This window comes from Podarcis cretensis (assembly GCF_951804945.1).
Source record: "Podarcis cretensis genome assembly, chromosome: 9".
Lineage (NCBI taxonomy): Eukaryota > Metazoa > Chordata > Lepidosauria > Squamata > Lacertidae > Podarcis > Podarcis cretensis.
The window spans coordinates 25,831,306-25,948,632 of NC_137178.1; the positions used below are offsets into that span (position 1 = coordinate 25,831,306).

Genomic DNA, 117,327 nt, shown 5'->3' on the forward strand with positions numbered 1-117,327 from the left:
AGGGGACTTGTCCCTTTCTCCTTCCCCTGCATATTCCCTGCACCCTCAACAAATCTGCTCCAGAGGGCTAGGGGGACCCCTAGAACAAATGTGCAGGGCACATGCGGTGGGGGTTGGGGGAGAGAACATGGGAAGCTGCCTTATAATGAGACATAGGAGCATAATAATAGTCTGATGGATCAGGCCAGTGGCCCATATAGTCCAGCATCCTGTTCTCACAGTGGCCACAAGCGGGATTCAAGCACAACAGCATTATCCCCTCCTGGGGAGAACTGGTGTTCAGAAGCATTGCTGCCTTCAACTTTGGAGGCACAGACATCATAGCTAGTAGTCATCAATAGCCTTATCACCCATTAAATTGTTCAATCCACTTTTAAAGCCATATACAGTGGTACCTCGGGTTAAATACTTAATTCGTTCTGGAGGTCCGTACTTAACTTGAAACTGTTCTTAACCTGAAGCACCACTTTAGCTAATGGGGCCTCCTGCTGCCACCGCGCCGCCGGATCCCGATTTCTGTTCTTATCCTGAAGCAAAGTTCTTAACCTGAAGCATTATTTCTAGGTTAGCAGAGTGTGTAACTTGAAGCGTATGTAACCCGAGGTACCATTGTAGACTGGTGGCCATCACTGCCTCCTTTGGGAGTGAAGTTCAGAGTTTAATGATGCACTGCGTGATTGTATGAAATGCCTGGCATTGTTTACCGGTATTTATCAAATTGAGATCCTGCCTTTCCTCCCCAAAGAACCTAGGGTGGCCTTTCATTTAGTTTAATACATAACCATGTCAGTGCCGCCATTTTATGGTCCGTGAGATCAAGAAGAGGAACCAAGAGCTCTGAGGTGACAATACCTAGTGTTGTATTTGGGTCCCCTTCAAGTCTGCAGTTTTATATCTCTGAGGTTCGAATCTGTAGAAAGAGGGGTGGCTCAAGTGATCAAAACAGAGTCTTGGTTAAGTTAATGACTCTAGCAAGTCTGTAAAGTATCTCTTTGCATGATGAAAGTGTGGACTAAAGGGTTGGAAACTAGCTGGAGATGCTTCCATGTACTAAAGGGGACAGGCCTTCCTTTGTCTACTGGCTAGAGGTAATGTCATCAGTGAGTGTAAAAACAGACCTGGGTTGGGAAGAGACATAGAGTTTTCCTTGCTCTCTGTTTGGAATTCAAAGCTATGGTTTTTGGGATCCTCCTAGAAACTTAATAGGGCAGCTAGATCTGCTGGAACGTTAATGCTGTGAGCCCTTCCACCCTACGCTCAGCCTAAATATATGCATAAATAAAACCATATATCACAAAGACATTGCCATCTCCTTTGACCTTCTTTCTAAGGATACCAAACACAAGAAATTTGCTGGCATGCTTGAAATATTTCACTGCATGGAGATTTGGGTGCTTGTAACAATATTTATAGAAGGGTCCCTAATAAAAGGTTTGCGAACCACTGGTCTAACAAGACCCTGAACAGCTGACTCAAATAAAATATTCTCAAAGACTAATATTTATGCCTACGGATGGGAGCTCTTCCAAAAAGCAAGACGCTGCCACTTGTTATGGTTTTCTGATCCATTGCAACGTTTCCTTTCCTGCTGTTAAAAAACATCTAGTTATCACAGTCCTTCCCTGCACACTGTACATAATTCTAATCTGATAACGTAAGTACTAGAGCAGCATGACAGAAGATAATGCACCTATTAAATGACCTATGGGTCATCCAGATGAACTGCGGCATCATCAGTTTCCTTGAGCTTAGAGCTTTTTCCAGAGTATTTCAAAAGAGCATTTTGCTGCCTGATGCACATGGTATGCCTCCTAATTTTGACTGCTGTGCTACAGAATGAGAGTTGGCCCAGTCTGGAGACAGACACCCTGCGGAAGGTGGCAGTGGCTGGGAGCCAAATGATCGGCCGACTGTACCAAGAACTTGTCTGTTTGCTAAAATGAGGCCGCAGTGCCATCTGCCAATTTGGATCCTGTTTGGGGCATAACATTGAATTATTTGTGGGTTGCCAAGTAGCAGAACAGGGCCTGTGGCCAAATCCATACTTGGTAGAAGCTGAATGTGAATGGAGGCAAGACCACCTTGTACCTGCTGTGAGTCTCTGCCCTTGTAAAGTCTGCTCAGATATCACTCAAATCTCACTAACTGATGTGAAAATAGGAGACATTAGGTTCAAATCTTCCATTTCTGACATGATCTAGCCCTGCAGTCCCCGACATGACATCCATGGGTATCCCATGGGTATTAAAACACCCACCAAAGTTCTTTGCTTCTCCCATCTTTTAAACTAGTTTTAGGGGAGTGTTCAGTTGCATGTTTATTTTTTGTGAAGAATGAGAAATTGTCTCTTTTTCATCTGTTTTATATGTGGCGGGGGCAGTGGCTTAGCGTGGGTTATCAGCACCCGGGGCAAGGCAAGTAATTTGCGCCCCCTAACCCATGGATTTGCGCCCCCTAACCCGTGGATTTGCGCCCCCTAACCCGTGGATTTCCCTAACCCCCAGATGTTGTGCCCGGTGCGGCCGGGCCCCCCTGCACCCCCCACACTATGCCACTGCGCGGGGGAGTAGGTTTTCATTTGAACTTTTCCCATTTTTCCTCTGTGAAATGGGTTTGTGGTCTGTGCCCATGACAGTGTCATAGATTTGCAGATGTGAAAGTCTGCACCACACAATGGAACTCACTGACTTTGGTTAAATTCAAGCTGTTTAAAAGCACACCCACAAGCACACACCTCTTATCTTTCTGCTGTTCCTAGTGCGAACTTTCTCTGTACAATTTCCAGTGTTGGAAACTAGCTCATTTTGTGGCAACTAATGTTTGCAAATGCAATAAAAGCAGCATTTGACTTGAAAATAGAAAACCTGTGCAAAACCACCATTTTCCAATTCATGTTGCTGCCACAAAAAAACTGTAACTGAGTAGGGTTACAGGTGTGCACTGAGAAATAGTTTTCCCCCACCAAAAATGTTACGATGAACAACATCCAGTTGTTGAAAGTAAAATATTGTCATGCACCACCCCAATCTCTGCTGTGTGGGGCAGGATTCCAGCAGTACAGGAGCTTACCCAGTGCTTGTGTTTCCTTTGTAAATGAGGCAAAGTAGAGACTGTGGTATCTTTATGATATATGGTTTGTTTACACATATATACAACCTGAGCCTATGATGGAGGGGATTCCAGCACTACGCTCCAAGAGGGTCCAGCTTCTCCCACAGCTGCCACCTTGGATTTAGACTGCTAGCCCCCATTGCTCAGATACCTTCTTCTCCAGCTTGATGCCACTTGAAAACTAACTTTTCCTCCTGCTTCCATAAAGCTGAACTGCATTGCTGAAACTCAGCTCTGCTGAAGGAGAGGGCCCACCTCTCTGCCATCTGGTACAGAGCCTTGGCTAATGGTGCAGATCCCTGTCTTTGTTTGCTTAACGACTTGGCCATTACATTTCTTTTGTTCTCCTTGATGGTCTTCTCCCAAACGGGTTTCCTAGACCGGGAAAGCTGGTTTGGCCTGTATTTTAGCACTTCACTAAATCCAGCGCTTAGCAGTTCACTTCAATACTCCAAGCACTGAATAAATTCTAGCATCTAGAAATTAGAAGGGGGGCCCGGCACCCCAAAAACTCATAACAATACAGAAGCACACTTCACAAAGATTCACTCCCATCCACATAAACTTAAAGGGTTAAAGATGATCCCCAATGTATTGATAGAAATGAATGCAGAGCTTGTGGGGCCATGTGGGCTAGCCCTGCTCTCATGCGTGCAGCATTCATGCTCTCACTGTCTGTGTATTTGGCTAGCATGTAATGCTGGTTCCCTTCTACTGATGGAAGGAAGACCCTGAGTGGACCAGTTGTTTCAGTTCATTGGTGGTGGTGGCGGCGGCAGTGTGTCTTCTGCACTTGCGTTGTATCTTTCTGATGGATGTGGTTTCTCCAGTGTCATTTACCTCTGTTTTCCTGTAGCTATGAACTCCATAGCAGGTATGCTGTGACAACCTGTCTTTGGCCTGACTGCAGCTTACCTGAATGCAGCAGTGGGGCAGGATGGAGGTGAGGTCAGGGCTATGTGGATGCTCCACATGTATATCCACGTAGCCCTGACTTTGTCATGACCCTTCCCTGCATCATCCAGGCAAGCTGCAATGACACCAATGTAGGACATAGCTGTCAACTTTTCCCTTTTCTTGAGAGGAATCCTATTCGAAATAAGGGAATTTCCCTTTAAAAAAGGGGAAAGTTGACAGCTATGATGAAGGAAGGCTGTCTCCATGGTTCTGCCCCACCCTGCCACCCGCCACTGTACATACTGATAACTTGGGTTGTCTGCCTGAGTGGCTTGTGTTTTGGTTTCTATATTTGGTCCATTGCTCCTTGTATAAACTGCACCTCTTGATTATACAGCATTATAAATATAGTCTCAAAACAGAAAGTGAAAAAGAGGCTAAACACAAGTTAAAAGAGGGTGCAAACAAGCAGAGCTTAAGAGAGCTGAACTGCACACGTTTCCCGCAACACTTAAATCTTTTGACAAATTTGTTATCTCCCTCTCGACTCTCCATCTGCCCTTCTCCTGTTTCACTTCCCTGTCTCAGAAGCCCAGTACCTTCATACCTTGACTTGCACCTGTTAGAACTGATAAAATATTGGTGGCCCTGTGGAAGCCAGTGGATTAACAAGAGTACAAACAGGACAAAACTGTATTAAAAGATTAGGGGAGCTTAAATTTACTTAAGCACATGGAGCAAACTACAGAAACTGTTCTTAGCAGATAGTTTTATACAATCCCCAGCACATGAACACTGTCCTTGGGGGCTTCTGTCTACTTACAGGACAATGGTATGTGAAAATTGTGGGCTTTCCTCTTTAAGGATCTGGTGGCACTCTTCTGGGTATTGTGTCTTTTTTTACATATTGTGGGCAGCATTTCCAGACCAAGTGGTGAATGTAAAAAAAAAGTTCATAGAAACATTTGCCAACTCGAGACTTCCAGTCGGCGCCAGCGCTTAATGGCAGTCCTCCCTTCGAGCTCCGGAGGAGGACTGCTTCACGAGTTCGGGTCTGACCACTACGGCGAAGCGGGGACCCTTAAAAATCACAGGCGCGGAAGCCTGTGAGCAAGGAGACTCGGTGGGCATATTGCGCCCCCCTTTACTGCAAAAGAGCCTTTTTAAAGGCTCTGGAGCGGCATCGGGTGTGCGCTGTGCTGAGAGTCGCTACCCAGCCCGTGCAGTGAAGCCGCGTCGCCATGAGCGGAGAGCGCCGATTCCTTCCTGAAATTTGGAACTGAAGTTGAATACCCGTAAGTAGGACTGAGAGGCTTACTGGGATTTACAAAATACCCTTGAAATTTGGCCAAAAACGGGAAAGGTAAAAATAAAGGAAGTCTGCCTTCCCCGGACTGCATGACAGCTAAAGCAACGAAATTATAAAGCTGAAATTGGATGAAAAATCAATCTGAAAATTGCTTAACCTGGACATTGAACTTGAACCCCCCCCCCCCTAGCAAGCAGGAGCAAGGGGGAAGTGAGATGGACTTTGTTTAACCTGCATGGGAAAAAAGTAAAGGAAAAAGTTTTTCTGCCATTTTAGACTCTTGGAACCGACTGCCTGAGTAAGGCACTGAGGTGAACTGTCATTTTAGATTTGCTACAAAGTTGGGACTCTATTTGTTACAAGTTTGGGACTTTACAGTAACTATTGACTGACAGTTTGGATATATTTGAAGACTGTTGCTAATAAGTTTCTTTTTGGGGACTCTCTGTTTCTTTGTTTCTCTGCTTGTTGGATACTTTGGATTACCCCCTCTAGAGGGCTGAGGGGAAACAGTTGCAAATAGGCTGTAAAGAACAAAACAGTGGATTTTTCCATTCAAAAGCTGCTCCTGTGGGAACGACCTTGGGACATGAGTGGCCCAACAGATGAGATAACAACAAGAGCTAAGAGCAAAATTGCACAAAAGAAAAGGGGCTCAATATCAAGTATACTGCCGGCAGGTGCAGCTGGGCAGGAAAAAGCTACAAACATATCTATGGATCCAGTGACACAAGCACTAGTTAAAATAAGTGAATCTTTAGAAGCCCTGACAAAGCAGAGCACAGAAAATACTAAACAGCTGACAGAATTTTCAACAAAATTAGATTTGAATACTAAAAGCATTACATCTAATACAGAGAGTATAAATAAATTGATTGAAGAAAGTTCCATAACTCGAAAAATTGCTGAAGAAGCTAAAATTACTGCAGAAACGACCCAGGAAAAATTAATAGCAGTTTGTAAAAAGTTGAATGAACATGAGGCGACCATGTCTTTGTGGGAATTACAGAGGAAGGAGAGAAACTTGAGATTGAGACTAGTCCCTGAAAGTGAAAAGGACAACTTGGTGGACTTTCTCACAAAAGAGTTTTCGGAATTTTGGCAGGTAAACCTGGAGGAAGAAGAATTTAAGATAACAGCTGCCTTCAGACTGGGTAGGAGGCAAAATAGAAAGATACCAAGGGATTGTCTGATAACTTTAAGATCTAAAGAGGAAAGAGATAAAATATTAAATCTACATTACCAAAAGACTTTAGAAATTGAAGACGCTTACGTGCAAATTTACAAGGACATCCCCAAATACATTCTGGAGGCAAGAACTCACTACAAGGACTTGGTTTACCTGCTGAAAAAGAACAATTTACCTTTCAGGTGGGAGTTCCCACAAGGTTTGTCCTTTAATTACAAAGGAAAGAAAGTAAAAATAAGAACAGTGCAAGATAAAGAAGAATTCTTGGAAAGAAACGAGGAGGACCTTCAGAAGGGAGTGGCGAAACAGACATCAGAAGCAGATATCCTGAACTTGACATTTGGACTTAAACCACCGACAGAGGAAGAACAGCTGCAGGGAGCAGCTGGAGGAGTAACTAATTAAATAACAAGATGTCTCTGCAACTTCTAAGTTGGAACTGTAATGGACTGAACCTTCCCAGAAAAAGGCGTGAGGTTTTTCATATTTTGAAAAGAGAACAATTGGATCTGATTTGTCTACAAGAAACCCACGTGACTAGGGCACATAGAAAATTGCTTATAAATAAAAGAGTAGGACAGGAATTTATTTCATCAGACAAAGTAAAGAAAAGAGGAGTGGTGATCTATGCAAAGGAAAAGCTGGCTCCAAAGCTGATTTTCAAAGATGAACAAGGAAGATTCCTGGCAATTGAAATACAGATCCAAGGGGAAAAATATCCGACAGTTAGAATCTATGCACCGAATGAAGGGAAGGCAGAATTTTTCAAGAAGTTGCATGAGACTGTAATGGATTATCTGGATTATAATGTAATTATGATGGGAGATATGAATGGCGTGGTTTCTACAAATATGGACAAAGCACAAAGACAGGTGGTCTCTAAAGATGGGAGATTACCAAAGACTTTCTTCGAAATGACTGAAAATATGGACTTGATTGATATCTGGAGAACAAGGAACCCTCTTGAGAGAGAGGGAACCTTCTTCTCCGAAGCAAAAATGACATGGACAAGAATTGATCAAATATGGGTTACTAGTGGGATGGCTCCAAAGATAAAAAAAGTAGAAATCTGCTCAAAGACTTGCTCCGACCATAATGCTTTAAAGATGGAGATGAAATTGACAACAGCTGGTTCCTTCAGATGGAGAATGAATGACACCCTATTTAGAGACGATGAGATCCTTAAAAAGGCCCAAAAAACTCTGAAAGACTACTTTGAGATAAATCTGAAGACAGAGGTGGAGAAAAGAGTAATTTGGGACGCAAGTAAGGCCGTGATGCAAGGTTTCCTAATACAACAGAATTCCTTAAAGAGGAAAAAACAAAATGAGAAGAAAGATAAGATTTTGGAAAAGATAAAAGAATGTGAAAAGAAATTGAGGTCAAAACCAAAGTCTCATGAGATTTTGAGAGAAATTAAATTTTACCAGCTGCAGTATATGGAATTGATGAATCAAGAGATAGAATGGAAAATTAAACAAATGAGACAAAGGACATTTGAATCAGCAGACAAATGTGGGAAACTTCTAGCATGGCAATTGAAGAAGAGACAAAAATTGAACACAGTTACAAACTTGGAGGTGGAAGGAAAGAACATCTATAAACCAAATGAGATCAGTAATTGTTTTCAGAGTTATTTCAGGAGACTGTATGCACGAGGGCTGGAGAAAGAAGGAGAAATAGATGATTTTCTTAAGAAATATGGATTACAAAAAATTTCACAACAAAGTACAATGGTCTTGAATGAGAAAATAACAGAACAAGAAATAGAGGGTGCCATTCAAAATATGCAATTGGGGAAATCTCCAGGACCAGATGACTTCCAGATATTATAAAGCTTTGAAGGAATGGCTAGTACAACCACTGAAGGAGGTCTGTAATGAAATTTTAGAGGGGAAAAAGGCACCTGAATCGTGGAAAGAAGCATTTATTATGCTTATACCAAAAACTGAGACTGAAAAGAACCAGATTAAGAACTACCGCCCTATATCATTACTTAATGTGGATTACAAAATATTTGCTGACATTTTAGCAAAAAGACTGAAGAAGGTGTTGGTGGAAGAGATTCATAAGGACCAGGCTGGCTTTCTCCCAGGGAGACATTTGTCAAACAATGTGAGAAATATAAAAGACATTATGGAATTGTTAGAAGTTAACATTAATACGAAGGCAGTATTAATATTTGTGGACGCGGAGAAAGCCTTTGACAATATTTCTTGGAGCTTTATGAAGAAGAATCTCCACGGGATGGGGGTAGGTCAAGGTTTTGAAAATGGTATAGGTGCAATATATTCTGAACAAAAAGCAAAGCTAATTGTAAATAATGTGGTTACTGAAGAACTTTCTATAGAAAAAGGGACACGACAGGGGTGCCCAATATCCCCATTACTTTTTATATCTGTCTTGGAGGTTTTGTTAAATATGATCAGGGGGGACCAGCTGGTTAAAGGAATTCAGGTCGGAGCTAAACAATATAAATTGAGGGCCTTTGCAGATGATTTAGTATTGACTTTACAAGAGCCAGACACTAGTACGAAAAGAGTTTTAGAATTAATCCAAATCTTTGGTCAGGTAGCAGGATTCAAGCTGAATAAGCAAAAAACTAAAGTCTTGGAGAAAAATTTAACAACAGTAGAAAAAGAGAAGTTCCAAAATGAGACAGGATTAATGGTGGCTAAGAAAGTGAAATATTTAGGGATCAACATGACATCTAAGAATGTGAATTTATTTAAAGACAACTATGATAAATGTTGGACAGAAGTAAAGAAAGATCTAGAGATATGGTCAAATTTGAAACTTTCCTTGTTAGGCCGAATTGCTGTTATTAAGATGAATGTATTGCCTAGAATGTTATTTTTGTTTCAGACTTTACAGGTTGTGGACAAAGTGGACTGTTTCAAGAAGTGGCAGAAAGATATATCTAAATTTGTCTGGCAGGGCAAAAAGCCCAGAATAAAATTTAAGATATTAACTGATGCAAAAGACAGAGGGGGGTTTGCTCTGCCGGACTTAAGACTTTATTATGAATCGGCAGCTTTCTGCTGGTTGAAAGATTGGCTACTTCTTGAGAACACGGACATTTTGGATTTGGAAGGGTTTGATAATAGATTCGGTTGGCATGCATATATATGGTATGACAAGGTTAAAATTCATAAAGGATTTAAAAACCATATTGTTAGGAAAGCATTGTACAATGTTTGGATTCGATATAAGGATTTGTTGGAAAATAAAACGCCTAGGTGGCTGTCACCAATGGAAGCTAAGGGGGTGAAAAAACTTAATATGGAATCTAAATGGCCAAGATATGGTGAAATTTTAGAGCAAGATAGTGGGAAAATTAAATTACAGAGTTTCAAGAAATTGAAGTCTAAAGTAAGAGATTGGCTTCATTATTATCAAATAATGGAGGTGTTTAAACAAGACAGGAAAATTGGCTTCCAGTTGGAGAGATCAAAACTAGAAACAGAATTGTTAGAACCCAATACTAAGAATCTATCAAGAATGTATAACCTGCTGTTGAAGTGGAATACACTAGATGAGACAGTTAAATCAGCTATGATTAAGTGGGCACAAGACTTTGGTTATGACATTATGTTCGCTGACTGGGAACAGTTATGGACCACCGGTATAAAATTCACGGCATGCAATGCCTTAAGAGAAAATATCATGAAAATGATTTACAGGTGGTACATGACCCCGGTCAAGCTTGCAAAAATTTATCATTTGCCCAACAACAAATGCTGGAAATGTAATACGACTGAAGGTACCTTCTACCACCTTTGGTGGACTTGCCCGAGGATTAAGGCCTTCTGGGAAATGATTTATAATGAAATTAAGAAGGTACTTAAATGTACTTTTCATAAGAAACCAGAGGCATTTCTCCTGGGCATGGTCGGCCAATTGGTGTCAAGGAAGGATAGAACGTTTTTTATGTACGCTACTACAGCAGCAAGGATCCTCTTAGCAAAGTATTGGAAGACACAAGAACTACCCACACTGGAAGAATGGCAAGCGAAGGTGATTGACTGTATTGCCAGGCTGAGATGACTGGCAGAATCCGTGACCAAGAAAAAGAGACGGTGGAAGAAGATTGGAGGAAGTTTAAAGTATATCTTAAGAACTGCTGCAAAATTAATGAGGGCTAAAATGTCAAGGGAAAGGAAATTATAGAATTACAGCTGTAACCAATTAAGTATGGGAATGAAATTAAAATAAGAAATTAAATTAAAAATGAAATTAATGGGAATGAAATTAAAATAAGAAAATGTTATTATTTGATTGACCTGAGGAGTTGTTGGGGAAAAAAGTTTAAAACAGGATGCAGAAAAGGGGAGGTGAGGGGAAGTCCGGGAAGCAAGGTTAATGAAAAAGAGGGTTTGAAATTATACATGTTTATATGTTTTTGTATGTTTTTCTGTGTGTGTTGTTTTGTTTATAATTTGTGTTGGAAAATCAATAAAAAAAATTAAAAAAAAAGAAACATTTGCCAACTCACTGTAAATCCCCTGCTCCTGCTTCCATTTTCCCTCGAAGGGCCTTTGTGAACTGACTTTTACCCTTATGTCCCAGAGGTAAATCCCAATGAATTCAGTGGGACTTTCTCTCAGGTAAGTGGGTATAGTTATGCAGACTTAGTTATGCACACCATGAAGTCTTAATGCCCATCTTTGTTTTCATTGTTCAATATACATGCAAGGCTAGATTTAACTGAGCTGTCCTGCCAGCAGTATCCAGTGTGTGGACTCCTGCTAGCACAACAGGGCTTCCCCCTCGCTCTCCTCACCCCCATGCTTCCCCGAAATCCACTCTGGAGGGCTGAGAAAACTCCCAGAACAATGCACAGGGGGAGGAGAGGAGGAGATCAGTAGAAATGCTTGAGCTGATGGAATGATTGTCATAATGTGAGGTTGAATTCCACCCTCACCTTTATAAGGTCACTTATTCTGGATAACTTTGTCCCCGTATTACTTGCCTCAAAGAAATCATAAAACCCTCATCACAATTGCTTGGCAATAACTTTACTAAGTCAATAAATGAGGAGAGACAGAGAGATCTGTGGTCTTTCCATGGAGTAGTCAGTCACACTGTAAACAGGTTAGGCCACTTGATAGAGCTGTGTGAAAGCCAAGCCAAGTATTCTCTTCTTTTACATATTGTAGGAAAGAAAGTTCCCTCTACACAAAATGTCAAGAGTTTCTCACAAGCCTGTAAATGTCTGTTTAATGGCCTGGGTACAATCCTCACTGAAGCTTCTTTCATGTGCAGAGCATCTCTGTACTGTACTGATCTTTTTTGCAAATGCAATTGCTGCTCAGAAGTCACACTATATTTCCTTAACCACTGAAGCCAGGTTTTAATTGGCCCTAGGTAACACAGAATGCTTTTTAAGAAGATACACCAGAGCACATTTGTATACTAAATAGACTTAACTCTCCTGGTTTCCCCCTCATCGATAGAAAAGAAGTCTGATATTCCTGTTACTCAAGAGCCCTTAAAGAAAATTCCAAAGGTTGAACCCAGACCCAGTGTTCATCAGAGGCTTCCAGTGGAGCTGATTTTTCTAGATTTCCCTATCCTCTGCAGGCAGCTCTCAGACCCACCTCCTATGCTGTTCTCTGTCGTTACCACAAGATGTGGATATGTCCACCAGCTTATATGGCTTTAAAAGAGGATTAGATAAATTGATGGAGGATAAGGCTATCAATGGCCACTTGGATGGGAGGAAGCATGTCTCTGAATGCAGGCTTCCTCAACCTCGGCCCTCCAGATGTTTTTGGCCTGCAACTCCCATAATCCCTAGCTAGCAGGACCAGTGGTCAGGGATGATGGGAATTGTAGTCTCAAAACATCTGGAGGGCTGAGTTTGAGGAAGCCTGCTCTGAATGGCTACTTCACTCTCAGAGGCATCAGATCTCTGAGCACCAGCTGTGGTGAACAATAGGAGAAGAGAGTTATTGGTCATGTGTCCTGCTTGTGGGATTCCCAGAGGCATCTGACTGATCACTGTGGGAAACAGAATACTGGACTAGATCTGATGCAGCAGCTCACGTCTGCCAGTTTTCACATGTGCTGTTAGAATTTCAGTTTTCTGGAGGGCTTTTGGACTGGGTGGTAATTAAATTATTCACCAAATGGAATCCCTCTGTTCCGAAGCAATGTGCTTCTGAATATCAGATTCAGCTGGGTGGTTGTTACCTCCCCAAAAACATCTGGCTGGCCACCTTTTGGAAGCATAATAGATAGATCAATCCAGCACTGGCAGGGCTATTATGTTCTGATTTAATCAGGCTTGTTTGGGAATAATGTGACTTTTTAAGAAAATGTAGTAAAGATTGAGTTACAGAATAAGCCAGTTTGCAAGCATTTCAGTCTGAAAGCTGGAAGAGAAATTACAAATGGCTTTCATTACATGCACTCAGAGCAAAGTCCTGGTGTTTCCAAAACGTACAATTCCAAGAGGACATCACTTACAAGTTGCAAGTGAGAATTATGGCAAAAGAAAATGTTTTTAAATAAACCAAGGCTCTCCATAAAGCAGCAATGTTTACACCCTAGGCAGTTCTAAGAATTAATGATCACTTGACAGCATTAAGAGCTGAGATGAAGAGGTCAGTGTTCAATTCCACAGGAAATATGGAGCCAGGGGAATTCTTTCTATTGTATTTCTTTGGGGTCTTAAATTTTCAGGACAATCAGTTCCATATTTCCTCCTCATTCTTACAGATGCTTAAATTTCCCTGCAGTGAGTTTTGAGGGAGGTGAAATAGCCAAGTAGTCAGGGCAGTGACCGCTTCTCCCTGAAGGTGGCAGGTTTGAATGCCTTTCAGCTTGTAGCATAGATCAACAATTTATTCTATAGGGAAATCAGGGAAGGGCCAGAGCTCAGTGCTTGGCATGTAGAAGGTCCCAGGTTCAATCCCTAGGAACCCCAGATAGGATTGGGGGAAAACTCATTTCTCTCCTTCCCTCTCTCCCTCCCTCTTACAAACACACACTTCTGAGTCCGAAAGGCTTGGATCTCATCAAACTCTGAGCATAGCAATGCCTTTCCTTCAGAAAAAAAATCTGTTCATAGAATGAATCCGAGGACTGATGCAATGATCGAGTCTTATAGTGAGCCAGACAAGTGACATATGCCTCTAGCTTTGTAATGCTTATGAGTCTGGACTCAGTCATCTGAGGGTTTTTTCCAACCTTCCTAACGTTCCCAGTCCTGTTTTCCCCAATTTGCTCTGCAAACCACCCTGAGGTTTGTTTGTTTGCTTAAGAAATGAAAAGGCGAGCTTGACGTTTCTTAAATTAAATAAACAGCTAAAATCAAGGCATAGAATGCTTTCTGGAGCTGGCATATAGTAACATGGCCTGAATACAAACTGTAGTGTCCTGATTACTCCAGCCTTTGCCAACCTTCCCAGATGTGTCTGTTGGGGATGATGGGGGTTGTAGTCCAAAATAGCTGAACAGCACCAAGTTGATGAAGCCTGGATTGCATAGTTTACAGGAAACAGGTCTGGCAGCAGCTGGGGAATGGAAATTTAAGACTCCAAAGGCTAAGAATGGGGGTCTATTCATGGGAGCCACTTAACCCATTGCACTCTTATGTTCCAAAACAAGGAACCAATTGGTCTTCTGTTCTTACTCCACAAAGTTTGTTAGCCTTACATCAGAGCAGAACTTGGTCCAGTTCCATTTATGTTCTCTATGATTTGTCCTACTCTTTTTTCTTCTTTCCTTTGTTGACTTCTTTGAGTCTTTCCAGAGCAGCTCCTATGCCCTGTCAGCAGAAATCAAGCAAATGGGTACATTTTATTTCAACCCCCTAACTACACAAATGAATAAGAATCACTGTCCAAAGCTACTGGTAAGGTCTAATATTCCTTTTCTGATGCGGGTGATAGGCAATTGGAGGTAGGAGATTTTTGAGCAGACGTTGTGGACCAGATCCAGGCCCTTTTGGAGGAAACTGATTTTCTAGATCCATTTGAATTGGAGTTTAGGTCTGGTTTTGCTTTGGTCACTCTGTATGATGACCTCTGTTGGGAGAAAAATGAGGAAATGTGTCTCTGTTAATTCTCCTTGACCTCTCAGCAAATTTTGATACCATGATGTCCTTCTGCAGTGGCTGTCCATGTTAGGGGTGTGTGGCACCTCGTGCTGTAGTTCCAGTCCAATTTGGATGGTCATTTCCAGAGGGTGATGCTTGGGGAGTGCTCTTCAGCCTCATAGAGCCTTCAGTGTGAGGTTCCTCAGGGTTTAATTTTATCCCCCATGCTGTTCATCATCTTCATGAAACTGCTGAGCAGGGTTATATGGAGTTTCGGAGTATGTTGTCAGCAATATGCTGATGACACACAGCTCTACTCCTTTACATCTGCAGGGGTGTCAGGGAATGTGCTGGACCATTTTCTTGCCTTGGAAATTGACTGGATGAAGGCTAACTGAAGCTCAATCCAGATAAGAGTGAGGCACTGTGGGCAGTTCCCTAGATTGGATGGGTGGGAAGTGGCCTGCTCTTGATGGGTTACACTCCCCCTGAAGGAGCAGGTATCCCTTGACATGCGACTGAATTAGTCCTGTGACCACATGATCCCTTCAGTCCCTAAATACCAGAAATGGTTGCAGGCTGCTGTGAACTCTTTTCAGTTATAGTTCAGTTTACATAGAATTTCCTACATGTGATCTTATATAGCAGGGAGCAAGTGGAGAAAATAGCTGGTCAGGTCTCATGCATGATCTGTAGTATGGTAATACTAAAGATTTGTCCAGATGGCAGCTGCGATTGGTCCCAGTAGGGAACTATCAAGAAAAATTAGGATCACAGAAACACAGCAGTATAAAAAGTAAGCAGCAGCACAGGAGACAAAGTGTGAAGACTACATCTTGTACAGGTGAGACCATGCCCTTCATGGCTGGATCAGGAACCAAGTGAGATGGGGAGAGAAAATAGGGGGAAAATGAACCACCACCACAGCAGAATGAAGAAGAATGAAGAATGCAGGACATCTAGCCTGTGCCAGCAAGCATCTATGACTTTCTGGAATAGAAACAATATAAATATAAAATTATGGGCTGCAATTCATTTTTCCTGGCAGCTTCATGAACAACACTGGAACAAAATACTTCACTACAGCTTAGTGGCAACTCAAAACTTCCCAGGTTTTGTAATTTCCCATAATGATGTCATTTAAATAAAATAAAATAAACTCATCTGCTTAGTCTGTATTGGCTCCTATGATTTTGAAATTATGGTTCTTTCCCTCATTGCAAAATCACTTTCTTTTCTTCATTCAGATAAATAAAAGACTATATTTAGCCATCATGACTATTTTTTTATTCCATACTACCTATACTTGAGATCTTGTTGGTTTATTTGATGTTTGGGTTTAAAGATAAGTAACGGCATTCTACAAATTTGCATGATTTCAGTGACTTATCCTATGAAAATTAGCAAGGCAATAAAAACTGAAGAGTGCTAAATAATGATCCACAGAGAACCCATTGCAAAATTCGCTAGGTGTGAATTACCCAATGGCCTCATTTAGTTTGGGAGCCGCTATCTGATCTATGAACCAAGAAGCCACCAATTCTCATCTCTCCCTTGAACCTCATCTCTCTCATATATATAATACTATATACTATACTATAATTTGTCAGCTCCAGACTCTTTCTACAATAATAAAAATAATGACCTTCCATAAAGTGTTGTAAATATTTTACTGAGATGATGTATGTAAAACAATGCATCATTTAAAAATAAAATAAAATTAATATATCTATGTTGAGAATATGCTTATAATAGATGGACGGTAGGCATCAAGTCAGTGTAGAAGAATGAAAAAGCACAAGAAAATTTAATATTAAACCTAACTACAGTAACTACTTAACTGTTATTTGACCCAAATTAGGTAAGCAGGTCAGCTCAGAAAGTGGGTCAAATTCTCAGCTAATATGATTTGCCAAATCTTCACACACCAACTTTGACTTGTGTAGCCTGTTGAGACTTCCCATTTTTTGGCTGCCTCCATTCTTTCTCCTGCAGCTGTAAACAATGCTGCCATCTCATGGTGTTGTCATTAGTACAATAAGGTCTCTCACCTATGGGCTAACAAGATGTTTTCTGCTTCTAATGGCTTAAATATAGTTGCTTGCTATTTCTTCTTATTTCAACCAGTTGAAACTTGGCCTAAATTGTACCCTCTAGAAGGTGAGAATCTTTCAGTTGACTAGTCTGATATTAAGACAGTGCTGTGAGGGTTTGTAGTGTTTGTTTGTCACACCAAAACTTGCCAAATAAGTAGATTTTTGTGTTGCATCAGGAGGTGTGTGATACAACACTGATGTTGAGTTTCTCTGACCATCAGTCAGGTTGCCTAGATTACTAAGGTGATTATTGCAGCATAAGACATGTCTGCATGCTTCTGTTTTTCTTTTTCCTACATAATCCCCTGCTCTGATATATTTGCCACAAGCAGAACTCGCTGTTTTGCTTGCCACACACTCAGGAGACTTTGAGGGAGCTGGTAAATAAAAATAAAAATCTGCTTCTCACAGATGAGCACAGCCATTTTCCATGCTTGATTCTAAAATTGATCTATAGGCTGTATGGCTGTAATGCTGTATCAAGAGTCTCCAACGTGGTGCCCTCCAGATATTGTAGACTACTACTACCACCAGCATCTCATTGATCATTGGACTTAACCATCTGGGGTCCATTACCTTTTTATTTTAATCAATATATTTATTGAGACTTTTGCTAGAACAAAATAGGACATACCATGGAAGTAACAAAAGTAAAGTCATAAGACATGACATAGGAAGAAATGAAGCATTTACATCCTGGTTCACTGATTGTTGACACGTATAATGCGTCAGTTTCATATTTCTCTAATCGGGATTACAAGAATGTGAAGAATAACAAAGAGATAAAACAAATTTGTCATGATTTCCTCCATTCCATGCCACACACATTTAAATCTGGGCACAATTCAAAGCGCTGGTTATGACTTCCGAATGCACTCATGACTTAGGTTGAGGCCACATTCTCCCATACAAGTTTGTCTGGTTTTTAATCTCCTCAGCAGAGGCCCTTCTTTCTGTCCCACCAACACCTGAGTTACATTTGACAGGAACTACATGGAGGGCAGGAGTGCCAACTTGGCCTTGTGACTGTGGGTGCCCAGGGCCATGGGTGCCATACAGTATGCATGGCCCTGGCACCAAAATTTGTGGGTGCCTTCATGAGGAATTTTGTGGGTGCTCGGGCACTCAGGGCCCCAGGGAGTTGGCACCTATAGAGGGCCTTCTCAATGGCTTCTCCTTGGCTCTGAAATTCCTTGCTAAGGGAGACACAACAAATTTTCTAGAGACTGTTCAGTTGGGAGCAAAAGCATTCTATTTAGACAGCACTTTGGCTTTTAGGGTGGTATTTACTAAATATGCAGTAGTTGGTGTTAACTGAGAGATTTATAGCTGAATAATACAGTACACATCATGGGGGGGGGGGAGAATGTCCTAACTCTGCTTTGCTTTTATTAATTTGTTTTTACTTTGCATTTTCTTGTATCTATATTATTGCACTTCGATCACCTTTAGGTGGAAAAGCAAGGTACAAATTTAACCAATGAATAAATAGTTTAGTTTGTGCATGAACACAGACCTCCCATGCTTTGGCAAATTTATCAGTGAAAAAGGTTGCAGCCCACAAAATTTTAGATGGCTAATGCTGGGCAACTCTTAATAGCAAGTCTTTGTGAGGGTGATCTTTTTCCAGGATGTGAAACAGGATCAGCTAAAGGCCAAAGTGGAAGATACATTAAAAACATGGGCTTTGTTGTTGCTTCTCACCCCCATACCATGCTTTTAAAGCCCAAAGAATCCTGGGAGCTGAAATTTAACCCTCACAGAGCTACCATTCTCAGCACCCTTAACAAATGACCAGTGGCGTAGCGTGGGGGGTGCAGGGGGGGCCGGCCGCACCGGGCGCAACATCTGGGGGTTAGGGTTAGGGGGCGCAAATCCATGGGTTAGGGGGCGCAAATCCACGGGTTAGGGGGTGCAAATTACTTGCCTTGCCCCGGGTGCTGACAACCCACGCTATGCCACTGCAAATGACAATTCTCAGGAGTCTTGGGAGAAGCCATGTGCTTTAAGTGTACTTTAAATGTGCTTTAATGGTAGGTGTGGTTGTGACCATAGTAGCTGGGGGTGAACCCAGGTAAGACCATTACTTCTGGAGGATGATTCTGTTGAGTCTTTCCCCCTGCACATGATCTTGATGAAGATTGCTACTTGTCAATGAAAGAGTACCTTTAATGGCAACAATATTAAGGCCACTTTTAGGGCAGAAGCTTCCCATTTTTATTTAACACTACAAACAATCTCACCAAGAAAGAAAGAAAGAAAGAAAGAAAGAAAGAAAGAAAGAAAGAAAGAAAGAAAGAAAGGACCTAACTGCTCACATTGTTTCCAGCATTTTGGCCTATATTGTTTTTGAAATCTATGCAACATAAGTTGTGCAGCTCCTGCAACATCTCCTATATATCAGTACATATGGTCAGTTGAAGCATATTGCACAACAGCCAATGATGTTTGCCCACTTGCAGAATGGAAATCTGCTTGCGTAATGTGACTTCCTATTTCTCTTCTCTGCAACTTGGGCCGTTAAAAAAGTGGTTAGACCAATTCATGACTACAAGTCAAGCTGACTACACATTTCTTCCAGGATCAGGGACAGCATGTTTCTGAATACCAGTTGCATGGGCACACATGAGAGCATGCTATTGTGCTCATGTGCTTCATGTGGGCTTCTCATTAGCATCTGTTTGGTCAATGTGGAAACAGAATAATTGATCTGATAGGCCTTTGGTCTAATCTAGCAGGACACTTCTTGTGCTCTTATGTTCTTACATAGTAAGCCCCACCACTGCATAACTTCTGAGCAGATTCATATAGGATTGCAGTGTTAGTAGAACATCAGGTACAACCTCATGTTCCAGCCGTTTCTAATGAGATGGACCTGAGTACAATTGAACCTAACTGTAATCAGTGTTAAAAGTGGAAACTTTAGAGGAATTTCAGTAGCAACTACACATGGGGCAAGGAGAAGCCAAAACAATCAGGCCAGCCTGGGAGGACCAGCTTTGTTCATTACAGAATTCCTACATACAGGGAATTCCCATGTAGTTGTTTGTGTGAATATTTCATGTAGATCAGTGATGATCTCCATGTGTGCACATTTTTGTGCTTTGTGACAATCTACATATCTTTTAAATTGGCCTAAGTCCTCCTTTCTCCTGGGCTGTGAGAGCAGTCACATTTTTATTCAGAAATGGCTTCTCTGTAGGAATTTGACAATGCACAGAACAGCCCTTAGATTCATTTAAAGGTCTAATCTGCTATGTTCATGGTGTTATGCAGCCATGGATCATGCCACAATCTTAGGGTTTTCTGACAGCCAGCAAAATTGTTGAGTTTTCTTTGGGAAACCTAACCCAAAAATAGTGATTTTAAGCTTTTGGCACTGTTTCTGCTGCTTTTTCCATCGCGTTGCCATACGCCCAGGTTTTCCCTGACATTTTGTCAATTTGTCAAAATTCTCCCTGATACCATTTTTACATCCGAAAACCAGGACATGTCAGGAATTTTTCTGACGTATGGAACAAGCTTAACAATCTGTTTGGTGTGTGGGGACAGGAGGGTTATAAATGGTTTGTCTACAGCTTTTCTTTGACCTCTTACCAGCATTGAAGTGATATGCTGTTAAATGTATTCATGGGGAAAGGTGGGGCAGTGAGATAAATAAAAGTAACAAAAATCTCCAAAGGGTTTTCATTGGTAAAATCAAATGTGGAATCCGATTCTACATATGATAACGGGGAAGTAAATCCCATTGTGTCCAGTCCTATAGACACTTGTGAGTAGCCCTACTGAATTTAACAGGATTTACTTCTGAGTAAATAGGAGTGCATTCAGGAGAGTGTGCAAATTCCCCCTCATAGGACAGTCTCATAACTTATTTTTGTAAACTTTGCTGCATTAAATGTATATTCTGTACTTGACCTCCTTTGTAATGTTTCTTTTTGATTATCTTCAAGATAATATTTTAGTTCCCTGTTAATTGTGTTTCTTTTGATGTATACTTTATATTTAACTTTATTCTGTAATGTTTTCTTCTGGACTGTTTTATTTGATGTTTTAATGTCATTTGTAAACCACTTTGAGATTTTTTTGTTCTCAAGAATCTAAAGCAGTGTAGAAATGAAAGGAGTAATAATAATAATAATAATAAAATAATAGTTCCGGTTTTGCAAATGCTAGAAAAATCCTCTTTAAAAAGAATGAAAGAAAGCTTGCAATCTGAGGATTTTTGTTAATCTGGAAAGGGGGCAACTGCCCCCTTGCCTTCCTCAAAGTGGAAGCCTAGGAGTGCACGATAGGAAGTCTAATACAATACTATTTCAAAACTTGATATTACAACATGAGAACTAGCTGACACAAATCATTTTGTGCTATCCATTTCTCCCAGGGTCCTAGTTATCTGTTTACACAAAACGAACCAACCATAAATAGCAAAATTGGGGATGTACATCCACTGCTGATTGCCTGCTTGGTATGCAAAGCAGAAGGGACACTTGAAGATTGCACTTGGCTCTGTGCGCACACCAAAAGTCAGTGTTTACTGTCTTGAGCAAAAAGATATTTCTTTTATGGCCAAGTGTTCCTTCTTTAAGCACATGGAATAACAGAACAAAGAGGGAGAGGGGGAATAAAAACTCCATAACTCAGAAAAGGGAACCCAAACATAATGAGACATGTGGTTTTTTTTTAAGAGAGGGGGAAATAAGGGGGAGAACCATGGGATTTTTTTCTTCTTGCACAAATCTCTGGGGTGGAAGTTCAAGGAAATCATTGCTCATAAAAGATACCAGGGAGGGGAAAACCACAGGTAATGACAAAGGTTGAGGTTTCTGAGCAGTTGCACACACCTCTCAGTCTGTGATCTCTCTTTTGGAAAGCTGCTGACCGAGCCTTGGCATTTGATCATCTCCAACTGCTGATTAACACAGCGCTGTTTTATATTTAACTCTGACCAGAGCAGGAGGAGTTGGGGGTGGGGTTGCAACTGCTTATAAGAAGCGTTTGCAGCAGCTACAATGTTCTTCTGTGTTAATTTCCTCTGTCTCCGCTCTCTAGACAAATCCTTCTTTACTGTTCACTTTCCTACGGATAAACTTTCTTTTTTAAAAAAAGGAAGAAGTTAACTTGAGTTTCTGTAGGAGGGAAGTGGCTGGGGAGCGAGGCAGAGAGAACGGAAAAGTAAGTGAGCGAGGGAGTGAGGGAGAGAGAAAACTATTAAACATAAGCAGAGCTTGCTAAACCAATAGGTGTGCATATATTTTAAAAGGCTACAGCACTGTTGTTTAATCAGCCTTTTTAATGTTGGATATATAGCTTTGGTCCAGGGGGAGTGGAGATGCAGAGAATGGATATGGAAGATAAGTCATCCAAAATGTACTGCATGAAGAGCAAACATGTGGCCATTATCTGTGGCGTGATAGCTGCTGTAGGTTTAATTTTGGGTCTGAGCCTGGGCCTGGGCTTAAAACCGCAGGACTGTCCTTCAGAAGAAAATGGGAAAGTGCCGACTGCATCACCCACTTCAGTGTCGACTGCATCACCCACTGCGAGCCCTGCTCCAGGTGAGACAGATCCATGCCCGGCTGAAAATAATGAAAGTGGTGATTGGAAAAATTTCAGACTACCCACCTACGTTAGTCCGATTCATTATGAGCTGATACTGAAGCCTGAGATGGAAGCCGATCTGTACGATGGATCAGTCACTATCACCATCCAGTTGGGAAGCCCGACCAGGCACTTGTGGCTTCACCTCCGAGAGACTAAGATTACCAGGATGCCCTTGCTCATGAAATCATCCGGCCAGTCAATTACCCTCAAGCATTGCTTTGAGTACAAACCACAGGAATATGTGGTGGTAGAGGCAGAAGAAGAGCTGGCTCCCACCAGTGGAAATAATGCCTATTTACTGACCATGATGTTCCAAGGCCGTTTAAATGGATCCCTGGTTGGCTTTTATAGAACAACCTACGTGGAAGATGGACAAAACAAGTAAATCTCTCTTTTTTTCTACATATTTCTGCTATTAATTTTTGCTCCAAGTTTCTCTCTGTCTTTGTCTCCCTTCCCTTCTCTCTAATCTTCCTTTTTCTCAACGTAAACTGCATATTTTCAAATGAATTTAGTGAATATTAAGAAAGATGGCAATTGGGTGGTTGGCAGGTAGATGATTTATAACGTCATTCTGAGTTTTGGGGAGAGTGTTTACCTTTGTTTACCATTTCAACCCATATATACAAAATTCAATGTGCATTTGAATGTGCATTTAAATGTACTAACACAATGAAGACTGTAAGCTCTCTCTAAGTTAATGGACCAGAATCTGATCCTGATCAGTCTAATTTAAATATGTCTATTTGAAAGTTGTAAGAAGAGTTCATTGTATTTTTGCTATAAATTTCTGCCTTATGTTTACAGAAAGGTGCTCAAAATAACTTTGAAAAAAGCAAAAAGGCTCTCTTTTTATTGCCTGCAAAATATCTGCAGGGACGGGCCATAGATCAGGAGTTGAGCACCTTCAGCTTTTCGTAGAGAAGATACCAGATTCCACTCTCAATGTCTCTAGGTAGGGCTAGGGAGAGACTCTTTTCCGAAATCCTGGAGAGTCTGTCAGTGTAGACAATAGTCCGCTAGATGAATTCAGTATGTGGCAGCTGTCTATGTTCCATATGCCTGTCTTTATGTATAACAGTTTGGCAGCAATATGGCAGCACAGTTTGCTGCTGTAAAGTAGCATGCAGAAATGCATCAGAGGCTGGATGGCTAGCATCTTGACTGCTGCTTCCCATCCTCATGACTGCAGCAACTTCAAGAGCGCAGTTGGTGTTTTCAGCTGGACTCTGATGCAGCAATAGTAGAGTCCTACCAATATAGACATAAGGTTACCAGATTTTTCAATGAATCTGGGGACACTTTAATTAAATACATACATACATACATACATGCATGCATGCATAAATACATACATACATACATACATACATACATACTACACGTTCAGGACATTGATGCTGCAGCAATGGCAGTGGCAGAGGGGCAGCTGCCGCCTTGACCTCAACTGCCAGGTTTCCCCTTCCTCTGAGGCTTCCTGCCTCCTTTCTCCATGAGCCTGGGCAGCCCCTGCATTGTTGGTTCTTTGGTGGTGGTGGTGGGGAAGCAGTGCATGGTGGGTCAGGCATGGAAGGCAGAGAAGGAGGGCCGAGAGTGGCGGTGGTGGGTAGGCTCAGGCAGTGCAATGCCTCCCTTCCCATCAGAGCAGCCCCAGTCCCATTCCTACTTGCGTGCAAGCAGGAGGGGGCAGGGATCCCTCAGCTGGGAAGGGAGGCTTTACACTGCCTTTTGGAGTAGCCCCATCCCAACTCCTACTTACATGCAAGCAGGAGGGGGCAGGGATCTCTCAGGCAGCGTGATGCCTCCCTTCCCACTGAAGCAGCCCCAATCCCATTCCTACTTGCCTGCAAGCGGGAGGGGGCGGGGATCCCTCAGCTGGGAAGGGAGGCTTCCTGTTGCCTAACTGAGAGATTCCTGCCCCGCTCCTGCTTGCACGCAAGTAGGAGTTGGGAGGCTGCTCCGATAGGCAACATGAAACCTCCCTTCACAGCTTAGTTGCTGGGGTCAGGGAAGGTGGAGGCAGCCCGAAAGCTGTATCTTAGAGCCCCTGCACCACCATCATATGGGGACTTCCGAGCAGCTCCTGAAGCCAGCCAGAGCCAACTGCTCCAGGCTGCTGAGACTGCCTCTGCTGCATTTCCTGGGGACATTAGATGAAATCTGGGGACATTCTGGGGATGGAATTTGTCTGGGGACTTATTCGCAAACCCGGGGACTGTCCCCGGGAAACGGGGACGTCTGGTAACCCTAACATAAGAGCCCTGTCAGATCTGATCCAAAGCCCATCTAGTCCATCATCCTGTGGACAGCGGCCAAGCAGATGCTTATGGGAAACTCTGAAACAGAACTTGAGTGTGACAGCACTCCTGCTTAGTACTCCTTGGCAACTGGTATTCAGAGACATGCTGTCTCTGATACCAGAAGCAGGACACCGCAGTCATGGCTAAAAGCCATTGTTTGCCTTATCCTCCATGAATTTGTCAAATCACCTTTTAAAGCTGCCTGAGTTAGTGACCATTGTTACATCCTGCGGTAACAAAACTCCTTAGATTAGCTAAGTAAAGAACTATTTCCTTTCAATAGTCCAACATTCAGCTTCATTGGATGACCCTGGGTTCTAGTATTATGAAAAACTTCTATCCACTTCCAACACACAGTACATAATTTTATATACCTCTATCCTGTCCAGCTCTTATCCGTCTAAATGGAAACATGCAAACTGTTGTAACCTTTACTCATAGGGGAGCTCAAGTCCCTTGATCATTTTGGATGCACATTTCTGAACTACTTGTGCTTAAAGTTAGAAGCTGTGTTCTACATCGACTTCCTTTTGTGCTGACAATGGGACCTGTATATTGAATTGAGTGTGTAGTTCCTACTTCCTTTCACTGCCTGTTATTGAATCTCCTGGCCACATAGCCTAGTCCATAATTGCATCCGTTAGACATTCTACATTCATTTTTTCTGTATAGCAAATGTATCCAGTTCAGGCCATACAAAATATTAGCACCTCCTTCATGGTCGGTGATCGCAGGTCCAGGACCCTAATATGGCCCACCAGCCCTCTCATTCTGGCCCTTGGAACTCTTCCCTTGATCCTGTTTTGCACTCTGAGTGCCTGGCTGGAATTTATCACTGAACTTTGATAATGCTTTTCACTTGTCTGAATGCAGGACAGGGGGGAGTGTGGGAGTGTGTGGTCTTCAGAAGGTTACTCTTAAAAGAATGTGCCTCTCGGGCTTAACAATTTGAATTTTGTGGGGAAGGGATGCTGCTCAGAGGAAGAGCATTTGCTTTGCATACAGAAGGTACTAGTGTTGGGTGATATCAGCTTTTCAACATCGCGATGTATCACCAGCCAAATATCGCAGTATAGTGATACATCACAATGTTGAAAAGTGGAGGAAGGAACAAGCTGCATTGGGCCTGGTGCCACGAGGCACTGGGGTGAAATCGCCTCAGCTCCCTCCTCCGCCAGTGCCCGGGCGACAAGGGAGGAACAAGCTCCATTGGCCATGGCACCTTGCAGCACCTCCATGTGCTGGGCACTGGTAACGGAGGGATTCACCAGCACCTGTGCTGTGGAGTTGTGGCACTCATCTCGCTTTCAGGCCAAGGGAGCCAGTTTTTGTCCACAGACAGCTTTCCGGGTTATGTGGCTGGCATGACTAAACTGCTTCTGGTGCAACAGAACACCGTAACAGAAACCAGAGTGTGTGGAAACACTGTTTACCTTCCTGCCACAGCAATACCTATTTATCTACTAGCATTGGTGTGCTTTCGAACTGCTAGGTTGGCAGGAGCTGGGACAGAGCACTCCATTGCAGGGATTTGAACCACCAACCTTCTGATCTGGGCACCACAGTTCAAGAAGGACCCTGACAAACTGGAATGTGTCCAGAGCAGGGCAACCAAAATGGTCAAAGGCCTGGAAACGATGCCTTATGAGGAACGGCTAAGGGAGCTGGGCATGTTTAGCCTGGAGAAGAGGAGGTTAAGGGGTGATATGATAGCCATGTTCAAATATATAAAAGGATGTCACATAGAGGAGGGAGAAAGGTTGTTTTCTGCTGCTCCAGAGAAGCGGACACGGAGCAATGGTTCCAAACTACAAGAAAAAAGATTCCACCTAAACATTAGGAAGAACTTCCTGACAGTAAGAGCTGTTCGACAGTGGAATTTGCTTCCAAGGAGTGTGGTGGAGTCTCCTCCTTTGGAGGTCTTTAAGCAGAGGCTTGACAACCATATGTCAGGAGTGCTCTGATGGTGTTTCCTGCTTGGCAGGGGGTTGGACTCGATGGCCCTTGTGGTCTCTTCCAACTCTATGATTCTATGATTCTATGATCGGCAAGCCCAAGAGGCTCAGTGGTTTAGACCACAGTGCCGACCATGTCCCTCGAGGGTAGACAACACTGAGCTAGATGGACCATTGATCTGACTTGATATAAGGCCTCTTCCTATGTTCCCAAAAGGGTCCACACCATTGCTCTACCTTATTCCAGAAGCTTAGTCCTCCATAATGTATTATGCCTTCAGTGAAGCTCTAGAAGTGCAGTATAGAGATCCCCATCCAATAAATGCAACACTTCAGTGCTGTTTATAAATTTTGTCACCATCAATTTGATTTGATTATTTAATTTATATACTACTCAATATATTTAAAATATCCCTAAGCAGTGTACAAAAAAGAAGAAGCAACAATAGACAACTGAAACAAAATATTACAAAAATACAGTTACTTATAAAAATGTTGCATTAATACAAAGTTACTAATGCATAAGGCTGCAATCCTGAACACACTTTCACAGGAGTAAGCTCCACAGAACACAGGGAGACTGTATAGAATGACACTGTAAATCTTGGACCCAGCCCCATGCTATATTAAAATCAGAGTAGCATCAGGGTGAATCATTTTGCTAGCCTAAGAACCAGATGTATCTGAGTGAGATTTTGACCTTTACTCCCCCATCTGCTTTGAATTATAGGTAGGCAAGCCTGAAGACAGGAGAATGAGTATGATTGGAGATATTCCTGTTCCCTATTGTCAAAGCCAAAAGTGCACCAACCAGAAACAAAGTCAGGTTTAGCTCTCCATGCCCTTATTTAGGTAGACAAGAGATATATTGCCTGTTCTGGCCTTCCTTTTTACAAGACTCTAACTGATGCTTAAGAATGATGGGTCTTGATCATATCTTGTAAATAGCTATTTGGCAGCACCATTTTACTGACAGAAAAGAGAGCTCATCAGGCAATGCGTAGACTCCAGGCTTGACATTTTCAGTCTTCCCTGAGAACTGCAGTTCTGTGAGAGTTTAGAATATCTAACAGATCATTCTGAATAGAAAAAGCAGAATAACTCAGTGACACCAACATAAGACACCAAGGTCAGTTCCGGCACCTCTTTTTCTGGAAAAAATAGCACTGACCTTAATAATCACCCTTTTTCAATACAGTCCCCGCAAAGTATGACTTTATCTGGAAGTACTTTTAACTAGTACTTTCCCTGCTTGTTTTCTTCATCCATGACTTACCTCATTTGTCCATTTGTCCATTTCCCCCCTTACCCTTTTCCTTACAATTGGATATTAATGTTTTCACTCTTTATATATGGGTGGGGTTTTGTTTGTTATTATGTCATGTATTATTGTGCTTTTTTATGTTAAAAACCGCCCGGGGGTCCTTGAATGAAGGGCAGTATATAATTGTACATTCTATGTTTCTGCTATTTTCCCCCTCTTTTGTATACTTACCATATCCATGATGTGTATATTTATTTTTTTATTTTCTTTCTTTTTTAAAAAGATGCATAACCATTGAATTAAAAAGAAGCGTTTAAAGAAACCCTCCATTTCCCAGGATTATTTGGGGAAATCCATGACTGTTAAAGTGGGATAAGGGTGCTTTAAATGGATGATGAGCTTTAAAATAAGAAATGGCAATCAGAATGCGAATTGGCATACCCTGAAACAGAGGTGGGTAGACAAAGGGATTCAGCAAACAGGGTTTTTTTTAAAAAAGCAGGGTTTGTTTTATGTAACAGATGACTGACTCATAGCAAGCACATCTTGAAACACTCCCCATTTGTGTCTTCAGTCAATCTGTCTGCAGAATGCTGAATTTAGATGCCATTCAGGAAAACTAGGTGGGTGGGTGGGGGCTACCTATATCAATGGACATTGAATTAATACCCCTTGGCAAATTTCCCCAACCAACCCTCTTACTGACGGGTAACTAGGTCCCAACTTGATACGAGAATTAGCAGGATATAATAGCAGGTGGCAGCAGCAGAAGACACATCCTTATTTAAAAAGAAATTTGCTGAGGAGGTGGCAGCTATGGATACAAATGACTGAGGTGAAAAACAAGCTAGCCATTCATTGATATCAGTTTTCCCTTTGAAATGACTTGGGGGATGTATTTTCAATATCAGTTGGGCTAATTTCTCTCCCTCCCCCCCCCCCCTAATTTGTACTTCAGCTTTGTTCATCCCATATATTTAAAGTGCATGGCTTTCCACAAAGAATATTGGGAACTGTACTTGGACCTTGCACAGAGCTACAGTTCCCAGCACCCTTAACAAACTAAAGCTCCTAGGATGATTTGGGGGAAGTAATGTGGTTTAACGGTGCTTTAACTGTGCATTTAAAGCCAAAATTGGATTGCCTTCTATAATAGGCTGACAATTTCACTGAAAATATGTGTTTGGCCAATTTTTTAAAAAAGGCAATTCATCACAGCTTCGGTCATGTTTTATTTTGGGAACAACAGCTGGAAGCAGTCACAGATGCAAGTAAATATTCAGTGTCTTTACACATTTCTTGCTTCTGGTTCTCATTTGTAAGGCCTGGACACTATAATGCAAATGATGGGGGCAGGACAACATAATGCATTTTGAAAGCAAATATTTCATCTTCTATTGCCATTTTCTCAATACAAAGAGAACACAGCGTCTAATTATTATTATTTATAAAGCCCTTAACAAATAGTGTACAACCTAGAGATCTTTTTACTGTTCTCATTGGGCATCATCTAATGGGCAGTTATTCTGCATTCATTGAAATAAATGAGAGCTATTTGCAAACATGCTTTTGCATTGCTCCCATTCATTTCTATGGGTCTTGCACCTACGGATGGGTGAACTTCTGTTTTTTCAGTTCTTCAGTGCATTCTGATTTAAGGAAAGCAAAGTCTACATGAACATTCATATGCATTTTATCGCACATGTTTCCTAATATACATATTTTCTGCAAAATTTGGCCTAGTATAAGCATCTTTGCAGAAGAATGTATATTATTTTGCCTAATATGCACATTTTGGTATACATTCTTCGACTGAAGAACTACATCACAAAATCTGGAGAAGTGGCAAACTTAAGGGATGGGCCTTAGCTCAAGGGTAGACCAATGAGTCTGACTCAGTGGGTATTCCACAATACTGGGCAAATGACATTAAAGACTTGGTTTCTTATTGTTATCAAATGAGCCCCATCAACCGGGGGAATGACCAAGATGTTCCTGCAGAACTCAGCAGATTTTTCCTCCATCCTTCCTTGCACCTTTTAAGTCCATAATGAAACAAGGCAGACCAGCTGTATGGTCAGTTGTCACATTATAAATAAGCCATCAGGTTCCATTCTTACTGGTAGTGGAATGCAAGGGTCAAAGAACCTCAGAAGAGGGAGTCCCACACCCTCTAACATTTCTCCAATGAAGATAGGGACGTCCCATTCCATAATGATAATTTTACTATTTATACGCTACACATCTTATTGGGTTGCCCCAGCACTCTGGGCAACTTTCAACATATATAAAGACATAATGAAACATAATGCCACATTAAACGTTTAAAAAACCTTCCCTATACAGGATTGCCTTCAGATGGCTTGGCAGTTGGATAACTCCATACCCTCCAGCATTTCTCAAATGAAAATCAGGGCATCCTAAGGAAAAGTGGGACATTCTGGGATCAAATCAGAAACCAGGACGGCTTCTCTAAATCAAGGATGTCCCTGGAAAAAAGGGACACTTGGAGGGTCTGGAGTCCTGCTTCAAAAGCAACCGCTTATAAAATATCACCCTTTAGGTAGCTGCTGACATAATATTGGAGCATTCTGTGAACCCACAAAGAAGAGAAAGGAGCAATAAATAACTGAAACACCATTATGGCATGAATGAAGATGTGTGCTGCTGCTTCTGTGATTAAGAATTTAGTGTATTTATGCTGTCAAATTGTAAGCATCTATATAAATAGAACATGATGTAAGCAATACCTAAACTAGTTGCAGTAAATTTAAATAATCTTAAATAAATGCAATTTCTCATGCGAATAATGTTTCACTAGTTCAACAGTTAATTGACATAAGCCATCTTGCTGAAAATATTGTTGTGAGGGGGAGTAGTTAGGCTGTATGCCTGAGCCCCTACTAATTCCTTGATCCAGGAAGGATTCAGTTGTTACAATAGCCAGGCCAACTTCTTGGTGACACAATGCCCCCCATTTTGGGGTCATTAAGGTGACAAAGGAAGTGGTTCTGTGCCAGAGGACAAATGGATGGGCCCCCTTCCCTCAACTGGCTAGTAGAAAGACAGAAGCTAGAGCTAGAGTGTGTGAGCTAGAAGCTAGAAGCAGGCTGTAGTAGGCAGAAGCCTAAGAGGGAGAGATTTCTCCCTGATTTCTATTTGAATCTGAGGATGTGGCTGTGGGTCCTTCTGGGCTGTTAATGTTGTGAGTTCCTCCATCATTGGCTCACACTGTATATGTGTGTGTAAATAAACCACATACGCTAAAGATGCCACTGTCTCTGCTGTCCCTCATTCCAAGGAAACCAAACCCTGGGTAAGCGCCTTGAACCATTGAAGATTGGGGTGACATGCAACAATATATTTGCTTTTTAGTCTGCTTTCTTGAAAGCACAGTTATACTTTGGAAGTCAAAGTTCCATTCGACGTTCCAGAAGTCCATTCGGCTTCCAAAATGTTTGAAAACCAAATCCCAGCCTCTGGTTGACTACAGAAAGCTCCTGCAGCCAATTAGAAGCTACGGAAGCTACAGAATTTTGGATTCAAAAAATTGTTCGCAGACTGGAATAGTCACTTCCAGGTTTGTGATGTTCGGGAGCCAAAACGTTTGGGAACTAAGCTGTTCAAAAACCAAGGTACGACTGTATAGTCTTTCTGAGAAGATTTTCAAGGCATGTAGGATATTTGCATATTTCCCTTTCTGTAGGTGCAGAGAGAGGTCTGACCTTAAAGTTTGTACAGCCCATTCTTATGCCAACATTATTATTTTTTTAAAATTCCATTTGCTTGGTATCTCACTAATTCTTCAGGTTTGGATGTACCATTATAAGTTCTTTATGATCAGCTAAGCATTTAGGGAGTCATAGGAAAATGCCAAGGACACTAGGACATTGACAAATTGACTGACGAGATAACTTATAGATCTTCAGGAATGTTACAAGCTATGTTCCTTCACTCTTAATTACTTCTTGTTTTTGCTTTATTTCTTTTTAAAAGAAGGGGGGACTACTTTTATGTAGCTCAAACGTATCTACAGACGTGTGGTTGGAAAGCTACCAGCATTCTGAATTAATTGAAGAGACAACTTAGATGTGTTCTCCCATCAATCATGCTCCATCCTTGAACGCTATGTTGATAAGAAGAGCTTGATTCCATTTAGGGAGCAGATATTTTATGTAAACCTTGGCAACAATTTTAATGACCCTATTTTCCTCAGTCATTTATATCCCAGGCAGGTAAGCTGTTCTGGTACCAGTTGTTAAGGCAAATATCACTATATCAATTTATAGCGATGGTGTTCCACAGCCATTTATTTTGCTGCATCCTATCAGTATTCCAGACCACTGAGATTGTCATTATACTCTTGTCCATGAACAACGAAAGGCAGATGTGCAAGGTTATCTCAGAGTGATCAATGTCCCTGTTATGAATGTGCTGCTTTCAGCTAGCATTTGACAAGCTGCTTAAAGCTATCTATCACAGGTGTGTATGCACAGAAGAGGAGGGATGGGGGACTGCAGTCTTTCTCGTAATGAGACTCAATATGGGCCAAAACAGTGGAGGTTCATTTGGTAGTCAACATGGGGACATTCATATGACTGAATGGGTTTGCTGAAAATGTGTGCATTGTGCCTCTGAATATCAGTTGCAGGGAATTGCAGTTGGGCAGAGTGCTCTTGTCCTTGCAGGCTTCTCAGAGGCATCTGGTCAGCCACTGTTAAGACCAGGATGCTGGACTAGATGGGCCATTGGCCTGATCCAACTGGCTCCTCTTAGGTTCTTCATCCATGATACATCCAGCAGTTTGCCCAGCCCATATTTACCAAATATGAAATTGTGTGTTTACCTGTAGCGGTATAGTGTTAGTTTTTATTCTTTTAATTATGATTTTAAGTAAAGTTTATAACAATGAGGACTTAAATTTATATTCATGTGATTTGAGTTTTACTGTTATTTCTTGTTGTTTTAACCATGCCTGCCCTGGGTCCATATGGTGATGGGCAGGTTAAAAATGCCACAAATTAATAAATGTGAGCAAAAAGTTTTGGATGTGGAGGGAGCTGTGATGTGGTAGGTATGTGGTGAGTAGCAAACCGGGTGGGTGCAATCACACAAATGTTTCAGCATACACAGAATTTTGCATGGGTCCAAATTCACCATCTCAAAACATTAATTTGGTTGGCCCATCCAGTCACAGCTGGGAAGAGATTTTATTATTATTATTATTCAGTTTGCATTTGAATGTGAACCTAACTAACCCATGCTTCCCAAAACCACAGAAGTCAAACCAAATCTTCCCCTATCCTTAAAAATAATACTTCTTTGAATTTTGCAATGCTATTCTCCAACCAAAACAATGCGTACAAAATAAGTGTGTGAGGAGAAAGTGTGCATAAAAATATATTGGTAAAAATAATAAAGAAAAATGTAATCCTTCGGGGGGATGACTTGCAAAAATGTGTGTATTTGGCAGAATTGCACGCAAAAATGTGTATATGAGAATAAATGTGCAGTTAGATGCTTATGAATTTTCATACGTATTGTTGCAAACTGATGTGGAAATGGGGTGAGCTGAATTTAAGATTGAAGAAACGAGAAACTTAAGAGATGCTGAAATACTGTATGTTAGTTTCATCCGTTCCTGGTCACAGCAAACCTATGGATCATGTCATCATAGTTTTATCTAGGCCTTCGCAACCGAGCCAAATGCAGTCAATACCTATTTTCCTGGCTGACTGGGAATAAAGAAACAAGGCATTTGTCAAGCACCATAAGGGCTTTTTAGCTATATTTGGCTTGTGGGTTCACAGGTTATGCAGGATAATTACGCTTTCAAGCTTTACTTTGTCTTAAGACTATTTTTTATTTGTTTTTATTTCATGAAATTTATACACCACTTTGTTTTTAAAAAAATACACACAATTTTGTAAATTGTTCAAAACATAAAACCAGCAGTAAACTAAAAACAGACTAAAGCATACATCCACATTCTACCCATCTGAATAGGCTCGCCAAAGCAAAAATGCTTTTAGCAGACACCAAAAAGAGTACAGTGAAGGTGCCTGCCTCATGTCAACAGGCAAGGAGTTCCACAGTGTAGGTGCTGCCAGACTAAAAGATTGATTTATTACAAATGCAGAACCAGCAGTTCTGCAGATTGAAGTGGTGGAGCAGGCATATATTGGGTAAGGTGATCCTATGATATGAGCCATAGGAGAAAGATTATCCCATTTCTTTCATATGAAAAATTCCTTTTACTGCTTTCATACTTGGTCTAATTAGCTATTTGCGAATAATGGTTTGATGTAACTGTCGTTTCTTTCCAAAGGAGTATAGCAGCCACTGATCATGAGCCAACAGATGCACGGAAATCATTCCCTTGCTTTGATGAACCTAACATAAAGGCAACTTATAATATATCCATTTTCCATGAAGACACATATGAAGCTCTATCAAACATGCCAGTGGAGGTATGCATTGTACCATCTATGTCTATATGCGCATATGATACATGAAACCTGGTGGCACTGATCACCAAATCACATGGCCTGTTGATGCAGCCATTAGTATTCTCTAAAAATGACCTTGGAGTAGGTGGGTTGTAGTCTGTTAGAGGAATTCATATCAAAGATAGTGGGCATTAAGAGCAAAACATTTGGCATTATGAAATATATTCCTTTTTTTTGTGTTAAACCATAGATGTGGATGTTTGTCAAAATCCTTTCCTAGGCAAAGGTCATAGGTTCACAAATGGTTATATTTAGTTCCTTTGGGTTAAATTCCAAATCTTCTATGGAAGTCAATGGCGTAAGTTCTCTGCCTCTGGGATTTGCAGCGGAAAATGATTTTATGGATCTTGGCCAAAAGAATGTCCAGTGAATAGCCTAGTTGAAAGTCAAAGCCAACACATAACTTTGAATGAATAGTTTCTAAATTTCCAAATTAAGTGCACAATTAAAATGCAAATTCCATCCCAGCAAACCTTTGGCTAAAGACTTTTCCCAAGTTAGTTCACATAAACATCATCTTTAGTACAAAGTTCTAGAAACTTTATATTACTGTTAACAGAAGTCAAAGACAAAATACGCAAAATTCATACCATATCAATATCTTTTAAATATTTCTGTTAAGGTAAAATGTCCTGTTTATGATATGGGGCTTTGAGATGCCACAATGAAAATGCCCAGAATCCATTCCATTTATGTCCTTGGAATTTTAGAGCACATAATTATGAACTGAGAGCCAGTGTGGTGTAGTGGTTAAGACCGATAGACTCATAAACTGGGGAACCATGTTCGCGTTTCCGCTCCTCCACATGCAGCTGCTGGGTGACCTTGGGACAGTCACACTTCTTTGAAGTCTCTCAGCCCCACTCACCTCACAGAGTGTTTGTTGTGGGGGATGAAGGGAAAGGAGAATGTTAGCCGCTTTGAGACTCCTTCGGGTAGTGATAAAGCAGGATATCAAATCCAAACTCTTTATGATTGCCATACAGCTCCCACTGTTTTAATTTGTGGTTGAAAAATTGCTAGCTACTGCAGTATTTTCTTCTACACAGTAATAAACATAACTGACCTGACATATGCAAAGTTACTTCCGGGTTAGTGTGAAAGGCTAATGGCGGATTCCCTCCGAGCTCCGGAGGGAATCGGCTCCGTGGACGACGGGTCCTGCCGCGCTGGCGACGCGGGGACCCTCAAAAACCACAGGCGCGGAAGCCTGTGGACTTGGTGACTCGGTGGGCACCATTTGCGCCCCCCCAACTCGCGAAGAAGCCTTTTTAAAGGCTTTGGAGCGGGGGACGGAGAGTGGCACGGTGCTGAGAGTAGACCGCTACTTCTACGGAGCGAAGCCGCATGCCATGGCCAAAGAGCGCTGACTTTCTTCCTGAAATTTGGACTGTAAAGAAGTAACCCGTGAGTAAAACGGAAATTGGAACGAAAAATTCTTTTTTTCTTTTAAAATTTGGAACGACTGGGGGAGGTGTCAAAAGGAAGTCCGCCCCCCCAGCACTGTAGTTAATTTAAAGCAAGAATTGTATAATTAAGGTCGAGAGACTATTTCTTCTATCTTCGTGATTGAAAGTTATTAATTTCACAATTTGGATATATAAGTATTGTACCAGAAGAATTGCAACCCCCCAGGACCCGGGAGTGAACCGTGAGGGAACTGGCTGGAGACATAAGGAATTTGACAGCTGTCAAACGAGCTGTCAAAGTCAGAAATATCTGTTTTTCCCTATCTTTGCTGAGTTTTTTGCTACATTTGACTTTAAATTGTTGTAAACAAGAAGAAAGAACAAAGTAACTTGATTGTTGGAGAAAGAATACTAAGTAACCAGAATCCCTCTAGAGGGGTTCGGTGACATTACAATGGCTGCAGATGGAAAAGTACTGGCTGAGCTAGAGAGAATATTTCTTTCCGTGGGAAAGTTACAGGAACAGAGCGAAGCTTTGGCTTCAGAAGTAAAGACCTTGAGTTTCAATGTAAACAAACTTGTTGACTGTACCACGGATCTAACTAAAGAAAATCTTGCAGCTGAACAAGAAGAGAAAGATGTTGTTTCAGAGGGGCGAGAAGGAGGAGCTGAAAATTTTTTGGAGAAAAAGAACAACCAGAAACCTCTAAAAATGGATTACAAGGAAAATAAGATTTGGATGATTAAAATTCGGTTTGAAGTGGAGAAGGAAGATGCTAGAGATCTCCCTACAGGGAGATTGGAAGATTTATGGGTTACAAACTTGTACAAGCTACAGGTAGGTAGCCGTGTTGGTCTGCCATAGTCAAAACAAAATAAAAGAAAAAAAGGAAGGAATTTTTTTTCTTAAACTTGTACAAGGTGAAAGATGGAGTCATTGGTCCATTTGGGACATTTGGATTTAAAAGAAATGTGGAATATGATTTGGGTTCCATCTTTGAATATGGAGGCCTGGTTGGAAGAAATATTGATCCTTTTGGGAATGAGCTCCTTCATGACATGGTGTTCAACATAAAAGACTATCAACAAAACCGGCAGAGAGGGCCTGAGAGAGACTTAAGAGCCTCCGACATGAGGGATCCAGGATGAGATTGGATTGATGGACAGTTTGTGGGATCAAACCCGGGAGGGGGGGGATTTAGGAATTTAAAGGGTGTAAAGTTATAAATTGTTTTTTTTTCTTTTTTATTGCTATTTGGTTTGTAAATAACATAAAAATAATATAAAAATTGGGAATCTTGTGGAAAGGAACTGGGGTTGACCTTAGAAAAGGGGGTAAGAAGGTGTAAGTATGTAAGCCAAATTTATAAATTTATAAGTTAAGTATATACAAGTTTATAAAGTTAAGTATATAAGTCAATTTAGTAAGAACTTGCTAAACTAACTATGGAAATAGGGATACAAGAAGGGGTGGGATGGGGAAGTCAGGAAAAGAGGTTAAGAAACAAGGGCTTGGAAATTATACATGTTTTGTTTCTATGTGTATTTTATGTTTTGTTGATGTGTATTGTGAGTGTTTATAAAAACTGTGTAAAACCCAATAAAAATTTATTAAAAAAAAAAAGACATATGCAAAGTTAGCCTATAGATCAGGGTTGCCATACATCTGGGAATTCCTGGGCATGTCCTCTTTGGTGGGGTCCTAAATGCCCATCTGGGGGGATTTTACATTTTAAAGAAAATGTAAAATTGCCCTGAAAAAGCTCAACAACTTTTTGTGTCCAGATTTTCACCTCTTGAAATATGGCAACCCTACTATAGATAACCTTACCACATTTCCTCCACACTACGTATTTTGTGTTTTAAGGGAGCCAGTGATTGTCTAGAAATAATGTTACTGATTACAATGTTTTCTCTCAAATCTACCCAAATATTAAAAAATAAGTACATTTGAACTGTGAAGCCCAATTCTCAACAGCAGTTGTCTACAGTGAAGTTGTGGCTTCTGTTGAGTAGATGTGAAAGTTCCACCAAAAAGCTTTGAAGTAAAACTGCACAATAAGTTTGTAGTAATTTCAGTGAGCCCTCAAAAAATTCCCATTTATCAGTTAGCAAACACTGGAATATTTCTGGGGTAAGGTTGCAATCCTAACCCCTCTTGCCAAGGAGTAGGCCCCACTGTGTTCGATACAACTTACTTAAATAGGCATGGTTAAGTTTCTGCTTTTAGCTATGTAATTCCAGTACAAGAGTAGACCTTTTCATGCATTACCGTACTCCTTTGTATGACACTGCCTGCCAATGACCACATATTGAGCATGGTTCTCTTATGAAGAGTTTCCTATGCACCTCACTCAGTGTGCTGTCATTAGAGGGTTGAGGTAGCACAGTGATGCAGAATTGGGAGTGAAAAGGATAGCCTTCCCTGGCTATAAACTGGGAGTGCCTGACACATGAGTAACGTGTGAGTTAGGGATGGAGAAGAAATTCAATTCAGTTCATATTTCAAGGTGAACCTACCTAATTCGCAGATTCTGAAACAATATGCAGACTGAAGCACAGCCAGCCTTCAAAATTTGCACATCTCTGAATGTTGCAATGCAATTCTTCAGCCAAATGATGTGTTCCAAAATACACATACTGGGGTGAAATGTTGTTAAAAATGCATATTAGTGAAAATAACAAACAAAAATGTTGTGTGCTATTAGGGAAATTTGCTTTGCAGAAATGTGTATGTTAGGTAAAACTGCATACAAATATATGTATATTGGGAGAAATTTGGACTCACCTGCTGATTAATTTTTATGAGGACCTTATTTTTATTTTTATTTTAAAAAAAGAATTATTCTGGATATGTGGAGAACTGAATTTAAGATTGGAGAAATGAGAAGCTGAGAGAACTGAAATTGCCCCAATAGAGAATGTGGAGATAGTAGAAACTATAAAACAGATGAAAAAAGGAAAGGCACCAGGACCAGATGGATTTACAGCAACGTATTACAAAGAAATGAGGGACTCCTTGACGGTACCACTTAAAGAAGTTATGAATAATATCTTGAAACAACAGGACATACCAGGAACATGGAAAGAAGCCTTCATAACACTCATACCTAAACAAGACTCTGATCTCACACAAGTGAAGAATTACAGACCGATATCTCTGCTAAACACAGATTATAAGATTTTTTCGGGTATTTTAGCATCAAGATTTAAGAAGATATTGCAACAGCATATCCATAAAGATCAAGCAGGTTTCTTACCTGGCAGACATATGAAGGACAATGTAAAAAATATAATAAATATTTTGGAATATTTGACTGCCAGTAATGAAAGACAAGCTGTCTTAATGTTTGTGGATGCAGAGAAAGCGTTTGATAATGTTTCATGGGAATTTATGTTGAAAAATTTGGAAATGATGGAAGTGGGAGAAGACTTTTATAATGGTATAAAGGCAATATACTCAGAACAAAGAGCCAAATTAATAGTAAATAATGTAATTACAGAGGAAGTGAAAATAAAGAAGGGTACAAGACAGGGATGCCCTCTCTCACCACTGTTATTCATCATGGTTCTGGAGGTCCTGCTGAGCTCCATTAGACAAAATGAATTAATAAAGGGGGTAACAGTAGGTCAAAACCAATATAAAGTTAAAGCCTTTGCCGATGATCTGGTAATTATGATGGAAGATCCGACAAATAGTCTAAAAGAAGTTATAAAAGAAATTGATCAATTTGGAAGAGTGGCCGGATTTGTATTAAATAAAAGGAAAACTAAACTTATGGTGAAGAACTTGGATCAAAGTATGATTGAAGAAGTGCAAAGAGAAACAGAGATGGAAGTGGCGAAGAAGGTAAAATATCTAGGAATATGGTTAACCCAAAAAAACATTGACTTATTCCAAAACAATTATGTGACAACTTGGAACAATATTAAGAGAGACCTCGAAGTGTGGAGTAGGATGAAGTTATCTTTTTGGGGCAGAATTTCTTCAATCAAGATGAGTGTGCTTCCAAGGATGTTGTTTTTATTTCAAATGATCCCAATAATCAAGGGGACAAAGATCTTCAGAGATTGGCAAAGAATGATTTCAAAATATATCTGGCAGGGCAAAAAGCCACGAATACAATTTAAACTACTAACTGATGCGAAAGAAAGAGGTGGCTTCGCCCTGCCGGACCTGAAACTTTACTATGAAGCATCTTGTCTCTGGTGGATAAAGGATTGGATAACACTAAAAGACAACAAGTTACTGGACTTGGAAGGGTTTGACAATAGGTTTGGCTGGCATGCCTACTTATGGTTAGGAAAGAAGAAAGCTCATAAAAGTTTTGCCAACCACATTTTCAGAGGTGCCCTTATAGAAACATGGGACAGGTACCAAAATATTTTGGAACCAAATGTACCACATTGGTTATCCCCACTGGAGGTCATGAGTGTCAAAAAGATAAACATGAGAGAGGAATGGATGACTTATGGAGACATTGTAATTAAAGAAGGGGGGAAATGGAAATTGAAGCCATATGAACAAGTTAAAAAATATGTATATGATTGGTTGCACTACTTCCAAACAAATGAGATGTTTAAGAAGGATTGTAAAGAGAGGAAATATATTGAAGGAGAGTCTAGATTCCAGAAAGAAATAATTAATAATGATTATAAGGTATTGTCAAAAATGTACAAAATGTTATTGGAATGGCAAACAAAGGACGAAGAAGTTAAATCAGTTATGATACATTGGGCCAGGGATTTTGGTTATAATATACAGTTAGCAGATTGGGAGAAGGTGTGGAAGGAAAATATGAAATTCACTGCATGCATGACGATAAAGGAAAATATTATGAAAATGGTATACAGATGGTATATCACTCCCGTAAAATTAGCAAAAATGTATAAGACATGTAACAAATGTTGGAAGTGTAAAGAGAGGGAAGGGACATTTTATCATATGTGGTGGGAGTGTAAGAAAGTAAAAGGCTTCTGGGAAATGATATATAATGAGTTGAAAAGGATGTTTAAATACACGTTTGTGAAGAAACCAGAAGCTTTCTTGTTAGGAATTACAGGAAGAGAAATTAATAGAAGTGATTATAAACTTTTTCAATATGCGGTGACTGCGGCAAGAATTTTAATGGCTCAAAAATGGAAACAAGAAGAATTACCAACATTGGAAGAATGGAGACGGAAATTGATGGACTTTGCTGAACTAGATAAACTGACAGGGAAAATTAGATACCAGAAAGATCACAAGTTCACACAGGACTGGAGAAAGTTTACGATTTATCTGGAAAATATTTGTGATGAACAGACAACGCTAGTTGGATTTAAAGAGGCTTTGTGATGAGAAAGGGTATTGCGAGAGGGTTAAGAGTTGTAAAGATTTATTAACTGGCAATACAATTATAAAGGAAATGTGAAATAAATATAAAATTATGAGGATTGTGGAGGGAGCGGGGGGAAGTCCAAAAGAATTTGGCATTATAGTGTATGTGAATGTGTTATTTAAATTTGTAAAAGAAAATTTTTCTAAAAAATTAATAAAAAAAAAAGAGAGAGAGAGAGAACTGAAATTGACAGATTTGCCCATTTCTAGTGTGAACGCGGGTGGCGCTGTGGGTAAAACCTCAGCGCCTAGGGCTTGCCGATCGCATGGTCGGCGGTTCGAATCCCCGCGGTGAGGTGAGCTCCCGTCGTTCAGTCCCAGCTCCTGCCCACCTAGCAGTTCGAAAGCACTCTTAAGTGCAAGTAGATAAATAGGTACCGCTTTATAGCGGGAAGGTAAACGGCGTTTCCGTGTGCTGCGCTGGTGCTGGCTCGCCAGAGCAGCTTCGTCATGCTGGCCACGGGACCCAGAAGTGTCTCTGGACAGCGCTGGCCCCCGGCCTCGTAAGTGAGATGAGCGCACAACCCTAGAGTCGGACACGACTGGCCCGTACAGGCAGGGGTACCTTTACTTTTACCATAGGCGCCGACTCAATGGGGCCTGAGGGGGCCCGAGCCCCCTCAAAAATTCGTTTGGGGGGGCTCTGCCCCCCCCAATAATTTAAGAAAATTATTACCGTAAATTTCGCTCTATAACACGCAGATTTTTTCTCCTAAAAAGTAAGGGGAAATGTCTGTGCGTGTTATTGAGCGAATGTGTGGTCCCTGGAGCTGACTCGCTGGAGCGCAGGGGCAAAAATAGGCAAAAATCAGGCAAAAATAAGATCGGGCGGGCGGGCGGAGGGAAGGCGGAAGCTGCTGCTTTCCTGCATTCTGCCTCAGGGTCTTACTGCCCACCCGCTTCTGTTGCTGCGTTTGCTCAAACTCAACAAAGAGCAGGGAATCCCCTGCCCTCCTGGCAAGCAGAGGGTTAAGGAAAGGATCGAGTCCTTCCTTCTAATTCTTTCCTAGTCACACTGCGTGCAGGCTCCAGCCCACCACCTCCTCCTCTCCGTGCTCTAGGGACTCGCAGGCAGCCGAAAAACATGCAGGTGGGAGAGAGAGAGAGAGGGCTGGCTTGGGGGGGGGGGCTTTTGCCTTCCTTTCCTCCACCCCACCCCGTTAAACTCCTCCCCTGCATTCTTAGCCAGCTGCTTCTCCGCACACCCCTCTTGTGCTTCTTGTCCCTTCTGTGTTTTTCCTTCCCTCCCCATTTAAAACGTGGTGACAAAGCACGGATCCCCATGGATCCTCAGGATTTTTGCATTGGGTCACCCCAAATTCACCATCAGATCACATTACATGTCCATGGCTACAGTCTGTACCAAAAAAATCACGCACCCACTGTTGCCTGGGGCTGCAATGGTGCAAAAACGTGGTTACAAAGCACGGATCCACAGGATCTTTGCACTGGGTCACCCCAAATTCACCATCAGATAACATAGCATGTCCATGGCTACAGCCTGCACCAAAAAAATCACGCACCCACTGTGGCCTGGGGCCACAATGGTGCAAAAACGTGGTTACAAAGCACTGATCCACATGGATCCTCAGGAGTTTTGCATTGGGTCACCCCAAATTCACCATCAGATCACATAGCATGTTCATGGCTACATCTTGCACCAAAAAAATCACGCACCCACTGTTGCCTAGGGTCACAGTGGTGCAAAAACGTGGTTACAAAGCACGGATCCACATGGATCCTCAGGATTTTTGCATTGGGTCACCCCAAATTCACCATCAGATCACATAGCATGCCCATGGCTACATCTTGCACCCAAGAAATCACGCACCCACTGTTGCCTAGGGTCACAGTGGTGCAAAAACGTGGTTACAAAGCACGGATCCACATGGATCCTCAGGATCTTTGCATTGGGTCACCCCAAATTCACCATCAGATCACATAGCATGTCCATGGCTACATCTTGCACCAAAAAAATCACGCACCCACTGTTGCCTAGGGTCACAGTGGTGCAAAAACGTGGTTACAAAGCATGGATCCACATGGATCCTCAGGATTTTTGCATTGGGCTACTCCAAACTCACTGTCAGATATTAAAAATCTTTATAAAATAGAGAATTAAATACATACAGAATGTTAAATTTTCAGTTTTGAAATATTAGTACTAGTTTAGTACTGTATTTCTATATTACTATAGTACTGTATTAGTTATTTTCAAATACTTAAATATTTTTAGGGTGTAAGACCCAATTAAAGCCCGTTATTTACATACAGTATTACAGTATTTACATACAGTATTAGGCATACTGTATTAACTTTATTAACTGTATTAAAGCATTAACTTTGAGATATTATTTTTATTTAATGAACCCTCAGCCTTATTCAAAGTAAGCTTAAATTAGCTATTTCACTTATTAATCAAAGTGCTATTACTGTGTGACAGCAATATTTTATGTTTTATTCTTTTAATGATAGTTTAGGATTTATTTAAATATCATTTCAGTCTTTTCAGAGCTATATATTCACTGCTCTGTAATAGTCTATAAGCATAATTGTTACTGTAAATTAAATTAGCTTTTTACGAAAATACCGTGCGTGTTTATGTTTTGTTTCTTTTTTCAAAGCCAAAAAGTGTTTCAGGCTTGTCGAGTTTCCCGGAGTGTGGAGTTATAGAGAGTCGAGTTTTCGGGGTTCTAATGTTGATCATATGACTCTAAAATACTTTTAAAAAACTTTAAAACTCACTAATTTTCATCTAAAATTTAGAAAACTTCCCGGGGCAGGACCCCGGTATGGGCCCCCCCAATATTTTTTATAAGTCGGCGCCCCTGACTTTTACCTTTACCTAGTGTGAACAGGGCTGAGAACTGCTATGACATCTTGTGTTTTCCTCAAAAGTAACTTCATGAGGGCAGTACATTATTTACCTTCTAGTGACATACTATGCCTTCTTGGCGATTAGGAGAGTGTGCCTTTAGAAAGAGGTGGTATTATATATTTATTATAATAGTAATAAAGCATTAACACTGAAAAGGGCACATTTTATATGTAACCAAAGTAATAATACAGTAACAACAACAACTTTCCTGCTCCCATTCTGTACCTAAAAACAATTATTTGTCTTGGGAACATTTTTTACTTGTAAACAATGCATCATTTGATTATTTTTTCCTCACTTTCCCCACAGCAAAAACGTTCGCTGGGCAACGGCTGGACTGTAACAACATTCCAAAAGTCTGTTCCAATGAGCACCTACTTAGTGGCTTGGGCTGTGCACCAGTTTAAGTATATAGAAAAAATATCAGACCGAGGAATTCCTGTAAGTCCTGTGCTAATTCTTATCAAATTTATGCAATGTCTCTTGGTGATTTTTGCTTTGTGAACTGGAAACAAGCCGTCCTCCAGTTACTGATGTTGTGAAAAAGGATAGAAACACTATGTATGTAGAAAGGCCTCTTTTTAAAAAAATCAAAATCCTTTGGTCTAGGTTGAACATGCTGGCCTTATTTTAGCTATAGTTCATTGAAACAATGGGATGTACAGTGGTACCTCAGGTTACATACGCTTCAGGTTACAGATTCTGCTAACCCAGAAATATTACCTCGGGTTAAGAACTTTGCTTCAGGATGAGAACAGAAATTGCACGGCAGCGGGAGGCCCTATTAGCTAAAGTGGCGCTTCAGGTTAAGAACAGTTTCAGGTTAAGAACGTACCTCTGGAACGAATTAAGTACTTAACCCGAGGTACCACTGTAACTGAATTTGTTTAATTAAGGCTGTGTACATACCATACCCTTAAGGGACATTTCTCATCCAAATATTCCTGGGAACTGTAGTTTGTTAAGGGTGCTGGGAATTACAGCCCTGTGGGGAATAAATGACAATTCCCAGAATTCCTCAAATGTATGCCATGTATGCAGCCTAAATCAATGGGATTTAACTTAGTTGTCATCAATTTTGATGTGACTTAGCAGTGTAGCATGTGTCTACTCAGGAGTAAGTTCCACTGTGTGAAATCGGGACATTTTGTCAGATAAGTGTTCATGGGATGGCAGCCAAGATCTCTTTTCAGACATTCCCCTCCATATGGAGAATGAATCCATGCAAAAGGGAGAAGGATCACACGGCTCGCTGTGGTTTTCCAGGCATCCCTTTGTCAGACCTCGGGTGGTCTTTGTGTGGCTCTGTGTGCAGAGATCATGGGTGGTATGAGCAGAATGCAGCAGCTTCAGGAGTGGGGGGAGGAACATAATCCTTCTTTCTCCTCCACACGTTTAGGCATGAAGGAGAAAATCTGAGAAACATTTTGGTCAGATCTAAATTTAGCTGAAACTCGGCCAGTCTGCATATTGTCGGTCCCCCATGGGGGGTATTATTAAATGCAGAAGAGCAAAAGAAATGCTTGCCTAGACCAGACCAAAGGTCTGTCTCCAATAGTCCAATGTTCTGTCTCTGATAATAGCCAAGCCGGATGTCCCATGGTGATGGTAATTTAGGGGAAAGACATAGCTCAGTGTTACAGCATCAGTTTTCCATACAGAAAGTCCCAGGCTCAATCTCTTGCATCTCCAGGTATGGCTTTCTCAGAGAGGTTTAGCTCTCAACCCCACCTCACAGAGACCTTTGGAAATTGTAGTTCTGAGAAGGAAATAAGGTAAAGGGATCCCTGACCATTAGGTCCAGTCGTGGCCAACTCTGGGGTTGCGGCGTTCATCTCGCTTTACTGGCGAGGGAGCCGGCGTACAGCTTCCGGGTCATGTGGCTTGCAAGACTAAGCCGCTTCTGGCAAACCAGAGCAGCGCACGGAAACACCGTTTACCTTCCTGCCGGAGCAGTACCTATTTATCTACTTGCACTTTGACATGCTTTCGAACTGCTAGGTTGGCAGGAGCAGGGACCAAGCAACGGAAGCTCACCCCATCGCGGGGATTCGAACCGCCGACCTTCTGATCGGCAAGTCCTAGGCTCTGTGGTTTAACCCACAGCGCCATAGGAGCCTCCTAGTACAGTAACTCTCCATACCCTTAACAAAAGACAGCTCCCAGAATTCTCTGGGGGATGCCATGGCTGCTTCAGATGGTATCATAGAATCTATTAACCTGTGGCAAGACTCCTGTTAATTGTAATTTTTCATTTGACTAGCTTAGCTCTCCTGCCAGGAATATAGCTGGCTCCTTCCCAGCTAAGCTTCCCTACCAAGTTACTAAACTTGCATGCCTCCAATTCCTTATCTGAAAATAAGGGCATTTTATTTACTGCATCATTTCACCGATCTGCAATTTCCTCCACATCTCTAGGGACCTGTCCCTGAAGACTTAGTAAATATTTCATAGCTCTCAAACAATGTCATTCTATAATGTTTTTTATGCTACGTTTTTGAAAAAGATAGCAGAAGTCGAGCTGCCATTCATCCAAGGAAGTGAACATAGTTATCAAATAGCCTTAATTCCCCTCCTTGTGGTGTTTGTGTATTAATTGCTCATTTAAAAATAGAGGCAAAGGGTCACCCAGTCAATAGTGGGGGGGGGGTGCAATTCATGGGATTAATAGCAGCTGTCAGATGCTTCGTTCTTCATGTTTTTAGCGTTAGTATTATCTGGCCCAAACACTCAAACACAGTTTTGGGAAAAAAAGTCTCTGTGAAATTAGAATGTCTTTGGGGCTTTTGGAAAATACAGGCGGAGAAAAACTTGGACGGAAACTTCAGCCAATAATTAGCCTTTTAGCATAATGTTCTAATAGTCGCCTTATAAACTAACACATTTATTATGGCCTAAACTTTCATGGACTCAAGCCTGCTTCATCGGAGGCACAAAGTGAAATAGTAGTTGGCAGGAATGTAAAACAGAAGAATGTGAGGTAGGAGCTGAATGGCTGTGAGATGCAAAAATTAAAGTCAGTGATAATTAGAGCTTAAGTATGTCAACAGCAGAGACGCGGGTGGCGCTGTGGGTTAAACCACAGAGCCTAGGACTTGCTGATCAGAAGGTTGGAGGTTCGAATCCCCGCGATGGGTTGAGCTCCCGTTGCTTGGTCCCTGCTCCTGCCAACCTAGCAGTTCGAAAGCATGCCAGTGCAAGTAGATAAATAGGTACCACTCTGGTGGGAAGGTAAACGGCGTTTCCGTGCGCTGCTCTGGTTTGCCAGAAGCGGTTTAGTCATGCTGGCCACATGACCTGGAAGCTGTACGCCGGCTCCCTCGGCCAATAAAGCAAGATGAGCGCCGCAACCCCAGAGTCGGCCATGACGGGACCTAATGGTCAGGGGTCCCTTTACCTTTACTTTTATGTCAACAGCAGAGCTGATCCACCCATGAGACAAGGTGCAGCTACTGCCTTTGGTGGCAGGATCCACTGGGGCAGCAGATGCGGCCTCCAGGGAATGCATCACCCGCTTCTGCTGCTGTGCTAGCAGCAATGGCTGCAGTTGCAGTACTTGGAGGCTAGATCTGTCACCTCCTTGGCACCTGATGTGATTCAGAGCAGACCCCTTTCCCCCCATAATGGTCCTTGATTCCCACATCAACCATTCAGTAAAGTTGATTTTATTTCCCCCACCTTGTTCACAATGTAGAACTTCACTCACCCCCTTATTCCCAATGTAATTTTTCATTCCCCCCTTGTCCTTGATGCAGATCTTCACTCACTCCTTCTTCCCTGGTGGGGTGTGTACCATTTTTGTGGTTTGCTTCAAGGGCTAAAAATTCTTGGGACAGCGCAGGTTAACATGCACACCTTTAACCTTTTAGCAGTTTAATTGTAATCCAGCAATTTCACATTACATTTTTGCGTCAGAGTTCTTTGTTTTCGTTCTGGAACTACCGTATTTTTCCATGTATAAGACTAGGTTTTTCCCCCTAATAAATTATGTCAAAAATTAGGGGGCGTCTTATACACGGATAGTGCCAAGGCCATTTTCTTAAATCTGAGTCCCCCAAAATAGGGGGCGTCTTATACATGGGGGCATCTTATAGATGGAAAAATATGGTAAAATTAGTTTACCAATACCAGTATATATCTGCTATCTGTGCCTGTTGCTTGCAAATGGTTCCCTGCACCACTGTGGGTGTTAAGGGAATTATTTATTGCATTTGTATCCCACCTTTTTCTTTACAAGGAGATCAAGGTGGCAGCCCAAGCCAGGGAAAGAGCTGCGCAGGCACAGGCATGGGCACATTGCGACGCCACTGCACCCACACTTTCCCCAGCTCTTTCCCCAGCTTGGGCTGGCAGAGGCCACAGTGGCCCAAGCCCCACCAAACCTCCAAAACCCAGACATTTCCTTTAAAATTTAAAAATCTGCCCAGATGGGCATGTTGACCCCCCAAAAGAGGACATGCATATGGCAACCCTAATACCTGGTTATTCATACACAAGTGGGGCTTGAACCCTGTTCTCCCAGGTCCTACTCCAACTGCTACACCACACTGATTTTCAGCAGTTATCACAAATGTGCTACTGCAAAAAGTTAAGCATGTGCCTATTAGAGAGAGAGAGAGGTATATATTGTTATATTTACAACAATAAATATAGCAATGATTATAACTCCTCCCCATCTGCCTGCTCACCCCTCTGATCTCCCGCTATTTCTCATTTTTTAAAAGAACACATTTCTTTCCTATTCCTACATCATGCTTCCTGTAACACTCCTCCTTCCCAACTCTGCTATTTACCCAGAGCTCAGGCAGAGGGTCAATGACTGGCCATTGTCCGGTCATTACACCCTGATTGCTCTTCATCCCAGGCAATTTCCTGGTTTAGCCTGAATTTCAAATCTAATGTCTGGCACCCAGGAATTTAAAGGGATTGTTGCCTCCTACTAACCCATAACACTATATTTAAAAGCACCCTGTTAATGTATAGCAAAATGTATTTGGTTATATATATTTTTATTTTACTATCCTGGGACCACAGCACCTTCTTAAACATTGGATTTTGGAAGCTTGAGAATTACTTATGGAACATAGCTGATATTTTGGTGAGGGATTTGATGGCAGAAGAAGTTTCACACTGTCATCTACAGCAGGGGTGGCCAACTCCCAAGAGACTGCGATCTACTCATAGAGTTAAAAACTGGTGGTGATCTACCCCCTTTTGGGGGGTTCAGGTCAAAGTTGTTGAGCATTTTGTAGGAAGGAAAGCCCTGGTTTTTTTTGGGGGGGGGGTTCAGGTCTCAGTTGCTGAGCTTTTTTTAAGAAGGAGGGAAGTCCCATTTTTTGGGATGCAGGGCAAAAATGTTGACCTTCTTTTAGGGGAGCCAATGATCTACCAGTGATCTACCATGGATGTCCAGTGATCTACCGGTAGATCTACCTGTTGGACGTGCTTGATCTCTCACCTAGTTTAAAGGGCTTTTGTCTCAGAAGGCCACTTAATACCACCTGGGTGCTGTTCATACTAAATGTACCATACTGAGAGCGTTGGCTAATGATAGAATCCCCAGAGACACCCATTTGTGAAGAAAAATCTGATCCTCAATGGTCCATGCTTCAAAAGGAGCTGAGTACATCTGTGAGCCACAGCAGTAGGAACAGAGGGAACTCAGCTTCATGATACAGCCCTCCTAGAGTGACCAGTTATGCTTTGCCAAAAGGGAGGATTTGCATCATAAATTTCATAAAATTTGTATATGATAATGTATATGTCTAGATGCAAATTTTAAAAGAAATTACTATAATTTAAATAGAAATACAATACATCTCACCATAGTAGCAATTACACCAGGTGACTTAGGAGCTAGCTCAGTCTGCTGACCAGGGATGGGCAACCTCAATACTTCTGTTGTCTCTTTGTATGGTTCCTTCTCTTTAAACCAGACTTTGGACTGGATAATCCTCAAGCAGAGGACAATTTCAGATGCAGGAGTGTCCTCTGACAGATGGAGGACTGTCTTCTGTAAAGCAAGGAACATGATCACCCTAAGCCCCCAGTGTGAGATACATGGAAAGGAAGCCCTGCCCCATGACTAGAGACCAAATTTGCCCTCTTTCCTCCAAAGCTCTTCTATCCATTGACATTATTACCCTTCCCTTTGTTGGACAGACATGTGACCTGGGCTTACTCTTTGACTCCCCTTTCTCCTTTGTTCCCCATATTCAGTACATGGCCCAACTCACTTTGCTTCTCCACTTAAAAGGTAAAGGTAAAGGTACCCCTGCCCGTACGGGCCAGTCTTGACAGACTCTGGGGTTGTGCGCCCATCTCACTTAAGAGGCCAGGGGCCAGCGCTGTCCGGAGACACTTCCGGGTCACGTGGCCAGCGTGACATCGCTGCTCTGGCGAGCCAGAGCCGCACACGGAAACGCCGTTTACCTTCCCGCTGGTAAGCGGTCCCTATTTATCTACTTGCACCCGGAGGTGCTTTCGAACTGCTAGGTTGGCAGGCGCTGGGACCGAGCAGCGGGAGCGCACCCCGCCGCAGGGATTCGAACCGCCGACCTTTCGATCGGCAAGCCCTAGGCGCTGAGGCTTTAACCCACAGCGCCACCTGTGTCCCTGCTTCTCCACTTAGAACATTGCAAAATATTGCCATGCCTTTCTGTCCCATTGGGTAAAGCTTTGGGGCATGCCCTGCTAATCTCTCACCTAGACTACTGTGAGTTCTCCTCTCTGGTCTTCCATCCTCTCACGTTGGTCCCCTTACGTCTATCTACTACTCCACTGCCGAAATCATTCATCTCTTTCATCAGCCTGATCACATGAAATGCGAAAAGTTAACAGGGGCTGGGGAACATCTTCTCTGGGATAAATCACCCCTAAGAGATGTGGGGGTGGGAGTTAAATGTTTAATGGAAGAAGTGTAGAACTAGTCAATGAAGCCAAAGTGCTATAGGGTAAAATGTATGAGAAGGTGCTTCTGCCTTTCAGGGCAAGATGAGTTAATCCTTTTAGCTCTGTGAATTGATCAAATGTATCCTGGTGCTAAACAATAACTGTGTCCAGCAAGAAACACCTCTGATAATAACTTTGCTTTGTTTTACAGCTCCGTGTTTATGCCCAGCCCCAACAGTTACACACAGCAGAATATGCAGCAAATATAACTAAAGAGATATTTGATTTCTTTGAAGGATACTTCAACATGAGCTATTCTCTTCCCAAACTCGGTAACAAATTAACATTGATGTTCATTTGCTTTCAGGATTTTGTTGCCAGTCACTGAGTCACCTGGAAATTGACAGGAAGTATGATGTTTGAAGTAGTGGTGTTTAGCTGCTGTGCTTGCGCCTTAACAGTATATTAGCATGCTTTGATGGGCGGATGAAGCTGCTTTATAATGGGCATGCGCTGTACACACATAAGGCTAAACCATAGTTTAGCACTATGTCAATGACTTTCCCAACCAAATTGTCAAGATTGCAGTTGAATATTGCTTTCAAATAGCCTTGGCTTAGTGTTATGTACAAATATGGGACTACAGTTTATAACAAACCAATGATCAGTTGCTAAACAACACAAATTGACACTGGCAATGTGTCCTATGTTACAAAGGACAGTCCTCAATTTGAAAAGCCATCCAGTCAAAGTCTAGTTCAAAGATTAAAAACCATAGGAAGTGAGTGCCAGTGGCTTAAAGTTGCTCCACCAACAGCGCCCAGGCAGCAGATTGAGTTATGCTGTCTTTCTATTAAATTTACTTCTATACATATTAATCAGAATAGGCAAATTTCATGCAAATCTGTACCCTCCATTGTCCTTTTCCTGATGACGTATTTCTTCTATTTTGACTATACTGGTGTGTCTTCCCTACATGGAAAGGTTGGTTGGAAGCAGCAGATGTGCCTATTTAGGATGGTTTTGGCCTAAGTAGTGCCATTCCCCACATGAACTTTGAGAAATGTCATACAGGCCCCAGCGGCAAAATACAGGCCCACTGTGGCTCCAAATCTTGCAAATAGCCTGCTTAAGAGATCCCTGGATCATGTGTTCATTCCTGAGGAGGGACAATGGCTGCTCCACTGAGGGCATTTTCACTAAACCTGTGCACAGCCCCGCTCAATCCAATTTGGGGCCTGATATGGCATTTTGGAGCAGCCCTGAACCACCCAGATCCAGGCCCCAAAGTGATTTGGGGGGTGGGTTCTTTCACAGTGTATAAATAGGGGTAAAACCCCTGATTAAAGATGCTGTCAGGAGAGGACAAGAGACATGTATAGACTGCCTGCATGAATCTCCTCCCCTGCCAGTCCTTGCCACCAGGCAGCCCTAGATCACTCCAGGTTAACCTGACTCTACCTAAGGGGATCCAGGGTTGCCTCAGCCCACTCTAGCCAAATCCTGTGTTGTCCCATGAGCCCAATTCAAGTCAGAATCTGGTATTTGACCAGAGCCGCAGCATCACCCCAGTTTTCACACAAGTCTGACCCTCTCTCATGGTTTTCGTGATATTGCACACACATGATTGCAAAACCCACGTTGCCTAGACTGGAGCATACAGCAACAACACACAGGCCCAAATCCCATGTGCATTTTCAATGGATCCCTCTGGAATTTCCCCCTGCTTCAGCTATTTCAGGGGACCACTGCTCTAAGGCAGGAGCTCTGGGGTAGAGTGTCTGCTTTGCATGCAAAAGGTCCCAGATTCAGTTCCTAGCATCTCCAAGTAGGAGTGAGAATGTACCGTCTCCGAAAACCCTGGAGAGTTGTTGCCAGTCAGTGGGCACAGTTACTGGGCTAGATGAATCTGGCTCAATAATGGCTTCTAGCCACAATGGCTGCACTCTGCCTCCATGGCTAGAGGCAATAATGCTTCTGAATACCAACAGCAGGAAACCACAGAAGGGAAGAGTGCTCTTATGCTTTTCAGGCATCTGGGAGAGCACTGTGAGAACAGGATGCTGGACTAGGTGGGCCATTGGCCTGATCCATTAGACTCTGCATATACTCATATGTCCTTTTATAAGGCAACTTACTATGTTCCTGTTCACAACGGAAGGAGCTGTGATCTATCTGTTAATACTCACCTGAGATACATTTTATTCTGCAGACAAAAGTGGTTGAAGTGTGTGTGTGTGTGTGTGTGTGTGTGTATTTCTCAATGTATACAATTCCATCTGAACAATGGTGGGTGGTAAACTACTCAGAGGTGAAGTGCGGTTCAGAAAGGTTGAACTGCAATTATAAACATGCTGCCCTGCACAGTCCCAAAATGAAACCCATTTTGACCAAAATTAAACAGAAAGCAGTGGTTTCTGGCTTTTGAACCAGTGGGTCATGCTTTAGCATTGCCCATCTCAGAATCAATTTGAATTCTATGTGAGGCTAAGCAGCGGGGCTGTTCAGCCTCTCAGAGGAACCTAGCGTCCATAATTCTCATTTAAGCTGGTATTGATTGCCAGCCGTGAAGACATGACCCTCCATGTTGTGGGGAGTAGAAGCAGATGTTCTTCATTACGTGGGGATTTAGTTTACTTAATTTGCCAATAAATATTTCTTAGTCCCATTTACGAAATCCTTTTACAACCTAATTGCAGGAAGACATTGTAAAGACTAGTTTGGCATTACCAATCAGGCAGCAGAAAGCATCCCCTGTGGCAGGGGAAGAGCCTGCCAAGTGCCCTACTGAGGGATTGGGAAGAGGTCCAAAGGGATGTCTCCAAACTGGGTGAATGGGCATTAAAATGGCAATCGTGGTTCAGTTGCTTTGCAAGGTATGGAGAAAGTGAAGAGAGAGAAGTTTCCCTCTTTCTTATAGTACCCAAATCCAAGCTCACCCAATATACCTATGTAAATGGTTGGAGATTCAGGGCAGATGAAAGGAACTACTTCACACAGCACATATTACTACCACAGACTCTAGTGATGGTCACAAACTTGAATGGCTTGAAAGGGTGTTTACAAATTCACAGAGGATAAGACTATCAGTGGCTACTAGTCATGATGGCTGTGTACTACTTCTGGTATCAGAAACCATATGCTTCTGGAGCCTATTTTCTGTGGAAGACAAGTGGGAGAGAGCTACTGCACACCTGTACTGCTTATGGCCTTCCCAGAGGCATCTGGGTGGCCACTTATGGTACATAATGTTGGACTAGATGGGTCTTTGGTTTCATCCAGCTGGTGTCTTCTTACATTCCTGGTAGGACATGTACCTGGCATAGCTCCCTTCTCTTATACATCACCCTTTGTTTGGCTGAGGAAAATAGGTACAGGTCTGAAGAAGGAGTTGGAGGAAGCCAACTGAGATATTTCATCCAGGACTCTGTACTGACCAGGCAAGCTTCAATTTTGGGTGGCTCCTCAAGAGTACATCTTTCATTGAATATATTTCAGCAGAGATTGGACAGCCATCTGCCAGGGATGCTGCAGTTGCCTCCTACAGTGTGAATCCTGTGTTGATCAAGGTGGTGGTGGACTAAATGTTTTCCAACATCCCTTCCAATTCTTCAGTTCTTTGATTGCAACAATTTGTACACATACTGTACCTAGTCAATAGGTGTCAATGGAGGACATCTAATCTTCTTGCCTTCTTTCCTCCCGATGTTAGTGCCTCCTTATCTCACTGTCTTTCCTTCCTTGGCTCTTCCCATTGGATACATTCCAGTGGGAAGGTGAACATGTAGATGCATACAGCCAGGGGCTGTCCTGCAAATACCATGACTCAAGGTCCACAAACCCAGCTCTTCATGCCCTCACCTATTTGATTTCATAAGCTCTCCAAAATATTAAGCATAGTTGCACCCATGCTGTCATAAGGGGGGAATGTGAAACTGGGAGCAGAAGAACCTGGTTCACCAGCATCATCTTGGCATTTCAGCAGTCCAGACACATGTTGAATGTTCTGCTGAGTCAGACCAAGGGTTCACCATTGCCTATACTGACCTGCAGCATCTCTCAGAGGGTTGAACTCCAGGACCTTATGCATTTCAATGGTGCAGGGGGCACAAACAACAAGCTGAAGTATTTCTGTTCTGTGACTTGAATAAGATAAATGAGCTTGAACACTCAGGGTAAACGTCTCTCTTTTTCTATCTAGACAAAATAGCCATTCCAGATTTTGGCACTGGGGCCATGGAGAACTGGGGGTTGATCACTTACAGAGAAACTAATCTCCTTTATGATCCAAATGAATCTGCTGCTTCAAACAAGCAAAGAGTAGCGGCTGTGGTTGCCCATGAACTTGTTCACCAGGTACAGCTTGCATAGCATCTTATCACAAAGGCATCAAATGATAATATTTTAGTCAAGGAAATAATGATTCACTTATCCCATCTATTTTATTCTGTCAGATTTTTCTGCTTTCTTTTCAGCTGCAAAATAAGTGGATTCATTTTAAAGCTTTGAAGCACTGAAACATATTTCAGATAATGGTTTTGTCTCATTTTCATCCTGTATCAACAGCACTGTTCATTTCCTGGAGATTTACTGTTGGGGGCTACTACAACACAAAGCTGCAGTGAGACCATAGTTTCCCACACCCATTTTTGCTGCTGCAAATCATGATAAATTGCAGGAGCAATCTTCTCCCATGGGAAAGTGGAAGAGAAAGGAAACAACACCACAGTGATTTGAGCAACATCTCATGCATCAGTTGAATTAGTCCACCCCAGAGCCAGCCCTACTACTAGGCAGAGTGAAGCTGGGTGCCTCAGGTGTGTGTGCTGGGGCTGTAGATAGGAAGATGATAGTAGACGGAGCTTTGTGCAGGGATGTTGGGCCAGAATTCAATTTTGATTGCATTTTAATGAGCAACTGCCTAATTCACACTTCTAGAACAATAAGCGAAGTGTCACACAGCTATCCTGTGAAATTTACACTTCTCCAAATTTTGGATACAGTTCTTGAACTAATGTGTACAAAAAATGTACTTGGGGGAAAGTGTACATACTGTAAAATGCGTGCATTGGTGAAAATAACATTTTTTTAATCATTTATTTATTAGTTATTTTTCTCAACCACCCTTCATCCCATAGGACATCAGGGTCCTAACAAACAAAATATAAACAGAGCAGATAAAATGCAGACATAATTAGATTAAAGCCTAGTAAAAAGAGCACAACAGATTAGTTTAGGAATGGTCTCAAAAATATCCAATACCCCAATGCCTCCATTAACATATCTGTTTTAAGCTGGCGCCTAAAAGTCATCAGTGAAGTGGACAGCATATCTCCATATAAGGAACCCTTTCATCTATTAATTTTGACACAGCAAGATCTGCACAATAGCTGTATTATGTAAATATTTGCTAAGTTACCATAGAGCTATAATCTGTATAAATAATGCTGCTTTCCCTCCCTGCTTCCCATTGTAGTGGTTTGGGAACATTGTGACCATGGACTGGTGGGAAGACTTGTGGCTGAATGAAGGATTTGCCAGCTTCTTTGAATTTCTGGGGGTCAATGCTACAGAAGGAAATTGGCAAATGGTAAATATTAACATTCTTACATTACATTATATTACATGCTTATATTGTGGTGTGGAGCAGAGGCATTATTATTACTGATTTATGTAGATTTTTTTGGACCGATAACATGGGGGGAAATGTTTTATCAAAAACTCAAAACAAGCCACAGATATAGTGTAGAATAAAGCATGTTTCTTTTTTTATAAAAAAGCCATGGAGTGCTACCAAACCATGTCTTTTTCATGTTTCCTTCCCCAAGACCACTAAGTGTTCTTTCTTCCTCACAAAGGGCCACAAACTCTTCCCCAGCCTGCAGACCATCCTCTCTCCAATCTACAGTTTTCCAGCAGAAGGAACACAACATATCTCTTCCTATCCCTCCCTATTTCCCCCCACTCCGGTCAGCAAAAGCTTCCCTCAGTGCCAGGGAGAAAGAAAGGGAGGGAGGGAGGAGAGCTCACCAGGGGGTTATGGAGGCACCTCCCCTTCCTGTCCTCCTCTTCCCAAGATTATCCATTCAGACTCTGAGGTAGAGTCCTACAAGAGCCACTTTCCAAGTCTTGTCTCAATCTGTGTGCCTCTTTCACCCTTCGAGGTTCAGATTGTCATCGCAACATGATGACAGACCAGTAGAAATATTAAACAGAGAGGCATAATCATTTCTTGTAATCTTATTCAGTGTATTTTGCTCCATTTTTCGTTCATTTTTCTTTACAGATGGACCAAATTTTGATTGAGGATCTGTTCCCTGTTCTGAAGGAGGACTCTTTGATCTCCTCCCATGCTATTGTAGTGAATGTGTCTTCTCCTGATGAAATAACCTCTGTGTTTGATGGCATATCCTATAGCAAAGTAAGGAAGAACTTGTCTTCTCTTTGATACAATGTCAAAAAGGCAGACACAAAGTCAATAGTGTTTGAGTTGATATGTGGCTCTTTAGAAGAGGTCAGGAGATGAAGCTTTAAAGAAGCTGATTTTATAGTATCTTCTTACAATGTGCTTTGGCTTCAATGCAGAAGATACTGGGACAAGTGGAAAAGGTGGTTTCTTTTAATATCCAGATGGTCCAGAGCAGGGAAATTTGGAGTTACAGCTGCATTAACAGACCTGAAATTCTGCACTGTAGTAGAAAATGTGTACATTCAGGAAAAATATCATACACAAATGTATATGTTAGGAGAAATTTGCACTAATGAATTTGTGTGTGGCGTTGTTGTTTTTTTAAAAAAATGCAAACTGATGTGGAAAACTGAACTTATAACTGAGAGAGAAACTGAGAGTAACTGAAACTGACAGATCCGTCCATCCCAATATACAGCTCTTTTTCCCAATCAAATTGCCACAAGCAAGGGTGGAGAGAGCAAGCAAATGGCCATAAGCCAAAGGGTTATGTAAACTGGGCCTTGCTTGAACACAAATGCAGAAGGTCAGCATGCCATATGAACCTGGCTCATGTTTGCTAGAGAATGTCTTCACTTAGGAATCTTTTTTTAAAACAACAACAACAACCTCATGTGCAAACTTAAGTGCTTACACTGCTTCCCTGTATACGTAGGTATGTAGTGTTGTATGGGACTAGAATCTTCTTCAGACTAGAATTTCTGAGAACTTTGGCTTTTGTTAGTATTGTCAGAAGTGGCCAAACATTTTGAAAAGCATCTGCAGGCAGGATCTCTTAAATCCACAGAAAACAAACAAAGTCGCAGGCAGAGCTATTTGAGGCAGGAGGGTAGGGCTTCATTTGCTCCCAAGCCACAGGCGGCATTTAAGGTAAGATGCAGACAAACCACTATGAATTGCTTATGGCTGAAACTGGGTGATTTCTGCCTACTTCTTGTGCTCTGTGGTTGCTGGTTCATTCTGGGTTGTGTTGACTCTCACGCAGTAAGGAGGAAGGCAATGGGCTAAGGAGAACAGTTCATAAATGTAAGGCATTAAAAATATTAATGATATGTTGCTGGGCTGTGCATAAATAAGGGAGTCAATCTTTTATCCATGTATTTTGCTCAGTCAGTCAGACTTTTTCAAGTTTCAAGAACATGGCTTGATTGAAACTGGTATAGTATCAACTGATAATTGCTGATCATCCCGATCTCTGCTTTCTTAGGGAGCATCGATTCTCAGAATGCTGGAAGACTGGATCTCACCAGAAAAATTCCAAGCTGGATGTCAGGTATGATCTACTCAGATTGGTGTAGAACAGGAAAATAGGGAAATGCTTAGTAATTAGTGTGAAATCCTATGCACACTTCCTTGAGAGAATACGTCCCCACTGAAAACAATGGGCCTTACTTCTGAGTAAAGTTGTTTAGGATTGTGGTGTGGATCATTGTAGGGAATTTTGGTCAGAACTTTAGAGAATTATTTCACTTGCTTCCTTCTAAAGCCAGATTGCACAATCCATTTTGGTTCACAGAACAGGTCTTGGTCTTCTCCGAGCATCTGCTCTGTGATGACATCTCCAAACAGCAGCAATTTGAGTGTATAGACATGTACATAAGACCTTTTCCCACAACTATGTCTGTCTATCAGCTTCTCTATTACTAATATATATACAAATCAATATCAGTTCATTTCCCTCTGATACTCCCTTCCCCCTCAGCCTCCGGCTTCTCACCCAGGGTCCAAACAAACTCTCAGCTCACCCACAAAAGCTTCACAAGGAGCGTTCCCAGAAGCAGCAGGCATCACCCTAGTCTCTCACTCTAGACTTGCTTTTTATAGGCAGGCCCAAGGTGGGTGGCACTTCCTCAGGCTGCCCATAGCTGTGTCCCATTCAGCTTTACTCTCCACATCCAGTGCCAGGTACAACAGGTTTGCTGAGTTTCCCAGGGGACCAAAGGCTAGGGAGATGACTACCCTCCACTCACAACCCTTTCTTCACCCTCTGTCCCCTCCTCCTTCTCCAGATGTTTTACTGTCCCATGGCAGGGCTTATATGGACAGGCCCATATAACCTTTTTTTAAGGTTCTCTCACCCACCTGAAACTTCAAGCCCCCCACCACCACCTGGGGGGGGGGGTGTCAGGCAAACCTGGAGACTTAAGGTCAGCCCTGAGGGTCTGGAAACTGCAATGCTCCTTTTGACCCTGCATGTGACCCTGCAGAGAGTTCAAAGGGTAGTGCAGCCTTTGGCTTGAAAAAGGTTAGCCATCCCTTTTCTAGAGGGGTCTCCAGTCATTTCCTAGTCATTGTAGGCCATTTGTGTATGCTTCCTTTAACAACAGTGATGCTTGCTACCAGTGCTATTTTTCTAGAAAAAGAGGTGCCAGAACTCACCATGATTGTCTCCCTTGTTCTCTTGTAATGGCAATGGCACCCACCTGAGAGGTGCCAGAACTGAGTTCCGGCAAGTTCCAGCTGATGAAAAGCCCTGTTTGGAGCCACTGTGGTGTAGTAGTTAAGAGCGGTAGTCTCGTAATCTGGGGAACCGGGTTCGGGTCTCCGGTCCTCCACATGCAGCTGCTGGGTGACCTTGGGCCAGTCACACTTCTCTGAAGTCTCTCAGCCCCACGCACCTCACAGAGTGTTTGTTGTGGGGGAGGAAGGGAAAGGAGAATGTTAGCTGCTTTGAGAATCCTTCGGGTAGTGATAAAGCGGGATATCAAATCCAAACTCTTCTGTTTGCTACCTTTGTCAGGACTCTGGTTTGAGTCCCAACTTCCATTTTTTGCCTAAGAAAAATGAATCATAGAATCATAGAATCATAGAGTTGGATGAGACCACAAGGGCCATCGAGTCCAACCCCCTGCCAAGCAGGAAACACCATCAGAGCACTCCTGACATATGGTTGTCAAGCCTCTGCTTAAAGACCTCCAAAGAAGGAGACTCCACCACACTCCTTGGCAGCAAATTCCACTGTCAAACAGCTCTTACTGTCAGGAAGTTCTTCCTAATGTTTAGGTGGAATCTTTTTTCTTGTAGTTTGGAACCATTGCTCCGTGTCCGCTTCTCTGGAGCAGCAGAAAACAACCTTTCTCCCTCTATGTGACATCCTTTTATATATTTGAACATGGCTATCATATCACCCCTTAACCTCCTCTTCTCCAGGCTAAACATGCCCAGCTCCCTTAGCCGTTCCTCATAAGGCATCGTTTCCAGGCCTTTGACCATTTTGGTTGCCCTCCTCTGGACACGTTCCAGTTTCTCAGTGTCCTTCTTGAACTGTGGTGCCCAGAACTGGACACAGTACTCCAGGTGAGGTCTGACCAGAGCAGAATACAGTGGCACTATTACTTCCCTTGATCTAGATGCTATACTCCTATTGATGCAGCCCAGAATTGCATTGGCTTTTTTAGCTGCCGCGTCACACTGTTGGCTCATGTCAAATGTGTGCCTTGCTGCCTTTAAAAGATACTGTAGGACTGTTGTGGGGAAGCTTTGGATGTCAGGAGTTGCTGACCAATAGCTCCCATCATCCCTGTCTATTGGCCATGCTTGCTAAGAGTGATGGGGGTTGGAGTTGAGCAAAATCTGGAGGGCCAGATGTTCCCCACAAGCACTGGCTGTACTAGTGCTTAAATGAAATTATTTACCATACCATTATATTGGGCCATTGCTCACTGTTACATCGCAGATGCATCTAGTCCCACTGCCAGAACTGAGACCAAAGTGATAAAGGCATCCAAGCCTTTAGGATATTGCATTCTGTCATCACGGTTCTTATGCTAATAGAGAAAGGTCACCGTTGCGGTGAATGTAGCCTCCCACCCTTATTTCTGTACCATGGTTGCAATCCATTTGCACTTACAATTCGCAGTCTGCCATAATGTAAGCTTGTGTTGTATGTATATGCTGAAAGTACAGAAGTAGTTGAGAGTGAGACAAACAGTGCCATCTACTGTCCCACTACAGCTAAGTCAGGAAGGTACCAGGAAGAAATGGATGGTGTTATATACTCGATGTAACGGTTGTAACCTATCTGTCAAATAGCAATTGTCAAAGTGTCAAAAACACACACTTTGGAACTCCCTTTCTATTGACACCAGGCAGGTGCCTTCACTGTTCTCTCTTTGGCACCTACTAAAAATGCTTTCCTTTAGACAAGCCTACCCAGATATGTCGAATGCTGGTGTGTGTTTTAATATGCTTTTAGTTTATTTCTTATTTCTTTGAAAGTTTTAAATGGTTGTTTTTAACTGCTTGTGTCAATTATTTTATTTTATTTAATTTTGTAAACTGCTTTGAAGGTTTTGGGTTTTTTTTGGGGGGGGGGTTGCAATCAAGCAGTGTATAAATTTTATGAAATCAATAAATATACCAGAGAGTTTCAGAAGAAGCCCTCTTCAGACAATCACAAAACCAAAATATGAAATGCAGCGTTTCTCTACCTCTCCCCCGCCACTAATACACCATCACTGTTACTGCCACATCATTCTCAGGAATCTCTAAAATCCTCCTCCATGCAGTTAACCTTCTGTGGCAGAAAAGCCAACCACCTGCATGGGCAGAAGTTTTCATACACATTCCTGGGAGTGATGCAAAAGCAACTGCAGAAGAAATGCCAACCACGCCAACCAGACGTGCATTTAGGGAGCTCAGTCCACAAATAGCTATTATCCATGCATATGAGCTTGTATAACACATAAGGAGAACACAGGAGTATGAGATAAGCCCTGCTGGATCAGACACATCTAGTCCAGCATTCTGCTCCCACAGTGGCCAAACTCATGACAAGAAGCCCAGAAGTAGGCGAGGTGTTCAATGAGTGGTGACTTACCATGACGTTCCTGTAACCACCTGGCATATTTGCCAACTATGTCATCCTGCCAAGTGGTAAGAATATGATTATTTTATCATCATCATCATCATCATCAAGAGCACCTACACTTGATCATTAATCTGAAGAAGCGAAGACATGCCTCTTTCCTTTGCCTCTTTGCAAATATGATCAGCTATTGAATCATGTGGTGACAAGCACCCTGTGATAATAGCAATCTGGGCATGTAACTATAGCCACCAAAAATATACCATCCAACAAAGTCGTTCCCACACATCCTCCTTATCAACTACCATATTTTTCGCTCTATAGGACGCACTTTTCCCCCTCCAAAAATTAAGGGGAAATGTGTGTGCATCCTATAGAACAAATGCAGGCTCCTTGGCTTCAGCAATAGCAACGCGAAGCCAAGAAGCGCGGCGGGAGCGCTCCCTCCATGTTGCTTCCGCTGAAGCCTGGAGAGCGAGAGGGGTCGGAGAGCGAGAGGGATAGCTGCCTGAAGCCTTCGGAGTTCCCGCTGCGCTCCGCAGGCTTCAGGTTCCTTTCGCAGAAGCCAGGAGAGCAAGACTCTCCCGGCTTCAGCAGAGAGGGAGAGCTGCGCAGCGCCCCTTCAGCCAAGTGGGAGGAGAAATGGAAGGGGCTATGTTTCTCCTGCCACTTCGCTGAAGGGGCGCTGAGCAGAGAGGGGGAGAATTTTTTTTCATGTTCTCCCCCTCTAAAATAAGGTGCGTCCTATGGTCCAGTGCGTCCTATAGAGCAAAAAATACGGTATATCACTTTAAACCTGACCTTAGGTATAAGATCTAGAAGAGGATCTCAATTAAAAACCAAAGCACAGGGGTGATTTAAAAAGACAATTCAGCAGAAACACAGCTGTGTTCCCTGACAATACAATCTAGAGTGAAAAATCAACTTCTCTCCACGCTCCAATCTTACTTGTCTGCAGGATCCATTCTTTGGTCCCTGAAAGCAAGTTTCAATGCTTTCCAAAGGACAGGTCTATTTTTTATCCAGCAGTGACATTGGGAGTCAGCATTTTCCAGCCTGACACATTTACTAGGCAGTGCATTAGCACTAAAGAGCTTGGAGAGAGAGAAAGAGTGAGAGAGAGCGCTCTGGCTGTGTTCTTTTTTGTTTACTGAGGCCCACATGGTGTACCTGGATTATAAATTCCTGTCTTGGTAAATGGATGAGTGTTATTTTAAGATGTGTTCTCGAATAATGGGAATATGAACTCAACCAAGGTATAATGAGAACAATCTGCACTCTTACATAAATAGCTTTTAATTGGGGGGAATAATTAAGGTCAATGAGAATTACATTTGTAACAGTTTAATCAAGGACAGATTTAAAAAATAACCCTCAAAAAAATCTCAGATCCCTTTCATTCATCTTGTACAACTTTTCTGTATAATCATTCTAGTCACAGATGAAATTCTTGGGTGGCCAGCATCTTACACCCGGTGATCTTAGAAGCTCAGCATCCTACACCTGGATCTTGCACATCAAGGCTGGGGAACCTACAGCTCTCCAGATGTTGGAGGACCACAACTCCCATCAGCACCAGATTTAGGGCGATGCAGGCAGTTCCTCCTCACAAGGCACTGAGCCAAAGGAGTACAAAATATGCTGCACTGCACTTGAGAGCAGGCACAGAATAGAAAGCGAGAGGGAGGAGGGCATGAAACGCACAACATTTTGTCCTCATTCAGGGTGCCATATTACGAAGTCTATCCCTGATCCTATTATACTTAACCAGTGTCTGTGGCGACTGAGGTTGAGGGGTGTTGTGGTCCAACATTTGGAGGGCCACAAGTTCTTCAGCCTGGCACACACAATCGTTTATTTTATTTGTATGCCACTTTTCCACAAAGGAATAATGCTCAAAGTGACTTACAACAAAGAAACAGATATGTATTTCAAACATTCTACACAAAAAATCCTAATAACATGGCAAAACAATAACACAGTAGCATTTTCACAATAACATAGCAAAACAAAAATATTATAACATACCAAAAAACGACCCACATTTCAATACTATAAATAGAACAACATGCAGCATCTGAAATAAAAAATGACAAGGGAGCTTCACAGTTTCACTTTAGTCCTTCTTGAGATGTTGCTCAGAGTCCATCTCCTGTAGCAGCTGTGTAAGCAGCAGTTTGTTCAATGGAATTTACTTCTGACTGAATATGCTTAGGAAGCATCCATGCAGTTCAATCTTATGTGAGGAAGAACTTGCTGATTCAGGCCAGTGGCCCATCTAGGACAGCATCCTGTTCTCCCCTCAAGTCCTCCTGCCATTCCCGGCATCTGGTACCAAGACACATGCTGCCTCTGATCATGGGGGCAGAACATAGGCGAAGGGTCACTGATGGCCTGCTCCTCCATGAATTTGTCTCATCCTCTTTTAAAGTCATCCATGTTTTTGGCCACGAATGCCTTCTGTGGGAGCAAATGGTTTAACTTTGAGCTCGGTGAAGAAGCACTTTCTTTTGCCTGTCCTGTACCCTCCAACAATCCTGCAGCTTCGTTGGATGCCCATGACTTCTAACGTTAGGAGAGGAGAGAAAAACATTCTCTATCCACTTTCTTCATGCCTTGCAGAATTGTATACACTTCTCGCATGTCAAGGGTTGGTTCACACTTCTGCTGTGCCTAGAAAGCACGGGTCTGATCAGTTTTCCCTTTGTCCCTCTCCTTACCAAGGGAAAAACTGCTCTTTAGCAATAGATTGGAACAAATGGCAATCCAGGGAAAACCCAAATTGTCATTTTCTCCAATTGAGCACTAAAGGTAGCAGGGTTTATTGGTTTGTTGTTGTTTTTGTTTTGCTTTTGCTTTTATTGTGTATTTTGTGCTTTTATGTTTCATTTTTATATTGTGAACTGCCCTGAGATCTGCAGATGAAGGGCAGTATACAAATCTTAATAAGAATAAGAATAAAACAGTTTTCCCTGGAGGGAATCAGAAGGACAAGAGGACGTGTGGCTATGCCCTCCCATGCCTTTCCTCTAAATTATGTAAAAGGTAAAGGGGTCCCCGATCATTAGGTCCAGTTGTGACCAACTCTGGGGTTGCGGTGCTCATCTCCCTTTATTGGCCGAAAGAGCCGGCGTACAGCTTCCGGGTCATGTGGCCAGCATGACTAAGCCGCTTCTGCCGAACCAGAGCAGCACACAGAAACACCGTTTACCTTCCCGCCTGAGCGGTTACCTATTTATCTACTTGCACTTTGACGTGCTTTCGAATTGCTAGGTTGGCAGGAGCAGGCACTGAGCAATGGGAGCTCACCCCATCGCCGGGATTTGAACCTTCTGATTGGCAAGTCCTAGGCTCTGTGGTTTAACCCACAGCGCCACCCGCATCCCAACTTCCTCTAAATTAAAATACTGCAACCTTCCCCAGGAGTATTTCTTATAGTGTTCAGTGGGAACCTTAATTTCCTTGAGAATCTTGTCCAGAGCACTGTTATTTCCTTTAGCGCTCTCTGTGCTTTGGAAACTTGCCTGTTGCTTGCATGCAGGTTTTAAACTGACTGCAGCAGCACATAAGTGAGATATACCAACAGTGACACTCGCACTCTGGCCAAAGACATGATGCCGCACTGCTCAGAAGGTCTCTGCATGAAGTTGGTGCATGGCTGAAATAGGCAAGAAGGAAGGAGATTAAGAGGCACATCTGTTACGTTATTCAAAGCCACCCTCAGATTTTTGAATCATGCCTATGAAACAACAAAAAGCCAATGCAGAGTGAAAAGTTGCAGTTGCTGATCCACAGAGTCAGGAGGGTGGCAACTGCATGCTGCAGAACTTCTAACTGTTAGAATTCCTGGTCTATGATTGCAGTCATGGGATTTTTGTCTATCACATGACAGTATAGGTTTTGACTCCACAAAGTGGGAAGTGACGGAGACAGGATGTTTGTATTACTGTGTTCCATGAAGTGGGACTATTGTCCTTTGTTCTTTTTCTCTTGGCTGTCTGATGCTAGAGAGAGAGGGAGCCATGTTGCAGTGCTCCGTGTGTGCTTCTATGTAAATAAAGTAGATTATCCAAAATGCTGAGTTGCTGAGGTCTGTCACATGCATGATGTGCAAACTCTATGGATCCCTAAGTGTGCCGGTGTCGGTTGGTATCGGTCGCTGATGTTCAGGCTGAAGAAAGCTTATGAAGCTCTCGAGTGATCAACCAGGAGGGAGAGAACATGCCAGTTGGGCATGTGTCTCTGCCAGGGTCCTACTCGAGTGTAGGCTCAACTCCTGACACTAACATCAGACCATTAAAGCTGTTGAGGTGGGTGTTCATACTAATATTGAGTAACTGTTTCCATTTTCTCCAACAGAAATATTTAAAAGATCATGAATTCAAAAATGCAAAAACAAGTGACTTCTGGAAAGCACTGGGAGAGGTATGTGTATATATGACTATGAATCAGTACAAATGTTTGTATTATTTTATTAGGGACAGCCTCCTAGTCCCACTTCCCCCATCTTTCTGCTTGGCTAGGAAATCTAATCTTAAAAACAACTTCTCTCCATACATTTTGAATGCATTGCTTCTGGCTCACACAAACTCCCGCTAAGTGCGACAGCATTTCTCAGTAAGAACTTGCCTCAAGGCAGGTGGATAAGAAGAAATCCATAATGAAAATAAACTGCAAAAGAATTTCAACGTATTGGGCATATCTGTTCAGCATGCTTCATCCATAACCTGCCCTGCTATTTTTAAACAAGAAAGTGGCTCGCCTGGTGGTGGGGAACTACAGCAATAGGCCTCCTGCAGCAGTATCTCCTAGTGGGAAGGACGAGGAGGTGGCAAGGTCAGAGCTGCACAGACAACCTGCAGGATTGGCTCTGCTGGTGCAGCTGCCACCTTGTCCCTCCTAGTAAGTGGCACTGCCCCACTGTCAGGAGGCTTATGCTGCAGCTCCACCCCACTAAGTGAGATTCTCCTGCAAGAGCAACATCAAGTACCTTAAACGGGAGCTCACCCCGTCGCGGGGATTCGAACCGCCAACCTTCTGATTGGCAAGTCCTAGGCTCTGTGGTTTAATCCACACCACCACCCACGTCCCTGTTCAAGTACCTTACACCTCTTAAATAAGACTGCTGAAGTGAAGAAAGCTTGGGTTAACCGGGAGTGTACTTTTGTGAAAGTACCAGCTCAGTTCTGGTTCTGAGAACAAATTCTAGGGTTCAGAATGTGCTCAGAGGCACCTTGTTTTTTAATGCTGACCATAAGCTTGTTCACATATTACACAAGTGTTGTTTTTTTTAAGAGTGTACAGCTTTGTGCAGCTCAGCTGTTGTATACACAGATGCACTGACTGTACGCTTATTGGATGTTACTGTGCTCAACTATTTGTGTACAGAGTTGTAAATTTGTTGAATGGAACATGTGAACACGCATATATTTTTTGCTCCTGGCTGGTAGATCTTGAATCTCTAGTGGTTCCAGTGAATTGGTTCTAATGAGCCTGAAGACTGCTCCCCTCTGGCCTATTGCCTTTTATCAGTGCAGTCCTTGCTGTCCTGATTGCAAAATTATGGAGAAAAGAGAACATGAATGAATCAAGAAGCACAGATCACTAGGAATGGATGTCTGGTGGCAGTCTATCTTTTTTGGGGGGAATAGAAGCAATTTGGCTAAAAGTGCTAAGCAAGAGTCGGCCAAAAGGATACACTCTTCTTATCAATCCCAGTTGGATACTCAGAAACCCGTTTTTTCCTTTAGGACCATTAATCATGTGTGCACGTGTTTCAAATGAAGCTGTCAGACAGCATCTCAAGCAGATTCCCTGTGGCTTTCATAGCCACAGTGCATGCAGACAAGTATCCATGGCACTTTATCCCATCAATGTGGCAAACTTGGGTGGGTGAGGTTGTTGCCTACAGGGCCAGAGCTTATATCTGGTGGGAGGGGGGGGAATGAGATTTCTTCCAGGCACCTGGTCTCTGGCAATGTCCAAATCCCTCTCCTTCCTTTTGTTATATTAATCATAGCAAACATCTTCGTATTGAATTTGCTATACTTCCCCCCACAACTTTCATGGAAGGAAAATATGAAAGATATTGAATGCTGTCACCTAAGGTGGCTTGTGATATCTTGAGCATTCACCTCTGCAGGAACTCCAAAATGTTGCCATCTATGCAAACAGTGTATAACGACTGGCTGGCCTTTCCTTGTTGTTTACAATCAATAAATACTGTTATTTAGACCAGCTATGCCCATGCGTTTTCCAAAGCCAGCATTTAGAAGAGAAAACTGTAGGTTCTCACCTCCTGAGCAGAAGAGTAATATCCTTCTTCAGTCTCCTTTTGGTGTTCTCAGCATAATCATCCACTGTTATTCTTAGGTCAGTGGTTATCCTGTCCAAGAAGTGATGGACACCTGGACCAAGCAGATGGGCTACCCCGTGCTGAACGTTCTTCCAAACTCAATGATCACACAACAGCGCTTTCTCCTGGATCCCACAGCAGACCCTTCCCTGCCAGCTTCTGAATTCGGGTACAGTTTCTCCAGTAGATAAGTATGCATTTTGCAATGCCACTCAGAGTCCAAATGGGGATGTTCTGCTTCTCCAAAGGCTTTAAATAAAACAAATCCCCTCTCCCCTGTGAAAAACTGTGCATAAGCTTTTTTTAAAGCTGCATTGAAGTTGGGTCTATGTAAGTACTCTGCCACCTTGGTAGCACTGGACTCAACTCACCACAGCAGATGCGTGCCTTAATCCTTTTTTGTTGGTGTTGTTTATTTAATCTAGCCAAACTATGGGCCATTGCTACAGTACATTGCATTGATTTTGTTTTTAAAAATATTTTGGTGGTGGTGGTGGTATTTTTTAAAAAAGTGAAATCTCTCTCTTTTCCAAATGTTCAGCTATAGGTGGAATATCCCAGTGAAATGGTATGAGGGAGCTGACACTGATACAATATTCTACAATAAATCAAATTTAGCAGGTAATCCTCATTAGCAGGCAATAGCTGTCTATGCAATAAAGTTTATTAAGCAGTGTGCAAACATCAAGCTTCATGTTAAACATTAGTCTTTTGTGCTCCACAAGCTGGCATAGTAAATATGTGACCTGGGTAGAACCCAGCAACATTTACTGCCCTCCTACAAAAGTGCTGTGATTTGCTGAACTCATCTCCCAATCTTTTCTTGTGTGGCGTGCTGCTGTTAAATCTGCTGCTTATTCTTAACTGCCATTGGGTTTGCTTGTTTGATTCCTTTTTAGGTTGTGCTTCTCTTATTGTGCTAATTTTGTGTAAGCTGCCTTGTGCACTTTTGTAGAAAAGTGGGGCATAGGTACTCTGAAATACTAATAATAACATGTTGGATTATGGGCAGGTAAAACAGCAAGGGAAAATCATTCTGCCCAAATCCCATCAAATTGGCCCTAACTGGACAAGTGATAAGACCAAATGTGGGGTTAAACCACAGCCAAGAAATTGTTTGAATGTTTCATCATGAGGCCCAAACACAGAAGGTACTTTTGAAAAACCTTGCAAGGAAGCTGACTGAAAGTTCTGCATTGCTGAACATAAGACGTGTTCTAGATTTATAATGGAGCAATCAGATCATTATTTGCCACTGGTTCACCCACACAGGAGCATTGCATGCCACCATAATAAGGGCATTGTCATACGACTGAAGTGCTTTTGACTTGGTGGCTGAGTATGTGACAACAGAAGAGTGATAACTGAGTGTTGCAATCAAGTCTATGACAAAAGACAGGGGAGAAATCTGATTTGTAAATAGCTGAAATCCAAAGTGCAGTGATCTCAGTGAGTCTGTAGACTACTCTGTAATCAGATACATCCCTATTTAACTCAGTGTAGCTGGCTTCCAAGTAAATAGAATCATGCGGCCCTAAAACCAATAATAAATGTTAACAAAAAAACAAAACAAAACACTGCCCCATTTATCAGGGGGTGATTAATATTTCCAATTAACGTCCTGTCTGCATGTGAAAATTGCCAATTAAACTACATTTCATTAAATCAGTAAAGTTCATTTCGGCTTCTTCTTCTTCTTTTTTTAAAAAAGTCCTGTTATCACAATGAAATGCTTTCTAAGTTGGGACGGCAAAGGTTACGTAGCTAGAGAACCTTCCAAACTGATTTTAATTAAATTGGCTCAAATTTCTTCTGAACACAGTGTGTAACTGTTGGATTTGTGTTGTCTCCAGGAGGTACTAGAACAGGAAGAATGTTGGGGGAAGTTAAGGAGAGAGTGGCCTTGCCACTGATATCTAATTCTGCTGATAACATCCAGACTTGATTACTACCATATGTTGTGTTGCATGTGCAGCTGCCCTGGAAACTTCAGTTGGTTCATAACATGGCAGCCAGACTATTGACTGGAACTGACTGGTTGAAATGTATGTTGGCAGCAGGAGTGGTCAGGGAGGAGGTCGGCACCACACACCTGGCCTTTATCAGAGGTTATCAGAGGACTGCTTTCTCCTGTGGGAGAAGGCAGAACATGCCCAACGACCCAACTCTTGAATGTCCAGCCAAGATGTTCCTCCTTTAACTGGCTCTAACTCCATCTTTGTCCTGCCAACAGATCTAGTTTTCAAGTACTCTCCACCACCACCACTCGTAGCTAGCCTTGGCTGTTCAATTATATAGGTTTCATTAATGTTTGTTGTTTTAATATTTATATGTAAGAAGCATTGCGAGAGTCGCCTGAAAGGAGGAATATGTAAGTTCACCGAACGGACTATGATGCACACAATAAAACTTTATTCTCCTGTTTCCTCCCTCTAAAGCATCCTCAATCAGGATCAAAGAGTTGCGAGACCCTGTGAAGCAGATTTTGAGGGTGCATAGTCTAACACTGCTCACACCACATTGAACCTGGATAGCTCAGTTGGTTAGAGCATGGTGCTGATGATGCCAAGGTTGCATCCAACGTTAATAATAAACATCTGCATTTTAAAAAATGTGTACAGGAAGGCAAAAATGTTTTGAATGACCCATCTAATTTGGCCATCACATATAATTTTGGTTCTTCCTTGTTCCATTTCGAAACTAACATAATTGGAGAGTTGATATGTCATCTAGTCACATGTTCAGAGGTCCTTCACCACTGTTTGTTTTTAACCACCACAGGAATTACTATTACGCGACCCAACAATCCTGATCCCAATTCTTTCTTGAAAGTGAACCAGGATCATGTTGGGTTCTATCGGGTCAACTATGAAAAACAAGCCTGGGAAGACTTAGCCAGGATTATGGAGGCCAACCACAAGGTCAGTCTGCTGAACAGTTGCTTTATGGGATGTATAGATGATCACTCAGGGCCAGATTCAACTAACGCAGTGCCCTAGTAGCAACCAGCACAACAGTTTCCACTGCTGCAATCATGCTTTCTCCCCTCTCGGTGTGTGCTGTTGGGTGCCCCCTGCACTTCCCCCCAATCCACTCTGGAGCATTGGGGAAACACCCAGAACAGCACACAGGGGGAGGAGAGGGGATGATGGGATGGTCAGAAGAGTGTGGTGTTGAACAGCTATGATTTTATTTCGTCCTTTGGTTTCGCCACCAAGAACTCAACTGCTTATTTCCTTTTTCTCCCATAAGCAATTTAGTCTGGCAGATCGCGCTGGCTTTTTGGAGGATGCATTTTCATTGGCCAGGTAAGTGTCATAATCAAAGGAACTCAAGTAGACATGTCCAGTGGCGTAGCGTGGGGGTGCGGGGGGGGGCCTGAACGCACCGGGCACAACATCTGGGGGGGTGCGCTCGCACTCGCAGCTCTCTGCCCCTACTAAAATCCACGGGTTAGGGGGTGCAAATTACTTGCCTTGCCCCGGGTGCTGACAACCCACGCTACGCCACTGGACATGTCATCTTATTATTTGTACCACACAACACTGAAATTTGGTTAGTCATCATTATATTTAACTGAAGAAAAAAATAGAAATTGTGTTTTGTAAGTATATTGTTGTAATAACCTTTGTCCTCTCTGACTTAAGACTGCAATCCTAGGCTTACTTCCTTAGGAGCAAAACCCATTTTTCAGTGGAACTCACTTCAGAATAGATATGCATGGGAGCAGGCAGTATGGCTGAGGGACCCCTTTCATGTGATTGAATGCTTACCTGTTCTAGGAAGGGAGTGACTTAGCCCCAAAGTAGCATCTAGGACAAGAGAAATGAACCTGTGGTCCTTCAGATGTTGGACTTCAACTTCCAGCAGCCTCAGCCAAGTGGCTAGTGATCAGAGGCAACATCTGTAGCACCATAGGTTTTTCTTCCCAGATCCAGAATCATGGCATTCTTACATTTCACAATCAAAGCCAGGAGTAACTGACCACTGGTGAGAGATGGAGCCTGACAGCATATGGAAGGTACCACTGATCACTGATCCTTCACAGCTTCAATAGCAGCAGATATATTGTCTCCACAGAGCCATAATGGTTTCTTAAAACTCTGGCAAGTCCTTTTTCCTCAGGTTTTATTATATGACTGGATCTAGGCAGGAGATTAACTTATAACTGATTTAAAGCTGCAGCCCTGAGCCTGACAACTGCACAAAGTAACATGTTTGCACAAGACTCTTGAATCGTAGCACCTGCCCTGGTTTGCTAGATTCCCATCTAAGGGGGATAATCTCAATTCCTATCTTGCTTGTGAATATCAGACACATTGAATCAATACTCCTGACACTTGCAGGGTGGGGTGGGGGGCTTCCATCCAGAAGTACCCCAGGATCAAATTCCACGCCACTGTGATGAAAGTTTGAGAAGCTTCCTGTCTATTATGACCCAGTACAGGCAATTGCTTTTGCTATGGAATGAAGCTGAAGAGCTCTTGTAAGAGTAGAACTAAGTAACTGTGTACAGAAAGGATAAATGCAGACAACTGAGGAGACTCTTCATAGAAATCTTGTAGAAAGTCAAGAGAACATAAAGGCAACTTGAAACTCGTTGCTAAATCCGTTAGGCATGGATCTGGAATAACAAAAGGAAGGCAGAATCAAAGTCTTGTTCCTAAGTTGCTTGGAGCTACTCAGATGGCTGTCCCTCCCCAGCCCAAAAAAGAGAGAAACAACATTTCCCAGAGAGAGATTCTCAGGTGCGAACAAAAACACTGCTATCCTTCAGAATTCACGCTTATCCAAATTTTGCGATATAGTTCTCTAACCAATGTTTGCAAAAATGCATGTATTAGGGGAAAGTGTGCATAAAACAAATTGCAAACAACTTGCACATCAGTCAAAACTCAATATTACACGTGTTTATTAGGATAAATTCACACTAAAATGCTGATGACTTTTGGTTGCCATCCCAACTCCCTTCTACAAGTAATTTTTGGTATGGGACAAAACACAATTGATGCTGTTCTGGGAGATCTATCTCACAGGCAGCAGAGGTCTTGATGTCTTTCCTGGTTCCTTTTTGCATCCTTGTTGACAGCATTCCATATCCTGCACACAAGTGAGCCTTTTAAGCATCTAGCGCTGTTGCAGGAGGAGATGAACTAATCACCAAGCATTACTGTTGTGACATCTAAAGGACAAAACGTTCTGAAATTACATTGATGCAAACCTCCATGAATTATTGCTGTAGGAACGTCTGACTTTTCTCATTCAGGGAGGGATGGGAGATGCAGAATAGGAGTCCCACTTCCTCCCCCATACTACATGCAGGATAGATTTCTCTTCCTCCTCCCACCTCCCAAAAATATGCTGGTCTGCTCTGTCATGAAACTGGGCATGCCTCCAGAGCAGGCTTTGAGGGCAATCGCTGTGTTATTACAAGTTCCCCAACAGACACAGTGCTGATCTGTTGCTTGTTTTTGATGTGCCTCAATTTAATCTTAAAGCCAGTCAACATAAACTGAATTCTCATGAGTGCCTGAAAATGTCCAAGCTGAAAATGCCATATGAATGAGGAATTAAGACAGTTAAAGTCTGCCTTACTTCCTCTTTGTGGTATTTGGGAGACTGAAAGATTTTGATACATTGCCTAAAATATACATGCCTTAAATTTCCTCTGCAGTTGACATAGGCAGAGTTTCACTGGGAGTAAGAATTTATCCATCCTTGTCGCTATGCAGTTTAACCCTGTAAAGCACAGGAATTTGGAGATCCCCAGAATTTGTTTAAAGGCCTTTCCCACCCCCACCTCACAAGCTTTTCAGGTCACTTTCACATATTGTTCATCATTAATTGCTTTTAAAATGCATACCCTGCTTTTTCCATGCACAAATGAGTTGCTCTAAGACTGTGACAGCCTGTGGCAAATTAGTACCTTTGCTTGATTCTAAACACTTCTGTTCAGAATGGTGCTAAAGTTAGCATGTACTTAGGGGAAAGGGGCAGTGATGGCACCAGAATATATATATATATATATATATATATATATATATATATATATGGGGGGTAGGCCCAGAAGGGACAAAGTATATTTCTAGGTGGGCAAGTTGTGTCCCACATGTTAAGAAAAATAACAATATATGTTAATCAAAGGAGTTCAGCAATGGGAGGGTTGGCACTGACCCCTCTGGTGCCACCTGTTGGAGGAGGGAAATACAGCTGCAACTATAAAGGTAAAGGTAAAGGTACCCCTGCCCGTACGGGCCAGTCTTGACAGACTCTGGGGTTGTGCGCCCATCTCACTTAAGAGGCCAGGGGCCAGCGCTGTCCGGAGACACTTCCGGGTCACGTGGCCAGCGTGACATCGCTGCTCTGGCGAGCCAGAGCCGCACACGGAAACGCCGTTTACCTTCCCGCTGGTAAGCGGTCCCTATTTATCTACTTGCACCCGGAGGTGCTTTCGAACTGCTAGGTTGGCAGCTGCAACTATAAGCAGTACTAAATCAGATGCTTATCTAGACAGTTATGCAATAAAGCAGTTGTTGAAACTTCTTATTTTTTTTTATTCATTTCTCAGGGCTGGACTTCTGAATTACAGTTATGCCTTGAACTTAACACGTTATCTAAAAAATGAGGAAGAATATATACCATGGCAAAGAGCCGTAGTAGCTGTATCCTATCTTAGAGACATGCTTGCAGATGATAATACACTCTATCCCAAATTTCAGGTAAGGTTCTAATGAAGTAAAGAACTATATGCCAACAATAATACTACATATTATTTATTTTTAAAAAAAGAAAAGAAGGCTGTAACCCTGGCTTTCATTTTCTCCTCCTAGCTACAAGTGGAGGAGTTCTCCATTTTGGTTCTTAGGAGCCAGGGGAGCAAAGAGAAAAGTCTTTCCTCCATGTGCCTCCCAGGATGCCTGTAATTATTTAAGGACAAACAAAATATGTAGCTGCTTTCTATGTATAATTAAGCAAATGTCAAGGTTGCCCTTGAAGGTTGTAGATTTAATGTTCTTCCAAGGCTGACCCTGGTAAGTATTAATACATTTCTGAATCTTCTAGACCTGCAACAGAATGTTGCAATGTGAACTGTTAATGGTCAGAGTTGGTTTGCTGGTTTGTCTGTTTTCTATACCACTCTTCATCTGAGGATCATGGGGCAGTTTACAACATAAAAACACAAAAATACATAACATAGTATGAAAGAAAAAGGAATCCCCACAAAATTGAAAAGGCCATAGATTGTTTAATTAGCTAGAGGCCTGGGAGAAAAGGAATTGTAGCACCCTGCTTGTGGTTAACGCTTAGCTGGAATGAAATATTCAATGCAGCAATAGAGAAATTAAAATAATAATTTATTTGTCAGACAAATAAATATGAGGCACAGTGGTATATGGTTACCAAGCTCTGGCCTGCCCTCCTGCCATTCTGGCCAGCACTTATATTTCCTTAATCCAGCCCCCTTGCTCCTCCTGTGGCTGCCTCTGTCCAATCAGCCTGGTTGAAATTCCTATTGGCTGTTTGCTAGAACCAATCACAAAAGATACACCCATTTCCTTCTGCCCTTTTATGGGAAACAAAAAGCTATATATTCTTCTATCTATAAATGACAAATAAGTAGTAATATATCTTACATGTGTCTCAACAAGGAACCTTAATTACCAGCTCACCTCGCCCTATTGCCCTCCAAAACAGATGGTTAATCTTAAATTTTTATCTTAAACAGATGTCAAGGATCATCATTGAAAGATCTCCTTCCTTTGGAGGTCTCTAAACAAAAGCTTGACAACCATATGTATGCTCTAATGATGTTTCCTGCTTGGCAGGGGGGGCTAGGCTGGTGGCTGATGGCCCCTGTGATCTCTTCCAACTATATGAAATAAGAATCTAGCATAAGGATTTAACATTTCTTAGCTTCTAATTCCTTTGCATAATTACATTTAAGCCAATATATTTAATACATAACATAGATAGCTTTTTAAAAGGAAAAGAAATCTTAAAAGGATCTCAGTTTAAGAAAGAAACAACTTTAGAAAAAGACTTCCCAAAATACTCTCTTCCTTTCTGCCAGCTAGATGCTTTTCCATTGCTCTTGACCTTTGAACCTTAGGAAAATATGGCTCAAGTTTAATGGGAGGCACATGGTTTTATTTTACTATTTACCCACTCTTAATTATGTTTTTCTCTGCTTTTTTTATCTTCTGTAATATGTAGGGTCAGTGTAACCTTGGCTGTCAGCCTGTAATTCCCTTTGACTTTGAGAATTGTTTTCTGCTATAAATCAGGGGGCCCCCTTATCCAGGAGAATAAACATCTTGCCAAGGTTCTTAGGCAGCTGGTCTTCTGCCTGGCATGAACATTTGAAAATCTTTAAGCTCATTTTAAAATACAGGCCCTGATCAAGCCTTAATAAAAATGCAGGCTATGATTAGATGCCTCAGAATGTTTTTGCCTGGTGCCTATAGAGATGCAATGAAGGCGCCAGGCAAGCCTCTCTGGGGAGAGTATTCCACAGATGGGAAGCTACTGCAGAAAAGGCCCATGTCAGCCAGCCAGCCATGGGCTCCTCTACATCCCATCTACATCCCATCCCCCTGGTTTTCCATTCTTTTCCACAACAGGCATTCAGTGTGCTCAGGCCTCATCGGTATGTGATTTCCCCCCTTATACCTCTGAAAACATTGGTGGTGTTTTCCCAAGCCTGTGTAGATCAGCATTTGGAGTTCAACATTAGCATATATGATTTGGGGAATACATTGGGCCTATTTACACTATAAAATAATTGTGGATTTACATAGGTTTAACAATCATGGTTTCCACCAGAAGATTCTTGGAACTGTGGCTTAGTACTAGTGCTGAGTAATCCCAATATCCTCAAGGAACTATGGTTGTCAGGGTTCAGTGGGAAAGTGCATTGGCAACATTATTTGGGCAGGATTTCAAGAGCAACTGTAAACAGGCTGCTCCCATCTGCGGGCACAATGTTATTTGTGTATTTTTATTTCTGTTGCAGTCTTGATTTATGTATAAGCCACTCTTCCATCCAAAAAAGGACCCTCAAAGTGGCATAATTCATGAAAAGCAAAAAGCGATTTGACAAAAGCCAACATCAAAACAAAAACAGACGCACAGAAGCACAGAGAAGCACAGAAACAGGAGCCTTCAGATAGGACAGACCTCTGGGCCAGCATATGATTCTGGCTAAGCTCCTTTTCTATAACTTCTCCATTTCTACCAGTAGTAGATGACATTGTGGTGCTCACCTGACCTCCTGACAGCTGAGATACTGCTGCTTAGTGGGAAGTAGAGAGGGAAGGGCAAGCCAGCAGAGAGGTTAGCAGGTGCTGATACACTGGCAGGAATGCCAGATGGCATCAGGCAGATCACCCTGCTGCCATGCCTATCTCCATCTCTCTCCCAGTAAGCAGCAGCATCTCAGCATTTTGGAGCTCAGTTGAGCACCGCCATCCTACAACGCCATCCACTACTGATCTCTACCCACCTGCTCTCCTTGTGCTGGCAGTGATCTGCTGGCATAGGGGTTGCGCTGACCCAGCAGTCTTCTGGCGCAACAGTACTTTTGCGCTGGCTTAAATGAACATGCCAGCATAATGTTTTGCACTGCCAGTGCAAGGGGATTTAGTTCTGTGGTCCTGTATTTGTCCATCTGTCATAACTGGCAGATGGGGCCACTCTGATAAATGCAGAGCCTATCAAATCATTTGAATGTTTCTTAATGAGCAGTGATGTAAGAGAGAATCCTTACCAGCAGTCCTCAAGGATAGGACGACACAGGCAATACTTTTCTGGAACAGGTTCTGTTGACACAACAGAATGCAGACTTTTGTGATAACAATGGGTGAAGCTGGAATGCATGCGGTGGGGAGACTGTTTGGCCAGACACAATGACAGTGGGATGAGGAATAGCTTGTTCATTGTGCCTCGCCCACACCCATCTGAGTGAAATTCCACCCGCTAACAAGGATCTATTGAATGCAAAGGCTTTAAGTTGTGCTCACCAATTAGTCCACAAAAAAGTAACACCTTACGTCAATTCTCTTTTCACTATTACATTACTCTCCGTAATAAGTATTGCTTTTGGTTTTTTCAAATTATAGTGGAGATACCAGGGATTCAAGATGCTGAATCATAGAATTGTAGTCTATTCCCACTCAGTCCCACCCATTTCAGTGAGTTTACCTGGGGATTAAGCTCCACAAACTACAACCAGGGCCTTGCAAATGCTATGTGGCGTGCCTGGCTTGTTCCCAAGCAATTTATCTGAGAACATGTTCATGGTTGGAGGATGGATGGCGGCTAACAGATTGAGGTTGAAACCTGACAAGACTGAAGTACTGTTTTGGGGGAACAGGGGGCGGGTGGGTGTGGGGGAATCCCTGGTCCTGAATGGGGTAACTGTGCCCCTGAAGGACCAGGTGTGCAGCCTGGGAGTCATTTTGGAGTCACAGCTGTCCATGGAGGTGCAGGATAATTCTGTGTCCAGGGCGGTCGTCTACCAGCTCCATCTGGTACGCAGGCTGAGACCCTACCTGCCTGCAGACTGTCTTGCCAGAGTGGTGCATGCTCTAGTTATCTCCCGCTTGGACTACTGCAATGCGCTCTGGGGCTACCTTTGAAGGTGACCCGGAAACTGCAATTAATCCAGAATGCGGCAGCTAGACTGGTGACTGGGAGTGGCCGCCAGGACCACATAACACCAGTCCTGAGAGATCTGCATTGGCTTCCAGTACGTTTCCGAGCATAATTCAAAGTGTTAGTGCTGACCTTTAAAGCCCTAAACGGCCTCAGTCCTGTATACCTGAAGGAGCGTCTCCACCCCCATCATTCAGCCCGGACACTGAGATCCAGCACCGAGGGCCTTCTGGTGGTTCCCTCATTGCAAGAAGTGAAGTTACAGGGAACCAGACAGAGGGCCTTCTCGGTAGTGGCACCCACCCTGTGGAACACCATCCCTTCATATGCGAAGGAAATAAGCAGCTATCTTATCTTTAAAAGACATCTGAAGGCAGCCGTGTTTAGGGAAGTTTTTAATATTTAATGCTGTATTGTTTTTAACACTTGATTGGAAGCCGCCCAGAGTGGCTGGGGAAACTCAGCCAGATGGGCGGGGTATAAATTATTATTATTATTATTATTATTATTAATATTATTATTATTTCGCTCCTTTGTTCTTCAAATGTTTAAAACAAATAGTAGTGAATCCATGAAAATGTTGTTGCCCAAAGCGTCCAGTGGTCATTGCTGCTATGTCTGTTTTCCAGGCATATTTTCGTGAGCTGGTTAGACCCATTGCAAATCAACTGGGATGGGGTAATGATGGAGTCCACATCAATAGGTAAATCATTTGTTTCAGGCTTGTTCTTTGAGAATTCCTTTGTATTTCTGTATTTCAAGTGTGCCTTATGTCTCCCATTTTTCTTAAGTTCATTGGTCCCTTCTCTGTTTGAAGAACAGAAGTTGCAGATAAATTTTGGGAGCCCTGTGCATAGTAATGGGATGTGAACATTCTGACTACGCAATTGGAAGCAGCCAAACTCATTTGCATTACACAGACAGTCAGTGCTAAGCAAATGATCATCTCTTTAATACTAAAACTCTTTAACAAATGCTAAGATCTTCTAACGTTCTAATGCTCCTTTTCAGGAGGCTACTTGTATGTTTCCAAAAGGGTATGTAGAATTCTCAGAATTTCACCTTGTATAGTGTAATCACGGTATAGAATGCATATATAGGCAAAAAAAGCCAGGATACAAATAGGTATTTTAAGTACACATGAAAGCTTGGGCATGCCCATTGAGAATTTTTTATATCCCCTTCCCCCTTTAGCAACAGATGCCTGTTTTTCCAAGTCCCTTCACTTTCATATATGTGGTATACAGAGCAGCTGTTTGAGAAACCTAAGCTCCAAATCCTATTGGGTGCACATATCTACTTGTACTGCTATTTTACATTACTTAATATATCATATTCAAAATGAATAAAGCAGACTTTATTTCTTCTTTACTCCCCAGTCTCCTCCGTGTGACAGTTTTAGAGTTTGCATGCAGCATGGGTGACCAAGAGACTTTGAACAATGCATCTAACCTATTTAATGACTGGCAACAAGGAACAACAAGGTGGATATCTCTCTATCTATGTATGAACTTCATTCAAAGAAGTACATGACAATCACATGCAGAATAAACTGAAAGCTGTTCCACCTCCCCTAATAGTATTGTTTTCTTAAATGTTAGCCCAGATGTAAACCTCCGCCTCTTGGTTTATCGCTATGGGATGCAGAACTCTGGCAATGAGGACGCCTGGAATTATATGTTTCAGAAGTACCAAAATACAACATTAGCTCAAGAAAAGGAGAAGTTGCTATATGGCCTGGCATCAGTGAAAAATGTCACCCTTTTGGACAGGTTTGTTTGGGATCTTACTTGTTTCCCATATAAAAGCTTTTATTAGGTGCTCTTCAGTGTTAGCTCCTGGACCAACATACAATATAAAAACATAAGATATAATTTTTTAAGTAGTAAATTGAATCAAGCAGCATTTTTTTTAAAGCCCAGCATAAACATCATAACAAAACTAAAAGACCTGGGCAAATAAAAATTGAGAGTTATTAGGAGGCCCTATTCCTCTCTGAGCTACAAATCTCTGAGTGGTTTAACAATCAATCCCTCTTTACAAAGAATTCTGGTAATTGTAGGTCTTTTGAGTGGAACAGACCTTCCTAACAACTCTCAGCACCCTTAAAAAAACTGCCCAGATTTCAGGAGGGGGAGCCATGACCATTTAAAGTGTATCACAGTGTTTTCAATGTATGGTATGAATGTGGCCGCAGACCATACTGGAACAGCAGATGGAACAAATGCAATTCTGGGCTGCATCAATAGGAGTATAGCATCTAGATCAAGGGAAGTAATAGTGCCACTGTATTCTGCTCTGGTCAGACCTCACCTGGAGTACTGTGTCCAGTTCTGGGCACCACAATTCAAGAAGGACACTGACAAACTGGAACGTGTCCAGAGGAGGGCAACCAAAATGGTCAAAGGCCTGGAAACGATGCCTTATGAGGAACGGCTAAGGGAGCTGGGCATGTTTAGCCTGGAGAAGAGGAGGTTAAGGGGTGATATGATAGCCATGTTCAAATATATAAAAGGATGTCACATAGAGGAGGGAGAAAGGTTGTTTTCTGCTGCTCCAGAGAAGCGGACATGGAGCAATGGCTCCAAACTACAAGAAAGAAGATTCCACCTAAACATTAGGAAGAACTTCCTGACAGTAAGAGCTGTTCGACAGAGGAATTTGCTGCCAAGGAGTGTGGTGGAGTGTGGACCTCCTTCTTTGGAGGTCTTTAAGCAGAGGCTTGACAACCATATGTCAGGAGTGCTCTGATGGTGTTTCCTGCTTGGCAGGGGGCTGGACTCGATGGCCCTTGTGGTCTCTTCCAACTCTATGATTCTATGATTCTATGACTTTGTGCAACATCAAAGTCTGATTAGTCCACTGCCTGCCATTCACCATGCCCGTTACTCTGCTCCAGATCATTTATTGGGCATTCTGGCTTTGTAAACACAAACCGTGGGAATAGGCTCCACTTCTTCTTCTTCCTCGTCTTCTTTAAAAAAGAACTTGTGTTTTTCTTACGAATTCATCTTGGCGGAAGCATATCTCACGGTGCAGTTTACAGCTCATTTCCCATGCAGCCCTAATGAGATACTAATCATAATGTGTAATTGCTTCATATCTGATTGCTCCTAGATTTTTAAAGAATCTCACGGATCCAAATCTCATTAAAAGTCAAGACGTGTTCACTGTCTTGAGATACATCTCCTATAACAGCTATGGCAAAACAATGGCTTGGGACTGGGTACGTCTCAACTGGGAATATTTGGTTAGCAGGTAAGTGCATAGCCTCTCAGTGCAGTTTACTCTCTCTTTTAGTATGGTTGAGGGGTTGTTGTTATTTTGCACTGGGAGTGGGGGAAATATATATGTGCAATGGCTTCCATTTTACCATATCCACTTGCCACTGAAGCTAGAAAAGTGCTGCTTTGCTCTCCCTTCTTGTGAAATCAAACACACCCTAACAATAATGATATTTGCACAATAAATCTAGGAATAGTGTTTATGCAGGACCTTCCCAAGACATTTTTGTTGCCTGATCCAAGAGCCATGCCCCAGAATCTGCAATGTCACAGACACGGCATGCCTAAAGAGCAAAACCCATGTTGGGATGAAGCTGCCAGTGGCAGACCTTGGGGTCTCAAATTTCAGCAGCACCCTGTGCAATGCCAAAATCTGCCACATCCTCCCCATCTCTCACCCTCCGTTCTAAATCATAGTTGTGGCATCCCCTGTGGTGCCCCCAAAGCTCCATGCCCATTGCAACCAAACCAGTTGCTCTTCCCTAAATCTGCCAAATCAAATTAAGGGAGCCTCTGAGCATATGCATCAGAGTCTAGGGCCCAATAAAGGCCATACTGGAACAGCAGATGGAACAAACTGGTCATGCAATGGAGACCCAGATCCTAGGGGTACAAACAGAATAGCTTTCCATTCCTATTCCTCACACTGCCTCCAGATTCCTGAATCACTGATGCTTCTGCTATGGAAGCTGTAGAACATGTTTTGGAGCAGGGTTGGAGAACCGGTAGTCTTCCAGATGCTGTTGGACTCCAACTCCCATCAGCCTCAGCCCACATGGGCAGTGGCCAAGGGTGATGGGAGTTGTAGTTCAACAACATCCAGTTCCACATCTGAACTGCAAAATATCATATTGAAATAGCATAAATAGCCAACACCGTGCTCTTCAGAAGTTGCTGAATTCCAGCAAACCAACCTTGATCTCCTTGGGGAAAAGTTGGTATATAAATGTAATAACTGTGGAGGTAAAACACAGCCACTGTGCCTAGCAGCCACTGATCACCTCACCCTCCATGAACTTTCATCTAATGGGCAGGAGCAACACTACAGTAAGGGCATTATGGGAAACTTAAATGGCTGCTTGCCAGGGCAGGCATTAGTAGTGGTGAAGCCCTGGCTGCTGCCCAAGGATGCTATGTGCTGGTGCCAAACTGACTAGTGCTGAATGGTTTTGTAGGGCAAATCTTTCTAAAATGCCTAAACTGACTTGGTTTCATAAAAGGTACAGAGCCTTACCAATAACTTCTAATATCCAAGTGAAAATTGTCCTAGGTCACAAATGTGAGAAGATGCACAAAACTTCCATAATCTCGGGAGCCTTTGCTCTCTGTCTTGAATTCAAGAAATATATCTGCCAACAGAGAACAATACTTTGAACACCACAAAAGGGGCTCCAGAAACATGTATGCCACAATCTCTTACAGTGCAATGCTATGCCTGGCTACTCAGAAATAAGCCCTACTGTATCCAATGGGACCATATATGTGTACCTAGGATTGCAACCTTAGCTGTTAAGAGTTCCACAAGACAATGTGTTGTGATCCTAACAAAATTTACCTCCCCACCTCTCAACACACACCTGCCATTATTATTATTAAGCAAGAGATGTGGTTTATAATGACACTTTTAAGATCTACCACTCTAAAGGCATTAGGCTACACTCTGCGCATAGCTACCACTCTAAAGACATTAGGTGGGTTTTTGTGAAGAAACAATAGGATAACTTCTTTGTATGCCTATCTTTACTCTTTGGGAAAGGGCTGGATGCAAATGGGAATAACAGCTGGAAATGAAATATTCCAGAAAGCAGAGCACTGATATTATTTATTGTTCCCTTTCCATGCACTGTTCCACGCAGCTTTAAAAATTAAAGCTGATATACTTTGTGCCAGAAATTCAAAACCTGCGGCCTTCCATATATTGTTGCATCCCAGCTCCCAACCAACAAGGACAATGATCAAGGAGGATAAGAGGTGTAAAGCAACAACATTCAGAGGGTCACCAGAACCTCGTGCCAGCTTTATCTAGATGCATCTATAACAGGCTTCTGTTATCTTTTCAGATACACTCTCAATGACAGAAACCTTGGTCGCCTAGTGTCAAGAATAACAGAAACCTTCAACACAGACCTTCAGCTTTGGCAGGTAAGGGAACAGTCTGACCTTCCAGCTTTCCAGCTAAAATGAGGATAGTCATTGTGGAACCTTCCCAACGGTCAATGGATTACAATGTCCATCATCCCAGACCATTAGTTACACTGGATGGGGCTGTTAGGAGTCCAACAATATCTGGCAAGCATCACATTGGCTACCTCAGTGTTAAACCAGAATGCCATAATGTTTCAGGATGTCTGTATATATTGTGATAGATCTATATTGCAATCATAAATCACTTAAAGGCTGCCTGGGCAAAACTAAAGTGCCTTTCACAGACATGAGGAACATAATAGCTAACCTCTGTTTAGTGAAACCAATTCATTTGAACATTTCTGACAAGTAATAAGACTTTGGAAAATCTTTAGACCATCCACATTAATGGGGTCATTCTTGAGCCACATATATACTAAATTGGTAGGATTACATCTGGAGCCTCACTGATTTGGTAGTTTCAAAAAGATCCGTCTGCCATCTAGGCCAGAAAGATAAGAGCTGCTTCCAAAAAAAAAACAAAAAACAAAAAACAAAAACCAGCATTCACACAGAAAATCTCTGGTTGCAAGAACAACCAACATGGTAGCCTCTGGATGTTTTTGGGCCCCGTCAGCATCATTCGGCATAGCCAATAGTCTGAGATGATGAGAGCTGTAGTCCAATCTGGAGGGCATTACAGTGGCTGTCCTTGAATTAGGGCATAACTCTGCACTTTCTCTTTACTCTTGATTACATAGACCAGCAGAACAACAGTCTATACTAGCTCTCTTTTCACTGATACACTAAAGCATAGTTTAATGCCACATGCATGAACAGAAGTGACATGCATACACTCTCTGCCTGTGGCACAACCATTAGAGGGAAGCTGAAAGCATCTCCTTCTTGTTATAAACAAACTGGAGCTCATGGTTATGCTCGAGCAGCAGAGAACTCTGGCAAGTTTGAACTATGGTTTGCTAACAAGCCATGACCCATAAACCACAGCTTCTCCCTGGCTTTCTAAAACAAAATCGGAGTTTAAACTAACCAGAATTTCTACCAGTTCAGATTTAATTATGAACTTCAGCTAGTTTTAAACAGGAAGCAAATGTTTCTCCTCATGGACAAGCTGCAGGAAGAGAGGGAAGGAGAAGCACATAAGTAGTACCAAGCCATGGTTTAGCATGATGCCCCTGAACAGGTCAGCTCATTTAGGCCAGGAGTGCCATTCTTTAAAATCAGCTGGTTTGGATCAGGGCCAAGGCAAGAGTCGCAGATCTAATCCTTTACCCTTGTGCCAATTCTTCCATTTATATTCCCTCCTGAAGCTGTTATTAGCATATTTGGGGAAGGAGCAATTTATATTGTGGCTGTTGCATTGGAAGAAAAGGTTATAACAGTCCCCCCCCACCCCTCTGCTTCATGCTGCAGCTCCTGTCTCAGCTGGAGACTCCCATATCAGTGTGTGTTTGCTTGTTTGTTTCAAGAAAGAAAATACAGTCGTACCTCGGGTTACAGATGCGTCAGGTTGCGCGTTTTTGGGTTACGGACGTGCCGAAACCCGGAAATACCGGAACGGGTTACTTCTGGGTTTTGCCGCTCACACATGCGCAGAAGCACTAAATCATGCTTTGCACATGTGCAGAAGCGCTGAATCGCAACCCGTGCGTGTTCAGGTGCGGCGCTGCAGGTTGAGAACGTGCCTCCCACACAGATCATGTTCGCAACCCAAGTGTCCACTGTAGTAGGAAGTTCCAAATCAGTCACTGAACACCTTGGAATGCGTCATTTGTCCCCAGATACAGCGGCAGGAAGAGGGTTACAACATGATAAAATGAGATGAGATGATCCACAGCTCTGATCCACACTGCAGGTGTAGCCATGTCCTTCTGTCATTCATTCTGTGGCTCAGATGCATATAACCCAAGCCAATGGTTGCAAAGCCCAGTTTCAAATTGCACAGGGCAGCTGTATATTCATGTATATTCATGTATCTGATATGCAGACCCGATATAAGTTAGACAATTATTCATCTTCTAGCAAACCAGTTTTATCATGCAAATGAATGCACATGGTTGTTGTTGTTGTTGTTTTTCTTAAGATGGAAAACTTCTTTGAGAAATATCCTAATGCTGGAGCTGGAGCATCTTCCAGGACTCAGAGTATTGAAACGGTGAAGGGCAACATTGAATGGTTAAAGCAATACCGAGAAGAGATCGCAGCCTGGTTTCCAAATTAGACTTGATCATCCTTTGTACCCTAAACTAATCTTTAGGACTTTCAAAGTACAGCAAAATGAGGATTTGTAGAAATCCTGCTTTCAGAGCCTGATAAAGCTGCCAGTTCTGTCAGAAGGAAACAACACGGGGATAGAGTAATTTATTGAAATGTATGTTCAAATATGCCACACGGCAATGCTAGCTCCTCAAAACATCGAATGTCCATTAATACATTTGTTCTCCTATTAGTGGGGCTACTTATAGAGTGAAAAATTATCATGCTCACATGGCTCATTAGATTACCCTAGTCTTCTTTGTGAGGATCACTGGTGTGTGTACTTACCACACATAGACGCACACTCCTTTGAAAACGAGTCCTTTGTTTATCCCAAACCCACATTATTCCATGTACTCAGGCCACCCTTCCAAACGTACCTTAACAGCGATCCATTCCAAATCTAGAATTTTTGCCTCTGGCTCTCCTGAGGAAAATTAGATGAGAAATTTTCTCTCCCTCAGAGGACGTTCATGCTTTGTAAAACCATCCTCAAACACATTATCCTCCACTGTATATACAGGTAGCCTATTATTTCCAATCATTTGCAGCATTTTGTAACGATAGCAGGGCAGTGAAATGACACTGCAAAGCAGACTGTGGTATCTGCGTGTTGCCCAAGTGACCCTGGCGAAGCCATAGCTCCCTGGGAGGGTACCTGATCGGCATACAGAAGGTCTCACATTCAAGGATTTCAGGCCCGAATGTAACATGCAGTCAAATTATGCAGCAGACAGCTATGTATCTTGTTTTTCCTTAACTAGTTACAGGTGTGGGAGAGCCCTCTAAAGGCAGTGTGTGGCAAGGGGTAGCTTCTCCCTTAATGCACAAACCTACTAAGATTAGAATAATCTTAGGTACCCACAAGACTTAGATACCAAAAGCAATTTCACCCCAAAGGCAGCCTTAACTGACCTTGTGCCCTCCAGGTATTTTGAACTTCCACCAGCCCCAGCCAGCATGAGCGCTATGTTATGGTGGTTCCAATCCTACCCACACAGCCATGTTCAGAGAGCGCAAGTGTCGCATATTGTTCATTCTGCACCTGCATGGAGTTGATCCTTCAGTGTGGTGGCTCCTATGCGTTAGAACTCCCTGCCTGTTGATCTTAGGCAAACATTTTCACCACACTGCTTTCAGTGCCTGCTAAAAACTTTCTTTTGTTTGCTCAAGTGAGCCTATCCAGAACTGTAAATTTGGCATGTATTTTAACATGTAATTTTATTTTCTAATGTATATCTTTGAAAAACTGCTCATTTAATTTTTTTTTTTAATGTTAGGCTGGTTGTTGTTTTTTCAATATCTGGTTGCATCAGTAATTTTAAGGGCATATTTTATAATTTGCCTGTTAAACAAACAAACAAACATCTGGAGGGCACCAGGATAGTGAAAACATTTCTGAAATTTCCAGTCCAGCACAGGAAGGGAAAACCTTCCTTTCCTGCATGCTGCCTTCACAGTGAAAATTAGGCTTCCCCACCCAATTAAGTAATGAAGGAAAAATAGACTGCCTGCTATGTATTAAGTCCGGGCAAGCCAACATTGTGCCCTCCAGATGTTCTTTGCCTGCGTCTCCCATCACCCCTGATGGTTGGCCATGCTGCTGGCAACAGTAGTGACCAGCAGGGAAACGCAGGTAGTGGGGTGCTGCTCACCTGGCGTCCCAGTACTGCACATTGCTGCCATAGAATTATAGAGTTGGAAGGGACCATGAGGGCCATCTAGTCCAACCCCCTGCAGTGCAGGAATCTTTTGCCCAACGTGGGGCTCAAACCCACAAGCCTGAGATTAAGAGTCCTGTGCTCTACCAACTGAGCTATCCCAGGCCCACTGGGAGGGGGAAGGCAGCAGGGGACTCACTACAGTGTGGCAGCTGTGCCCTCACCAAGTTCCCAACTTGGGATGCTTAAACTAATTCATGCTTGATGGTACTGGCTCTTGTGTGTGCCTGCTTATTACCCATAAACTCCTTAGCATTCTGGGTTCTTAAAACACACACACACACACACACACACAGAGAGAGAGAGAGAGAGAGAGAGAGAGAGAGAGAATACGTTAACAAGGAGAATGTAACACTTTGGCTGCAAAACCTTATGCATTTTCTGGAGAACTCAAGCCAGAAAATAATGCCAGTATCAAAAGCAGCTAGTTTGGAAGCACCTTAGGGCCATAGCTGTCAACCTTCCCTTTTTTTGCGGGAAATTCCCTTATTCCAGCGCCGTTTCCCACTGCTTCCCGCTGCTGTCCCGGATTGTTAGATATCCCGTAGACTGTCCCCATGACAGGTGAGGCTGCTGATCCCTTATTTTCGAGGCTGCTGATCCCTTATATTCAAATCTGAAAGTTGACAGATATGCTTAGGGGTCACTCACTGCCGAACTACACAGTCCATCCACTGTATTGTGCTGGTCCTTGAAAAAAGAATTTATCTAATTCTTATAACCAACTCTCTCGTAGTTCTAAATGTCCAAAGCCAATGTTGTGTACACAAATTTGCTAGAAGGGAAAAAAAACACCATAATGAGGAGGAGTACAAATCAAATTAGTAAACAAAGGCAGGAATTAACTAACATGGGTGAAGAATGCAAAATGTCTAGTCAGTTTTCATTATGATGTAGGAAGAGCAGCCCCTAGTGGCAAAGAGAAGTCATTACCGATAAACGTTCAATAATTATTTATGCACTAGGAACTGTCGTGGCCATTTGTTGTTCGATTTTCTACAAGCCACTAATCAGAGTCAAATAATGTGATACATAGCACAGCAGTGTTTTATCGTGGATCCATTTTTTTCATCCTAGCCAGAATTCCTGAATGTCCCAATCAAACTAATCCATTTCAGGTCTTCGTTTGGTTAAATATATGCCTGTATAGATATTGATGACAATAAAGAATCCTGTGTTTGTTCATTTGGGTGTCTATTATTTCTGAGTGCACCAAAAATAGCATTGACAAAGACAGACAAATAGACATAGCCCAATACTCCCTGCTATCCAGCAAATTCCCCCAAAATAGACACACCTCTAAATGAAGCAGGGTTCACCCTCTCCCCAGGTCTCATCCAATCTATTGGCATCAGCGATGCCACAAGAACTGAAAGAATAAAGGGGCTTTTGGCCTGGTGTCTCAACCCACAACAGAAACCCTTTGACACAGGGAAGTAAACAATTTCCTTACCAGTCATGGCTTGCTTTGATTATAGAAAGGCAGCTGAATTTTGGTAGATGAAACTCAGTGTTGATTTTCCTGCGGGTTTCCTAACAGAGGATCTCTGTCAGCTAGCACTGATGATTATTCTCACCAGCCAGTAGTACAAAATGGACATAAGAGCCTGCTGGATCAGGCCAAAGGACCCACCTAGTCCGTCACTCAGTTTTCACAGCAGCCAATGGGAAGCCCACAAGAAGGAGCTGAGCACAATAGAAATCTCCCCATTCTTAGCAACTCGTACTCAGAGATCTACCAGGTCATCATTACAGTGGTACCTCAGGTTACAGATGCTTCAGGTTACAGACTCTGCTAACCCAAAATTAGTACCTCAGGTTAAGAACTTTGCTTCAGGATGAGAACAGAAATTGTGCAGCGGTGGTGCGGTGGCAGCGGGAGGCCCCATTAGCTAAAGTGGTACCTCAGGTTAAGAACAGCTTCAGGTTAAGAATGGGCCTCCTGTACCAATTAAGTTCTTAACCCAAGGTACCATTGTACTTCATCAAAACATAAACAAACAAAAAAACCCCAATTAGATAAGAAGGCTTTTTCTCAGTGAGGAAGGTAAAAGCTGTCTCAAATTGAACGTGACTAAGAATGTACCCCCTTCATCAACACATATGTCTCCCAAGAGGTTTTTGTGATCCCCCAATCCCTCCCCAATTTGTCTTTTTAAAAATAAATAAAAGAAATACTGAGTGATCATAAGGGTCTCCTGCTGTGATGTCATAATGTCAAGAGGTTTTCCAGTGACATCCAAGGGCTGCCGCCACAAAAAACTTTCTAATAATAATAATAATAATAATAATAATAATAGTTGCCATATGTCCTCTTTTTCCGGACATGTCCTCTTTTTCATGATGAGAGTCATCATAGAGATCCATAGTTAAAAGTAGAAGTTGTCAGATGTGTCCTCTTTGTCGCTCTTCAAAATATGGCAACTCTAGTATGCACACACACACACACACACACACACACACACTTACACTATCACACACACACACACACACACACACATATACACACACCGACTAAACCCATAGTTCTTCTGCTGTGATTCCATAATGCCAAAGGGCTTTTGTGATTCCAAAACACAATGCACACAGAAAAACTGAGGGGTTTTTTATTTAAAAATACTCCTACTACTATTAGGCATCTGCACTTTTACACTTTGTCTCCTGGGTGAATGCAGCCCTGAAAAGGGTTAGACAATCCTGCCCAATCAAATCACAAAGGTAACAGCACAATGGCTGCATCCCCATAAAGTCACGGGAAATAGGCCTTATATCAAAATAATTTCATAGCACCTTCCAGATTCCAACAGTAGAAAACAAGTGCCATCTGCAACTTGTACAGCACTGGCTGCAACAAGCCTACATACTTCAAAGGCAGACTGCCATGGTGACCTTAAGATCTTGCATTGCTCCCTGCATTATTTCAAAGATTTTGCAGCAAGAGCAAAGTTGTTCTAGGTGGCTATAGATTTGTTACCTCTGTTTAATCAATCTTAGCACAAGTGCTTGTAAGTAGCTAGATCCTACCCCCCCCCCTACAGACAGCAATAAATAGCATAGCCGCTGTGTCTAAACCTTGGCTGCTGTGGCCCCCATACTAGATACAAAAACTGCTTTGAATCAGTGGCATAGTGGGGGGGGGGGGACACAGGGGTGGTTGCCCGGGGTGCAAAATTGTTAGGGACACAACATTTCAACACCTGGTGCTGCCTTAATACAGCTGTGTGCTTCTGTGCCTGGGCTCCGTTGAAAACGGCTTCTCCATATGAACCAGAAAGTGACCTCTCCAGACAACGAATGACTCTTTTTTTCTTATCTCTGTGGCTGCGATCTCCTGGGTGACCCAGATGCTGTTAGGCAGTTGAAAGCACATTTGTACTCCATCCGTTTCCCTCCCTCCCTCCATGTGGCCCTGGGCACTGGCAACCCATGCTACACCACTGCTTTCAATATCTCCTTCCCCTCAATTTCCAAAGCAGTATCTCATGAGGCATACAGGATTCTATTTGGGGAAGTCCATCAGCACTATCCTTGGGATGCTTACTCACAAGTAAGTCCTGCTCAATTAAATGAGGACTGCTTACTTTCAACTAAGTATGGGATTCTCACGTAAAGCCCATTGACTCAAAAGAGCTTGAGGCACGATTCTTTGCATCTCAGCTGCAGGATATAAGTTTATGTAGAAGCAGATAATGTTCTATTAGACACCAATGGAAATCTTAACCCCACAAGAGAGCTCTGGATATAATTCGTGCAGGGGGGAATTGTAGGTTCATAAAAACAACGCAGAAGTGAGTGGTACCGTCACACCTAACAGGCATTGGTTCTGTTGTGACCTCACTAGAAGGAGCAATTTATTTTGAAATATTAGTCAATATTAGCTCAGTGCTTAGCCAAAGCTCTTGTGAGTCAAAACTAAGAAGACATTTCTGAAGCAAACAATGAAGTATCGGGAGGAGGCAGGAGAGAGGGAGGGGATGAGTGCAACAGTAAAGGAAAATATAATGACATTCATTCAAAAGCTTCTGAAAACTCCCAGGCTCTAGAAAAATCAGTTGTAAATAGCATTCTTTCTAAGTTTGGCTATGTATATGCTACACCTTTAAAGTGCATTTGGAACACATTCTTTCCCTCAAGCAATCCTGGACACTGTAGCTCACTCCTCAATGGTTCCCAGTAACCTACAGTACCCAGAATTCTTTGAGGAAAAGAAGGTGGTTCAAACGTGCTTTCAAGGTAGAATCATGAAATCTTAGAGCTGGAAGGGACCCAAGAGTCATCTAGTCCAACGTCCCACAATGCAGGAATCTCGACTAAAGCATCAATGACAGATGGCTGTTAAAGCCTCTCCTCCTACCAGAGGGGAGGAGTTGTGAGCGGGAGCCGGTTCCTGCGTTGGCAGGGGGCGTATTCGGCCCCCTGGGTCAGTTTCCCACCTGCCGCGCCGCGCCCGTCAGCCAGCCAATTGGGCTGGCTTGGGGGCAGGGTTTAGCCGCATTCAAGTGGCCACAGCCGCACTGTGCCCTCATGCTCCTGCCTGGAGTCATCAAATCACCCGCCCACCCTCCCTTTAGGTCATATTTATGCTTTTAACCTTGCTATGGACTTTGGTTGGTTGCCCTGGTTGCCCAGGGGGCCTGATAAGAACTTTTGTCCATTTGGCAAATTGGCAACAGCCACTTGGTTTTTTTGCCTACCTCGTAGCAAATCGTCACAACTTTTCGGGCATTGGCGGTTAGACATTGGAATATGTGTCATGTGTTGGAGGGCCATCACCTACCCCTCCCCTTGTTGGGTATTCCGTTAAAGGAATCCGGTGGTCATGGATCCTGTCCGATGCCCTGCGGGTGGCTAGGGCCATGGCAAAACCCCCGGTGACATCAGGGGAAGCTTCCGGTTGTATTTGCATCAACAAGCTCCTCCCACTGGTTGTTAACCTTCGGATGACTCCCCGCTGAGCGGGGTGGATTCATATATAGATTGTTTGATCCAATGCCTAAGCCAATACCACTCACATGCTGTAACCAATAAAGTTGTGGCCTTCTGTAGCCCATTAACCTAAAATATACGTGTCCTTGTGTCTTATTTATCCCTAAGCGGGGGGGGGGGGGTCCTCAACTCACAACCTCTGCTTAAAAACCTCCTAGGGAGGAGAGATATTGTATGTATGCAGCCATTGACTGCCATCCTTAGACTGCTGCTGTTAACATTTTGCTTATGAGTGCTTGTTTCCAACAACTTATGCTGCCGTAAGAAAATAATTTGTCTGAAAGGACATTTTAAGCTTTGGTTGTCCTGCCCTTTCAAAGACTCATTTGGAAATCAAAATAAATTCCCAAATAGTGATTTCCACCACCACCCCTTTTAAGTAACAATGGGGTTGAGAGTGTGTCAACATTTACTTTATAACCTCTGCTCAAATGTTAGGCATTTATGACTACTGTAAACATTCAAGGAGGACTGCCTCTTAAGAAGCAAGGCCACCGCTGAGGTAATATGTTGGTTTTATTGTTCAATACCCTAAATGGATGCTTGTTTTGAGGCAACATTTTCAAGGCTAATAGTCTGGTCTACAATCCAGTTCAGGTGAAGTATGGGGGCTTAGAGGCAATTGAGAGCCATCAAAGTCGGTCCAGGCTAAATTGTTTTAATCCAGATTAAACCAGATTACAGATTGGGCTATTGTTTACAGAGAGTTTTCTAAAGTTTCCAAAATGAATGAGCTGGTGGTGGTGGTTATATGTGTGTTTGTATAAAATTTGTTATTTTTGCAAGCCATTTAGAGACTATTTTAGTATTAAATAAGCCTATTATATTATATTATATTATATTATATTATATTATATTATAATATTACTTTTATGTCCCATCTTTCCTCCAAGGAGCTCAAGGTGGTTCACATGGCTCCTCTTCCTCCTCATTTTGTCCTCCCAACAACCCTGTGAGGTAGGTTAGGCTGAGAATGAGTGACTGGCCCAAGGTCACCCATGGGCTTCATGACTAAGTGGGGATTTGAACCCTGATATCAAAGATCCTAAGGGATGTGGGTGGCGCTGTGGGTTAAACCACAGAGCCTAGGACTTGCCGATCTGAAGGTCGGCGGTTTGAATCCCTGCGACAGGGTGAGCTCCTGTTGCTCGGTCCCTGCTCCTGCCAACCTAGCAGTTCAAAAACACGTCAAAGTGCAAGTAGATAAATAGGTACCGCTCTGGCGGGAAGGTAAACGGCATTTCTGTGCGCTGCTCTGGTTTGCAGAAGCGGCTTAGTCATGCTGGTCGCATGACCTGGAAGCTGTATGCCGGCTCCCTCGGCAATAAAGCGAAATGAGCGCCGCAACCCCAGAGTCGGTCACAACTGGACCTAATGGTCAGGGGTCCCTTTACCTTTACCCTTATCACAGATCCTAGTCCAATACCACATCACACTGGCTAAACAATAAACATAATATATGACACTTTTCATTCAGCGTTGTCTCCCACTTCCCCCCAAATGCACATGAAATTCAAAGCATGAAACATGAAAACATGTATATGGACAATGCACCCACATCCATGCATTCAAACTATTGAGTGTGTAATACAAGTAATCTTCTATGAATGCCAACATATGCATCTTCATAGATATGCAAACAAGAAGCACAGGAAATTATCCCTTCTATATTTTCAATTGGATAACCTCACCCAGATCTTGAGTCAGTAATAGCTAAAACGCTTCCTGAATGGAATTTGTGAATTGACAATAGCAAACTCATGAATACCAATGCACAGAAACATATGAAATCGCATTGGACAGAGTTAGGTTTGCCTTAAGGCTGACCTAGAGGACAGACTAAGGCATACCTCACACAAACAATGGATACGAGAGGTTGCCAGACAATTCAGGTCTAGACAGCATAACTAGCTTGACTCAGTGCTACGCAGTTTCATATATTCATATGAAACTGTATTGATGATGATTCATAAAACCCCAAAGGCCAGGATGAGAAAATAAATTGACAGCTTCTGTGCATTTATGCTCCAAGCACACAAAAAACAGGTTAATAGGCGGTGCTGCAGCCACCTTCCTTTGGCCCCCTCACAGAAGAGAAGGACTGAATGAAAGTTTATACTTGTTGGGGTGGCGGAACACTGGTCATGCAGTTCAGTGGAAATCAAAGGTGCTGAAGGCTCTTTAAATTGTTCACATGAAAACATCTGAGCTAACAAGAGTTAAATCTCAACCTGCCTTTCCCTGCAAAACAGAGTCTTGGGTCTTGGATTACATGTAAAATATTTTAAACACTTGATCTTACCCGTGAGGCCCAGGGAAGCTCAAAATCCTAAGCCTTGGGGGGATTTCACAATGGACCACCCACTATGAAAGTTGAGGTTGGCACCTCTGCCATGCAGCTTGCTCTTAAGAAGCCCTTCCAAATACTGCTGCGGGCTTTCCCTGTGGAAACAAAAACAGGACTGCAAACGGCTGGCTAGTTGATGTGATCTGGAAAAGCTCTGCAGTGTAGATTGCACACGGTGCTATCATACCCTCCAACATTTCTCCGATGAAAATAGGGACATCCAATTCCACCATTATCCATGGACCAAAGACTATATTTGTATGCTATGACAGCAGCTAGAGTTCTGATAGCCCAAAAGTGGAAAACACAGGAGATACCGACTGCAAAGGAGTGGCAGACAAAGTTGGTCGAGTACGCGGAACTAGCAAAGCTGACACATAGGATTCGCAGTCAGGAGGAGACAAAGTACCAAAAAGAATGGAGTAAATTTGTGGTTTATATAAGTGAGAACTGTAGAAATTTGAAGATGTTAGCAGGACTGAAATAAATCTTATGTCATGGTTTAGTCTTTTACAAATGAAATTGTGAATTAAAGATTGGAATAAGAAAACCTGCGGAAGGGAAGGAAGGAAGTCAATGGCTCTATGGAGCATAAAGTAGGATACATGTAAAAAGATTTGATGTTTTTGTTTGTTGGTGTTGGTGTATTTAAAATGAAAACTTAATAAAAAGCATTTTTTAAAAAAAACACAATTCCACCATCATCATATTTGCCCCAGCCATTCTGAGCGGCTTCCAACATTTATAAACATAACAAAATACTAAACATTGAAAAACTTCCCTATACAGGGCTGCCTGTGTCCTTGGCTCAGGGGTTGCATAACTCCATACCCTCCAACATTTCACCAATGAAAATAGGGACGTCCTAAGGAAAAACAGTACATTCCAGGTTCGAATCAGAAACCAGGATGGCTATTGTAATTCCAGGACCGTCCCTGGAAAATATTCTTTACAATGTTGGCATTAAGCCTCTTGTGCTGCCCTGTGTGGCCTCCTAGAATTAGCTCACAGTCAGTTGCAGGAACATAGGAAACTCACTGCTTCATACTGAGTCAGACAAATGGTTCATCTAGCTCAGCACTGTTTTACGATGACTGCATACCTTCCAACCTGTTGAGTTCCAATATTGGAATATGTGTCTTCCTGTCCATGCTCCTGTGCAAGTCACATGACCCGTGTGAGGTCACAGAGCCCAAAAGACACACTTTCTTCCAGGGCTGTGCTCTCACAGCACCAAAAAATGTGCATTTTAGGATGCTGTGCAAAATCGTGGCCCCGAAAAAGCCAGGTGGGATGTGCTAGATGCTGTACAATTTTTAACTGTATTTTAATTGCTGCTTTTTTTCTTATATTGTATTTTATTGATTTCAGTCTGCATTCCATAAAATCCTAATTATAATACAATATAAGAAATAAAAGAAGCAGTGAAATTACAATTAAAATTGAATTTGTGTATTTAATGTGTACATTCTGCAGACCACCTCCACAAAACTCATGGACATCTGGCAGTCTACAGACTACTATTGTGGAAATCTAGGTTTAGGATTGGGCCATCTGAAGAACTACTTCCATGTGCCCAGGTGTTGAGACCTTAAGGAGAGGCCTATCTATCTATCTATCTATCTATCTATCTCTCCTGTCAGAATCAGATGCATCTTTGGAGACTACTCAAGAAAAACCCCTTTTATTTAAACAGGCATTTTGGCCTAATGGGTTGTTGTTGTTGTTCTGCTACTCTGCATTTTGAATCTAATTTGATTTTAATTGTGTTTTTATCTAGCTGCTATTTTTATCTGCTCTTTTCTGGTTTCATTGTCATCTTGCAGCCTTGTTTGTGCTCTTTTCTTTCCATTTTTTTTTTAACTTGTGGGTTTTAATTCACAAACAAGGAAGCCAGATGACAATAACACCGGATTAGAGCAAATAAAAATACTTTAATTAAATTTTCATTTTTATTTGTTGTGCTCAGTATTTTAATGTGTTATGTGTTACATTTATAGCCTGCTTGGAGGTTTTTTTATGGACAGCAGTAGCAAATAAATAAATAACCCATTTTTCTCCATTGAGGAACATTTAGGGAGGACTATCAGCAGCTACTGAAGTTTCTAAGGTTCATTGAAAGCATATGAATGTGAACCAAAGTTATTTCAAAGAATGCCCAAACTTCAAGCTAAAACTGGACTATCTGCTTCACTGCTTCAGTGGATTTGCAGTCTGCTTGAAAAAAAACTTATTTTCCATGAAGATCATGCAGAGGGGAGGGAAAACAGTTTTATCTTACCAACATTTTGCTAAAATCCATCATCTAGGCCACTGTTCTATCTTTTGTACTTATTGGCAGGGGCTCCAAATGTGCAGGGATGCAAAATCTGGGCATGAAAGTGAGATCTGATCTCTAGCAAGTCCCTTCTGTAATATTTATCTACAAAAAAGACTAGAAGGCCATATGCTAAGCGAGCCATAAATGTCATGCTTTGTTTCAATTTTGGAGTCTTTTGCTGGTCAGAAAGAAAGAAACTCTCCATTAAAAAGATGAGTAATGACAATGCAACCCAAAGGAGGCTTAAAGACATGTGTTCTAGATGTGATCATACTGCATACCACCTAACTTTTTTGTTTGCTTGTTTAAAACTTTAAATGATGGCGCATTCAATGGGAGTTTCCCTTCTTTGCCTCTGCTTCTCACATGCCCTCAAAATCTACTCCTCCGGCTACTCCAGAGCAGGTTGCAGGATAGGGAGCCGAAGGGGAAAGGAAAGGAAGGGGAGGTCCCACTGAGCCAGCAGAAGTCCAGTCATGTAATGTGAGATGTCACCCATATGCTGGAGAAATAAAGCTTTTATTGGAAAACACCAAAACTTGCTACATTTCAAGCAAATGTTTTGACAGCAAAATTAGTAGAAAACCTTAAAGTACATGATTGATCGGTGAGCTATAAGAAGCATACAAAAGGCTAAAGTGTGCTAAAACTTACAATTTACACTCTCCCAGATAAAGGGAGCAATCTGATGCACCAGAAGCTGTTGTAAATGAAGCTAAAGCTACGTCCAGATCCAAACCCTGCTCAGCAGCAGAGCTGCTGCTATTCTGCCCAAACCTGGCAGAGGGAAAGCAAGCCGTCAAAATAGTCTTATGACAGATTGCCAGGTTACAATATCAAGCTGGATGGGTTTAGGATCTAGCCTAAGTACCCCCACTCTGGTCGCACCCATGCCACACCCCCAGATTGCCCATTTTGGAGGACTTCCACTGGCTTCCACTCAGCCAGCTGAAGCCCAACTGAGCAAGTTATGCTGGCGTATCTTGGGCTGAGCCAGAGTTAGGACAGAGGCAAATTTAAGGGAGTGGGAGTGGTTCACCTGCGCTGGGTGCCGAGCCAAGAGGGCACCGCAAGGGCACTGCAACAATGATGAACAACGAAAGGTGAGAGGCAGGGGTGCGCTGGATTTTGGCATCACACAAGGTGCCACAGAAATTTTAAAGCCCAAAGGCCACCACTAGTTAGAGGCTTAACAGCAGCTGAGCCAGAGATCTGTAGCATCCAAAGCTACTCATCCCAGAAGATCTCTTCATAAGATTGGCCCCTAAATTTCCCATTTTGGAACATAAAAGCAAGCAGATAATAGGATCAATAGAGCACAATGCCTCTCGTTCAATCTCTGGATGGAGACCGACCAACCAAGACCACAAGATCAATCCCAGAACAAAAGCTGGAGTGAAGGGACACTGGGAAATTCATGGCTTCCCAGCATACTTAAATGGGGTGGATAGTTGCTCCTTTTATCAACCTTTCCCACACAAGGAAGTTGAGGAAAATATAGCTGCTTTTTAGTAAGCTATGGTAGAGGGGCTGTGATTTCCCTACACGTATTAGAATTCAGAAGTGCAATTTATTGACATCATTCAATACCCCCCCGCCCAATCACTCTTTCCCATAACTAAGTGGCAAGAGACTATGTCCAAAAATAACATTTCAAAATAATGGATTTAGGATCCACATATTTTTCCAATGAATCAAATCCTTATTCTGAGCAAAGAGCCTTCAAAAGAAGTTTCTGCTTTCTGGGGAAAACCAAACCATCATGTTGTGCATGATATTTATGTCAGATAGATCTGAATTATGACTTGGATGAGGTACTAATCAGTAAGGACAGACATCTGACAACATAAATTATGGAGAAAGGCACGTTCCAGTCACGAAGGAACAACTGAAAACACAAGCCTGCATTTGGTGAATATAACTCATTGTTGTGCCCAAATGCATCGTACTTCACTGTAAGATCACGTAAATGGACTCCTTTGGTGTGAGAGCGATCAGTTGTTTGGAAGAGTCTTTTGGGAATGCTGTCAAAAGCAAGCAGTTTCACTCTTTCCTATTCAAAATTGCTGTGCTTTTCCCCATTTCTGGACTGTGGTTTCATCAGCAGTGAACCCTTGCATGTCCCCCTCCAAACAAAGTGACAAGGAAGTGACACCTATCTCAGATGGTTGTTCCCAACAACAAACCCCTCAGAACCATTTAGAAGAAGTCCTGCCATACATCTCTGGGTATAGACCTGAGAAAGTATTATGCATGGCACTCCATTGATTCAGATTGCAATGCCTTTAGAACTGCGGACCATGGCACTACTGCCAGTGCTGATATGAGTCCAAGCTATCAGTTCTACCAGTAGGATTTATTGCCACATAATAGGCACAATGCAAATAATGTTACCTGAGCATTTCAATCCCATTTATTTCCATGGGAACTTCTGGGTCTCATTCATTAGTCCATGTGCATATGGGATTTTTATTGCTAGGGGAGTGGGCCTCTACTAATAACCATTCCCACAGATGCTGTTGAGTCCATTTCCACTGCTCCTGACAATGAGGAAATCCAACTTGCATGGATGGAGCTCAAGTGCTGGACCATGGCCACAGCAGAAGGTATTCACTTTGTTTGTGCATGTTGATGATTCTATGTGTGCAAACATATCCCAGTCCCGTTCCCATTACAAAATGTGCATAACCCTCACAGTGCATCCAGCCTCCTGTATGGGTGAAAATAATTATCCGGCCTTTGTGCTTTGGTAACATCCAGACTTGATGACTGCAATGTGTTATGCGTAGGCTTGCCTCTGTTTGGAAACCTCAGCGGGTTCACAAACTGGCAGTCTGCTTGTCGCCTCGCCAATACTTGTGCTTGCTCTTTTCACTTCTTTACAGCAAAATTATATCATACTGACACTAAAAGTTGTGGACATTCAATGAAGCTGAATGCTGCAAAATTCAAGATACACAAAAGAAAGCAGCAATGAAGCATATGAGAGGAAGAAAGGTGGTTGAGTGGAAAGCTGATTCAAAGCTGAGTTGGAGAAGAACGTTTGGGTCTATAACCCTATCCTCATATTTGGGATGAGCATTAGTGAGCTGCCAACATGTGTATTGCAAAGTGCCAGGATAAGCTGACTATAGCTGCTGTAAATCAGTGGGATGCAAAACTTATTCACTTCTGATGCATATCTGCTCTGAAGAAAGCCCCACCCAGCACGAAGGGGCTTACACCCAGGTAAGGGTAAAGGATTGGAGGGCAGTTCCATTCAAGCTGTCATTATACAGTACTTATAAAAACAACCCATTCTTTTCTTTTCATATGCTGGCTACATACCTTCTAAAGCGTGTTTGCTTTTGCAGAAAGGTTGCAGTAGCATTGTTTGTTTAAATCTCAGGCCATTTTAGGCACTGTATACTCTAGCAACAAAGAATAAAACTACTGAAGAGGACTTCTGTGTGCTGTGTGGATAATGTGTTATGCATAGAATGCATTTCGATAGTCCATGCTGGCTACTGACCTGCGTCGTGGCGTTTTCATCTGTAGGGTTAATCAGCCCTTACTAGGATGTCAAGTAAAATATACTTAATATGGATTAAGAGAGCCTGTTTTGGGTTGAGCCAGTCTTAACCTTGTTTGAATAAGAGTCAAATGCAGTATGTTCACATTACTTTTGATCAGTGCTAAAATGGTCTGAATAGCCTTAAAATGGGCTAGCTAACCTAGATTAGCTAAACATAGCTTAATTACTCGTGGTGGTGGGCAAACCTTCCCTATAGACAAACCCTCTAATTATTAACTTAAAATGTGCATTAAATAGGCATTACTTAACCTACCAGAGCTAATTAACCTCCTGAGCTCAGAAAGTTAAGCTCCTAACCTTTGCTCAAAATAATCCTAGAGCGGGAAAGCAATGGAGGCTGTAACTCAAACTGGACCATATAAATACAGAGGAGGAAGCTGGTATTTGTTTGGGTTCTTTAAAAGCAAAATCTGCTTGCTTGGGGTCAAAATAAGAGCCTCTTTCACAACAGCTGCTGGAGAAATGCTCTTTTCTATAAGGAAGAGGACAAAGAGTGCTCTTATTCCTACTCTTCCTAGCAAAACTCCTCCTGGTTTTCCTACCTGTGGGTGGTCATCACCACATGACTGCTGCTTATTCCAAAGCAGGGGTGGATGCCAGAGCGAGCCAGGACCGTACATCCAGACCTAATAAACACACCAATTGTCTGTAGTTATAACACAGGTAGTAACCACTAATTAGATTCTATACTCTCCTGTCAGGAATGTTTATACAACCAAGCTCTGCACTCATTCATAGCCATTATAGTCTGTTAAAAAAATACTACTGTTTCTTATATACGTCATTGGTTTCAGTGAGCGAATCAACCCCTTGTTCACGGGGGATTATATAATACCTTTTTTTTCATTAAGACATTTTGTTTTTATTTTATTTATTTGTGTGGGGGGGTTCTTTCATTACTAACCACTGTGGGATCATCTGGATGAATGATGAGATATAGGGGGGAACTCTAAATTAATAAACTGTTGGTAAATATACATACCAATTATTGAAATTATTATGTTGCTGGTAATTATGCAGACCACTGCTGCTAATGTGAATTCCACCTCTTTGATTTCATTTCTGTAAGAGGGGGCAAGGCTGTCACAATCTATTTTTCTTTCCATGAGGTGTTTGTGACTCTAAAAGCTCTGTGGCAGGTAAAAATGACACACAAATGGGTGAAATTGTTCTCGCTTCTGCAGTGCAACTACTAAAATTGGGACAATTCAGGAAAAGCAAGAATGGCATGCAATCAGGTAGCTCTCCCATCATCTAACTATTGAACACCTATTTAAAGCCCTGACAGAGGGATGCGCAGAAGCAGATTTCTGTGTTATCCTCACTATTCTTTGTTAAGACCATTATTAATTTGCTAGTAGCAAGAGTGCTGAGCGTCAGGTAGTGTAGCTCTGTGGCAGAGCATATGTCTTGCATTTCAAAGATCCCAGATTTAATCCCTCCAGATCTACACTCCAGGTAGGGTAAAGAAAGTCCCCTACTCGAACCCCCCCCCCCCAGCTGCTACCAGTCAGCGTAGATGCTGCCGAGCCAGGCAGGCCAATAATATAATTCCGTTTTTTGCGTTGAATGTAACCAGATTTATTCACTGAAGGGGGGAATGAATAATAAAAGGAGGAAGGTTTGTATTTCTTGCTATTCCCTTTATCACGGTATTGGTGATTGGGTCATCTGCAGAAGATGCTTCTTCTGGGAAGGAATGATGATGTGGGTATGCATACAAATACGAAGGAAGGAAGGAAGGAAGGAAGGAAGGAAGGAAGGAAGGAAGGAAGGAGCGAGCGAACCCGTCCATGGTTAAGGAATGAAGATAAGTTCCACGGAGGAACCAGCCACGCGGATAGCTCTTACCTTGAACCAGGCTAGATTCTTAGCAGAAAGGTTTAGTCGAGAGATCCCGGGGAAGGATCAGGCCTTGCAGATGCAGAGGTCGGGTGGAAAAGGGAGACTTTCATAATCCTAGCAATTTTAAGGAAGATCGGTCCGAGCTGATGCACAAAGAGGGAGAAGTTCCCCATCTTCCGCCGGTTTCGCGATGCAACTTTTTTCGCCGGGTGTGCGTGCGTGCGCGCGCCGGCGCAGAGTTCCCCTTTTCATGAATGGGTGGGCAAGTTCATGATAGAACGCTGGGGATAATTAATAAGGATGATGAAAAGAACGCGCCGCCCGGCAGTCAGCGCCAGCAGAGGGAACTTTCCCCGTCTCTTAAGGAAATGGAACTGCCCTTCCAAGTTCAGTTAATTGGCGCTCCAGCCAGACAGGATCGCTGGAGAAATCAGCTTTGTCCTTTGCCTGCTTAGGCTACAGCCCCATATCCACTTACTCGGGAATAAGCTCTGTCGGAAATCCGCAGGACTTACTTTCGAGTAGGCGTGTTTCGGATCGGATGGCGCCGTTAAAATTCATGAACCTCTTTTTCAAACGTGTCAGCGCCGATTACATTCCTAACTAACCTTGGGCTTGTTAGAGGCTTGTTTTTCTTAGATGCGATGGGAGAAAACAGCTGGGAGGAATTTTGCCGCTGAGTGTCGTGCAGTAAATCTCGTTTTGTCCAACTAAAGTGTGCATAGGATTGCGGTCCTCGGCGTGAGTGGGTCATTTTTAGGGAAAGGATGCGAGCATAGCAGATTTCTGAGCCCTGGCAGTAAAACCGAATTCCTCCGCGCTACGCAATCCTATGCAACTCAAAAATAATCCTCATGGTTTTGAATGGAACTTACTACCAGGTACTTAAATCTGCACAGGATCGCTCCCTTGGTGTCCGTTTGCAATCCTTTGCACACTGATTTGGGAGTAATCCCAAATGCAGAGCAAGCATTCATAGGATGCGAGTGGGTTTCAGCAAGACCCCATTCCCTAACTGCCTGATTAGAAGCACAAGTTTTTAGAGATGGAAGAGCCTCTGGGAGATCAGAATGTCCAAGCTTTGGCTCCATGCAGGAATCATCTGGAATATGCAGTTCTTCAACTCTATATTCCGAGGTGAGCAGTCTTAACAAAAGTCAGTTTAGCTACTCTAGGAGAACCAATAATTTGAATCCAAGCTTTTTACGTTCATCCACAGAAGATGAAGGAATGATTCGCTCCCCCTGCCCAGGTCCCTGCAGACGAATCAGCAGTAATTCTTCTGAGTTAGGCGAAAGGCAATTCTGTGCGGGTTTATTCCGAATTAAAGTTCCCCCGAATTCAGCTCAATAAACCGGACAGAGTTGTGCAAGCCACAATCAACGGAGTGGGATTTGCTTCTGAGCAAACAGTTAAAGTGTTCACAGTTCATCCGGATTGCGAGTACGGGATATTATGGAAGTACCCCGAAACAAAAGGGATGGGGGTTAGCAGAGAGAACTTTCCAAAAGGAATGGGGGCCAGACAATGAAATATTTGACACCTTATGGTGCAGTTGTCTAGAAGTGAAGCCACTACTATTACTCCAGAGGAACGGATTAGAAGGACACTCTCCTTCTAAAGTGGTGGTAGTGAGTAGTCAGATGTGGACTGCCCTGTCTGCCTACTCTAGAGTAGCCCCAGGATCCTCTCTAGCCCATAATCCACTTCAATGCAATTCTCCGTCAGCATCGCTATGGTCCTCTGGGGTTTTAAATTCCCTTTCCAGCTTATTGACTATTGAGAAGCCTCCGTAAGACTTTTGTGCGTCTAAACGGAGCTGTGGTGGTGTTACTAGTGGTAATACTGATGGTGTCATTCAGCTATTGTGACCTTAGTGGGACCAAACAACCTCAGACAGTCGTTTAATAGCGAGCAGCAACAGCAGCTTTCTTGTTTTTCGGGTGCAAATATTTAGTGGAAACGTAAGAAGTCAAGTCGAAAGGATTAAGTGCATACCAAGATTTATAGAGCTAGTTTTATGGGACCTTTTACGAGAAACTTAGAGATGATTCATTTTTATATGTAACATTTTACACCGCAATGCAGCTCCCAGGCTGTTAATGTTCAACAGAGTTTGGGGGCAGGAGAGGAGCTCCGACACACACACACACACACACACACACACACACACACACACACACACACACTTTTTCTTTTTCTTTTACAGGTCGGCTTTTATTTCGCCTTGGAAACCATTTCAACTATCGGACTCCAGGAAAGGGTTAAGGGGTTAGCAAGACTGTGTTTTTCTTTTCCTCCCCCTGTGTTTACATGGCTGGCGGGTCCCCTCAAAGAGGAATTATGAAAAAGAAAATAGTTTCCACCTGTAAGCCTGAAGGCTGATCCTAAGGCTGCGGTCCCTGCGCGCAAGGGAGGGAAGGGGAGTTCCACTGGGCTCTGAAGATTTCCTTCCTAATAAATATAGAAGCCTAGGATCTCATTGCGCGGCAGTGTGAAATTAACGGGACACGCATTTTTTGCAGCTTCAGCCGTTGCGTGTTTACTCATTGCATTCAATAGGACTTACTTCTGAGTAGACATGCATAGGTTTTCAAGGCCTGTTGTAAGCTGTAGTGAGCGCAAGTGGGCTTACTTCCGAGTAGACACTCAAAGGAGAGGCTATAATTATGAATGTCCTTCTTCGGGGGTTCAAGTCTAATTGTAGGCGGGGGCACTTCGAAGTTAGGGCGCTTAGTAACATAAACTGACTTCGAAAGTAAGTTCCAGTGAAATTAAAGTGACTTCGTCCCAAGGAAACAAGGCCAGGGTACAAAATGAGAGGTCAGTCTCTCCACCCAGTTCCGTAGGTGCTAGGGCGTCAGTCTCGCTGAATTCTCTGGGGCTTAACTTCTGAAGTTTGGATTGGTCTGACGGCTGCCAACCACCTTAAGCGACTCCTCTTTGAAATCAATGTCGGGGGTAAACAGATTATGATCGAGCTTAATTGGGAAACGCCATCCTTGGCGTGCATTCTTGAGGCTGTCCCATTAAATACTCTGGATTTGCCATAGAATCAGCATCCATTAAAATCCCAGTTGGGGGCGCCGGACGCCAAATTATTAAACCACCCGGTTGTATAATATGATTCCAGGTGCACGTTTACTTGGAAGTAAGTCCCGCTGCGTTCAGTGAGGCTTACTTCCAGGTAAGCCCAGACATTTATCTAATCAGAAACCAGCCTCGTTATTTTCATTAGGAGTTACTTGCCCAACTCAACCCGATCCTATGTTTACTCGGAAGTAAGTTCCAATAAATACTCCGGGACTGATTTCTAAGACAGGTTGGGTAGGTTTGCAGCCTGCGCAATCCTATGCATGAGTACTTAGGAAGAAACCCCGTTGTGTTCGACGAGACTTGTTGTTGTTTAGTCGTTTAGTCGTGTCCGACTCTTCGTGACCCCATGGACCAGAGAACGCCAGGCACGTAGCCGACGAGACTTACTTATAGGCAAATGTCCATACAGTCGCTGCCTTACCAAGCAAAATCGGTGCGTTAGATTCATTTGGTTGTTAGGGCTTCGATAGGACTGCGTACCTTTCCTGTCTCAGGCGATGGAAATGGGGTGGAAAGATTTACATCTCCCGAGGAAAGTGACAGAAATATGGCCGAACGTTTCACTCCAGATGCACTCAGGAAACAATGTTCAGAAGAAAGTAACCTTAGACTTCGGCTACTACTTTTGGAGCACATAAGGCATGGATTTTCTGGAATTAAATCGTAGCCTAGGCAAAGTCAGACAACTCTGAAGTAACATTATATTTTGCTGCTATGGCTATGGAGCAACTACAGACACAGCGCATAATCCGCGCGGAAGGTCTCCTGCGCAAGGCCCGTTGAAGTCCACGTGAACTGCCCAAGAAGTTCACACATACGAAAAGCCTGCTGGATGGGGCCAATGGCCCATCTAGTCCAGCATCCTGTTCGCGGACTAGCCAGCTAGACAGCACGTGGCGTCCACCGCTTACCTGGCTGCAGAGACAGAAATAATGTGGAAAGTTCAATTTATTCCAGACAGAGCGTTGGAAACCTGAAGTCCCATTTGCCTCCCGATACAAACATTTAAATCTCCGCGGCTCTAATGGATTCCCTTCCCCATGAAACGGCGCAGCTGGTCCGTACACATATACCAAACCCCGTAGAAAAAGGGGTGGAGTGGGGCGCGTTTAAGCCAATGTATTGCAATCGAGTTCAATTCTTCCAGAATCACATCCCGAACTTGTGAGATCCAGGGGACGTTGATCTCAATGGAAACATCAACTTGCAAGTTCAACAAAACACCGTATGATTGCAACTTAACTGCGTAGTAAATTCCAGTAATTCCCTGGAGACTTACGTCGCAATCCTATGCATAGCTACTCAGTATTAAGTCCTGCTGAGTACGATGAGACGGCCTGTGGATAGGACAGTAGTTTTACGCTTTGGTAAGTGCATTTAGGATTGCTGGCTGTGACTCATGCATTGGGAATTCGGCTGATAAGCTGTCTTGCTCCTCTGGAAACTTTTTTAACCCCCCCCCCCCAAAAAAAACACCACATCACCCTGTCAGTTTGGAAGAGGAGGAGGGCGGGAACGCAGAGGCGCCTCTTGGGCGGTCAAGAGATCGAGGCAAAAAGTCATCTCTGCTATGGGACTCGGTGTTTTGATTCTGGCGGAAGAAAGACGACCCGACTGCTGTCAAGACTAGAGCAATTCTGCACAAGACAGGCTTCAAATGTTAGGAACCCTCTTCCTTTCAGCTTAGGCAACAACCTCTCGCTCGGGGTCTCTCTCTCTCTTCAAAGGCTTTCCCCTAAATTCTACTGGGCAAGAGAACCAAGTGTAGACCTCACATTTGGGGGGACCTGAGTTGCAATCCTATGCACGCGCAGTAGGGCCTGCTTCAGAGTAGATATGTAATGCAATGCATAGGAGACCACACCATATAGCAACGAGATTTCTTGGTAAAAGCCCTCCAGTCTCAGGACTATCAGTCTGGACAGGAACCCAAATCCAGTACAGCCCCGGCAGACAGCCTCTGTCTTCTGGCTAAATATAAGCCTCAAAGCCTCTCTAGCCAGCCCTCTGGACACTTCTCAGGCCACACCCGCAATTCGGGTCACACTTGTTTTTCCCTGCTGCACCTCACCAGCAGCAGAGACAGCCCTGCTCCAAGGCTCCTTGAGTGTTTTGGCCTGGCTGGAATGTGTCCTTGAACTGTGATAAAGCCTCTTGTTTACTTGGATGGAGAGACGTGTTTGTAAAACACACACACACACACAGAGAGATAGACTTTTGCATGGCTGGAATGTAGTCTGTTGTACATCTGTTGCCCCACCCACTTTGCCTCTGGCCCCACCCAATGCTGGCAGGTACCTCCTCCCAAGCATGAGGCAATGCAGCCAGTGGATTCCATGCCCCTGCCATATAGTATGCCCCAAACTCATCAGCAACAATGCAATCTTTTACATTTCTATGCAGAAGGAAGTCCCACTGAATTCAGTAGAACTTACTCCCAGGCAAGGGGTAGAAGGATTGCACCATCTGGGTGCTAGGTGGTTGCTGTAGACAGCAGAAATGCCATGGTCCTTGCTCTGAGGCTGAACTCAGAGACGAGACTGAAGAGTGCTCAGGAGTAGGTGAATGGAGTGTGGGGCAGAGGAAATTAGGACCTATAGACATAACACTGCCCAGAAGTGATCATGGAAACTATAGCTCTATAAGGGGGGATAGTAAGGGAACAGACCATAGTTTACAAGGATCTTCCTCAATGTGGCATAAACCTAGTATGTATAAGTTTGTGGTCTGCAGAGAGATGTGATACAGAAGTTGTTCAGGAAAGTCTTTCTTCAAGGTATTGCTCCTGAGAACTTAGAGCAGAAAACAGACACGGATGTATTAGTGGAAAAGAAGAGGATACTCTTGACATATGAGTTAAGGAGCTGGGAATCACAAGAGGGGAGCACTGTTGTGCTCATGGTTCTGCTTTATGGTTTCCCATAGGCATCTGGTTGGCCACTGTGAGGACAGGATGGTGGATTAGACGAGCCTTTGGCCTGATCTAGCAGGGTTCTTCTGTTCTTATGACTGAAGTCTCGGGGACAGACACCCATGGATGAAAGGAGGGCAAGAAAGCATGGCAGTGGAAGGGATTTGGGAGAAATTTATAGAGGGAGGGAGGTTGCAAGAGGACCTCAGGTAAAAAGGTAAAGGAGAGGTTGAGTGCTTGCTATTAGTTATAGCAGGATAGTCAACATGGTACCCTCCATATGTTATTGGACTCCACTTCCCATCATCTTTGACCACTGGCTACGTTGACTGGGGTTGATAGGAGTTGGATTCTAACAGCATCTAAAAGACACCGTGTTGGCTACCCAAATGTTATGCTTCTAAGCATGTTTAAAGCTGTAGTCTATACTTACTTACCCAGAGTAAGACTCAGCATTAGCCATCGTATCTGAAGCAGTTTTACTCCTGTTGTGGTCAAGTGGGAAGAGAAAATTGGTCCTGAGAAATGGCTTAAAAGTAAAGGTAAAGGGACCCCTGACCATTAGGTCCAGTCGCGGATGACTCTAGGGTTGCGGCGCTCATCTCACTTTACAGCTTCCAGGTCATGTCACCAGCATGACTAAACCACTTCTGGTGAAGCAGAGCAACACACGGAAACTCCATCTACCTTCCCGCTGGAACAGTACCTATTCATCTACTTGCACTTCATGCGTTCGAACTGCTAGGTTGGCAGGAGCTGGGACCGAGCAATGGGAGCTCACCCTGTCGCGGGGATTTGGACTGCCAACCTTCTGATCGGCAAGCCCTAGGCTCTGTGGTTTAACCCACAGTGCCACCCACGTCCCAAGAAATGGCTTAGGTGTTTCCTATTCCATCCAGAATTGTTCCTGAATATCCCTACTTCCTCCGAACTCAATATTTCACCCTTCAGGTCACCACTTACTCTACAAAAGCCTATTTCAATAAACAAGATTACTGATTTGTTTACTGGGCCATTGTTCTGCCCTTTGGCTTCAGGTTAGCCAAAGGAGACTCTATCTACTGGTTACTCAGCGATATGCTCATCATTTGTACAATTGAACCTAGGAAGAAACATCTTCTTGTTTGTACACCACATCAGAGGGCCTAAGCGATCAAGGAGCCATAGGACAATGTTCTTTACACCATGTAGGGCAAAGGTCTCCTCCTGGCAAGGCAAAGCAACTGGGAAGAACAATAGCAAGGAGAAAGAGGGGAGGGAGTAGGCATCAAGTTTTTCTATTTCAATTGTCACAAGTAGATTTTCTGATGGGGATCAGGGCCAGGCAGACTTCAGGCTTGTGGAAACTACTTTAAACACACACACACACACCAGAGATCCACTAACGCTTAAGCTACAGTCCATACACACTGCTACAAAACAGTAGCTTAGGAGAGGGGCCAACATAATCTTAGAATAAGGAACTCAGTGCTCAGAATCAGTTTCCAAAATTGAGAGCTCCCAGTCTTGTCACTCAAAAATCCACTCCTGGTTCTCCTCACCCCAACCTTCTTCATCTCAGCCACCTGATTTGGTGGAGAGAGGTGATTTGTTGCTGCTCCTCCTTGCTGTTCTACTTCAAATCACAGACTACCAGTAGATTCCAATCTACCTTCTGTCTAGGGCCTTTCAGATACATGTACATAAAGCTCCTTTATTTCCATGGGACCAAAATGTCACATAGGCAGGGCGTATGCAAAAGAGGAAAGGGCTCCTGCCTCTTTCTGTGTTTTCTTGCAAGCTGGTAGTTTCTCTTCTCCATCACTACATCAGGTGCAGGAGCCCTGTCCATTTTTGCACCTGGCTACCTCAATCCCACAGCCTTACAGTTCCATTCACAGTGGCAGTCAAATATTTGGATTTAACTCGATTTGATTTCACTCCAGACATCCTTTTTATTGCCCGTTCATTTGTGCTCATGATGGTGAGTTTCCATTTGTTGCATATCCACAACTTCTAAATGAAATCCTGTAACTTTTCATGCCACATGTGTTCCGTGGCGTTGTTGGGGGGGGGGGTTTCCATTTTTGCTGTATTATAAAGCAATAATCTGGTAACATAGGGAAAGCATTACAGAACAAAGACATCAATGGGATGGAGCGTGGACAATCCAGTCAAGATCCTCCATTACTATACAATTCCTGCATTAATGGTATGTTGCAGAATAGACTCACATGGAAAAGCCCTAATAGTGAGGGGCCACCCTAGATCCCATGGGTGGTACCTCATTCTTAACTTTTCTTTAACTTGAAAGTGCCATGAGTTCTAAAGGGGCTTACACCATCAAAGTAAGACTGTTAAAAGTTGCAATCCCATGAATCTGGGAGGAAGTTGACAGAAATCATTCTTACTTCCGAGTAAGCACTCATGCCTGGAGGGCTGGGCGGCTGACCCCCTTTGTTCACTTATTTGATACTAAATTGGCTTATCGGTGGTACTTACCTGCAGGTAAACGAGCATAGGATTGGGCTGCAGGGCAGCTAGCCTAAGTAGCTTCCTCTCTGATATCTCCTTTATTTCCTACTGGCTACGCCTTGACGTGAGTGGTCAGCGAGACTTATCTCCAGTAAACCTGGAAATAAATTTCATTGAAAGAAAATGTGGTGGGTGGGTTACAGCTCTACTTGGATGAAACTGGGAGAGGGGTGTTTGCATTTTTTGTAGGAAAAGGACATACTTATTGGCATTGGGCAGTGATTGTCAACCTACGATTTAAAATCTGCTGCACTTAATTTGCGGACTGGGGAGGTGAGTGTTTGCAATGATTGCCGATTCATAGTCGATCGATTCAAGTCATCCGCTTGAAGTCTCTCGGAGCTAAACCACCAGTCCACCTCCATCGGCTGAAGTTGGGTTGTTCGGTGTATCCCACACAGTGGCCGGCGTGTGAAATGCATTGTAGACAAAAGCGTAGGACAATCCGATCGTGCGCCTGTTTACTTAGTAACAAGACCAGCCGAGTTCAACGCGACTTAGTACACTGGCTTGGGACAGAAGGCTCCGATCTGAGAATAGGTAACCCTTATCTAAGCTGATTTGTGTCTTTTCACTTTAAGGAGTCTCAGTTCGCTTTAAATATCTCTCTCTCTCTCTCTCTCTCTGTGTGTGTGTGTGTGTGTGTTTTGAGACTCATTGGTTGGGACAGGAATGGTGCGTGTGTGTTCGGTAAGTGTTCTTGCTCACCCTGTGGGAGGGTGAGGAGGTTCAGCAATCTAATTAGCCGAGTCTTCGTACGGATCTTGAAAAGCGTAAATCTTTCCTGGTTCGTGGAAGATTAACTGTCCCGGCCTACCGGGGACGACTATTGAGAGCTACATCTGTCTAGTCTGCGTATCAAACGAGGCATTTAGCAAGCCAAATCATATGCCCTTAAAATATTTAACTATCACTGCATTAAATGCACCTTTAAAGTCAGCTTGCACAGTTGTGAATAGAAATTGGATTAAAGACTGGACACGTATTTCTCCGGACATATATTTCAGATTGGGGTGGGAGGGTTCTGCTGATAATAATTGTATTTCGAGAGATACTCAGGTATGCATCCTGTATGTCTGTGTGTAGTCATTGTGTGTGTCATGCACCGTTAAAGCTGGCGTGAAAAGGTAATAAAACACTCACAAAAACCGCACACACTTCTTCAGCGATATTCATTGACCGTCAATGAAATAACACAATTTGGGAACAATTCAGAGATTATATACGTACTTCATTTATCGTGCCCAAAGTTTGGAAGTCTTGTAGATAGAGCTGGATAAAATATAGTTAATGTTGTTGCCCTGGTGAAACCCCCAGCGGGTGGGTGTGTATATCGTGCTAGTGGGAATGCAGTGCACAATTTACATTTTTAATCCATTTAACAACCCAATGAAAAGTTCTCCTCGTCCCTCCCCTAATCCTTGCAAGTACGTTTTGTCCTTCCTGAAATAAATTCCCTGTTATTCGCAGACTCTGTTCCTCTGGTTTTTCTTCCCTTTATAATCTGTCAGCTCTTAAAGCTCACTTTGACGTTTTACCTTCCGTTAAGTGCAGACTGTTAAAATGCCGAAGAACCGAAGCTGTAAAACAACAGCAAACAATAACACCGCTAAATTGTGAAGTGTATTTCCAGGAACGTAATCCTAACAGTTTTACGGGCAAGGGACAAAGAGAGACCCAAAACTGAATTCTCTTCGTGCTTTTGGATGCTTGAAGTGTGCCCCGATCCTAAGCGCATTTCCTCGGAGATAAGCCCCCCCCCCGTGTTAAACGAAGCTAACACCCCCCAAGTGTGTGTACATACAAACTTTAAATATAGCGATCTTAGTTTATTGATCCAGTAATCCTAGAAGGAGAGGAGGCGATCTTTCTTTCTTTCCGTCCTCAGGAGCAGGCGAATGCCCGGGAAGATGGAGGAATAGGCAGCCGCTCGCCGTTTGCCACTGCAGAAACATCAAGAAGCCGCCCAAGTCTCTTGGCTTTTTTCTCCTTCCAGTTTTTAATTCCTTCCCCGACGAAACGTGCTGGGTTCAGCCGAGCCGAGCTCCTGAAGGCAATCAATAGCCCGTCTATATTCATAAAACTTTCAAAACATCCGCTCTTCTTACAGGCCCACTTCTGTCTATCCACACACGCACGCGGGGGGGGGGGGGCGTGCCAAGATCTCCCTTCAAACGCTGCCTGCCTACTTTACAGGCAAACCAGGCGGGGGGGGGGCGGAGCGGGGAGCAGCGCGGAAAGAGACGCCCCTCGACGGGAAGGGCGGGGAAAGGAGTCGGGCTTTTTGTGGATTGCGATGTGGATTCCTAGCCAGACAGGCCTGTTTGCTCGCACCCGCCTTTGGGGTCAGCCGCTCGAATCTCTCGCCGGCATTTCTAATAGAGTCCTCAAGAGAGAGAGAGAGAGATGCCACAAGTCCAGCCGGTTAATTTATGGCTTTGGGGCTTTAAGACCTGCAACTTGGGAAAGCGATTTTTTCTTCTTTTGAGCCAGCTTTCTTCTCTCGCCTTGCATATTCTCTCTCTCTCACACCCCCCCCCACACCCACACCACGTAGTTTCTCGGTCTTACCTTCCAAGAAGGGCCGCGATTCTGTGTGTTTTGCTTTGAAACGCCAGAAACACAACCCCCGGACGTCCAAGGCCCCCTGTGATTTACTGCCTACTCCAAATATAATCTCATTATTATTATTTTCCTTTCTCAGGAAAAAATGAGCCCCCTCCCCACTTTCCCTCGGGCTTTTATCTTATTAGACGGGGCAGAAGGAAGAGAAGAAATTCCACTCCCTCTCGGGGAGGGATTTAATTCAGGGGTTTTCTGGGATAGGCAAGGGGTACTTTCTCCCCAGATTTCTGGCTGAGCTGAGGAGCGCCAGAGGCTCCTGGGAGGGGAGATGTCGCTTGATGCGTGATGTGTTTTTTTGTGGGAAATAACCACAGTAAAGGGTGTTGTGGAGAACGAGGGCATTTTCCCTTTCGGCCTAACAGTGGGGGGGGGGGGGGAGAGAAAACAAGTCTGGTGCGGTTCTCGCCAAGCTTACCTGGGGATTCGAAGTAAACGTATGCAGAGGCTCCTCGGTATGGTCGTCCCCTTCTCTCCTCCCCCACACTCCCAAAGCAGAAGCAATTTAAAGGAACTTACTTCCGAGTAGTTCCGTCCGTAGCTCCAGAGATGACGCGATTTTCATCGTCAATCGGCCCGCCCGGAAATGAGATACGAAGTCTGTGGTCACGAAAATATTTTTGAATGCATGGACGGAATCAATTGGCTAAGAAAGGGCGAGATCTCCGTCTGTTATCAAATGCAAGCTGGTAGTCGTTGAGAACAATTGGCTTAATAATTACCATTCGTTTAAACACAAAGGCGCACAAGCACGCACAGACACACACACGGAGAAATGCCGCCAGGCTCCTCTCCCGCTCCGGTCGGAAGTGTTGACCCGAGGAGAAGGACGATCGATTGAAAAACCTGGCCTCGGGTCAAGGACCTTGGCATGTTCGAAAGGCCCTTCGGCCATCGCAAAGGAGGGAACAGGGGTTCCTTGGGCCTTGCAGCAAATTCCTTATTTTGAGGGTCTCCTTGGGCTTCTCTCTCTAACTACCCATTCCCAAGAAGTAAGGAGACGGAGACGAATCTATTCCCTTCCCCGCCCCCCCCTTTTTGGGGGGGGCACATGAAAACAGATTGCTAAGACCCCAGTGTGGTTTAGAGGATGGCAGATAATTTGGGTGGTCTCCAGCTAAATCTTACTCGGATTAAACCCATCGAAATGAATACGCCTAATTTAGTCATGGGTCTACTCTGAGAAAAACTTAGTTGGCTACCACCCTCTGCTTCTGCTGGGTTTCAGTGGAAGTGAACTTCCAAGTCAACCAGCCTGGTGGTGCAGTGGAAAGAGTGCTTGAATCTCACAGGGTGACCTGGGGCCGGTCACTCCTTCTCACCCTAACCTACCTCATAGGGTCTTTGTGAGGATAAAAAAGAGGTGAGGGAGAACCAGGAACTCCACCTTGAGCTGCTTGAGAAGAAGGTGCTGTTTGAATGAATAAGGCAAAATGAATATATGTTTGGAGTCGCCATGGATGCTTTAGGTGAGATTCCTGCATTGCAGAGGTTAGACTAGATGACCATTCCAGCTCTACCATTCTATGATTCTGTAAGTGAATTCAGGTGCACAGGCTCTTTCCCCAGTCCTCTTCGCCCTTCCCTTCCCTTCCCTTCCCTTCCCTTCCCTTCCCTTCCCCTTCCCTTCCCTCTCTCTTCTCTGCAGTCTCCATGGGGTGGGGGCCTTTTGTAGCCTTGAGGGATCTAGTGTAACGCCCCCTGCCCCCCAAAAGGAGAAAAGGGGGAGGGACGGAAAGAGGGGGAAAGTTAATGTGCAGCTCCTGGCAACCATAAATTAAACGCATTATCTGGTATCTATGTTTTGAACCGGGAAAACAAAGGCGCATTTGTGTGTTCTACCTATTGGTAAGGTTACAGCAGGGCGGGGGGGGGGGGAGAGGAAGAGAGACAGAGACTTGGGGAACGAGTGGGAGGGGGAAGAGGGTGGCCAGTAGCTTAACTCCTGAGATGCGCACCTAAGGAACCCTTTTCCACTCTTTTGAAACCATCTCTCCTCTCCCTCTCTAACTGCTGCTGCCCGCTCCTGGCGCGCTCCGTAATTCATCTTGATTTGCTTACCCCCCACCCACAGACTTGCAAAACTATAATCCCGTATGGGTTGGCGAACAAGCAGTTTGAGAATGAATGGGTCAATATCTCTACGCGCCCAACACAAAGAGCGCGACCTTTCCCCCTCGGCTACAGATTGCAGGACAAGCCTTCTGAAAGGAGGTGCTCCAGAACCAGCGACCCTCTCTCGGATTCCTCTGGCGGAGCTCGACGCGAGGCGCTGCGGCGCTTTTAGACACAGCAGGCTCTGGTTTCTCGGTTTCTGCTGGAGTGGTGGGGGTGATCCGTACAGGTTTAAGGAAAGAATTTCTGTTGGTTTTTGTTTTTTAACCCTCAGAAAGGAACAGATGAGAGAGAGAGCGGTAGGAGCAGACAAAGGAGAGACAGATAAGAAGATAACCTGGCCTTTTTATTGATTCAGTTGTTATTATTCGGCACAAATAAGGCAAAGTTAAACAAAGTTTAAGTCCCAGTGATTTCACTTGGATTTAAGAGCGTCGTTTAGAACTCTCCAGGAGAAGCTCTGAAGAGCAG

The 117,327-nt window shown here is 43.0% G+C and overlaps 1 protein-coding gene and 1 long non-coding RNA gene across 2 annotated transcripts; one reads left to right on the forward strand and one right to left on the reverse strand.

The window, feature by feature from the left end:
• Positions 1-21,677: 21,677 nt before the first annotated feature.
• Positions 21,678-86,772, forward strand: ENPEP (glutamyl aminopeptidase). The gene is made up of 20 exons (XM_079990201.1): positions 21,678-22,631; positions 34,098-34,239; positions 44,255-44,386; positions 51,048-51,168; positions 55,038-55,192; positions 56,313-56,426; positions 57,123-57,257; positions 58,513-58,578; positions 66,472-66,537; positions 68,485-68,636; positions 69,009-69,088; positions 71,249-71,388; positions 71,720-71,775; positions 75,036-75,186; positions 79,750-79,823; positions 80,500-80,604; positions 80,722-80,892; positions 82,238-82,378; positions 84,465-84,546; positions 86,633-86,772. The coding sequence occupies exons 1-20, from the start codon at positions 21,979-21,981 to the stop codon at positions 86,768-86,770; spliced, it is 2,874 nt and encodes a 957-aa protein (XP_079846327.1). The 5' UTR covers positions 21,678-21,978; the 3' UTR covers positions 86,771-86,772.
• Positions 86,773-113,287: 26,515 nt separating this feature from the next.
• Positions 113,288-116,117, reverse strand: LOC307224141. Its single transcript, XR_013842438.1, has 3 exons — positions 116,074-116,117; positions 115,261-115,341; positions 113,288-114,166 (listed from the first exon to the last, which is right to left on the reverse strand). It is a non-coding gene; the product is annotated as an uncharacterized lncRNA (long non-coding RNA).
• Positions 116,118-117,327: the final 1,210 nt, after the last annotated feature.

Excerpts from the sequence above, each read along its gene's own strand:
- ENPEP (XM_079990201.1), top strand. The coding sequence starts at position 21,979 with ATGCAGAGAATGGATATGGAAGATAAGTCATCCAAAATGTACTGCATG. Across the intron at positions 79,824-80,499 it reads GATGGAGTCCACATCAATAG|TCTCCTCCGTGTGACAGTTT; the intron begins GTAAATCATTTG and ends TTTACTCCCCAG. Across the intron at positions 84,547-86,632 it reads CAGACCTTCAGCTTTGGCAG|ATGGAAAACTTCTTTGAGAA; the intron begins GTAAGGGAACAG and ends GTTTTTCTTAAG.